This window comes from Carassius auratus, chromosome 25 (genome assembly GCF_003368295.1).
Source record: "Carassius auratus strain Wakin chromosome 25, ASM336829v1, whole genome shotgun sequence".
Lineage (NCBI taxonomy): Eukaryota > Metazoa > Chordata > Actinopteri > Cypriniformes > Cyprinidae > Carassius > Carassius auratus.
Window position 1 is genome coordinate 19307754 of NC_039267.1, and position 144179 is coordinate 19451932.

The window sequence follows — 144179 nt, forward strand, 5'->3', positions numbered from 1 at the left end:
TGTTGCCCCTTTTGTAGGCTACCTATATGTTTTTTATAATAGTGTTGTTATCTGTGCCGTATATATACTGCACACTATTGTTTAAAATGGTATACAGTTTGCAATTATGAACTTTTCAAACAAGCAGAGTAAGACTAGGGAAGATGACCCACTCACATCTATGCTCATGTTTAATTTGGCCATTTCCTCCGAGTATCAACATTTGAGCGATTTTTGTCTTTTGAAACTGAAGGTTGACTGATCTTTGAGCCTTGTGTAGTAAGTGATTACACGTTATCTGGATTATCAGATTCCAGAAATTAAGTACTTTCTTTTCCTGTCAATAAAATCAATAAAAAACACATGGGAAAGTGTAGTTGTTTGATCAGCATTTAATTTTATTTCATGTCATTACTGAGAACAATGTTACATACAACAGGACCTTAAATTCTTCAAAGAGTGAAAATGTGCTTTGGTTTTCATAAACGGGTTGCAAATGCTCAAGCATCATCATTTCGGAACAAACTACTTGACATTTCAAAAGCATTTGAAAACCGCATCAAGACCATACATGTACACACACACAAACCAGTACTGCAAATGCAAAGAGCTGCCTAACCTCCCGAAGGCGCATTGTGTCCATTGTGGAGAACACTGAAACTATCTAAATCGAAAAACAGACATATAGCTGCAAAAACATTGGTTAAATGGCGCTTTATGGTTCAAAAAGTGAACTGGGACGTGTCCCAAAAGTGTTCCCTGAGGTTTGCAGAGGATGCAAATCAAAGTGTTGTCACAGTTTTGAAGTTCAGTTTCAAGTCCCATTATGTATTAAAAAGTTCCTGAATATTCTAGAATCCTATTGATTTACATACAGTGTCAAATAATCATCTTAATATAAAGCAAAAATAGAGAAAAAGCAAGCACAAAACAATCAAATAGTGCCCAAAAAGTCAATTCAGCACATCAAATCTTAGGCTAGTTGATCTTTTAATTAAAGTACCTCTTTTGATATTACTAGATAACAAATGAATACAACCTCGAAATTAGGTATCGTTTAAAAAGCCCTCCGGCATGATGAAAACCCATACAAAAAACCCAACCAGAGGTAGTTTACACCCAACATGGTGTAGAGAAATCAAAACACAATAAGAAAATGATTTAATCTCCGATTAAGTAAAAGTTTCATTGATATATCAACTCATAATAATAACACGTCAAGATACCCAAACATATTTACAGTATAGGTATTGATTTTATGCTTTTGGTCTCGTTTCAACACTTAATGCATGAATGCAATCTGCTAAACCTAACTTTTTTTTTTAATTCATAAGAATAATGCACAAGCCACAAGAAAATATGGACAACATGCTGTATAAATTAAGCCATTGGTTGAAGCATTAAAATAAGAAAAGGCAAGAAAACCCCAAAAGAAAAACCCTTGAAAAAAGAAAAAGAAGAAAGACTTGATATAAACCTGAATTAAATTAGACTTAAATATTTAGCAAGAATATAGATTTGGTTATAGTTTTACAGTATTTCTTAAGCATTTCAACATTCAATATTTCTTTGGAACTGTACATCAAAGCACCCTAATCGCTCAAGCAATACAACTTCACGAGCTCAGATCGCAACCCTACTACGGTGAAGTATTACCTGACCCCCTGAAAAGTGTTTATTAACACAGGCAGTGTGTTTTCCTCGGTTCTGAATCAGATGTCAGTTTAAGCTCATTAATTAAACTAGAAAGAGTGACTGTAATATGGAAGACACTGTGTAGTTTATCTTCTCTAATATGGATTTGTAATCTCATGCAGGCTAATCAGAGGGTTTGGTTTAATCTGAGGTAGCAAGTTTGTGTATTCAAGTAAACAACCCAGATAGCTTTATTACAGCGGTCCGTTTCTGAAGCATAAACTCGATCATGACTCCTAAATTACATTCGCAAGTCACCGCTGTAAAATAACTGGTATCACCAGGAACATTCGGCTGTTTCAGGTCTGAGAGGATTACTCGCTATTTGAGGTAATTTTCATTTGAATCGATTAAACTACAATCGCTAACTGGATAAACTTGATAGTTTTTAGCTACACACTAACAATAACAAACAATTCATGCACAATAATAAGAAGGTATGAAGAAAGAGGTATAACAGCAGGTATTGGCTGACGTTGGCATTTTTATGCTTCTCAGGGAATGGCATTGCCATCCTATTATAAAGATTTATATAATTCTTTATAGCATTCTAGAGGATTTGCTGTGGAAACTGAACTCTAGATTAGCTTAAAAAAGTAAACTTGATAGTTTAATCTAGGGTTCACAAGCGATTCTCTATCTAGAAAGAATGCCACAAATAGAATGCTTTGGATCTTCTCTACAGAAGTCTTTTGAACTAAATGGATTTTGGGAGAATTTGTGAATGAAAAATCAGTACGGAGAAGATCTTGAGAACTGTTTGTAGAATTCTAAATGTGATGCAAACGGAATTCTAGATTAGCTCAAAAGGTTTATCTGTGAATCTCTTTATTATTATAGAGGTACTGTAGCCAAACATCAACCCTACAATAGACTACAGAGCAGACTTTTTTGAGATCATCTAGGATTTCACTTTGGCGAGGATTCTTCGATTAAATTCTAAATGACTCGTGATCCAAACGGAATCCAGTATTAGTTCAAAAGATAAAGTGTCTGAAGAAGATCTAAATGAATCTTTAGAGAATTCTAGAAGATTTGTGGCCACAGTTGATCTCTAGAATAGATTACAAAGATTCCCTCTTTGAGAAAATTTAGGCTTTAGTTCTAATCACAAATCCTCAGAATTATAATTCTTGAATTCGATTCATAGATCAGTTTTCCACAAATTAGGAGTTTAGCACCAACCCTAATCAATGACACCTGAAGAATCAAACCAAGGTATGCAGAGTTACAAGTAGGTAAGTTGTTCAGTGTTTAAGCAAAACCCTGCAGGGCCTCCACGTCTGAATTTGAGTGACCCTACCATCCTCCAACCCTAACCAAACACACCTGAACCAGCTAGTCAAGGTGTTCCAATTGTGTTGACGCAGATTTGGAACTGAAGCCGGCAGGAAAGTAGCCTTAAAGGTGCAAAGCTGACTACCCCTGATCCTCATTTAGACTACCCTTGTCCTACACATGGTGTAGAATGGTGTAGGACAAGGGTAGGCAACGTCGGTCCTGGAGTGGCGCTGTCCTGCAGAGTTTAGCTCTAACCCCAATCAAACACACCTGAATAAGCTAATCAAGGTCTTCAGGATTACTAAGGCTAAAGACAAGGGTTGGAGCTAAACTCTGCAGGACATCAGCAATCCATTGCCCTGGTGTAGGATCCCCAGAAAAAAACTTAGAGAAGAGATCTAGACTGCTATAGATCTTCCGAAGCTTCCGTTTTGGGGTAGAAGAATCTTTGTTAAAATTTTTTTTTAGAGATTTGTGGGTGAAAGTGGACACTGTTTTTGTAAAAAAAAAAAAAAAAAAAAAACGCTGTAGAGAAGATCTAGTGGATTTTTGTAGCATTCTAGGGGATGTGTGGCCTGAACTGAACCCTAAATTAGCTCAATTAGTAAACTCTGTGGAGAAAAGCTAGAGGAATCTTTGTAGGATGTGTTTCCAAAATAGTACCTTAGATCAGGGACGTTAAATTCAGATCCTGAAGGCCAACTGTCCTGCATAATTTACCTCCAATCCAAATTAAACACACCTGAACCAGCCAAACAAGGTCTTTGGGATTACTCGAAACTTCCAGACAGGCGTTTTGAAGCAACACTCTGCAGGACAGTGGCCCTCCAGGACCAGAGTTTGACACGTGTTGTAGATTACACTACAGAGGTTTAATTTTTAACTAAGATGACTCTTTGCAGAATCATAGAAAATTTGTGGGTAAGACTAAACCCTTCATTAGCTCAAAAAGTAAAACCCCTGAAAAGAGGATCTAGAGGAATCTTTGTAGTGTTCTGGAGAACTTGTTGGAAAACTGAACCCTAGTTAAAAAAAAACCCAAACCAAAGCACTATGGAGAACTGTGGGCATCTGTGTTATCCTAGTGTAGGGCTCTTTGATCTGTTCTAAGATACTGAGGTATGCATCCGCATATGACTAATGAGGTTTCTTTGTTGCGTAAATTTCCCACCACAGACCTGGCACTTATACGGTTTCTCCCCTGAATGGACACGCATGTGCTCAGTGAGTCGGTACTGCCTGGTGAAGCGCATGCCACACTCCTCACACGCAAATGGCTTTAGACCGAGGTGGCTGCGCATGTGGCGGGTCATAGTGCCGCGCTGCGTGAACATCTTGCCACAAATGTTGCAAGGGAAGGGACGCACGGTGTCGACATCTTTGAGGGACTTCACCGGACTCTGCTCCAAGCTCTCGGGAGCTTCTGGTGAAACTCTGGTGACTCCAGGCTCTCCGTCACGTTCCTCTTCCTCCTCATCCTCAACCTTCACATCCACATCTTCATCCAAATGGCTTTCCACATGGGATTTAAGACTCTCCGAGGAGGGAAAACCCTTTTCGCATGGGATACAAACATAAGGGTTGTCCCCTTCAGCTTCTTTGAGAAAGGTCTCCTTTTGATAAACAAAATTGGTGCTGCCATTGTTTGGTTTTTGGCCCTCAATTTCATCTGTTTTCCCTCCAATTCCTTTCTCTTTCTTTACAGACAACTGTAAAGTGAAGGTCTGATTCTGGCTTGATTGACTTCCAGACCTGCTAGGAGGAACGTAACCATTGACCTTAGATTTTCTTCGGGATCCCGCCCTTTTTCTTTCCTGAGCTCCGTCCAAAGGAATTATCCACTTCTCTTCCTTTGGAACACACTTCATATTTATTGCCATATTGTTGGAGATGGGTCTAGACTGAAAAACTTTGTCGGTAGCTGTTGTCTCAGAATTAGAATTTTTCTTAGACAAATCCAACAACAACTCCTGCTTTTTCCTTGAAATGCATCTACTTTCGGCGTTATGCCGTTTTTTGGGAGGCGTCATACACGTGTATGTTTCAGTGTCTGATGAGTGGTCTTCGTACAGGTGAATTGAAAACTTGGAGCTTCCACGAGCACCGCTATTGAGGGACCCATTTTGGTTGATCTTACTGGAGCAGAGGTTTGCGAGGTCATTGAGCTGGAGAAAGTTAGCTGTGGTGAGCAGAGAGCTTATATCCACACCATCAAAGGTCTCTTCTTCCAACTTGCCGGTGTAAATGAAATCCAGAATTTGCTGGAAAACCACTGGATCCACCATATCAGGGTCGAGGTGGATTAGGTTATCATGAAGGACAAGGGACTTGAAGTAGTGGCTGGTGGCGGCGAGGACACTTTTGTGGGCCCGGAAGAGCGTGTTTTCAACCATGATGATGACATCGCACAGGAAGCCCTTGGAGCGCTGCTGATTGAGCTGGAGAAGCAGTTGATTGGCGTAGTTTGGGAGCTCCATCGCCTACCCTTGATGTTTTGCATTGGTTTCACTGTAAGAAAAGATGGCTTGATGTTATTTTGATGTGACACAAAACCTCAAGGATAATCGCTTGTATCTGCATTGTTTTAAACAAAAAAACAAACAAACAGGTGATACCAGTAGGGGAAAAAACACAAAAACTTTACTGATAAAGTGCTTTAATTCCTTGTTGTCATCATATTGTCATAATTATAAAGTCACAATAAACTAATAATTGTGTTAATGTTATATCATATAAGTCAATTGAGTTCAAAAGTGATTTCTATTGAGTTCTATAACACATCAGTACTTAAATATTGATTTTAAGCAAAAAAGACAACTTAATTAACATGACTGTGTACTTAGAGTTCAATTGACATTTAGTCACTGATTTTAAACATGAAAGTCGACGGCAAAGTATTTAGCCTATTAATTACAAATTATAGTCTAGATTAGAAACGTAATCCAGGTCACTCATGTTAGGTAATGTATTCTGAAAATTTAAATTCCATTTCTTTCCCAACGTATTTTAAACTTAACATATTGATATATATTTTTTTTTATAAATATAGCTTTTTTGTTTTAACATCAACATAATTAAATACACAAAATACAATCCAAAAAACTATAAACAAAATAAACATTGCATTACAACAGGGTTTCCCAAACTGGGCTTGATGTAAGAACTGCAGTGGAATTGTGAATTGAACAAAGCTAAAAATCAAATAATGAAAATGTAAAAATAAAACTACATTTAAAAACGTGTACTATAAATATATATTTGTTTTCTTGCATGTTAATGTGACCATTAACAGAGATCAGATAACTGTGAACATGCAAATATGTGGTTACATTATTTGAAGTATTAACTTACTCAAAACAACTTAAAATATTTGGGAATCCCTGCATTACGTATAATAATAATAAATAAAAAACATTAATAAACACGAAGACAGTGACATGCCCAAAGTCTTCCATGTCTGAAACATTTTTGTCCTGACTTCTAGAACCAACAGTTAGTGAAGGTCACTGGATATGATGAAGAAAGTGTTTTATAGCTATATATCACCAGTTTTAAGTAACTTGTATCATTATTTGTTTTATACATGGTCTAATAGCTTGCGATGTGCTTTTCCCCCTTCAAATTCACAAGTATCGTTTGCAAATTTATTTAGACAACATTTGTGAATAGTCAAAGCTTAACTGTATGATAAAGTCGAATTTTTAGAAAGTTAAAAAAGAAAGAAGATTAATTAGGAAGCATTAATAATCAATAATGTACTTCCATTGTCTGATTAATATCTAATCCATGAAAAAAGTAACTGTAATCTGGTGCATGTACTTAAGTACTTTTCCGAATCTGATTATGTAATCGGATTAAATGTAGCCTAATCAGTTACTACCCAGCACTTTTTACATATACAATGAGTAGTTTGGCAGTGTATAGTAACCTATGATTGATAAAAACGCTTGTAAACGCTATTGATAATAATAATAACGAATAAAAAACAATAAATATGATTTTTACTTTTGCACTCTACTGTGGTCTTTAAATTCACAAGAAATGATTCGAAGGCATTAAAAGCGTCTCTTACCGAAACAAATAACCACGTTTTGATGCTCACTAAAGTTATTACTACCATAAAACCGCTGTAACTTCATATCAGCCAGTCACCAAAACAACAACAACAACAAACAAAATTAACAATGAAACTAGATGAAATCGATTCCTAGCGCGTGCACTACAGTTTATTATGATTTTACAGTATTAGCAAAAACTGCAGCATTTCGACCAGAGGCTCCGATTCGAGGATATTTTTAAAAGACAGTGGCATAAATCATCATTACAGTAAAATAACAATCATCGCCGGGTTTCAGGTTCTATTTGTGTTTTACGGAGCCTAGAATTACAGTGTAGAAACAAATAATGCCCGAGTTACAGATGAACAGTATAAGATCCTGAAGACCGACTGCGCATGTGCTAATTAATTAGGGCTGGTCTTTGATCAAAATTGCGAAACCACACGCGTTTTAAAAAAATGTGTTTTGGTTTCATTTCATAATGTTATCAAATTATAAAACAGCATCTACTCGTCGAAAACAGCACGTCCGCGAACACCCCCCTCAGGGTTTGAAGTAAATATATAACGTTACACGTATGTCTTTATAAACGCGGACACTGCTCGTTTATAGGCGTGTACAGGCTAAAATTCATACATTTAACCTATAGTTTTATACTCTGTACCATCCCGGATCCGAGGATATCCAATTGATGTCTGCTAAGAGGTAAACGACGAACAATTTAAAGATCGTTTAAAATGAAAACAGGAAATGATACCTTGCCAGCAGATCACGAAACGCATTTAAAGCAGCTGCTGTTGTTGTTACAGCTAATAATCACCACCAGTTCCTCAATTCAGCATCGCGCAGATGTTTCCATCACGTTTATATGCGACAACAAACACATATACGGTGTATTTTCAGATACCTTGTAAACAAGGGCAGGGGTCCTCACTTCTCCCGTCGTCATCAAAACGCCATCTTAGGAGCTTGTGACGTAGGCAGCGTGACCCCTGACCCACTGGAGATCAGTCTCACCCCCTACCTGTCCTGCTGGAGCAGGTATTACCACAGTATTACCTCAGAGGCTTGCTAATACTCTACTGATAGGTGACCAAACATAATAGAGTAGCTAGGCTACAATAGAAAACTTATATATTTTTGAAACAACCTACAGTCAAACAAAAATGTATTCAGAAACCTTTAACATGTCTCACATTATATCACAGTTTAGAAAACTGTAATAAAATATGACGAGAACCGTAAAACTGTGTCAGAACAAATTCATCTCAATATATACTTACACACTATATCAGGTGTCTGAATCATTTTTGGTTTGACTGAACATTCTAAAATGACAATATATTGAAATGAAATTGTATAAAAATACATTTATTAAATGCAACTAACTGGTTACAGTGTATTTGCCGTAAAGCATAAATATAACAGCATAATTAAAGGATGTGTAGTATATAATGATCAGATATGCTATGGAGAACTATTTCATAAGTGAAAACATACATTTCACAACTTCATAATACCAACTGCACACGCAAATGTGGCGTGCCGTAATTTTAATAAATTTTAATGCATGTGTGTGTCTTTTGTGTGACGGTCTGATCTGGAAACATCACAGGTCGAGAGCGAGAGAGGGTTAGAGGACCGTGGCTTCCTGGATCGCTTCAATCCATCTGGGAGGAAGATAGGATTGTGAGATTTAAATGACAAAAATATGAAACACATGGAGTGTTTCAGACGTGTGTCATATTACACTCACCGGTCACAGATCTGGCTGTCACTCGCTCTGAAGATGTAGTACAGAGTGCTTTTGTGATAAAGTTTAAAATGCAGGGAAGATTCGGGTTTCTCTGTTCGGAGAGAAAATCCCAGAAGAGGCTGACTTTCCAAAGCTGCTACGTCCTGCATACAATAAACACAAACAGGGTAAAAAATACGATATATATAATTTATACTAGTGTATAAAATATATTTATCTAATGCATTGAGCTGCCTGGTTACATAGAAATAATACTGGATAAATACTAAAATATGTGGTTATATACCAGAAATACTGCATAATTTGAACTGCAATTAAAAAAAAATACAATGAAAAATTTTTTTAATTCAAATTTACCTTTTGACAAGAACAAAAATAATGCTATAAAAACATCAAAAATACTATCTATTGAAACTAAACTGAAGATCTGCTATCTCATGCGCTGTGTGATGAAAGAAACCCGAACACATTAACACACGATTGCCCTCGTTTACACCTCAATGGCTCTTTCTGTTTAGAAACTAGACCCACCCCGTCACCATCACTGATACTATCACTCCAAAACAGCTGAAACCCCAGCAATAAGAGTAGCCTCGACCTCCTGATCATTTCAAACTGACATCAAAGTCTGCGTAAAACTAAAGATGGACACTATTTACTGAATTTAAACGGCCCCGTCTATATACTCTCACCTCACTGGCAGCGTAAGTGTACAGAACTTTGTTCATGATGACGAACCAGAACCGCTTCCACTGTTTTCGGTTGGCCTTCGCCCTCTCCAGGTAGCCGCTCATCGAGGACCCGTCTGTGTTCGCTGAAACCTAAAATAAATGTACATGTACACAGACCAAATCTAACATTTAAGACTTTCTGAAAAGCATGTTTTGCTCATCAAGGCAGCATTTAACTGAGAAAAAAATCCAGCAGAGGAAGTGATATTGTACATATTGACTGCAACTTTAAATAGCTGAATTATATTTAAAAAAATGTTCAAATGTGATTTATTCCTGTTATTAAAACTGTAATTGCAGAAGCATTACTCCAGTCTTTAGTGTCACATCATGACCTGCTCAAGAACCATTTCTGATTATTACGTCAAAAACTAAATCCTCAATGGCTGGAGCAAGACAAACCTGGGTTTATGATATTAGGCTAGATTCGGTCAGCTTTGACTTGCATATGAAAGACAGTTCTTTGCATCATCACCTCTTTAAGGGCAGCTGGTATTTTCTTCTGCTTTCTGAAGGGAAAGGCCCCTGGCGGCTTGCCAGTAGGTGACAGAGGCGAATTAATGGTTTCTTGTTCACCTATTATTAGTAATGACACACACATAAACACAGACTCTTGTTACAAATCAATATATAGGTAGAGGCTTCGAGCAGACGGTTTCTGTGCGAGTGTGTTTGTGTCATGAACCTGAACTATTCTGCTGCAAAGCGGAGAAGCAGAGATCACAAACTCGTGCGAGGTTATTCTTCAGGTATTTCAGCGGATGTTTGTTAGTTGAACAGGCCTGACACACAACCTACACGCCAAGAGAAGAGAAGGCATGCATAAGCACACGCAAACATCATGCAGTGAACAACTACTAGCTGGCAGACAGACTGAAAGAAATCTGGTGCATGTGGAAATAATAATAATAACAAAAAAATATATAATAAAAAAATTAAAAGTATATATAATATACATTTAAAAATTGTCCAAAAACATATGCCAAGTTCATGTTGGATTTGAAAACTTACACAACTTCTAACAATAGTTTAAACTTCATGATTCTTAAAATGTCAACTTAGAGATTATATCAAGTTAAATAGTATTTATTCCTTATTAATTCCTTAGTATCCTTAAAATGTTTTGTAAGGTAAAAGTATTCTGAAGTAATATCAATATTATAATTATAATTTGAATTTGAATCAATAGTTCACAAATACTGTATATGATTAAGACAGTTATCACATTGACATTTTTACCTTTTACAAGCTTATGGTTTAAATATTTAAAAGATAGATTAGATAGATAGATAGATGCAGATAGATTCAGCATGTTTCAACATATAATTAAAAGGTTAACACAAGCATATTGTAGCTTGTCGCATGTTTCTAGAAGTTGTGACAAGCGTGTATAAGCATGTTTTCAGCAGTTCCTTGTATGTTGCATACATGTTTTAATTTAGCGTGTTTCTAGAACTTAACACGTTTTTGCGTGCATGTATCCGCTTGTTTTTTTTGCTATAGGTGTTAGCATGTTGCTAGCATTATCATACAATGTTTGCCCTCAACAAAAAGGCTATTTGACTTTGAATAACTGCACAAAAAAAGTGACCAGCAAATGTTTATGATTCTTACACGTTTTATTCATATATGATAATCTTCACAAATTAGCACAGCAACTCCGAATATTGTAGCCTAAATACAATTAGCAGAAGGAATAAGCTTAAGTCAGACTACAAACAAACTACACTATAATCGTAAAACGTTACCGTAACTAAGCTTCGGACAACTCTTTCAATCTTTATTTAAAAGAGTTGTCCGAAGCTTAGTTACGGTAACGTTTTACGATTATAGAGTAGTTTGTTTGTAGGCTGACTTAAGCTTATTCCTTCTACAAGGTGGAAAGTTTGAGTTAAAATTTACTTATTGCGTTTATATTCATACAAACTGTAACTGAACTTGCAAGTAGCATAGCCTTTGCTGTCCCATTTATTTTATGTAATGTATTGCAAATGGCTGGGCTTGCTTATTTGTTTTTAATAACAAAAACCCCAAAGGTGATATTTTTGGCAATTGTAAAGGCCCTTTCTTTCACACCAAAAGTGAAATGAAAAGGCCTCAGACTGAAAGAAGCATCTATAAATGGGAACACAAAGTAACTTGATTATTTAATTGAAAAAGTAACTCAAGTATTTCATTGTAAATGTAAAAGTAATGCATTACTCCACTAGTAGCTTGAAAAAGTAATCTGATTACGTACTGTAACTCTAGTTACTTTGTATCCATTACATATAGTAGAATAAAACATTAAAATATCTTGAGGTTTTGTTTACCACTGAACGTATTGCAAGCATTTAACCAAAAACCCTCAAGATCTCATATTGGACATGTTTTACACTGGTTTTCCTCCTTGTGATCGGATGGCCCCTGGTAATTTCAGGTGTGAATGTGGTTTTTGTTAAGGGCAATCATCTCACCTTCCCACAGGCTCTGCAGTGGTGGCGTCTCCAGGTGAGGGTGAACTCACAGGTGCAGATCATGCACATAGTGGTCCTCAGGTCCGGGATCCATATCGGGGCTTTGGATCCCAGCTGGGCCCCGCTGTCAGGAACATCTTGGGTTGCCTGGAAAATATTGATGAGTTGATGATAAAACTGCACACATGAAGCATTATGATGATAAAGTTCATGATTTAAACTCAGTTACAGGTAATTTCAATCAGTTGGTTTACCATCTCAGGGTTTCTGACGGAGGTGAAGGTGGTCTCTTTCTTGGTGTAATCGTCGATTGCGGTGGAAATGGCCTGAAGCCACTCATCTCGACATGCAGCAGAGCTTTGATGATCAAACCACAAGAGTGTAACAGTCAGAAACATACAGTACTCATTCAACTGTATGAATTACAAGTACATGATCTACAAATTGTATGGATTTCATGTGACCGGGCATGAAATAAATGTAAGTGATGAATAATAAGAATCTGGACACTGTACAATATAAACGTTTTTGAAGTTCACCAAAATTATCATTTATTCACCCTGCTTTAATCTGCATAACGTTCTTCGGACGAAGAGAAGATATTTCGATTTTTAAATGTCTGTGGTTTTTTTTTGTCAATTCAATGATATTTTGGATACGACTGACTTTCAAGTTTCACTGTAGGGGCAAATAAATGTTTAAATATTCTTCAAATTATGTTTAATGTTTCACAGAACACAGTCTGTCATGTAGGTTTGGAGCAATATGAGCCTCAGAAAATGATGGGTTTTGGGTGAACTTGGGTGTAAGGATTAATGAATAAATAGGGTCAAATGAGAACCACCACCACAGCCCACACATTTAATATTTAAGCATTTTATGGAAAGATTCTCACCTGGCAGATAAAATAAAAGATCGTTCAACACTCTCAATGTTCAGCTCATTCTGATACCCCTCCTGAGTTGGTGTACTGACCTGAGCGTAATACAGACAATAATAGAAAATAAGACATCCTGAAATCTATGTAAAGATGTAAAAATATACATGTAAAAACATAACAAACAAAATACGTGATAATAAGCAGGACTGCATTTTACTGTGACATTTTCAAAGAAAAAAAATCTCACCTTCATCTCAGCTAATGACAGTATGTTGTTCAGTTTGAAGTTACCCGTTGCTACCGGCGAGGTGTACAGAAGACTATCGTTCAACTGTTCAAGAAGAAATAAGAAATACACGATAAATAACAATATTTCATGTTTTATGTCAGAAAAAGGCCAATATTAGGGAATTATTTTTTTACAAAAACAAAACAAAAGACAACAGAATAAAACAAACAAACAAAATCAAACAAGTCAACACAGAATTAACAAACAAAAATAAAAAAAAACATACATAAAATCAAACAACAAACAAAAAAAAAAAATTAACAAAATCAAACCAGTCAACAAACATCAACGAACAATAAACAAATCAAACAGCAAAATCAATGTAAAATTAACTAACAACAACAAAAACAATCAGTACAATCAAAATTAACAAGTCTCTATATTATGAAATATATAACAAATAAAACTCCCAAAATAAAAAAAATTTTTTAATTACAAATCCAACAAAACCAACAAGTCAACATAAAATCAACAAGCAAAACCAAACAGCCAACAAAATCAAAATCAACAGAAGTCAACATGGAATCAATATAAAACAAAATTAACATGTCAAGATAACCAACAAAAACAAAACAAAAAACTATAAACATAAAAATCAAAACAACAAAACTCAACATAAATCAACTAATAACAACAAAAAAATCTACAATCAAAATTAGCATACAATAAACAAAACAAACAAGCCAACAAAATCAAACAACACTCAACATAAGATCAAAAGAATACAACCAGTGTTGAGAGTAACATGTTACAGAAGTAATGCTTTACTGTAACGGATTACTTTTTTCTGTAACGCAGTAGGGTAAGCCATTACGAATACATTTTCAGTAATATTTTACTCAATACATGTTCAGAAACAACACACTTTTATCCCAAAATGTGATTGTTAGAAGAAAAAATGAAGCAGAAAGACAGCGAGACATTAACGAATCAAAAATGCCGCAAGTAAGTACTACTTCCGGTTCAATAGCTCGGTCAATAGCTGTGTGTGGTGTTATATTATGGTCCAGTTGTGTCTAATATGAACAGACCCAAGCAATTCACAGATATTGCCAGATAATCACTTTACCTCTACCATACTTTTAACAGACTTGGTTCTACATCTGTAGTTATTTTAGTGAAAGTAACTCAAAAGTAATACAGGAGTCATGTAACACATTACAGTTATGTGACGGCATGATTGTAAATTGAAGAATTACTTTTAAATAAAAGTAAAAAGTAATCTATAATTTATTACAGTTTGGAAGTAACTTGCACTACACTGGATGCAACAAACTTTTTTGTGTGTGTGTGTCCTTTTTTTTCATTGTTTTTCAGTTGAAATAACCAAGGTGGAAAAAAATCTATTAATCAACAATAACACCATAACATCCAACTAAATCATAACGGGTAAAATTAAGCCTCGCCCATAGAACAGAGTGAATCAAGCCTCATACCAGAAGCTGCATTGTGAATATTGTTTCATGTCATGTTTAAAGGGGGGGGTGAAATGCTCATTTTCACTCAATATCCTGTTAATCTTGAGTACCTATAGAGTAGTACTGCATCCTTCATAACTCCAAAAAGTCTTTAGTTTTATTATATTCATAAGAAAAAGATAGTCTGTACCGATTTTTCCCGGAAAAACACGAGCGCCTGGAGGCGTGACGTGTGGGCGGAGCTAAAGAATCACAAGCGCCAGTTGCGTTGAGAGCGTTTGGAAGCTGTGACAGCCGTGAAGGCTGAAACTGAACGAGAGCAGCAGCAGCAACGACTCGCTCCGAGCGGGGCTCGAACCCGGGTCTCCGATGGGAGGCGGACGCACTAACAAGGAGGCAGATATTTTAAGCAGTTTTACTCACCGCCTGTGGTTCCAACACACGATCGTGACCCTTTTTCGTTGGGATTGCATCATCCTTAAGAAATAAACGATACGCAAATCCGTCGTCAAACTGGGCTTTGTTTGTAAAACAAGCATTTTCGAAATGCAGGGAACAAACACAAACACTTGCACAACTCCGTTGATGCTCTGTAAAAATAAACTCCATCCACTGGTCCCTTAATGCTGTTTCTCTTTTGGTAATCTGTGCAGGGTTGTCTTGCCCTGGCAACCAAAAACACACTCCTTTTGTGACTTTTCGCGACGCTCTCGCTCTGATCAGTGAAGTCTGTTGTGCTCTCAGTGCTCTGCTATACGGGAGCGCGCGCTCTTCCAGCAGAAGTGCCTTATTGCCTTAGGCGTCACACAGAGCCATACTCGAAAAAAACTTTCCGAAACTTGTGACAAACCGGAAGGAGTATTTTTGGAACAGAAATACTCCTTCAAACGTACAACTTAATTTTTGAAACTTTGTCCATGTTTAGCATGGGAATCCAACTCTTTAACAGTGTAAAAAACTCAGTATGCATGAAATAGCATTTCACCCCCCCCTTTAATAAAACTGAATGATCAGTGTGACGACTGCCACTTACTAAAAAGAACATCCGAGGCTGCATCACTTTCCTGGAGAGCTTCATCAAGATCCCTTCCTTTAACAAAACCTAAAAAACACACATTAATATATTACAAGCATTTACGCTTAAAAACAATTGAACAGGAATTAGCAGTTGTCAATGTACCCTTCCTGGTTGGACGATCACATGATTCCCAGTCAGCCGGCACTGAACCTCATAGAGCTTCTGGCTGTTGTCCTGCATAAAAAACACATTTCACATCCCTCAAAATTTGGCAAAAAGCCTAAGACATTGTATGTATCTTTTAGAAACTAAAAAAAAAAAAAAGATTCTGAATTACCTCCTGTCTTACGATTTCATTCGCATGATTAGCCACCTCCTTTACTATCGTTAGGGCAGCTGTAAACATGTATAAATATAGTGTTTATATATCATATAATAGAAGACTGAGATTTATTGTGTGGCTAATAAGACCATATATTTTCACCTTCTGCGTCTTTGTAGTCTGGCGATTCTTCATCTAGATTGTTCAGATAACCTAAGCAGAAATAACACAGGTGTACAGTATGTTTAAACATTTCTTAAATTTACGCTTATACAAAAGAACACTCTGAATATTAAACAATAAGAAGTTGACATTAAGCCATTTCACTGCTGATTTTTATCACATTTCCACATTTTCTTTCTTTCTCGTCAAAGATAACTATGCGTTGCAGGTGCTGATTGTTTTCCATGATAACGGTGCCTTAAGTTTCAAACTATTTCATCAAGTTGATTAATGTAATTATGAAGAGCTAGACTAATCCTTAGTCTGAACACATTTATGTGATCAATGCATTTGTATTATTACATACATAGTTCACATTTCTTGCAGCATTAAGCCTGAACTGCTTACACAACACAAGCATTAAGGAGCATGTAGCTCAGACTTCTGCTTCCTCTGGAAAGCTGATTAGGTGTCAAACTAATGCATGCAAACTGCATATCACACACACACACACACACACACACACACACACACACATGCTCTTCTGAAAACGTGTCGCTCTTGTGTTCAGATGTGTGGAAGTTCTTTATCTGAGGTGTTTGCTGTCAGGTTTCACTGTTCTCTTGCTCGTAGTAATTTGTATATCGGGGTATCAGTGCAGGTTTCCTGATTCAATCATGATTCATGGAATACATTCTCTCACTGCCCTACCCTAGCAACCCTACTTACCCTAGCAACCAACCACAACACCCCGGCAACTGTAGTGTTTTAAAACACTACTCAGAACATCTTAGCAATTGCAGTGTATTTAAAAACAAAACACTGTCATGAACTCATGAGTGGATCCTCACTGGTCAGGAGCAGCTGATACTGTGGGATCCTCTGGATGGGTTTCAGCATGTAATGTTTCACTGCCAGGTTTGCACAGCATGGGAGGCTCTGCATCAGTGAGACAGAAAGAGAAAGGCAGATGATGGCCAGAGGGACATTTTCAGAGAAGTTTTTAAGAATGTGTAACCCATAGGCCATTCACATTACTCCAAACACCGCCATTCACACAAACTAGAGCATCTGGGTTACTAGTGTCTGAAGTGAACTGAACGAACAGGTCGGAGTGGTTCTGTCACCTCAAACTCTCGGACAGCTTTGGCAAACGCTGGGTTTTTCCGGCAGTGCTCTTCCAGAAGGGCCACATTCTTGTCGAACTCTCGGATATAAGTAGAATACATTTTCAGATACGGGCCTTTCTTCACAAATATGTCTGCTACACAACAGTGCTCATTCCTGTTTAACAAGGAAACATCTATTAATAGTTCAAATAAAAATACTCTCTTTAATCATTTATTTACATTTATTACCAAACCCGCAAGACGTTCTTTCATACGTGGAACACGCACACGTGAAGATATTTAGAAGAATGTGCTGGTTGCTCTTAAAGAAACAGATCAGTTCAATTTGTGAATGAATCATTTAGATTCAGAGTCATTTGATTTAGATTCAAAAGAACACCGCTGATTGTCTAATTTTACATTTCCGGTTGTTTTTCACAGAAGGTTATGACATTGCTTTAGGGACGAGGAAAATAGTGCAAGAATCATTTAGACTATTTCTATGATATTTTGTTGTGCATGTGGTTCCTTCATGAAGCTTTAAAGCTGCAGTCCTTTTCATGGAAACGTCATGAAAAGGAGCAACTAGCACATTCTTTAAAGTTTCTTCTTTTGTGTCAGAAGAAAGTCAAACAAGTTTGGAATGACAAGTGGGAAAAGAATATACATTTTTAAATATTTACATTATTAAATTCTTGAAGTGTTTATTTCAGTGACTAGTCAAACTTTTTGGATAAAATTATGAATTAAACCCTAAGATTAAATGGGTTAATAATATGTTTATATTTTGATCTATTAAACTAATCAATACATACATTGACTGAAAAACGGTTTCAATAAAATAAAGTTTTAATTTTTTTGATTTATTATTAGTTAAGATTGTTAAATGTAATGTACTGTGACTTTAAACAGGATATTTACTGTTGAAATTGATTTTAAATAAATCTATTTTTTTTATTAAGATTTGCACACATTAAAAAATATTTTTTGTTACACCACACCACATTAAATGTAATATTTAAGAAATATTTATTTAATTTTTTACATTTTAAATTTACCTTGAATATGAGCCAACATTAGTACAAAGAGTACATTTCTAAAACTTGACACATTTGTTTTAAACTGGATTTTAAATGTCACACTCATGTGACCCTGAACCACAAAACCAGTCATTAGGGTCAATATTTAGAAATTGAGATTTATATATAATATGAATAAATAAGCTTTCCATTGATGTGCAGTTTGTAAGGATAGGAAAATATTTGGCCGAGATACAACTATTTGAAAATCTGGAACATTAGGGTGATATATTGAGAAAATCACCTTTACAGTTGTCTAAATGAAGTTCTTAGCAATGCATATTACTGACCAAAATATAAATTTGGATATACTTATTGTGTGAAATTTATTAAACAATTTCAACATGATCTTTATTAAATATTCTAATGATTTTGACATAACAGAAAAACAAGCAATTTTGACCCATACAGTATATTGTTGGCTATACAAATATACCGGTGCTGTTTATGACTGGTTTTGTTCTCCAGGGTCACATATGTCATTGACTAATAAAGCTAATATATTTGTCTAGCTTAGCTATTACATAAATATCAAACATATATTTGTCTTAAGCTCTACAGTGACATTTTCCATGAAACGGTGCCCTACAAACGCACTGCAGCTACTGACTTCCCAGCATTTCAATATAAATAAGAAATGGAGTTTCGTCGCTTTCCGGTAGTTTGTTGATGTTTTCATTACCAGTGAGCAACCCGTTCTTCCAGCTCTCTCAGCAGGTCACAGTTGAGCTCGTACAGCTGCGGCAAATAACACAGGATCTGATTCAAGACTCGCTCGTCGATTACGGGTTTCCCCGCCTGACAGGAGGCCTTCAGCACCGCGTCACGAAAATCCTGCAGGGTGAAAGGAAGTGATATTAAATTACAGAAAACCATTATTTTAGATGCTATTCCAAAGACCTTTTACCATCACTAACACCAAAAGCTCTCAAAATGGCCAAAGGCTTTGAAACTTAACACAATAAAAGTATCCTAATAGTTCAAATGAGCACAATTAATTGGAGCATGGCAGACCCAGTTCCCATATTTTTCTTATTATATTACCAGAATATTCATCATGCGAGAAGAAATACACTGAATTCATACTGACATGAGTATGAGAAAATAAGGGTGAACCCTTCCTGGATAAAAACAAATGCTTAAACTGGTTTTATTTACCCAGGATTGATTTATACCTAACAGACGGCAGACAAACCTATTACATTACTGATCCCAAACAGTAAAGTGTGTTCATTTAAATGTATATGACTCTAGTTGTAACATTTCAATTAAACTAATTAGTCTCTACTTTAACAGCTGAATGAAAAAAAGCAGGTTGCTACTTTGATGCTACCAGACGACTATTTTTAGGTTTTAAAAAATAGTGACAATAATACTGAGAAACTAATAGTTTCAGAGCAATAATGCTACTGCAAGTCAGTCTGCTTTCACTAATAATGTACAAGAAGCAGATGACGCATTAAAAAGCAGATTTAGGAAAGAGCCCATGTGACTGATTTACTCACATTTCATCAAACAGGTTCAAAAGCAGGCTTTTACATGGGACATTACGCAATGGCTGCTACTTAACGTGACTGTGCATAAATCAGCTCAAGTCATAGTGAACACTTACTACATGGAGGAGCTTCAGCACTTTCACGAATCTGGAAATAAGTAGATAAAAAGTACAATTAAGAGAATTTAAAGAAAGAATACAAATTTCAAAAGGAAGGATTTATGCAAATAAAACTTAAGTCCTGTCATGACAACTCTCAGAGGGATTGGCATGGTAATGTACATGACAATGTTAATGTATATTTTTTTCTTTTGCGGAACAGATCTGCTACGCTGTTGCTGCGGCAGAGCAGGTACAGAGACTTGCTACTGCCAATACATCCACAACATGTAGCTGTGAGCATGTAAGAAATACTGCTGCTGCAAATATATGAATAACCTCCATTTAGCATACATGAATCACCCCATAGCAGATATATACAGGTGGAGCTGGGGAAGGAGGAGGGTTTCTAAAGTGCGCTGCAAACTGCTACAGCAAAAACAAACAAACAAAGTATTGAATATTGAGCAATAAGATCATTGGCTACTGATACAGGAGAGAACCAATCAGCTGCCATGTGACAATGATGTCACCAGGTCAGATTGTGGTAGACCTATCGGACTGCGCCATCTATAGTTTCATGCCAGAACTCTGTATTTATTGAATTTATGCGAACAAGACTTACACTTTCTCTGAAGATGAGATCTCATTTACAATGTACGCAACCTTGGTTTTCTTCGCTTCAGTCTAGAAAAAAAATAAGAAATTACCATCAAAAATAACCGTTTAGCTCTAATTAAATAAGTAAACAATGTATAGAAATGGTATACCTGTTCTGTTATATTTCTGTAAATAAATAACTTTTTTTTAGGATCAATGAAGTGTTAAAGGGATAGTTCACCCAAAAATGAAAATTCTGTCATCATTTACTTGCCCCTCATGTCGTTCCAAACCTGTATGAGTTGCTTTCTTATGTTGAACATAAAAGAAGATATTTTGAAGCTTGCTGGTAATCAAACAGTTGATGGTTCCCATTGATTTCCATGGGAAAAGAAATACAGTGGAAGTCAATGGGAACCACCAACTGAAAGCAACTCATACAGGTTTAGAAAGACATGAGGGTAAGTAAATTATTAAAATTTTCATTTATGGGTGAACTATCGCTTCAACTTATGAAGTGTTAGAAGAATTTATACCATTTCTTAATAATGTGAATACAGTACCTGTTTTCCTTTATTGACATTGTTATCCTCATCTTCTGAGCTACCTTCATCTTCTGAACGTGTATCATCCAAATCCAGCACTTCTTCCAACATATTTCTGGAAAGAAATCAAAAGAGGAACTGAAGAGCTGTCATGAATGCATCACCAAATTACCATCTTCCCTCCAGAACAGCTACAGCACCAGGGGCCTCATTTATCAACAGTGCGTAGAAAAGGTTCTATATTTTGTCCTTATATTTCAGCACATTCCTACATATAAGTTGGTAGTTCACACACTTTGTGGTGGTTCTCATTATGCACACATTGCAGTGTTGATATATGAGGGCCCAGAAGAGTGGATAGTTATGACTCAGAATCTGTAGTTTGAATTAAATGTAGGTCAAATGTGAAATCATTCAGCAACATCTATTCAGAATGCTTTGGCCATTCTTCAGATTCTATGTGGAATGGGTGCGTCACATAAACCAAACAAAACATGTTTTTAAGTTTGTTTTGACCTTATGTTTTGCTGGTGCTGTCAGACAGCAGCTCTCTGATTATTGCAGTAAAAACAAGAAAGACAGTTCTAAACCAAACTTAACCATCTGCCAAATTATCTAGCCTTAATTAAATTATTTTGTCACTAATATTGTGGAAAATCATTTTAAAATGTAATAAAAAAAATGATTATTTTAAAATAAGGTGATATTAAGAGATTTTTTTATATATGAGTTTATTTTTTTAAATCTATACAAAATAATTGTCTCCTTTTCCATTTATGAGTGTGAATTAAATCTAATTAGATAAAACCCAAAGAAAATTGGAATTGGAGTATGAATGACAGGAATATGAATTTTCTAAATATGTTGCTAAAATATGTATTAAATATGATTATATATGTAAACTAACTACAAATATCCATCCCTAGGTACAGCATGTAAACGTCAATATTTTTAACCTTTTTGAAAAACAAACTTTTACAAACGTGACTTTTCTAAACAGCTTTATGTGCATAGATAAGATCCGTAAACTCGCAAAGATTAAAGTCTCAAACCCAAAGAGATATTCTTTACAAAAGTTAAGAGACTTATCCACGCTCTCCTAAAACAGCTCATTTAAAAACGCCCCCACGTTTACATCATGATGTGCGAATATTTGCATAACACCGCCCAAATGTTCAAGCTAAAAAAGAAGGCATAACTTTTATTCTCGCTGTAGTATTGTTTTCACCACCTCCATCTCGTGTTTCCAAACATGGTAAGGGGTGAAACATTTCCGTCACATGCTTGAGGTATTCAGCCAATCACTTTGCACTGTATAGCTGGCCAATCAGAGCACACCATGCTTTTAAGAATGATGAGCATTGTAAAAAATCGACACGTTTCAGAAAGGCGGGGCATACAGGAGCAACAATTTATATTTTGAACTGTAAACCGCGTAAACATTTCATTACATCAAATTCACAAAATAATGTTATTTTTAGCAACGTCGTATGAACCCTTTAAGTTGAAATTCAGCAATCAAGAAATCATTAATTATTTCATACTGTACATTATAATGTTATGTCTAAATTCAAGTATCACAATAGTAATTTAACATTGACAAAAAAAATTTTTCTAATCTGTGTTTTCACAAAACAATCTACACAAAACTACTAAGTAAAACTACTTACTAACAAGATGCGCATGAAAATCACATTAGATTTTTTGCACAACCCCACAGTGTAGAAGGGGGTGTCATCAGGTCAGGACACCCAACATATTGGACGATTTATAATGATATCCATGCATACTAACCTTTCAAGAAACTGCTGCTCTTTGGCATCTACACAGTGTTCTGGGAACTCATCAGGAACTTCATAAATACCATCGTCCTCATATTTTGAAGACTGGTATTGGCATTTAATGGTATCCTGTGCATTTGCAGGGCTAAAAGGAGGCAGGTTTTCATATTCTGCGATGTCTTCATATGCATGTTCAGATTCACCAGCACTCTCCAGACCTTCATCGACACACTGCTCAACTCCTAATATGTTCCCATTCACTGCTGGACTCAAATCCAGTCCATCTGGGAGTACACTGTGCAGAGGCAGCAGTTCCAGAGAGCAGATTTTGCGCTTGCTTTTCTCTGTATCCACTGGGTGTTCATTCATAACCGGAGCGGGATCGACAGTCTGTTCACTCTTGACGGATAACTTAGGCACCTTTTTGCCAGATTCAAGGTCCATGATCCTAAGAAAGGAGGTCTTCTTGAGGCCATTAGGTTTATGGGTGTCTGCTGACGATAAGGACTTAGATTTCGGCTTGAGAGTCTTCTTGTTTGGCACATGACTTGCTTGCTTCTTCTCAACTGCAAGAGGGAGAGGTCCTTCAATGTGAACATCGTTTCTCAGTGGAGATTGGGATTCTGGTGTCTTTTTAGGAAGCCTATCTACTGAAAGCTCTGTAGCCCCAATGTTGTTGAGCCTGTTTCCATCAGGTCGAAGTTTTTGGGTCTTCTTCATGTCTTTATTGCTTGATACCAAAATGTCAATGACCTCAGTGGTTACATCCAGATTTTTTGCTTTCTTTACAGGCCCCTGTACACCAATATCCTGGGATTTATTTTGTTGCACCCGAGAGATCTTCTGGCGTGGGGCAGGTATTGGAGCGCCCTTCTGGCTAATGCACTGGGTGCTTTTTGCACCTCTTGAGGCCTGAGGATCTTTGTTCTCTCTAGAATGTCTTACAGCATTGATGTTCACCTTTGGACTTTCTTTCCATAATGGATCTGGATTGTTAACATCAACTGGTAAGACAGTGAACTCTTTTTTTGTGATGCCTGTTGCCTCCTGAAGGACAATGCTGGATTGCTTCTTCATAGTTTTGCGCTGCATGGCCACTGGTGCTTTTTTAGGTGGCTTTGTAGTGGATGGACAATATTGCACACTACTTATGGCTTGTTGACATTCTAGAGGTTCTGGATTAGTATCAGCAGATGAATTAACACTAGATACAATGTTGTTTTGGAGCTTCCTGGTCAACTGCATCTCAGAACCACTCTGATGTGCCTTCAGTGGCTCTGTGTTCTGGGATGTTTTCCGATGTTTTTCAGTTGGATAGAAATGATCACTATTGGATGAACTGTGTTCAGAGATGGACTTCGACAAAGAGGGTGTCACTAAATGCTTCTGTTCTTCTGGTATTTTCAAGGAAGGTTTTAATGGGATCTTTCCAGGTCCTTTGTTTTTGCTCGCTTTATACTTATCAGAACTTTGTTGGTGAACATTTTGGTTGTTTTCCTTCGGTGAGCAATTGGCACAGTTTCGGTCATTGCACACACAGATGGGAATGATGTAATCCCACTCCGGCTTGTTGCTATTCTGAGTTTCATTTCTGAAATTTAAAGCACCAACGTTCTTTGTGATGCCAGACGTTTGTTGTGAAACAGCTTGATGACTAACCTTGGATGTTAGGCGTTTCATATTGAAAGCTGGAGGGGGGAGTTTGGAGAGGCATGGTTTTGGTGGCACATCAGGTTTAACTTTGCATTTAACAGCTGGCAAGGAAGGCTGGTAAACACAGAGCTTTGAAGCAGGTGGATGTACTGTTTGCATCGGTGGTGGGAGAACCTTGGGTTTTGGTGCCAAAGGTGGTTTCTGATCACCAGCTGAGAGGAAAAAGAAAAGCACATACAGAAATATGAACAACGAAAATAATTATTTGGCTGAAACACAGTTTAAAACGGGAGATGACATGGTCGGTTCACTTAGTTTCGTTGTGGCCATGATATAATAATTCATAGGAACATGATAATATGTTTTGGCCAGGAGATATTAATTTGTGGGAACGTCATATTAACTTGTGAGAATTTCATATTATGTCGTGGCCAAAAGATCATTTCAACTATATACAAATATTACGGTAACAAGATGATCATTTAATGGACTTACAAAACTGTAGGACAGATAAAAATGTTTTCCTGTAGGCCTATTTTATATTATGCACTTTATGTAACATTAATTCATGATAAACTTCATTTTGAATGCTCACTATTATAGGTAATAAAGTCCGGCAGCCAAGGCATATGGTTAATATAATAATTCAATAATTAAATATTTTCTATAATAAATAATGTTCAAATTTTGCGATTCAAAATAAAATATGAATGAATAAATCTCTGATAATCCCGGGTCGCTATGGTCGGGCAGGTTTGTTTAAACATTAAACTCATGGCCACGAGAAAACCATGTCCTTCCCTCAACATAAGAAGTCGTGGCCTTGAGATGCTATGTTGAGGGAACGGCATCCATTTTTCGTGACCACGACTTCTTATGTTGAGGGAAGGACATGACATAATATGACGTTCCCATGAATTAATATCTTGTGACCATGACAAAACTAAGTGAACGGACCAAGTCATCACTCAGGCACCGTAATATCGAAATATATTCTTTATGTTTTTTACTCATACAATTGGAAGATGACATTAAGTGTTACATTAGCTAAACATTAAATAGTCTTTGAGTCCATCAAAGCCCAAAACAGAAAGTTGTTCTCATAAGCTCCTTATGTTTCTGTCACTTCAGTTTCACTACATTGCAAGAATGTACTGTACATGGAAAGTCCCCAGCTTCAATGAAAGTAATAATTATATTGCATATTCTACTAGTTAACGTTATTAAAATAACACTTAAAAACAAAAATCAGATAAATATGGTAGACTGAAACTAATAGCTGGCAGACATTTTACTCCAGTCAATATTTCGAGTAGACGCTTGAAGGAGTTTAAAAACCAAACCAAACCCCTCCTAGAGAAAACAGGTGTTACAATATTTTGACAACTCTCTTCGTGACAACTTGCCGAATTATTTTCATTTACATTTGACTTTCCTTTTAAAAGGCGAATTTCAAACAAGCATAAAATAAACATGCGGTGAGCTTGTGATAACACAATTTTCACATTTGTCTTTTAAATTACACGTTATTTAAATATCACATCAGCTTATTGTATAACTGAAATGGTTGTAGTTGTGACTTAGTGTGTATTACGTGTAAAAAGAAGAAAAACACACTCACCTGCTCTCTTCATCTTCCAACAACAATATTCACTCAATCATGACATTTTTGTGACCACCAGAAAAAATGCGCCGTGCGTTTGTGTTTCCAGGAGCATGTTTTCAAGTTTAACACACAATCCAAGGCGATGTTTCAGCCCAGTTTAATGAGGAAAGACAGAGCAAATTCTTTCACAGGCTCAGGGAGGGCGGGTTACAACTGTACACACGTGCCTCTGTGTGGAAAGTAATTCAGGTTTTACTAACGCTTCCATTGTGCGCTTGAATGGCTCTGTTGATCTGAGTTGATACTGCCTTAAAGTTAAAAGTCCTATATTGGCGTTCATAAAAAGAGAATTGCACGGAAATAAAACTCCATCTATTTCTGTGCTGAACGTATCCATGTTGGTAAAAGGAAATACATCTGTTACTGACATTTTCAGTACCTTCATAATTTAGCCACTATTTGTGCATATAATATGTTGGCTAAATATGAAAAACATTTAGCGATAAATTGGATTCCAATGAATTCCAAACTGCTTGTTTCCATTTAGCACGGATCTCGCGCATCAGACACCAAACTTCGATTCTGAGAACGAACGAATCGGGTTTTGAATCACCAGCAGCCTGAGAGATTCAGTGAATCAGCAACTCGTGATTCATTGAACTGCCTCGGAAAGTGAAGGCTTGTGATGTGTATGTAGATATACAGTATGGTGTATGGGAAGTTTAGAGCATGTGGATGTCAGGTATTTTTGAGCTGACCACCTGATTATGGAGTGAGTTTTGATTCTTTATTACATGCGAGAAAATAAAAGATCTGAGAGAAAAAAAAAAGTTTGAGAGAAAAAGTTATCACACTGATAGCAAAAAAACATTTCATGAGAGAAAAAAGAATATTTGAGAGAAAAAGTTTTCATGCCAATAGCAAAAAATAATTATATTTGAGACTAAAAAAAGTTTTGAGAGAAAGTATTTTCTCATAGAACATAAAAAAATATACATTTGAAATTTTTTAAATTATTTCTGAGAAAAAAAATCTCTCTCAAAATACTTAAAAAAAAACTCTCAAATATATATTTTTTGCTATCAGTGTGAAAATATTTTCTCTAAAAAAAAAAATGTTTCTCTCGAAACGCTTTTCTTTGCTCTTGATGCAATTTCTTGCTCTCGTGTCAGGATTTTGCTTTCACTGTGAGAATTGTGTCATGGGCGGGGCCACGTTCCTATTGGCCAGTAGGGTGAGCATCGTCTTGTCTTGGGAGTCGAACTGAATCATTACACCATTGTTCGGTTCACCTGCATAGATGCCGGCCGCCTCTGCCTTATGGCTAGTTAAGTTGAGCACGGACACTCCAACGTTTGGGCAAGATGATGACACACGGCTGGCTGAGCAAGTTTAGTATCACTTAAGATTAAACATTAAAAAATAGCACTCATATTCATGAATAAATGTGTATTATATTATTTGCTTGCTAATCGCTAGTAAAGCTAACCAGCCATCATGCTAGGTAAACTTGCAAACTCACCTGGTTTATACTATGTTTAAATCAAATGCCAAATTAATGTTTTGATTTAGATAGTTTCACGCCTTATTTAGTGAGTAGTGAGCAGTGATTGATATACCGTTTGAAAGTGTCCCACCTAGTTTTGTTTAAAATAGTCTTTGTATGGTTGTTGCACATGTTTAGCTACTGCTACACTGCATGTATAGCTCACAAACTCAGCTACACGGGCTTATTCTAAATATTTTTTACCATCTAGCCGAGGTCTAGAGCTGACAAGGTAAATTGCAGGTCTAGGACTAACTCTTACATTAGCAACCAACAAATATGTTTGTGCCTGTACTGTCTTGGTAATAATTTTTTCTTTTAAATCTTTCAAACGGTATATCAATCATTGTCTAACGTTAGCTAGTTGTAGGGTTGCCACCGTCCATGCATACTAACGTTAGTTGAAAGTTGTACGGGAGGTTGTATGAACAAGCAGTTACTCTTCAGGTGCTTTGAGGCTAGCAATTGCAAAGGTAGAAACTAGATCACTACTCACTAAATAAGGCGTGAAACTATCTAAATCAAAACATTAATTTGGCATTTGATTTAAACATAGTATAAACCAGGTGAGTTTGCAAGTTTACCTAGCATGATGGCTGGTTAGCTTTACTAGCGATTAGCAAGCAAATAATATAATACACATTTATTCATGAATATGAGTGCTATTTTTTAATGTTTAATCTTAAGTGATACTAAACTTGCTCAGCCAGCCGTGTGTCATCATCTTGCCCAAACGTTGGAGTGTCCGTGCTCAACTTAACTAGCCATAAGGCAGAGGCGGCATCTATGCAGGTGAACCGAACAATGGTGTAATGATTCAGTTCGACTCCCAAGACAAGACGATGCTCACCCTACTGGCCAATAGGAACGTGGCCCCGCCCATGACACAATTCTCACAGTGAAAGCAAAATCCTGACACGAGAGCAAGAAATTGCATCAAGAGCAAAGAAAAGCGTTTCGAGAGAAACATTTTTTTTTTTAGAGAAAATATTTTCACACTGATAGCAAAAAATATATATTTGAGATTTTTTTTTAAAGTATTTTGAGAGAGATTTTTTTTCTCAGAAATAATTAAAAAAATTTCAAATGTATATTTTTTTTATGTTCTATGAGAAAATACTTTCTCTCAAAACTTTTTTTAGTCTCAAATATAATTATTTTTTGCTATTGGCATGAAAACTGTTTCTCTCAAATATTCTTTTTTCTCTCATGAAATGTTTTTTGCTATCAGTGTGATAACTTTTTCTCTCAAACTTTTTTTTTTCTCTCAGATCTTTTATTTTCTCGCATGTAATAAAGAATCAAAACTCACTCCATACCTGATCGTCTGAAACCACAAATTAAAGGTCAAACCCTGTGGCGTTCAGTGGGACGTGGGACTCTATATTTTAGCAATGGGTTAAAACAGCATAACAACCGCCTGTATCGATTTGAATACATCTACTATAAACGCCATTTTTTGTTCTACTACACAAATGCAGCATCGACCCCCACATAATCTGTTTGGTGAACCGTTTGAAAAAAATTTCGGAGTCACTGAATGAATTTGAATCGTTTGAATCAGACCCTGCGTCCCATGTGTATACAAGTATTGGAAATGACTAATATCACAAAGTATTTAGGATGGATAGTGGGCACACGCAGGCAGCTCTGGAACAAACTGTTTGAATGATCAGATTCGCCAAATGAAACTGACTTCACAGCTCTGTTACAATTTTGCACTCATGTAAAAATAAAAATAAAAATAAAATAAGTCTTCACCCAACTGACTAGGTGACAATAAAATCTTTAATCCTTTTATTATTAGTAGTATTGTTGTTGCTTTTCGTTTGTCTTGAATAGTTTTATTAGATTTTAGATTGCCATTATGCTGTTGTTCAATTTAATAAAACCTCAAAATATAAAATGTGTGTAATACATCTGCGTGCATCAACTGCGTTTCCATTTGTCTGTATTTGTTCAAGATAGACTTGTTGTGTGTTTTACCGGCATTTTTTTTCAGGTTATATTATTATGTCAATATATGGTGACTGATTATGTCTGTAATTAGGTCTGTAATTTCTTACCAGAGGAAAAAAAAAAAAACTTATATAGTGGCGCCCTCTAGTGATTTCGAAATGCAATGTCAATTTCAGCAAGTCTGTCATTTACATTTTATTCTTACTAAGGCCATTTAGTGCAATTTAATACATCCTTGATGAATACACTTTTTTTATTACTGGCCACAAACTTTTAAATGGTAGTGTAAATTTGTTCTTTATTATAATATAGGATATTCCAGATATTCATTTTTTTTCTTTCGCTATTTACCTTTATTACAAATTTTCCATCCTTTTATTTTCCAAAATATTACAACATAATTGTGTGCACAAAAAAAATCTTCATACAAAATTCTGTCTAAAATGGTTAAAGACTGTGAGGCTGCAGAGATTCTGAAGAGATCAATGCTGCGGTGTTTGAATAACAGTCCTGCACCTTCACCTGAGTCTGCAGACACTGAACCTGCTCTCGATCCTCCAGAGACGAGTCTGCGTCAGTGATGATCACATGACATCTGTGCACCAACACCACTGACACGCTCCTGTCAATCAAAGCTGGAGTACTTCAGAAATACAAGCAGAGTCAAGCAGCAGGACTCATGAAGCAGACAGCGCCTCCTAGTGGTTCAGTGTAAGTTACAACTTTAGACTGCTTCTGAAAGTGTGCAGACCTGCAGTGAAGATCTATGATCTAATCTGACCCACAATGCATCACTTCAGGTGGGTGTTTGGGTCTGGGTCTCTGCAGTGCAGCTCGTCTGGGTGTCAAGATTTCATGCTTTACTTCCCAACAGAAACCTATAAATACGTAATGTTATAGGCTACTTAATATTGTAGTTATGGTATAAAAACAATCGCGTGTATGTCAGCTTATTACAGTCAACAGGGCTGCACAATATGGGGACAACATTTAATTTAAATTTTCTTATGAAAATTAAAACTGCTATATAAAAATTAATATTAATATTAACAACAACAATAATTATAATAATTATTTTTAATACATTTAGTATTATAACAATAATTAACTTATTTAATCAATAATCATTTTATATTTTATTCCATGTTTACTGTGTTTGTAGTGCTGCACAATTTGGCCAAAAATTGTATTCCATATCAAAATAATAATAATAATAATGATAATAATAATAAATTAATTATATAATGAATTTCATCAAGACAATAACCATAATTATGTTGCTATTGCTATTTTTAACCATAGTAATATCATTAGTAGTATTATTACTACTGTATATTTATCCTTTTTAATATAATTCGTTTATATTATTATTTATTATATCTGAATAAAACATTAAGCAATTATTATTAAATGTTAAGCAAAATTATTTTATTATTAATTCTAGTCCATATTATTAATATTAATTCATTAAAAATAATGATTAATTGATTTATCAAAAAAGAAATATGAATATTATAATAATTGTTTTATAATTAATAATTCTAATTGTGATTATTATTATTTTTATAAAAAAATTAAAAAAAATACATTTCACTATTGTATTATCTCAGAGTTTTTATTCAAACAAAAAAAGTAACCATTTAACTGTCAAATTATCATAATGTTCATGGCTTTCTTAACTGCTGCATTTGAAGCCACGCTGTGGTTTAGTTATTATTTATGAAGTGCTCGTGGTTCAGGACGGTGATGTTGGAGCTGGAGGACCCTGGTCTGGATCTGTTGCAGGAAAAGAGAGGTCTGGAGAGACTCACAGGGCTGGGAAGGTTACTTTTAAAATGTATTTCACTACAGATTACAAAACACAAGCTTTAAAGGGATAGTTCACACAAATAGCAAAATTATTCTATTATTCAGTCTTTTGTTCGTTATCTGGCTCGGCTCGGTGTTCATCTTCAGTTCTCTATTCACAGCAGTTCAGTCAGTGTACTGTTTGAGTAAATGAATTACTCCGGGATATTGGTTTGTTTGAACTCAGAGGGAGTGTCAGCCACATTAAAAAAGTTAACAGCTTAAGTCATTTGTGGATTAATGCATATTGTAGACGCGAACCGTTTTAAACGATTCAGTTCAATTTGGTGAACTGGTTTAAAAAGATCCGGTTACATCGAATGATTCGTTCGCAAACCGGATATCACAAACTGTTTTGTTTTGAACTCTCTCTCAACAGACACGGAAGAGAAGACAATGCTGAATAAAGTCGTAGTTTTTGCTATTTTTGGACCAAAATGTATTTTCGATGCTTCAAAAAATTCTAACTGACCCTCTGATGTCACATGGACTACTTTGATGATGTTTTTCTTATCTTTCTGGACATGGACAGTAGACCATACACACAGCTTCAATGGAGGGACTGAGAGCTCTCGGACTAAATCTAAAATATCTTAAACTTTTTTACGAAGATAAACGGAGGTCTTACGGGTTTGGAACAACATGAGGTTGAGTTATTAATGACATAATTTTTATTGATGACAAACTTTAATTGATGATAATCCTATCTATGGAGAAGTGATCGGAACAAAAAAATTGCTGAGTCAAGATTGACGGAGCTCGTTTTGCATGGTTGCAAGCAATGTTGTTATAGTTCAATATTTAACAACCACAGTTTGCTAAGGATGCTTTTGGGAAACACACCTTAGATCTATACAGTTTGTGAACCATTGATTTCCACACTGGTTTCGTTAAACAAATAAATGATTATTTTAAAAGATTGACTCAAAAGAATCATCTGTTCACCAATCGGATCATGAACTCGCATTACCGCAACAAAGATGATCTATTATTGAACATTTCGAATTTATAAAGTCTTCAAGTTCATCTCTAAAGTACATAAAGCTACCGTTTGACTTTATAACTTTTATTTAATCTATGATTCAAATTAATCTGTTAATTGTTAATCTGAATTCTAGGAGATTTTTTTATTTTTCATACTTTTCAGATGTAACTGTAATCTAATTACCCCTCATTTAAAATCTAATTATAACGAAATAAAGTTACTCATATTTTGTATTTTGAACCTTGATGGAGTTTCAGACTGAAGGGTTTTGATGTGGTACACTGAAAGTTTAGGGTATTTTCCAGGTGACTATTTGTCCGTTCTGTTTCACTGCTGGAGTCTAAAAAACAGTCACCTGTACTGATGTTACGGAATACCACAGGAGGCTGAGGATAACAGAAAGACAGTTTATTTAGGCACAAGCTTAGGAGCGGGTTGTGGTGGGTAAAGTGATTGTGTTAGAGGCACCCCTGTTCTAGACCATATCCTTCCCAGGCCACTAGGTACTCAAGTTGTCCACCACGCCGCCGGGAGTCCAGGATGTCTCGAACTACATAGGCAGCACCATCTTCAAGGAGGAGTGGGGGAGTGGGGGGAGGGGGGGGGGGATGGGGCGTCAGCTTCGCCAGGTTCTGTGGATGGAGAAACTGAGAGATGGTGAGGCTTAAGGAGGGACACATGGAAAGTGGGGTGAATCCGCTACTCTGGTGGTAGTTGGAGTTTGAAAGTGACCAGATTGATCTGCTCTAGGAGCGGGTGGAATGCTTTCCATACCCGGGAGATGAACTGGTGACCTCTGTCTGAGACAATGTCTTCTGGAATGCCGAAGTACTTGAAGACATGGTTAAACAGTAACTCGTTTCCCGTTTCCATGGCAGTGGGCAGACCTTTCAGAGGGAGAAGATGACATGATTTAGAAAATCTGTCCACAATGACTAGAATGCAGGTATTATTGTCGGAAGGAGGAAGATCAGTGATAAGGGATGGGCAGAGGATGGAGCTTGCCTGATGGTGGATGGCGTGGACTCTTGGAGATGGCGAAGTCTGTACATCCGTTCACGTACCTTCTGATATCAAAAGCCATGTTGGGCCACCAGAAGCATTTCCTTAGCAACGAGAGGGTTTCATTGACCCCTGGGGGACCAGTGCCAAGAGATGTGTGAGCGGAGTGAATGAGTGGAGTGCGCCATGTCCTGGGGATGTATTGGTGTCCCGGTGGGCAACCAGGTGGGGTGTTGATAGCAGGATTGGAGGAAGGAAGGGTTTCTGTAGACCAGGTAATGGGGCTGATAATGACTTTCAGGAAGTATAGTTACAGGCTCTTCTAGGTTCTCTTCGGGGGCATGACATCGGGCCAGGATGTCATCCTTCACGTTCTTGGCCCCTGGGCAATACGAGATGGAAAAGTGGAAGTGGGTGAAGAATAGTGCCCATCCTGCCTGTCTCGGATTACACCTCTTGGCGACCCCCATATATATTTGAGGTTCTTGTGGTCAGTGAGAACTAGAAAAGGGTGTTTGGCTCCCTCCAGCCAATGCCTCCATTCCTCCAGGACCAACTTGATGACCAGCAGCTCACGGTTGCCAATGTCATAGTTTACCTCCACCGCGTTGAGCTTCCGACAGAAGGCGGTGCATGGGTGGAGGGATTCCCTGGGATTCAACTGGGATTCCCCTGCTGCTGTGACAAGACAGTTCCCACTCCGCTGGTAGAGGTATCGACTTCTACAACGAAGGGTCGATTGGGGTCAGGACAGACCAGGAGTGGAGCGCTCGTAAAGGCCCTCTTGAGGGAGTTGAATACTTATGTGGCGGTTGGAGTCCATGATAGGGATTTGGGTTTGTTCCGGAGATGGCTAGTGAGAGGGTTGGTGATGGTACTGTAATTTTGGATGAAACGTCTGTAGAAATTGGCAAAGCCGAGGAATTGTTGGAGTTCTTTGATGGTGGTAGGCATGGGCCAATTTCTTACAGCATTAACCTTCCCCTCGTCCATCCGGTTGCCACTGCTGTTGATGTTGTATCCAAGGAACTGCACTGAGGGCTGGTGGAAGGAGCATTTCTTGGCTTTGAGATAGAGCTGAAAGGCCCTCAGGCATTGCAGGACCTCCGCAACGTGGCGACGATTTTCTGCTAGGCTCCGGGAGTAAATGAGGATATCATCAATATAGACGAGGATGAACTTATGGAGGAACTCCCGGAGCACCTCATGGATAAAGTCCTGGAAGACGGAGGGGGTGATAACAAGTCCATACGACATCACGCAGTACTCATAGTGGCCAGAAGGGGTGATGAAGGCAGTTTTCCACTCGTCCCCCTCATGTACCCGGATGAGGTTATATGCTCTGCGGAGGTCCAACTTGGTGAAAACAGTGGCACCACTGAGATGTTCTAGGGCAGCTGGGATGAGGGGAAATGGATAGCGGAATTTAACTGTTATATTGTTCAGGGCCTGATAATGGATGCAGGGCCGAAAACCTCCATCCTTCTTCTCCACAAAGAAGAAACTGGACGCAGCACGGGAGGTAGATGGACGAATGTAACCCTGAGCCAGCGCCTCCTTGATGTACTCCTCCATGGCCTTCTCCTCCGGGATGAAAAGGGGATATATCCTTCCTTTAGGCTCTGGTTCACCCGGAAGCAGATCGATGGCACAGTCCCACGGCCGGTTTGTAGGCAGCTTGGAGGCCCATTTGGGGCAGAATACTTCACTGAAGGGGCGTAGCACGTCGGGATGGAGATGGATTGATTTTCCACCGGGCTCTCTATGGAGGTGGTACATACTGCAAGAGGTGCCGGGGAAGGAATCGACGAGCATGGGTTTGCTGGCTGGTTCTGGGGAGCTGATGGCCTCAGGTTGGGAGAGTGGCGAGTTGGAGTACGCCTGGCCCTGGTGCTCTTCGAGGCACGACTGCATATGGGTGGCGAAGCGGATGGAGAGTTGAATGAACCATTCAAGCCCAATGGTGTCCTCGTATGCAGCGAGATGAAACCGCACTCAAAGTTCCAATCCCTGACGGTAGGTAGTCAGCAAGGCCTGTTCGTTCCATCCACTGGTGGCCGCTAAAGTCCTGTACTGAAGAGCATATTCATTGACAGACATTTTTCCCTGTTTCAGGTTATAAAGTTTCTCACCAGTAGAAGAGTCCCAAGCTGGTCTGCCAAAAACTTCTTGGAAATGGTAGATGAAGCTAGAATATGACTGGATAACTGGGTTATTCTGTGTCCAAATAGAATTGGCCCACTGAAGTGCTTTACCTTGCAATTGGGATATCAGGAAGGTCACCTTAGATCTTTCAGTAGGGTATAAGTGTGGTTGCATCTCCAGGACCGCGAGCATTGGAGTAGAAATCCGCTGCAATCCTCCGTCGAACCAGAGTAGGGCGCCGGCTTTGCCATGGGACTGGCGTGCATGGCAGGTGAGGAAGTGCTGGAATGTCTGCAGAAGTGCTTGCAGGTGTTGGGGATGCGGGTAGAGTGGTGAGTGTCCGACACAATGCGTCTACCAGGTCTTGGAAAGGGTCTGGAGGCTCATGCTTCTGCGATCAGTGTGGGTCCGGTCTTCTGTTACGGAATACCACAGGAGGCTGAGGATAACAGAAAGACAGTTTATTTAGGCACAAGCAGAGGAGCAGGTTGTGGTGGGTAAAGTGATGGTGTTAGAGGCAGTGAAGAATGGATCCGTCGATGAGGGGTAGAGACGCTGGAGGAGGGTGTACCACACACACACAATGATGACTGGGAGCTTCTGGAGATCGCTGGAGAGAGGGAAGTAGAGATAGAGTTAGGCCTTAGAGTTAGCATATAGGTAAGACCTTGTTGCGAACGAGACCGGACGCTGACTGAGTGAGTGTGTGTGTGGTATTTGAAGTGCAGAGGTGATTGCTGGTGGATGAGGGTCAGGTGGGAGTGATCAGTATTCAGGTGAGGGCGTGCGCTGTGATCTGAAGGAGGTGGAACCTGGCGTGTCTGTAACAACTGAAGAGTCTGAAGAACAATTAAAACACATGAAACTTCTGAACTTAAAAAAGATGCTATAGAAAATTGCCATTAAAATAAGATGCTATTTAAATAAAAGCAATAATTTACCTTGAAAATGCATTCCTAAGATCATTGTAGTTGTTGTGTGTGTTATTATGAGAAAGTATCAGTCAGCGAGTGTTAAACTGACAGCTCTATAAACACTCTCAGAGCACTGAAGCATGTGGTGATGATGCAAAGTGACTTGCGCTATTTAAATAATTGACCTGAAGACTGTAGTTAACTCTCAAAGACTTTTAAAAGACCATTTCTCACGCCACAGTGTTTCATCTTCAGTCCTTACTGAGACACTGCAGATAACTGAATGTGTCTTCATGTTGCAGTCTATAACTAAATTAAACTGACAGATTTATGAGAACAAATTCATCACTAATAGTGACTAAACTTTTCTAATACAATTTTAATTCAAAGTAAAATAAGAGGGAGATGTTTAATATGACAAGTTTAATTATGTCTATAAATCTCCACTGCTGGATAAAACACTTAAAAAATAAATTATCATAAAACAACTAGAATGGACAAAAATTTCTGTATTCTTCAATGAATTTAAGGTCTTCCTGTCACTGTTTGATGTTTAGATACCAATTTAGATTTCACAGTTTTAAACATTCCTGAAACTTCAGCTGTCTTAATATTATGTTTCGCTGTATCTATGAATATGTACTGTACTCCATCCTTTATTTTTGTCTGTATGAATGCAATCTAAAGTGATATGTTGAAGATAACTGATCATCAGTTATTTGTCAAAAGCTCATGTCGGCTGATGATCAATAAGAGTTCATTCACATAGTGATGCCCTCTTCTGTGTGTACAGAGAATAAACCACTCGACATTGCTATAGAAATACTTTATGAATTGAATTGAATGAATTGTTCTTTTATACAACTGGGGATTTTTTATTCATTTTTTTAAAACTATGAATGAGTCGCCATTTGTTTGAGAACCACACATGTATGCCCAAGTTAAATTGAGTAAACTCATCGAAAGCAGTTTGTAAAGATCCTGGTGATTCTTCATGAAAATACTGGGCTGAAACTAGACTTGATATTAAAAATTATTAATACACAATCTTAATGTTTGACAGTTTGCCAGTGCTCTAATGTGATTTTCAGAGTTACATTTACATTGGTGGATTTAGGATCGTTGTCATAAAAATTCATGGAGATCAAGTAGATAAACTAAAATACTATTTATTATTGTTAAAATGTTATTAAGAAATATTCATATTTATAAAAGTAAATGTATAATCTGTTTATAAATGTATACGTTGTTACAATGTTATTTAACTGTATACTTTAAAAACTTGCAATATTTAAAAACTATAATTTGTTTAGAATTTTTTAAATTAAATTAACATTCACTTAAATATTGATTCACATAATAAATGATTGTGTCTGTTTTAATTCATATTTTGTCTTCTTTATTACATTAAGATGGTGAGAGCTCACTCACTTAATCCTGAAAACACCTGCAGATGAAGGAAATTATGAAACTATTCTATGTGTTACGTTCATTGACTTTCTGTTTCCTTATTTGGTCTTTTTCCTTTTCTTGTTTGGTTAGTTGATTATACCCCACCTGTCTCCATTCACCTGATTTCTCTCTCGTGTTTAAATACCCTGTCTTTTGAGTTCCTCCTTGTCTGTGATTGATGTTAGTTGATGTAAGTTAATGTAGTAATGTTGTATGTAGTCTATGTTATCTCTATCGATGTTTACTGAACTCCTCTTGCGATTTATACCCTCCTCGTGCACTTATTCTCTACGCTAGCATAGACACACAAGTGTAACAGAATTAGGACCCAAAACAGTTTTGTTTTTAATAAATTATAATATAAAATTATAGGATTAAAATTAATTGTAGTTGCTCAACCCCACAGGAACAGTTACAAAAAAAAGTCTAAACTCACAACTCCAGAGGTTCACGAGGAGGAAGGATGGTGAACTCACATGTTAGTAAAGGCAGGCGCATAACAAAAAAAAAAGTTTGAAACCGGACACACCTTCTCTTTTTTTAACTGATGATGGCGGTGCCTCAGAGTCTCTTTCTCCATTTTTCGAATTGGAAAGCGTGCATCTAAAAGTTCCTTCCCAGTGTGTCTGGTATGGACGTGCGTGTGCTTTCATGACCACAAAGAAAACGTTGACAACAACCTAGTCAGCAGTTCAACTGAGGGGTGGGTGTGGCAACAGTAGCGTGCTGAACTGTTAAGTAATGTTCGTTTGGCTGCCTGGGGCTCGAGGATATAGTGCGACCAACTTTTTTTGAGCAAGCATTGACTATGCGTGACACAGTCTCAATTTGTGGGATGCATGAATTGGGCTTCAAACGCTGTGCGCGCACGTGCTACGCAGGACGGGTGGTCACCCAACTGTATACCCTCCCAGTCTCCCACTCCCACCTCCTCCAGTCATTTCCTCTGCTCCATTTACGCTGGTTCTGCCCAGCCCTCAATTTTCTGTTCCCTTTCAGTCGGTCACGTTCAACGTTACGAATGGGGGATCTCACCCGAGAGCCCAATCCCCTTCGAGTGGTACAAAACGAGCCAATGGTACACAAAGTACCTTGGTCTGCAGAATTTGCATCGCGAGCTCCGCCCCGCAGAGCGGGTATATAAGGAGCAACTGGTGCAAGAGCTGGTGTTGGTGTGACGGCGCGATTCAGCGGTTCGTCTGGGTTTCCTGCGACAGCTCCCGCGTTCCCCTGAGCGCTTCAACACCTCTAAAAGAGACAAATTTATCTCACAAAAGAGATACGGGCCGATTTGCGTCTTTTTAAAGATGTCATTTCGCCCGTGTGTTTCTGGGTGCGGTCGATATATCGCTCCTCGTGACGGTCACGATCGCTGTGTCACGTGTCTGGGCTTCCAGCATGCTGAGACTGCGTTCGTGGATGGCTCATGTTCTCATTGCGGGGACATGACCATCTCGGCGTTGAGATCGAGACTCGATTACCTTAAAAGGTATAGAGTCCCCTCTGCCACACCCCGTTCTAGCTCTTCTTCTCGTAAGAGAGCTACTTCGGCTGGTGGCCAGGGTGATCTGAGGGTTACCGTGTGGGCTTCCCCAACGAGCGAACCTCCTCGGGCCACACCCCCCTCACATACGCTGCAGCCGGTCGAGTTCCCGGATGAGTTTGCTGGACCCTCTCAGGCTCCTGATATCTCATTCGGGGCTCGCGAAGAGGACCGTATGCCGATCGCCGCATCACAAGGCGGGCTTGAGTCCTCGGGAGATGAGGGTTCGGCTCCGTTGCCTCCCTCGGGAGTGCCAGCGTTGTCCGAGTCTGATCTCGAGCTGACGGCCGTGCTTTCCCGGGCAGCGGAGAGCATCGGGCTTGAGTGGAATCCTCCACCCTGTCCCGAGCGCTCGAGGCTGGATGATTGGTTCCTGGGGGCTGCTCATGCGGATCGCCAGCACCCCCCTCTGGTTCCTTTCTTCCCGGAAGTGCACCAGGAAGTAACTAGTTCATGGAAGGCACCTTTAACTGCCCGAAACCATTCTGGTTCTTCCTCCGCCTTCACTGCCCTCGATGGCGGGGCGGCCAAGGGGTATGCTGGGATTCCCCCGGTGGAGCGTTCTGTTGCGATGCAACTGTGTCCACAGAGCGCCTCCGCTTGGCGTGGTGGTCCCAAGCTGCCCTCCAAGGCCTGTAAGTTCTCATCCACGCTTGTGGCCAAGGCTTACAGAGCTGCGGGCCAGGCCGCTTCATCCCTGCATGCCATGGCCTCACTTCAGGTCTATCAGGCCAAGCTGCTCCAGCAGCTGCACGAGGGCGGTGCTGACCCAGGGGTTTTTCAGGAGGTGCGCACTGCTACCGACCTCACTCTCCGGGCGACGAAGGTCACTGCGAGCTCCTTGGGTCAGGTGATGTCCACTTTGGTGGTCCAGGAGCGCCACCTATGGCTGAACCTGGCAGACATGAGGGAGTCTGATCCAGCAGTTCTCTGCCGCCCAGAAGCAGTCTGAGGCCATCAGACACATCTTGCCCCGGCGGCCCACTGCTGCTTCCACCCCGCTGCCGGCGCAACCTCAGCCTGTTCGTCGCCGAGGGCGCCCCCCTGCGGCCTCCTCCACTCCCGCTCGGCCACAGCAGCAGCCTTCACCCCGTCCGCAGTGAGGAGATGGCCGCAGAAGGGCGGCGCAACCCGTCTCTGCCCCTAAACCTGCCAAACGCCAGGCCAAGCGGCGTTCCTGAGACGGGCGACCCGGAGTTGGAGACGTCAGCTCATCAGGAGATGGTAGCAGGACCACTCCTTCCCCCGGAGGAGGGCCGGGGGAGAATCCTTTGTTCTTGTTTTCATTTTGTTCCGCCACTGGCCCTGCGGCCGGTGGTACCCAAACCTTCACTAAAAGAGCTGTTTCCTCTACCTCCGGGTCCCAAGAGGCCATGAACGACAGCTGGCGACGTGCTTCCTCGCCGCTCTCTTTCTCCTCTCCCCTTGCCAGTTTCCATGCAAAGACGGCTCAAGAACGCTTCGCCTTCTCATGCACTCTTCCTGTGGAGTCACAAGCATCTGAGGTCACTTCGTGCCATTCACATTCCAGGCAGGCTCAATCGTGCAGCCGACGAGCTCTCACAACAGCAGTCTCACCCCGGGGAATGGAGACTCCACCCCCAGTCGGTTCAGCTGATTTGGGAACACTTCGGAGACGCTCAGGTAGACCTGTTTGCCTCTCCAGAAAATTCCCACTGCCAGTTGTTTTACTCCCTGACCGAGGGCACCCTCGGCACGGACGCCCTGGCACACAGTTGGCCGCTGGGCCTGCGCAAGTATGCGTTTCCCCCAGTGAGCCTTCTTGCACAGACGTTGTGCAAGATCAGGGAGGACGAGGAGCAGGTCCTCATGGTTGCGCCTTTTTGGCCCGGCCGGACCTGGTTCCCCGAACTTGTACTCCTCGCGACAGGACTCCCCCCTCCCTGGCCAATTCCTTTGAGGAAGGACCTTCTTTCTCAGAGACGGGGCACCCTCTGGCACCCACGTCCCGATCTGTGGAACCTACATGTGTGGGTTCTGGACGGGTCACGGAAGGTTTAGGTACCTTGCCACCACAGGTGGTAGCTACCATCACTTCAGCTAGAGCCATGTCCACCAGACATGCCTATGCTTTGAAGTGGAACCTCTTCATCACTTGGTGTTCTTCATGGTGTGAGGACCCCTGGAAATGCCCGGTTGGGTCAGTGCTTTCCTTTCTTCAGGAGGGGTTGGAACGAAGGCTGTCTCCTTCCACCCTCAAGGTCTATGTGGCTGCCATTTCGGCTCACCATGACCCCGTTGAAGGTAAGTCTCTTGGAAGGCACGATCTGATCATCAGGTTCCTGAGAGGAGCAAGGAGGCTCAATCCGCCTCGCCCTCAGCAAGTCCCCTCTTGGGACCTCGCAGTGGTTCTATCAGCACTGCAGAGAGCTCCCTTCGAACCCTTGCCCTCAGTAGAGCTAAAGTTTTTATCTTTGAAAACTGCGCTCCCGACGGCTTTGGCTTCAGTGAAGAGAGTCGGGGACCTGCAGGCATTTTCAGTCGACGAAGCGTGCCTGGAATTCGGGCCGGCTAACTCTCATGTTATCTTGAGACCCCGGCCTGGGTACGTGCCCAAAGTTCCCACCACTCCTTTTAGGGATCAGGTGGTGAACTTGCAAGCGCTGCCCCTGGAGGAGGCAGACCCAGCCCTGGCGCTGCTCTGTCCAGTACGTGCGCTCCGCACCTATGTGGACAGAACTCGGTGCCTTAGGACCTCAGACCAGCTCTTTGTCTGTTACGGAGGCCAGCAGAAGGGAAAGGCTGTCTCCAAGCAGAGGTTATCCCACTGGATAGTGGATGCTATTGTCCTGGCTTATCAGGCTCGAGACCTGCCATGCCCCCTAGTGGTGAGAGCTCACTCAACTAGGAGCGTAGCTTCCTCCTGGGCGCTGGCGCATGGCGCCTCGCTAGCAGACATCTGTAGAGCTGCGGGCTGGGCGACACCTAACACATTCGCGAGATTTTATAATCTCCGTGTAGAGCCCGTGTCCTCCCGGGTACTCGCCCCTTCGGGCCAGTAAGGACCTGCTCGGTGTCAATCCGCTTGCTGCGCCATTCCACTCCGCGGACTGGATGCGTGCGCTATTCCCCTCAGGTGAGTTCCTCAGTCAGAAACCTGGGTTCCTCCAGCACTGTTGATGTCCAACACTTGCGTACATGCCCCTTGGTCAGCCATGTGTGGGACTAGGTGCCTCCATGTGTCGTGATTCCCCTTCTGGGTAATCCCACGTGTGTATGTCCACAGTAAGTCTCTCCGCAGCATGTGTCTTTCCCTTGGCAAGCCCCTTGCCAGCTCTGTCGTTGAAACTTCCACCCTGCGGGCTGGGTACCTCAGAGTTCTTACGTATCACCACCTTGGTAGATACCTGCTTTCTGTAAGTCCTCCCACGGGCAGGCAGCCTGCTAGCATATGTCCAGCTGGAATATGCTACCCAGTGTATTCTGTGTGAGCTATAGGCCCTCACTCGTGCTGGCCTCACGACAGGGTGCTATCACTCACACGGGTCGCTGGAAGACAGCCATGTGGCGTTTTGTAAGGGACCCCATTCGTAACGTCGAACGTGACCGACTGAAAGGGAACGTCTTGGTTACGTATGTAACCCTCGTTCCCTGAAGGAGGGAACAGAGACGTTATGTCCCCTTGCCACATCGCTGTTCCGCTGAACGGCTGGGTCACAGGCTCGGCTCCTCAGCGAAGACTTGAATGCGAGTTGCTCGCGTTGCTCCTTATATACCCGCTCTGCGGGGCGGAGCTCGCGATGCAAATTCCGCAGACCAAGGTACTTTGTGTACCATTGGCTCGTTTTGTACCACTCGAAGGTGATTGGGCTCTCGGGCGAGATCCCCCACTCGTAACGTCTCCGTTCCCTCCTTCAGGGAACGAGGGTTACATACGTAACCAAGACGTTTCTCCGCTGGTTCTGCCCAGCCCTGAATTTTCTGTTTCTCCGGTGGTTCCGCCCAGCCCTGAATTTTCTGTTTTTCGGCTGGTTCCGCCCAGCACTGAGTTTTCTGTTTCTCCGCTGGTTCCGCCCAGCCCTGAATTTTCTGTTTCTCCGCTGGTTCTGCCCAGCCCTGAATTTTCTGTTTCTACGCTGGTTCCACCCAGCCCTGAATTTTCAATTTCTCCGCTTGTTCCGCCCAGCCCTGAATTTTCTATTTCTCAGCTGGTTCCGCCCAGCCCTTTTTTTTGTTTCTCTGCTGGTTCCGCCCAGCCCTGAATTTTCTGTTTCTCCGCTGGTTCTGTCCAGCCCTGAATTTTCTGCTCCATTTCCGCTGGTTCTGTCCAGCCCTGAATCTTCTGTTTCTCCGCTGATTCTGTCCAGCCCTGAATCTCTTTTATTCCCTCCCAGCCTCCCTCTCCCGCTTCCTCCTAGACCTGCCAGTTTCTCTGCTCCACTTCCGCTGGTTCAGTCCAGCCCCGTATCTCCTGTTTCTCTGCTGGCTCTGTCCAGCCCTGATCCTCCTGTGTTTCCTCCCATCCACCCTCTCTCATCTCCTCCTAGACCAGCCAGTTCCTCGACCTCATCTCCGCTGGAGCCAGTCACTCCAGCAGCTCACCCTCAGTCCGTGCCATCTGGGCGTAAATGTTCGCTGCAGGACTTCCAGTCTCCAGCTCCACCTTGGCATGTGGATTCCCTGTCTCCACCTCCAGCCTCCGAGGCCTGGACTCCTCCTCTATCCTTCGACCCAGCGGCTCCACCTTGGCTCTTAGCTTCCTTGTCTAAGCCGTGGCCCGGCATCCCACCTTCTCCACTTGCTCCACAGGGCTTCCTCGTCCCTCCGGCTCCAGCTTGGTCAGTCTTCGACCATCCACCGCCTCTGGACTCCATTCCTCTGGCTTTGCCTCATCACTCCATCCCTCCGGCTCTGTCAGGGTCCTCGTTCCCTCTTGTTCCGCCTCCATCCTCAGTCACTCCGGCTCTGCAGTGGTCTTCCAGGTCCCCACCTCCACCTTGGCCCTCCAGATCCTGGCTCTGCGGCTGCTCTGCTCCATCTTGGGCTCCTCACCCACCGGAGCAGTCTCCGTCTGTCGGCCCCCTGGTGTCATCAGCTCCTCCTCCACCATGGCTCCTCCTTCCATCGACTCCACCGTGGATCTCCATCCTGGCTGGTCTCTGGAGCACCATCTGGCTCCTCTAGCTCCGGGCTCCTCCCTGGCTCCTCCCTCCATCCACTCCGCTCTGGTTCCTAGCTCCTTGCTCCCTCTTCGTCTGCCCCTTGCCTGCCCCCCACCCTCCCTCCCTCCACTGGTATTCCTCCCGTTCTGGGAGAGGGCAAACTGTTACATGCATGGACTTTCTGTTTCCTTTTTTGGTCGTTTTGCTTTTTTTGTTTGGTTAAATGAATATTCCCCACCTGTCTCCATTCACCTGATTTTTCCCTTGTGTTTAAATACCCTGTCTTTTTAGTTCCTCCATGTCCGTGTTTGATGTTAGTGGATGTAAGTTAATGTTGTATGTAGTCTATGTTATCTCTATTGTTATCTCTATCGGTGTTCAGTAAACTCCTCTTGTGATTTATTCGTGTACTTATTCTCTACGCTAGCATAGACATACAACTGTAACACTGTGTAGTCAAATTCTGAAGCTCAAACACTGAAACAGATCAATGTTGGTTCTCTCTGTGTTGACTCTGTGTAGTTTTACTGTATCATGAAGCTCCTGTGAGGACGCTGAACATCTGCTGATGGAGATCAGCTGTTTGTTTGTTTTTTTTTTTTTTTTTTTTTTGAAGAGAACTGTCTATTTTTAACGGCCCAGAATAATACTGAATTCAGGAATAGCCTTGTAAGAGGAAAACGTTTAGGGCTGGTACGAGTACCATTTTTTGAGATTCGAAGCTTTGGTAGTAATTAACATATTTTTCTCTCTAATAAAAGCAGGAATCTGTTTCTGTATGTCCGTTTGCATTTTTATTATTTCGAGAACCGTTCATCCAATCGGCTTCACAAGGGAGTGCAGTGTCGCATTTGGTGCAATATAGAGAACTGTCTATTTTTAACGGCCCAGAATAATACTGAATTCAGGAATAGCCTTGTAAGAGGAAAACGTTTAGGGCTGGTACGAGTACCATTTTTTGAGATTCGAAGCTTTGGTAGTAATTAACATATTTTTCTCTCTAATAAAAGCAGGAATCTGTTTCTGTATGTCCGTTTGCATTTTTATTATTTCGAGAACCGTTCATCCAATCGGCTTCACAAGGGAGTGCAGTGTCGCATTTGGTGCAATATAGATGGACACGCAAGACGCGACACATTCAGAATCAATGAACTTTTAGTAAACTACAGTCACTCGGAGCAGCGCGAGCGGGAAGCAGCGCACCTAACGCGGGCAGGGCTTAATGCTCCAAGAGTGATATAAAACGCACACACACAGGTCTATTAAATTAAGCAATACTTTTAAGGTAGTCTTATATTTTTCTGACTAACAAATAGACACAGTAAGGGTAGATTTAAATTAAAATATATATATATATATATATATATATATATATATATATATATATATATATATATATATATATATATATATATAAATAAAGAAAAAACGAAATTTAAATAAACAAAAATGAAATTTAAATAAAGAAAAAACTAAATTTAAATTAAAGAAAAACCGAAATTTAAATAAATAAAAAACAAAATTTAAATAAAGAAAAAAACGAAATTTAAATTAAAGAAAAAACAAGATTTAAATTAAAGAAAAAACTAAATTTAAATTAAATAAAAAAACTACATTTAAATTAGAAAAAAATAAATTTAAATTAAAGAAAAAACTAAATTTAAATAAGAAAAAACTAAATTTAAATAAAGAAAAAACTAAATTTAAATAAAGAAAAAACGAAATTAAGCTATATTAAAAATGAGATTAATTTAGATTAATAATAACAGGTAAAAATGCTAATACATTTAAATCAGGGTATCTTCCGTCAATCAGGGTATCTTCCGTCCATTCCAAATCCGTTTCAAATTAAAAAACAGAAAACGAAAAACTCAAGAGGATTCAAGTGAGAGAACATGAATTAAATAACGAGAAATGGAAAAATGGCTCGTTTATTCGTTATTCCATCTAGGTTTTCAAACGGAAAATGAGTTTTTGACTTGATTTCTCATTTTGTCGTTTTGGGTTTAAAAAACAGCTTATGGCTTCAATATTTCATTCGCACTTGTGGGCGGAACTGAAACGCTCCTTTCATCTGATTGGTCGGATCGCTCCGCCTTCAACTCGATCTTACATTCTTTCAGAATAAGAGTCTTATAAGAGTAGTGTCTGAAACCACCGCTCACTGTTAATTAACATAATATTTGAGTCAGATGTTGCTGCGCACATAATTCGTGCTGCTGTGACTTGCAAGTCAGGCCTTTAAATTATTTCTAGGTTATAGTATTGTATGAATATTGTCCCACTGTAAATACAGTGCAAATAGTTTTGTCTCCTTGGATTGAAGAGGAAATAAAAATCAATAATAGACTGAACAGTTCCATGATAATATGTCTGTAACATTTACCACTCTCATCTTTTAAGTCAAAAGGCACTAGGTAGGTGTGTGTGACATTAATAATTAATTGGGAAAATTACTATAGTTAAATTTATGAAATATATTAGTAATATTCGTTTTATTACATACTAAATTGAATGGTTTTTCTTTTAGTCTTCTTTGTTGGCCTTGAGAAAGCCAACATATATTTGAACATTATTATCATTTATTATGAGAGTAATTGACAACGACTAAAATTTTAATGTTTCACCAAATTTCCTTCTCAAAAAATCCTAGTGACTTTCATTATCTGAGCAATGAAGGTCTTACACTTAATGTCCACTAGAGGGGGAGACAGGATTTCTATTTACGTAAAATGGCAAATAAATACATTAATTTCATGTGTACTACCATGAATATGCCATATCTGTGTACAAGAATAAACTTCACACTTCAAGCTGTACTTTAAAACTTCCCATTCTGGCTTTTTCAACCTACCTCCAAATGTATTTTCATATATTTTTTATTCACACTGGTTTATTCATTTAATGTTTGTCCATCTAGAACTTTTATTTTTCATGAGCTGTACATTTTAAGATGTACTCAGTATTGATAAATCACATGCACTGAATGTAAATGCTAATGTCAGGACTCTCAGTCCTCCTCTTGGATGGCCAGTGTCCTGCAAAGTTTAGCTACCCCAAATAAACACACCTAAGCTAAGCAAGGTCTTCAGGATCAGTAGCAATGTCCAAGCAAGTGTGTTGGAACTGAACTCTGCAGAACATGGTTCTCCCGGTTCAGGACTGGGTTTTAAATCTATAAATGAATTTGTACAGTTGGGTATCTGCATGCAGAGGTGTACTTCAGTAAGTACAATGTAAACTGTAATCTATAAAGACAAATCTTCAGATAAGCATTTAGGCCACTGCCTTGAGGTCTCCATCCATCGGTCAAAACAGACCTCGCACCCCACCAAACTCCTGCTAGCTTTCAACATTAACTGCGGCTGGTGCCAAATAAAAATTATGTATCCCTTGTGCATTGTTCAAATTCACTACCCTTTCGTTATGTTTGGGATGAAAACATCCACTCAATTAAACTGCTATAAAAATGTATCAGATAAAAAAAAAAATCAAATTTTTTTTTTTTGCATAAATCTATTAATCAACCTCAGTCCTGATCCAAACTACCAAATGTTTTTTTTTTTTTTTAAATCCAAGATTTTAACTCTTTAATTGCCAAGTTCATAAATGATGTCACTGATTTGGGGGGAAAAAACTAACAAAATGACTTATTTTCAATATAAAAGTAATTGTGGCTGGATTTTTTTATCACAGTCTTGGGCATGTCAAAGATTAGTAACAAGATTGGCTTTGATGCATTTTTAGTTTTTGTGCAGCATTAGATTTATTAATTCTTTCCCTAATTTATTGTTGGTGGCTGTTTTTTGCCCCATTGACTTCCATTATAATGATACTTTTGATTGCAAAGCCATGACACAAAATCATGCATTCTTGATTGTTTGTGGTTTTCCCTTTTGGGAAGAGGTAAAAATTTTTATTTTTACAGTTGATCACTAGGTGGGACCATCAACCCTTTAGATAGGCCTGTGCAAAAAAAAGCTTAGTTTTTGACTTGTATACGAAGCCTCATCCCGAACATAACAAAATGGTAGTGAATTTGCACACAGTGTACTGTTGATTTTTGAAACTTTTCAAGCATTTTCCCAAAATATATGTCAAAATAAGATTTTTCACCAAAAATCATTCCATTAGCTGAAACACAGAGAAAGTTGTGGCCAAAATAAGGCTCAACTTCTAGTGGACGAAAACGTCCCCAACAACGCATATGGGGTATTATGTAACAGCAAGTCATTTGTGCAAGTACATTTGACTTGCAGTTTTCCAAAACATAATCATTTTTATTTGGCACCAGCTCCAGTAGTTAATGTTGTTTTCTATTATACAGTTATCATTTGGCTAAGGTATACCCCCTCCCACCCCATCTATCATTGAAGAACCTGTGTTACACAGATATGGCATATTCATGGTAATGTTTTTATTTGTCATTTAAACTTACGTAAATAGAATTCCTCTCTCCCCCTCTAGTGGACATTAAGTGTAAGACCTTCATTGCTCAGATAATGAAAGTCACTTGGATTTTTTGAGAAGGAAAAAGTCTGACCAGTTACAGCAACGAGTCAGACGAGTCTGAAGATCTGAGCTGAATTTGGTGAAACATTTTAGTCGTTGTCAATTACTCTCATAATAAATGATAATAATGTTCAAATATATGTCGGCTTTCTCAAGGCCAACAAAGAAGACTAAAAGAGAAACATCATTCTATTTAGAATGTAATAAAACTAATATTACTCATTTATTTCATAAATTTAACTATATTAATTTCCACAATTAATTATTAATGTCTAGTGCCTTTTGACTTAAAAGACGAGAGAGGTAAATGTTACAGACATATTATCATGGAACTGTTCAGTCTATTATTGATTTTTATTTCCACTTCACTTTTATCCAAGGAGACAGAACTATTTGCACTGTATTTATCAGTGGGACAATATTCATACAATACTATAACCTAGAAATAATTTAAAGGGGTGACTTGCAAGCCACCGCAGCACGAATTATGTGCGCAGCAACATCTGACTCAAATATTATGTTAATTAACAGTGAGCGGTGGTTTCAGACACTACTCTTATAAGACTCTTATTCTGAAAGAATGAAAGACCAAGTTGAAGGCGGAACGGTTCGACCAATCAGACGAAACCAGCGTTTCAGCTCCGCCCACAAGTGCGAATAAAATATTGAAGCCATAAACCGTTTTTTAATCCCCAAACGACAAAATGAGAAATCAAGTCAAAAACTCATTTTCCGTTTGTTAACCTAGATGGAATAACGAATAAACGAGCCATTTTTCCATTTCTCGTTATTGAATTCATGTTCTCTCACTTGAATCCTCTGGAGTATTTCGTTTTCTGTTTTTTAATTTAAAACGGATTTGGAATGGACGGAAGATACCCTGATTTCCGTCCATTCCAAATCCGTTTTCAATTAAAAAACAGAAAACGAAAAGACTCAAGATGATTCAAGTGAGAGAACATGAATTCAATAACGAGAAATGGAAAAAAGGGCTCGTTTATTCGCTATTTTTGACTTGATTTCTCATTTTGTGGTTTGGGGTTTAAAAAACGTTTTATGGCTTCAATATTTCATTCGCACTTGTGGGCGGAGCTGAAACGCTCATTCCATCTGATTGGTCCAATCGCTCCGCCTTCAACTCGGTCTTACATTCTTTCAGAATAAGAGTCTTATAAGAGTAGTGTCTGAAACCACCACTCACTGTTAATTAACATAATATTTGAGTTAGATGTTGCTGCGCACATAATTCGTGCCGCTGTGACTTGCAAGTCACCCCTTTAAATTATTTCTAGGTTATAGTATTGTATGAATATTGTCCCACTGTAAATACAGTGCAAATAGTTCTGTCTCCTGGGATAAAAGTGAAGTGGAAATAAAAATCAATAATAGACTGAACATTTCCATGAAAATATGTCTGTAACATTTACCACTCTCATCTTTTAAGTCAAAAGGCACTAGGTAGGTGTGTGTGTGACATTAATAATTAATTGTGAAAATTAATATAGTTAAATTTATTAAATAAATTAGAATTATTAGTTTTATTACATACTAAATTGAATGATGTTTCTCTTTTAGTCTTCTTTGTTGGCCTTGAGAAAGCCAACATATATTTGAACATTATTATCATTTATTATGAGAGTAATTGACAATGACTAAAATTTTAATGTTTCACCAAATTCAACTAAATTCAGCTCAGATCTTCAGACTCGTTTGAATCGTAGCTGTAAATGGTCAGACTTTTTCCTTCTCAAAAAATCCTAGTGACTTTCATTATCTGAGCAATGAAGGTCTTACACTTAATGTCCACCAGAGGGGGAGACAGGATTTATGTTTACATAAGTTTAAATGACAGATAAATACATTAATTTCATGTGTACTACCATGAATATGCCATATCTGACTAACACAGGTTCTTCAATGATAGATGGGGTGGTAGGGGGGTATACCTTAGCTCAATGACAGCTGTATAATATAAAACAACATTAACTACTGCAGCTGGTGCCAAATAAAAATGATTAAGTTTTGGAAAACTGCAAGTCAAATGTACTTGCACAAATGACTTGCTGTCACATAATACCCCCTATGCGTTGTTGGGGACGTTTTCGTCCACTAGGGGGTAAAGTTGAGTCTTATTTTGGCCACAACTTTCTCTGTGTTTCAGCTAATGGAATGATTTTTGGTGACAAATGTTATTTTGACACTTATTTTGGGAAAATGCTTGAAATTTTTCAAAAACTCAACAGTACACTGTGGGTAAATTCACTACCCTTTTGTTATTTTCGGGATGAAAACACCCACTAAATTAAAATGCTGTAAAAATGTCTCAGATAAAGAATTTTTTTTTTTTTTTTTTTTTTTTTGCATTATCTATTAATCACCCTCAGTCCTGATCAAAACTACCAAATGTTTAAAAAAAAATCCAAGATTTTAACTCTTTAATTACCAAGTTCATAAATGATGTCACTGATTTGGGAAGAAAAAACACACACAAAATGACTTATTTTCAATATAAAAAGTAACTGTGGACTGGATATTTTTTTACTTTTTATGACAGTCTTGGGCATGTCCAAGATTAGTAACAAGATTGGCTTTGATGTATTGTTAGTTTTTGTGCAGCATTAGATTTTAATTTGCTCTCCCTCATTTATTGTTGGTGGCTGTTTTTGCCCCATTGACTTCCATTATAACGACATTTTTTGCTTGCAAAGTCATGACACCATAAAATCATGAACTCTTGATTGTTGGTGGTTTTCCCTGTTGGGAAGAGGTAACATTTGTTATTTTTACAGTTGATCACTAGGTGGGACCATTAACCCTTTAGATAGGCCTGTGCAAAAAAAGGCTTAGTTTCTGGGTTATACGGAGTTATATTTTGAGTTATATGGAGTTTAGGGAGGCCGACCAGTTGGAGTGTAAAAGGGAAATGACGTGCTGTACAAAAAGTTGATGCAAATCCAAAAACGTTGTTTTATTGGAAGGTGCAAAAATATTTTCAGTGCAAAAGAGAAAACAAAAATAAACAAAAACTGTACAAAAAGAAAAGAAAACAGCAACAATGTGCTAATTTTGGCTAAACCAAACGACCCAAGTTTGCAACACTGCTCAGCATTAGAGTCCACAATCAGAACTGAACTTCTTTCAGTCATACAGCCTATTTATAGGCTGAAGCCCCGCCTATAGAGCATACCAACTACGTACAAACGTTTTAGTCTTTGAGTGATCAAATTAAATAATATAAACACCCAAAACAACAATCAAACCTTGGAAACAGGTAAAACAACAACCATTAACAGCAGAGCTGAACAACTAATCAAATGGCAAAAGAAGATTTTCCTAAATCCCATCCCCCTCTGACATCACACCAAAATGGTATCTTCCACAGGAAGTGTTGTGGCTATTGCTTTAAAAAGACAGATTTACCTGGATTATGGGTTTGGTCGTACAGAGGGTGAACCTGGAAGTTTAACTGCAAAAAGGTTTATGGAAAATATGTGAAAAATAAAGGTAATTATCCTATGAATTATTAAGTGTCCTGGTATTCTGTTATTTTTAGAAAAATGATAGCAAACTTTAAGGAAAACTATCAAGATTTGAAAACTATGACTAACACAGATGCAACAAACTTTAGATTAAATAAAACAACAACTCCATAAAACTTTCCTGAGGTGTACACAGATGTTAATGATGCCGGCAATGCACAGTTTCAGTGAAATGGGTGTATGTTTTAAAGTCCAAGTTTATATAGTCACCAGGCTAACCTGTGACATTTCCCCCCCCTTCCTCAGACACCTGAGGTGTCCTAGAGAGGTAATCTGCAGCACAATTTTGTGACCCAGCTTTGTACAAAATTTCAAAATCAAATGGTTGGATGGCTAAAAACCATCTGGTGATACGAGCATTTGTGTCTCTCATACGGCCTAACCAGGTCAATGCCCTGTGATCAGTCTCAAGTATGAATTTGCGTCCCAGCAGGTAGTATCTTAAAGCATCCAATGCCCATTTAATTGCCAGACACTCTTTTTCTACTGTAGAATACCTAGATTCACGGGGAAGGAGCTTTCTGCTGATGTAGGCAATTGGTTGGAGCTGCCCTTGACCTTCCTGAAGCAGTACAGCCCCAAGGCCACGCTCAGAGGCGTCCGTCTGTACAGTGAAAGTCTTTTCAAAGTTGGGACTCTGTAAAACAGGCTCTGTGCATAAAGAGCCCTTGAAAGCCCTTTCACTGTCCTGAGTCCAGTTAACTTTACTTGGCTTGTCTTTTTTAGTTAAATCAGTTAGGGTAACGGCTCGTTCAGAGAAGTTGGGGATAAAACGCCTGTACCACCCCACCAGTCCAAGGAAAGAACGGACCTGTTTCTTGGTCACTGGCCGTTCAGCATTCTTGATGGCCTCCACTTTGCCCACCTGGGGACGTATTACTCCATGACCTAGCACATACCCTAAGTATTGTGTTTCAGCCCTGGCTAGGGTGCATTTGTCTGGCCGGATGGTTAAACCAGCATTCTTAATTCTCAGTAGTACGTCCTTCAGATGACACATATGTTCCTGCCAAGTTTGACTATAGATGATTATGTCATCTAAGTATGCAGCAGCAAACTTCTCAGTCCCCCTAAGGATCTGGTCCATCATCCTTTGGAAAGTAGCTGGAGCTCCATGAAGGCCAAAGGCTAGGACACAGAACTGAAAATGTCCAAAGGGTGTTTTAAATGCGGTCACCTCCTTGCTCTGGACTTAGTGGAACCTGCCAATATCCTTTGCATAGGTCGAGTGTGGTGAGATACTTTGCTCTGCCAAGACTCTCTACTACCTCATCCACTCTTGGCATGGGATACGGGTCAAATTTGCTCACACTATTGAGTTTGCGAAAATCCAGACAGAATCTAAGAGTGCCATCCTTCTTGGGCACTAGGACAATGGGATTGCTCCATTCACTGGATGAAGGTTCAATCACACCAAGGCTTTGCATGGTCTCCAACTCCTCCTTCATAACTGGCAGAAGTCTTTCTGGGACCCGATATACTGGCTGACAAATGGGTTTGGGATCCTTGAGAGTTATGTGGTGGTGGATAACACTTGTTCTGCCAGGTGTTTCCATAAAAAGTTGGGCTGGAATACATTGTAGAAGTTCCTGCCTTTTACCATCTTCCAGGTGCTCAAAATTCAGCTGACTGTTCCCCTGACGACCAGGCAGGTATTGTTCCTCGATTTCCTCCTCTCCCTCAATGGATCTCACGAACAAAGCAGTTGCGGTTCCCACTTCTTCCTCAGACATAGGTTCTAATTGTGTTGAACGAGAATACCACTTCTTCAACATGTTAACATGGAAGATTTGCAAGGGCTGGGTCCTGGAGGGGATCTCTATCTCATATGTCACAGGACCCACTTTCCGCTTTATTTGGTAGGGGCCCTGCCACCTAGCCAGCAGTTTATGCTCACTCGTTGGTAACAACAACAATACCTTTTCACCTGGTTCAAATGCACGGGATCTGGCTGATCTGTCGTACCACTCTTTTTGCCGTTGTTGGGACTGCAGGAGATTTTCTCGTGCAAGGGTTGTTGTCTTTTGCAGATGCTCTTTCATCTTTAGCACATAGGAGATAATATTTTTCTTGTCTGGTTTATCATTAGCCTCCCAACTCTCCCTTAGTACATCCAGAGGCCCTCTGACATCGTGAGCATACAACAGTTCAAATGGCGAGAACCCTGTGGAGGCATGAGGCACCTCTCGATATGCAAACAGGAGGAATGGAAGCCACTTGTCCCAGTCCTTGCCCGTGTCAGACACATATTTTCTCAGCATTGTTTTCAAGGTCTGGTTAAAACGTTCAACAAGACCATCAGTCTGTGGATGGTAGGGGGTGGTCCATACTCTTTTTATGCCTAGCAATTGATATACCTTTTGTAGGGTGTGGCTCATGAAGTTTGGGCCCTGATCTGTGAGCACTTCCTGAGGTATGCCTACCTGCGAGAAAAAACGTAGGAGTACAGTGGCTATTTGCTTAGCTGTGACCTCTCTTAGTGGGTATGCCTCAGGGTATCTGGTAGCATAATCGCAAATAACCAAAATAAATCGGTTCCCTCTCTGACTCTTTTCCACAGGCCCAACTATGTCCACCCCTATTCGCTTAAAAGGAGTGTCAACTACAGGAAGTGGTATAAGGGGTGCGTAGGCAGGAGTACGGCCTGTAGTGAGCTGGCATTCTGGACAAGATTTACAGAACTCCTTAACCTCACTGTACATCTTTGGCCAGTAAAATCTTTTTGCAATTCGCATTAATGTCTTCATAAAAGCCAAATGACCTGCCCAGGGAATAGAATGTCCAAGTTCTAATACCTCCTTCCTGTATGCTTTAGGTACTATTAGCTGCAGTCCCTCTTCCTTACTCTGTCGGTACAAAAGACTATTTTGTACAACAAAAGTCTCACCAAGCAAAGACAGAACACCATCATTTTCCTCAGCCTGTTTAAAACATTCAGTCAAGGTTAAGTCCTTACGCTGAAGTTGGGCTAGATTACCAGGGAAAACTAAGTCTGCTTCAGTGAGTTCGGGTTCTTCTACCCCTTCCTCAGCTTGCTCTGAAGTTTCCAACAACCCTTCAACCCATTCCCTGCGTTTCTGTAGCCTTTCCTGCTCTGTAGGCCGTGACTCACCTAAGATAGTCTCAGAGCTGAAGGGCATTTCGTGCAGAATGTCTGGTGTTATTTCTTGGGGCTGTGGAATCTGACTAAGCTGCTTGGCTTGGGCCCTTGTGACAACGCCACACCATACAGTCTCTTGCAGCAATTCAGCTAATACAGGGAAGTCAGTACCTAACAGTACAGGATAGGGCAGCTTGCTTGCAACACCCACATTCATCAGATAGGACTGATTACAGACCTCAATATAAACCTCAGCAGTAGGCAACTCAGTGCTATCCCCATGCACACAGCAAACTGTCACTGCGTCTCCTTCACTCCAGGAATCTCTGGGTATATATTGGGCCTGGACCAGTGTATGAGAACAACCTGTGTCCACCAACGCAGAAAGCGGTTTACCATTTAACAGTACAGTGATGACTGGCTCTCGATCGGGCTGTGTTCTTAACTGTTCTGGCCGGGGCATATAACAAAGACTAGCTGTCTTGGGCTTCTTGAGCGGGCAAAGGGGCCTAGTGTGACCTGGCTCACCACAGTTATAACATATGACAATCTCTCCCTTAACTGTTGTCTGGGGCATTGTGGCCAATGTTGGGGGTTTAAAATGTCTGGGCTTAAATATTTTAGGGCCTCTTTGAGAGTGTGAACCTCCCCCCAACCCATCAGACTTACCCTGCAAAGGGTGCAAGATGCCAGCATATCGAGTAGTTCCAGGTCCCTTCCGGGCAGCAATGTAGGCCTCAACCAATGTTGCAGCCTCTGCAGCGGTGTCGGGATCTCTTTCCTTTACCCAAGTCCTCACCTCAGGGTACAACACTCGCAGGTACTGCTCCAGCACCAGGGACTCCATAATGTCCATCTTATTACTTTGCTCATAGTGTACCCATTTGGAGAACAAGTCCTTGAGTCAGATGTAGAGTTCCGTAGGGGTTTCATCGGCAGGGGTACTAAGGGACCGAAATCTCAACCGGTATGTCTCTGCACCAATTTCATATTTTTTTAGATTTTTAGCACTTCGGGCCTTGCCAGTTAACAAGGGAATAAGACGAACGGCCCAGTCATCCCTTGGCCACTGATACACCTCTGCAAGTCTTTCAAAAGTTGTAAGGTAGTGTTCAATATCATCACTGTCCTCCAGCTTGGCTATTCGAGGTTCATGGTCTATCACCCGATTAGCAGCTCCTGCCGAAGCTCCAGTTCTTGTCCGCTCCATGTCTAGCTGCATTTGGGTGACCTGGTGGCTGAGGACCTTGTAATTTTGTTCACAGCGAGAAGTCTCCCTCTCCTGCCTTTCATCCCGGTCCTTTTGATACTGCATGAATGACTGAAACATTTGTGCCAGCGCTGTGATGGCAGCATCTCCCCCAGTGATTGAGATTTCTGCAGGCAACAATCTCTCCTCATCAACACCTCCAGCAGCAGCTTTATCCATTACTGCATCTGTGCCCTCTACAGGCTGACCCCTCGTTTTAGGTGGCATGTCAGCAGGGCATTACCTTATGTAAGCACGTCACTCACTGGTGGGAGGATCCCACTTCTGACACCATATGTAGGGAGGCCGACCAGTTGGAGTGGAAAAGGGAAATGACGTGCTGTACAAAAAGTTGATGCAAATCCAAAAACGTTGTTTTATTGGAAGGTGCAAAAATATTTTCAGTGCAAAAGAGAAAACAAAAATAAACAAAAACTGTACAAAAAGAAAAGAAAACAGCAACAATGTGCTAATTTTGGCTAAACCAAACGGCCCAAGTTTGCAACACTGCTCAGCATTAGAGTCCACAATCAGAACTGAACTTCTTTCAGTCATACAGCCTATTTATAGGCTGAAGCCCCGCCTATAGAGCATACCAACTACGTACAAATGTTTTAGTCTTTGAGTGATCAAATTAAATAATATAAACACCCAACACAACAATCAAACCTTGCAAACAGGTAAAACAACAACCATTAACAGAGACAGAGCTGAACAACTAATCAAATGGCAAAAGAAGATTTTCCTAAATCCCATCCCCCTCTGACATCACACCAAAATGGTATCTTCCACAGGAAGTGATGTGGCTATTGCTTTAAAAAGACAGATTAACCTGGAAGTTTAACTGCAAAAAGGTTTGTGGAAAATATGTGAAAAATAAAGGTAATTATCCTAAGAAGTATTAAGTGTCCTGGCATTCTGTTATTTTTAGAAAAATGATAGCAAACTTTAAGGAAAACTATCAAGATTTGAAAACTATGACTAACACAGATGCAACAAACTTTAGATTAAATAAAACAACAACTCCATAAAACTTTCCTGAGGTGTACACAGATGTTAATGATGCCGGCAATGCACAGTTTCAGTGAAATGGGTGTATGTTTTAAAGTCCAAGTTTATATAGTCACCAGGCTAACCTGTGACATGGAGTTTAACAGCAAATTATAGTGTGTGTGTGTGTGTGTGTGTGTGTTTGAGAGAGAGAGAGAGAGAGAGAGAGAGAGAGAGAGTGTGTGTGAGAGAGACCTTTGTGCACTTACCTTGATGTATCTGAAAAAATCCAAATATGCACCTCATGCTCTCAGAACTACATGGACTAAACAATAAAAAAAAAGAAGTGTGCTTATGCACCTGCTGTCTTTTGATGGTGAAAAGTACGGATGGCCTATGTGTGAAATGCTTGTCTTTTCTTGATGGTGAAGCCAGTTTAAAACCTTTAAATCTTATAAAAAAAAAAACTACTTTGAACATAATTGATTATGGACCAAAATGCAATACCAACTTCAAATAAGCAGCAACTCGCTGGAGGGGTCAAGCTGCATAATCATTTCTAAAACTTTGGTTCAAGTGAAGCCCTTTCTCGTATTGCTTGCTGCTCTTCTCACCATCAAATGACCAGCAGGATGGCATGCAAGTGTATAAATCCATGTACTTTGTTTTTGTTTAGTCTATACTTATCACCACCATTAAAAGGCAGCAGGTGCATAAATACACTTTTGTTTACTCCATGTAGTTCTGAGAGCTGAGGTGTACATTTAGATTTTCTCAAATACATCAAGGTAAGTGCGCAAAAGTCTCTCTCTCTCTCTCTCTCTCTCTCTCTCTCTCTCTTACACACAATATAATTTGCCGTTATACTCCATATAACTCCATATACAAGTCAGAAACTAAGCTTTTTTTGCACAGGCCTATCTAAAGGGTTGATGGTCCCACCTAGTGATCAACTGTAAAAAATAACAAATTTTACCTCTTCCCAACAGGGAAAACCACAAACAATCAATCATGCATGATTATGTGTCATGGCTTTGCAATCAAAAATGTCATTATAATGGATGTCAATGGGGCAAAAACATGCTTATATCTAATGCTTATAGCAGTTTAATTGAGTGGATGTTTTCATCCCGAACATAATGAAAGGGTAGTGTTTTTGAACAATGCACAAGGGATACATAATAATTTTTATTTGGCACCAGCCGCAGTTTATGTTGACAGCTAGCAGGAGTTTGGTGGGGTGTGAGGTCTGTTTTGACCAATGGATGGAGACCTCAAGGCGGTGGCCTAAATGCTGATCTGAAGATTTTGTCTTTATAGATTACAGTTTACATTGTACTTACTGAAGTACACCTCTGCATGCAGATACCCAACTGTACAAATTCATTTATAGATTTAAAACCCAGTCCTGAACCGGGAGAACCATGTTCTGCAGAGTTCAGTTCCAACAAACTTGCTTGGACATTGCTACTGATCCTGAAGACCTTGCTTAGCTTAGGTGTGTTTATTTGGGGTAGCTAAACTTTGCAGGACACTGGCCATCCAGGAGGAGGACTGAGAGTCCTGACATAAGCACTTTACATTCAGTGCATGTGATTTATCAACACCGAGTACATCTTAAAATGTACAGCTCATGAAAAATAAAAGTTCCAGTTGGACAAACATTAAATGCATAAACCAGTGTGAATAAAAAATAAATCTTACAATAAATTTGGAGGTATGTTGAAAAAGCCAGAATGGGAAGTTTTAAAGTACAGCTTGAAGTGTGAAGTTTATTCTTGTACACAGACATGGCATATTCATGGTAGTACACATGAAATTAATGTATTTATTTGTCATTTAAACTTACGTTAATAGAAATCCTGTCTCCCCCTCTAGTGGACCTTAAGTGTAAGACCTTCTTTGCTCAGATAATGAAAGTCACTACGATTTTTTGAGAAGGAAAAAGTCTGACCAGTTACAGCAACGAGTCTGAAGATCTGAGCTGAATTTGGTGAAACATTAAAATTTTAGTCGTTGTCAATTACTCTTATAATAAATGATAATAATTTTCAAATATATGTTGGCTTTCTCAAGGCCAACAAAGAAGACTTAAAGAAAAAACATCATTCAATTTAGTATGTAATAAAACTAATAATTCTAATTTATTTAATAAATTTAACTATATTAATTTTCACAATTAATTATTAATGTCACACACACACCTACCTAGTGCCTTTTGACTTCAGGAGACAGAACTATTTGCACTGTATTTACAGTGGGACAATATTCATACAATACTATAACCTAGAAATAATTTAAAGGGGTGACTTGCAAGTCACAGCAGCACGAATTATGTGCGCAGCAACATCTGACTCAAATATTATGTTAATTAACAGTGAGCGGTGGTTTCAGACACTACTCTTATAAGACTCTTATTCTGAAAGAATGTAAGACCGAGTTGAAGGCGGAGCGATTGGACCAATCAGATGGAATGAGCGTTTCAGCTCCGCCCACAAGTGCGAATGAAATATTGAAGCCATAAACCGTTTTTTAAACCACAAACGACAAAATGAGAAATCGATCCAAAAACTCGTTTTCCTTTTGTTAACCTAGATGGAATAACGAATAAACGAGCCATTTTCAATTTCTCGTTATTGAATTCATGTTCTCTCACTTGAATCGTCTTGAGTCTTTTCGTTTCCTGTTTTTTTAATTGACAACGGATTTGGAATGGACGGAAGGTCCGTGTACGTTTTGATAGTTTGTTTTCCAATTTGAAATGAAATAAGCAGAAACGAGAAAACGGCCCCTTTATTCGTTTTTCGTTTTTTTTTAAAAAACCGAAAAACGAGATTTCGGCTTGATTTTTCGTTTTTTAGTTCAGAGGCATAAAACGAATAAATGACTTCAAAATCCGTTTTCCACATGTGGGCGGTCCTAAGACGCCCCCTTCCGCCGATTGGTCAAGCAAATCTGAGCATGTGACGTCATCAGTTGTCGCTCAGGTCTGTTCAACAAAATAATAGTCCTCTAACGTTACTATGGCTACCGATTCTTAAACTGTGTAGGGCAGGTCCTGTTGGGCTTTCTTCTGTGCAACTTTACGCGTTTCACAGAAATCTTTACATCAGGAATATTAAATATTAGTCTGCCACCAGCCCGTTTTAATTAGCGGTGCGGAGTTAAATCTGTGTGGTGAAGCTGCGCTAGACAGCGCCGAGCGGGAGAGGATCAATGACCAGTATTCGGTCAGCAGTCAGAACTTGGGTACCGATGATGGGGAAATACATTTTTACTGAAAATGACCACGCGAGTATGATTGACAGGACGATAGCGGAGACAATTAAAAGCGCAATATAACGTCTGTTAACGTTAAAAAATAGTCTGTTAAAATATATATATATATATATATATATATATATATATATATATATATATATAAAATATAATTAATATATTATATAAAATATAAAAAATATATTAATATAATATATTAATATAATAATCTCAATATATTAATATAATTTGTCTTTGTTTTTAATAAAATAATTGTGAACCACAAACCGAGCCTTCGTTTTAAAGGGCGATTTCCAAATATATTTTATTTATTTGTTATAATATGGGTATTTTATGTCACCCGTCTTATTAGTTTGATTATAGTAGGCTATACGCAATTTTTTTTTAAATTATTGTACTATTTTACTGTTGTTGTTTTTTTTATTAACAATATATCATAACAACTTAAAAAGATAAAAATCTACAGAAGAGATTAACAAATAACATTGGTGTTGTCATAAGTTAACTAATCAATGGGAAATTTTCCTCACCGGCACAACCCTATTCTTAATGTTGGCTACATGTTACAGATTTAATGTTGAGCACATAATGTTAAAGGCTTCTTAAATACCATCACATTGAGTTGAAGAGTCAAGAAGGATGTGTTAATTTATTCAATCTTTCATTAGTTGGTGACCCGGTGTGATTATAATAGCATAAATAAAAAAAAACACGTAATAGGCTATGTATGCCAATAGACAAAACACATCTGCTTTATATATATATATATATATAAAACACCAGCAGTTGGTGGCAAGTAACCCTGATAATGTTTAAATACCAATTTACTCATTTAGGCTCACAATAAGCAGATTACATAATTATACCATGAAAAAAAAAATATATATATATGTGTGTGTGTGTGTGTGTGTGTGTGTGTGTAAAAGCAAGAAGTCCAGTCCTGGCTGTATAATCAAACAATAAAACGAGAAACAATGAATGCAATCAAGAACATTTTTTATTCCACAGGAACTTGATCCAGTTCACTTGTTAAAGGATACTCCACTTTAAAATAAATTCTGTCATCATATACTCACTCTCATGTTTTTTTCAATCCTTTATGAATTTCTTTCTTAAGCATGAATTCGAACAAGATCAATTAGTATTTTCAAAGCATTTTGGAACTCTTCTTGTTGGAAATTGACAACACGTTCATTTACATTTACATTTATTCATTTAGCTGACGCTTTTATTCAAAGCGACTTACAATTGCTATATATGTCAGAGGTCGCATGCCTCTGGAGCAACTAGGGGTTAAGTGTCTTGCTCAGGGACACATTGGTGGCTCACAGTGGATTCAAACCCGGGTCTCTCACACCAAAGGCATGTGTCTTATCTACTGCGCCAACACCACCCCCTCATCGTTCAAAAAGAGACGCAATGTCAGGACACTGCAATAGAGAACTGCCTCTCCACAGCAACCTGGTCCTCTGTTGACTGAAATGGATTCTGCCCAAAAGTTGAAACTGGTGTCAATGAAGATCTTGCTTCACGGTCATACCAGTCTGCATCCTCCACTGCATTTGGGAAAAGATCCACAGATACTCTCTTTTGGCATCCTCCATGAGCCAAAACATTAGGAACCCCCTTTTCTAATAATAATAATAATAATTAGACAAAAGAATATGTATCTTATCAACATAATTTCAGTAATTTGATAAGGAAAGGGACTTTTAACAGATGATAGAAGGTAATTTACAAAATCGGAGGCATTCTTGACTCTGACACAGTCACGGCCTGTGGCATTTACATTGGCAGTCGATTGATTCAATTACATATGCCTGTACTCTGTAAGATTTACTGCGATAATTAACAGGGCCTATCATGAAATAATATTTGCCAAAAGTGTTAGATTTTCCTGAATGCGCTGTAGAATAATTTACATCCAAAGATTTTCAACATTACAATTTTTAGAGGAAACGTTCTTGAACTAAAAATAGCAAAAGGGAGACAGACACATTAACTGTCATAAATGGTTAATGAAAAGGGTCAACTCCAGATACTGTACATCTAATTGGGTGTCAACTCTGTCAATTTTTTCTGTCATAAAATTTTGTGGTTACCATTGTGCTGAAGAGTATTGCTGTCAATTGCGATTTTCACTTTGATTGAACTCATGAGCAGGTGCACATGTGTCGAATGTGTCCATCCTGAGCAAGCATTAATGGAAATTGTATGTTAAGTCAATGTAACTCAATTAGGTTATAACGGCTTTCCCGTTTTATGTTTCAACGAACTGATTGAAGTAGGTCACAACGACGACATTAGAATTTCTACGTAGAATCAGGTAGAAATACCTCCTTAAAGCAACCAGATTTAAGATCCACTGCTCTAGAGGTCCAAGATTGTATGTAATAAACTAACTTCCTTAACTGTATGTAGCTGTTGTGCTAGTCTAATTGTTTTCCTTTTTTTCCTTTTAAATAAAAAGAATCACACAATTGAAAGAATATGGCCTGAAGTAAATAACAGAGTGAATTATCCAGTGAAAGGGGCACTGATGCAATTAGTGAACCAGGAGGAACTGGACATGGAAGATGACCCGAAACGTTATTGTGCGTCTGCACTATCTTGTCAGGTTACTACAGTTGGTCTTGACCGTGTGGTGCAGTCCTGGTATGCTCACCGGATTCCAGGTAAAACAAAGTTTAAGTGTGAATTATGTAATAGGCATGTGCAAGTATCAACATTTCATATCACAGTAATTACTTAAGGTTCAAGTTTTTTTATAGTATTGCAATAAAGAACAGGTTTTAAAAAAATTGTCTTTGTTAATGACAAGTTTCAATTTTTGTGATGTATATTAAAATATCATGCAATATGGCAAAAAAGTATAAGTTTCAGATTTAAGAAACAAAATTAACCTAAATAAGCTAAATGCTAATTTAAATAACCATAATGCAAACATTAAATGAAAACAACACTTTGTAAAAAAGATAAAATTGTGGTTGCTTGCCCATTTATGATCAATCAGATCAGCCACAAGCTAATAAATTTCAGCAAAGAATTTATTAACAAAGCAAGGGAATATTCTAAAATGCTTACAGTTTTTTTATTCAACTGCTTACACACAAAATTATTATGTCACACAATTTCTAAAACCAATTTCTAAAGACACTCAGACACCAGAACCACACACTAAATCTGCAAAACCATACACAAATGTTTGGCCTTTTACTCAGTTTTCAATTTCGTTAAACACTTTTTGCAAAACACAACACACAATTTTCTATACAACACACAAAAATCTGACAGGAAGTTTCTTGATTTCCTTTTATAAACACAACCAATCAAAATGCCACACTAATTCATCAGTGCCTCACACTAACTCCTCACATGTGCAGACACTTGTTGCTTTACCTAACAATGCAGACAGAGTACAAGAGGACTAGTTTGACTAATAGGAGTTGGAAGGGGAGCAAGGGAAGGAAGAGGACGAGTCAGAAATGGAGGACAAGGAACAAGAAGAGTGGTCTCGAATGAGATTAGGGCTACAGTAGTCATTCATGTGATAAACCATGGTTTAACAATGAGAGAGGCTGGACTGAGAGTAGAAAGAAATTCATAAAGGATTGAAAAAACATAAGAGCAAGTATATGATGACAGAATTTATTTTAAAGTGGAGTATCCTTTAACAAGTGAACTGGATCAAGTTCCTGTGGAATAAAAAATGTTCTTGATGGCATTCATTGTTTCTCGTTTTATTGTTTGATTATACAGCCAGGACTGGACTTCTTGCTTTTACACACACACACACACACACACACATAAATATTTATTTTAATTTTTTCATGGTATAATTATGTAATCTGCTTATTGTGAGCCTAAATGAGTAAATTGGTATTTAAACATTTTCAGGGTGACTTGCCACCAACTGCTGGTGTTTTTTTTTTATATATATATTAAAAGTAGTGTTTCATGTTGTCACTTCACATTTAATAGCCTCTTAGAATGAAATTGCAATGTAAATTCACAGTGCCTCCTTTGAGCTGCAATAGACAGTGTGTAAAGTACATCTAAAGCCAGGTGCCAATAAAGCTGTGGTGATATACAACACGCTTTAAGAAAAGTTTATTTCCATCACACTGTAAAGTGATCTAGAGGAAAAGCAGATGGGTTTGGCCTATTGGCATACATAGCCTATTACGTGTTTTTTTTATTTATGCTGTTATAATCACATCGGGTCACCAACTAATGAAAGATTGAATAAATTAACACATCCTTCTTGTTTGTTTGTATATATATATATATATATATATTTATTTATTTATTTATTTTTTTGTTAACAGACGTTATATTGCGCTTTTAATTGTCTTCGCTATCGTCCTGTCAATCATACTCGCGGGTAATTTTCAGTAAAAATGTATTTCCCCATCATCGGTACCCAAGTTCTGACTGCTGACCGAACACTGGTCATTGATCCTCTCCCGCTCGGCGCTGTCTAGCGCAGCTTCACCACACAGATTTAACTCCGCACCGCTAATTAAAACGGGCTGGTGGCAGACTAATATTTAATATTTCTGATGTAAAGATTTCTGTGAAACGCGTAAAGTTGCACAGAAGAAAGCCCAACAGGACCTGCCCTGCACAGTTTAAGAATCGGTAGCCATAGTAACGTTAGAGGACTATTATTTTGTTGAACAGACCTGAGCGACAACTGATGACGTCACGTGCCCAGATTTGCTTGACCAATCGGCGGAAGGGGGCGTCTTAGGACCGCCCACATGTGGAAAACGAATTTTGAAGTCATTTATTCGTTTTATGCCTCTGAACTAAAAAACGAAAAATCAAGCCGAAATCTCGTTTTTCGGTTTTTTCAAAAAAACGAAAAACGAATAAAGGGGCCGTTTTCTCGTTTCTGCTTATTTCATTTCAAATTGGAAAACAAACTATCAAAACGTACACGGACCACGGAAGATACCCTGATACCCAAAAAAAAAAAAAAAAAAAATAAGAATAATATTATTTGAATGTCAAATTTTCAAATCGAATACCAACCCACCTAACGAATATTCGGGTCCGTTCCATATTTATTTATTTTTAAATCTATGCACTATGAATACGTACTTATGAGTCCATTCTTCATTAAAACTATGGTTCTCTGAATCAACTTTTCGCTTAAGGCTCTTTGAGAGTGCCATTTTTTCATTTAAATATATTCAGAAGCAAACTACAACCTGCATGTGACAGTGATGGACAGCTTGACAGCCTCACAAATATGAAGCCTAAAATATCGCTATCGCCCCCTGGTGGCTCGCTGCAGTACAGGTAATATGTAAAAAAATAACATAAATTTGGAATTAGAATTAGTATATCAAATAATAACATATTAGAATACAATTCAAATTGTATTTTATATTACGAGTATCTGGCCCTTACAGTGTCTGCAGAGAAAAATTCTGGCCCTTTGACAAATATTGTTGATGACCCCTGCTATACACTGTAAAATCCAACAGCTGTTCTAACAAACTCTCATTAATCTGGTTCATCGACTTCAATTTGTACATCACCAGAGGTCACTAACTCATCACATTGACTTTCTCACAACACAAACTGATGCACATCACATTGGACTACATTTCCTATATACCACTTCACTAATAACAGCACACCTGTGTCCAATTAGACACACTACTTGAGAGGCAGTCAGTACCTGTTGTAGTTGCAGAGTATGCTTTTACTCATTTCCCAAAGTCTCCTTGAATGTTGAACTTTAAATACAACTGAATAATTTGAGAGAGTCACATATGTAAGCTGTTATCATAAATTGATGTTGATTTTCCAATGCATTTTTTTTTGTCTTGTTTCCTGCAAGGGGAGCTGGAGGTGTAAGTCAATGTGCTGAAGCAGGATCTGGAAATTACATCAAACAAATCTCTGAAACTTCTGCTAAAAGCAAACCAGATGAGTCCATGCGTATTTATACAATATTCATATGTTATTATATTATTATATAGTATATAATATTACAGATGGAGGCGTTTGAGACACTTCATCAGTTCCTGAAGGAGGTTGAGGAGCAGAAGAGAGTCAAAATTCATAAGAACACTGTCATTAGTGCTGACAAACAAACAAACAAACATTCCTTATTTGCCCTATTACACAGCATACACATCATGAAAGCTAGTTTAATTTCCATTCATGTTGTCTGTGTTGAGTTACAAACAACACAACAGCTTTGAGACTCACCCGAGATGATGATGATGATGATGATGATGATGATGATGATCTGCACCACTAGAGGGAGAACAAGACGAGAAAGAGACAAGAGTCAACTTTGACCAGGTGACTAAATGAAAGTAAAAGAAAGGATAATACTTTGAGTTTAATTATGTGCCTGGACTTTTAAGTGGCAGCACAGTGCGGTAAGTTCAGAACTTGTTCTTTATGTAACCACATACAATAGATTTTAGATAATTGTGATGGTAAGTTTTTGTGAATTTAAATATTTTTTTGTTTTGCCAGAATTATTGTAAACTTTTAAACTGTACTAATTATACTATTTATCAGACAATATCAATAAACCAATGATTTTTTATTATCTTGCACAAATGACAGAATATGAGATTCTTGTTAAAAGTCATGATGTGTACTTTAAAAAATTCTGTAGTTTTTATATATTTGTTTTAGCGTACAGTACAAACAAAGTACAGCTTAGTTCTGCATTTCTTTTGTATCACAGGTACGACATTATAACTAAACCTATACTGCTTTTCTACTGCAGGTAAATATCCATAATTGTACTGTCACAAACATTAAAAGCTGAATGAACAGTGTGGAATGGAAAAAAAAATTGAGCTAATATTTATAAATTATTACATATTTTCTGTGAATACACACTACAAATGATGTATGACAGTTCCTCACACAAGCTAATCTTGAGTTACCTTTGAGTTTGAGTTGATCAGGAGCTATGTGCTTTCTTTTAGTTAGTTTTATTTCTGCACTCCCAGAATACACTGAACTGAGTTAATCTGAGTAAAAACTCATTGTGCAGAACATTATCATTTGTACTACACAAAACTGCACATTTTGCTTAACAAGTGAGTATCCAAAGATAATGAAAATTTTTAACTTTATCTTTTATAATGAATTTTGAAATCAGTGAGGGATATGTTTATCTCATTTAATCTCGTTACTTTAAAGGAGCAATACAGAAGTGCTTACATGTGTTGTGAGTTTATTTAATTAAAATGTGACATTTTTATACATATACATTTAGAATTTGAGGAAAGTGCTTCCAAAATGAGTTTCCATGAGAAAAGAGAGAATGAAGACACCTCCAGTGACTCCAGGTATGGCATCAGCACTTTTGCATTTTTTTATGAAGGTTATTTATATCTCTGTAACTCAGACAGTAGAGCACAGCTCTCACAATGACAAGATCATGGGTTTGATTTCTGTAGACTTATTCACACTGCACCAACAGATTCTGAACAGCGCTATAAGACAAATTTGTTGGGTTTGTTGGATCAGTGTATTACCCATGTTGGCTTCTGTTGCCATGTTCAATCAGTATTTGATGGGTTGCCAAACTTTAATCTGGTGATTGTTTGCATTGGTTGATGTCTGTCAGTGCTGTGTCCAATAAACTGAATGTATCTTAACTAAATTAATAGCCAATATATTGTTGTTCTTTTATTATTATTATGTAATGTCTGTATATTTTATTTAACAAATTGTCCCCTTGGAATTATAAGGTTCTATCTGACATTTTTGTCCAAATTGAGTTATTCACACATTCTTATTCTGTGACAATTTATTTACATTATGTGATGTTATATTTTAAGTTGTGTACATTTTGGGATTTTTTTTATTGAAAAAACAAAAAGGTTCTATCTACAGAAGTCTATGGAACACAAAAACTTTAAAGCTCAATATCTCAAAACTACTCAGAACGCAGATAGAACCCTATAATTCCAAGGGGACGAAATACAACAATAATAATTAAAATAGCTTTAATAAGTATAACAATACTGAATGGTAAATAAAAGGGGGAAAATCATTAAAGTACAATGTTTATCTCTTTATGAAATAGTGCAAATGTGTATCTTAATATACAATAATACAGTGTGTGTCTGTGTGTGTGTGTGTGTGTGTGTGTGTGTGTGTGTGCTCAAATATACTATGCATACTTGTTTGTCTTTTGTCACTATCAACAGAAATACGAGACTGAGATCAGAATCTGCAGGAACCTGCAGCAGTGTGTCTGTGAAGAGTACACAATCCATGCTTATATACCCTTCATTCAGTGATGGAACAGGAACCTCTGCCCCAGAGTCAGTATATTTAGCTGCTGATTTACTGAAGTTTCATTTAAGAAACCCTAATTAACACTAAATGTTCTCAAAAATATGCAACATATACTATCCACATTGATAGGTTTCTGAAAATCTTCAACAGCCTTTATGATTACCGTATTTGCCATTTTGGCTGTTCTTTCTTTTAATTTCAGCAATGTGGAGAAAAATGATAGATTTGCATCCCACAATCAGACTAACTTCAGACAGGAAAGACCTGAAGCAGTCCTGCAGAGAGTCAAAGAACACAAAACCAGCATGAAGAAGAAATATGAACACTTATTTGAGGGAAACAAACTACAAGGAAATGAAACCCTTTTGAACAGGATCTTCACACAGCTCTACATCATAGAAGGAGAGAGACAAGGAGTGAATGAAGAACATGAGGTTTTACAGATGGAGAAAACACCCAGAACACAACACAATCCAATCAGCTGTAATGACATCTTTAAACCATTACCTGAACCAGGATGTGAAGAGAAAGAGAAAATCAAGACTGTTCTTACTAAAGGCATCGCTGGAATTGGAAAAACTGTCTCTGTGCAGAAGTTCATTCTGGACTGGGCCGAGGGAAAAGACAATCAGGATGTAGATTTCATGTTTGTGTTTTCATTTCGAGAGATGAACTTGATTTTAGATCATCAGTACAGTCTTCACAGACTTCTGCTGGACTTTCATCCTGAGCTTCAAGATCTGGACTCAAAGATTTACGAGGAGTGTAAAGTTGCGTTCATCCTAGATGGTCTGGATGAAAGCAGAAACAAGCTGATGTTTTCAGATGATGAGAAAGTTTGTGATGTGAATGAATCTTCATCAGTGTGTGTGTTGATGTCAAGCCTCATCAGAGGAGATCTGCTTCCCTCTGCTCTCATCTGGATCACCTCCAGACCAGCAGCAGCCAATCAGATCCCCTCCAAATACATTAACCGTGTGACAGAAATTCAGGGATTTAATGACCCTCAAAAAGAGGAATATTTCAGGAAGAGAATCAGTGACCAGGATCAAGCCAGCAGAATAATCTTACACATCAGAAGAGCAAGAAGCCTTCACATCATGTGCCACATCCCCGTCTTCTGCTGGATCTCATTCACTGTGCTTCAAAACCTCTTTAAAGAAGATCTCAGTGCAGAAATCCCTCAAACTCTGACTGAAATGTACATCCACTTTCTGCTGATCCAGATTAAGAGAAAGTCTGACGAAAGAGATCCAGAGAAACTCCTGAAGTCTGACAGAGAAGTGATTGTAAAACTTGCTGAAGTGGCTTTCAATCAGCTGATGAAGGGCAATGTGATGTTCTATGAGGAGGACCTGATTGAAAGTGGCATAGACGTCACTGACGCCTCTGTGTTTTCTGAGATTTGCACTGAGATCTTTAAGAAAGAATCAGTGATTCATCAGAGGAAAGTCTACTGCTTCATTCATCTGAGCGTTCAAGAGTTTTTTGCTGCTATCTATGTGCTTTATCGCTATTTAAGCAGCACAATGAAAGCTCTGAAGGTTTTGGATGTAATGCACAATTTGCATAAAGGTGCAGTAGATAAAGCTTTAGAAAGTAAAAATGGACACCTGGATCTGTTCCTGCGGTTTTTGCTGGGCATCTCACTGGAGTCCAATCAGAGACTCTTAGGGGATCTGCTGACACACACAGAAAACAGCTCAGAGAGCATTGGTAAAACCACACTTTACATTAAAGAGAAGATCAAAGATGGACAAGCAGTCTCCACTGAAAGATCCATCAATCTGTTCCTCTGTCTGCTGGAAGTGAAGGATCAGACTCTGTCCAGAGAGATTCAGGAGTTTGTGAAATCAGAAAAACATTCAGAGAAGAAACTCTCTCCATCTCACTGCTCAGCAATCGCCTACATGCTTCAGATATCAGGGGAGGTGCTGGATGAGCTGGATCTCAAGAAATACAATACATCAGATGAAGGTAGAAGAAGACTGATATCAGCTGTGACCAACTGCAGAAAAGCTCTGTGAGTGTTTAACCTATGTCCTTTCTGATTGGAGTTATACTTTTCTACCCTGTTAAAACAGCAAATGCTGGTTAGGTATGATTTAATGCATGGCTGCTGGTTTGAGCTGGTTTAAGCTGTCCATGTGCTAGTTCTAAACTGATCCTAAGCAACTAGCTCCTGCTCAGTAACAGCTTAGAACCAGCACATGAACACCTAACAACCAGCTTAAACCAACATAACTAACCAGCCTGTACCATTTTTTTTCAACCGGGTTTTGTTTTGCTTATTTTTAGAATATTCCGATCTGTTTAAAAGCAATTAAATAGACATTGCAATGCTAATTGTAGAATTGGTTTAGAATTTGATTATTTTGTGTTCTGTTCTGTTTCAGTTTTACTGGCTGTAATCTCACTGATGAACATTGTAAAATTGTGTCATCCGCTCTACAATCGTCAAACTCTGTCCTTAGAGAGCTGGACTTGAGTAACAATGACTTGCAGGATTCAAGAGTGAAGCTGCTCTCTGATGGGCTGAAGAGCCAAAACTGTAAACTGGAGATACTGAGGTCTTTTACAACATCACTCATTCATAATTTCTCAAGATTTCTAAAAGCAGCAGGTCTTTAAGATCAGTTATCACCAAACACTTTCCCTCTCTCTGCCAATTAAATCTTTAAAATTAAGCTGACAGGGGAGATGGTGTCAGGTTTGGGAAGTTTGCCTAAAGACTTGATGATATCTGATTTAAAAAAAAAAAAAAAATCTTTCTGCAATGTCGATAGATTACGCTAATATAATATGTCTGCAGACTATTTTACTTTTTGTGACCAAAGTTCAGCACAAAGTTCAAAATTGTGTTTTTAATGTGCTGTCAAGTTAAAAATATTTAGATTAAATTTTTCAAGATGTTGTGTTGGATTTTTCTTTTCACTTCAGAGCATTTCTGAATATTGTTTTAGAAGACTAGAAATCCATGAATACTGGTTTAAAACTGAGATCAACAATGATTCCTCATGTATTTGAGAGCTGAGAGCTCCACAGATGATGTAATCTGTTGATGTGTGTTCATAGGTTGTCTGGCTGTATGGTGACAGAGGAAGGCTGTCGTTATCTGTCTTCAGCTCTGAGCTCAAACCCTTCACACCTGAGAGAGCTGGATCTGAGCTACAATCACCCAGGACAATCAGGAGTCCAGCTTCTCTCTGACAAACTGAAGGATCAAAACTGCTCACTAAAGATAATCAAGTATGTGGGGTACAAGTTTAGAAATACTGTCTGCATCAAGAGCCCACTTCACATCTCTGCATGTACTAATTAAATCCCTATCCTCAGATAATTTATCTGTCCTCTTCAGACATTCTGCAGTCTAAAAGTAAAATTGCAAGTTTAAGTCAACTAACAAACATTAGAGTATTAGTAGACCATCTGCTTAATATCTGCTGTTCTCCAACAGACAATACACTGACTAGTTACTTTGCAAGTACACTCACCTAAAGGATTATTAGGAACACCATACTAATACTGTGTTTGACACAGTTTGACACTCTTTCGCCTTCAGAACTGCCTTAATTCTACGTGGCATTGATTCAATAAGGTGCTGAAAACATTCTTTAGAAATGTTGGTCCATATTGATAGGATTGCATCTTGCAGTTGATGGAGATTTGTTGGACGCAAATCCAGGGCACGAAGCTCCCGTTCCACCACGTCCCAAAGATGCTCTATTGGGTTGAGATCTGGTGACTGTTGGGGCCATTTTAGAACAGTGAACTCATTGTCATGTTCAAGAAACCAATTTTGGAGTTCAGGAGATTGTCTTGACCAGGACCACATCCCTAAATGAATCGAAGCAACTGCCATGTGATTGGTTGATTAGATAATTGCATTAATGAGAAATTGAACAGGTGTTCCTAATAATCCTTCAGGTGAGGGTATATGTTAGTTTATTCTATTAAAACCAAGCCTAACCTAGCAGTCTATTAATAGTCTAATCAGAGTTAGTTCACATGAAGTTGAAAGTTGCTTATGTTTAGTACATTGTCTAAAGTTCACTATAATAAAAACAAAACTAAATCTTGTTACTCATATTTCCTGTAAACCTGTTCACTAATGACTGAATATATTCAAACACTTAGACACAGAGCTCTGTAAACTACTTTGTAACAATATTTATTGGGAAAATGATATACAAATTAACTGGAATCATACAATTTAAGGACTGTATGTGAATAACTATTCCAGTTACTTTATGACTGTATGTATTTGTGTAATTTTAGTTTGGACCATGGAGAGCCTTTCAGGATCCAACCAGGACTGCAAAAATGTAGGTTCTTTGTCTAGTGCACTCTGGCATGTTTTATGAAAACAAAGAGAATTATTCAACTGTTTTCATTTAAATCCTTGTATTCAGATTTCTGTAACCTCACACTGGATCCAAACACAGCGAGCACTCAACTCATTCTGTCTGGGAACGGAGAGGTGAAATATGTGGATGAACACCAGCTGTATCCTGATCATCCAGAGAGATTTAAAGATATTCCTCAGGTTCTGTGTCGAGAGAGTCTGACTGAACGTCATTACTGGGAGGTTGAGCGGACCGGCTGGGCTCGTGTAGCAGTGGCCTATAAAACAATCAGCAAAGAAGGGACTGTTGGTAAGTTTGGATACAATGACAAGTCCTGGTGTCTCTTCTGCACTGTTGATGGATTTGTTGTCTGGCACAACAATGAGAGCCACAACATCCCTGCCCCTTCACCCCCCACTAAAAGAGTAGGAGTGTATCTGGACTGGCCGGCCGACACTCTGTCCTTCTACAGCGTCTCTGACACACACACACTCACACACTTACACACATTCAACACCACATTCACTGAACCCCTCTATGCTGGATTTGAGGTTTTTAATTCCTCACTGTCACTGTGTAAGATTACAAAACAGACACCAACTGACTGAGTCATGGTCCTATGTCTGATTATTAGAAGATTTGATTTATGGAGTATATAATGTAAGAATTTAACTACAGAACTAGTACCATATTTTCCGGACTATAAGTCACACTTTTTTTCATAGTTTGGCTGGTCCTGTGACTTATAGTCAGGTGCGACTTATTTATCAAAATTAATTTGACATTAATTTTCTACACTGAAGACACAAAGCGCCCTCTCGCGGCTGTAGACGGTAATGTTTTCTCTTGGTTCTAAATAAATGCGACTTATAGTTCAGTGCGACTTATATATGTTTTTTTCCTCATCATGCCATTTTTTTTGGACTGATGCAACTTATACTCAGGTGCAAATTATTGTCAGAAAAATACGGTAATTGCATGCTGTACATTTAAATGTTGTTAAACATGAATGTGAAAACTACTATGTATACTCAATCTCTCTTTGTATTAGTTGTCTGTAACTATTATATATATTATTGTCTTTATATTAAATTGCAGAATATTGTTACTGCTATTGATGTGGAATGTAATATTTATTTATTTAATATTTATTTAGTATATATAATAGTAATATTCTGTTACTGTTTATTCTAACTGTGTGTTGTGTGCTGCGTTGCCTTCACAAGTAAGTAGATACGTGAAAGAGACAGTCTCTGTTTCAAGGATTTATTATCATGTGATGATATTGTGAAGCATTAATTTTTGTTTTGGTGTAATAACACTTGTTGAAATTGTGTTGCTCAGATGATGTCTAACTGAATGAGGAAGACTATTCAATAAACTCTAATGATTATTATAATCACTTTATCTTCTGCTTTCTGAAATCCACCTTCCTCTGTCTGAGTTTGGACTGACAGAAAAACTGATTTTGAAATGAAGAGTCACTGAGATCCTCTTGTTTTCTCACAACTAAATGTTAGACAAAAGCAAACGAACCAGTTTCTCCGGATGTACTATTCCTGCAGTGTGTTCACTGTAAATCTGCAGTGTTTAATGTAAATCTGTAGAGTATTTACAATAAATTTTATATTGAGCAGCTCAACCCTTTTCTATCCACAGAGTGAAGTCTGACACGACTCAGATCAAGTACTTTCAGTGTGTTCATTAATTAACTGTCTGATTCAGTGCAGTTTGATGAAGACTTTCATAATATATTGCTCCCCTTTACAGAGATCAGATTCTTGTCAGACGCTCCTCTGACAATTGGTGAATTATGACAAAAATGAATTCTTCCCTTAAAACATTATTGAGGACTTCACTCACAGACACCAAACTATTGTCATGTTGTTATTAAACCCGGTTCTAACTAATCTACTAATTTACATGATACTAAACATAGCATAGAAGCTTAATATTATGTGAATAAATATATTGAAGCATTATCAGAGTTGGGATTGGAGCCTGAGACTGAATTGTTTTGAATTGTCTCCATCAAGAGGTGAATGTGCAGCATGACACAGACACTGAATTCAGAAATATGAGATGTGCCCCTGATGTTTAAAAATAAAGTGTGCTTATTATTACTTCCTACACGTATGTAATTTATATGTATTGCAATTATTATGTTGTTATTGTGTTACTGTTTTCTCTAACTGTGTGTTGCGTGCTGTGATGCCTTCACAAGTAAGTAGATACGTCAAAGAGACAGTCTCTGTTTCAAGGATTTATTATCACGTGATGATGTTGTAAAGCAGTAATTTTTGTTTGGTGTAATAACACTTGTTGAAATTGTGTTGCTCAGACGATGTCTAAATGAGCTTGGAAAACTAATAAATAAACTCTACTGATGTGTGGGCTGACAGAAAAACTGATTTTATGTTGACAAATTTAATGTGTGTGGAATTTTGAAATGAAGAGTCACTGAGATCCTCAGAAATTAATGTGAGACAAAAGCAAACGAACCAGTTTCTCCGGATGTACTATTCCTGCAGTGTGTTCAGTGTAAATCTGAAGTGTTTAATGTAAATCTGTAGAGTATTTATATTAAATTTTATAATGATCAGCTCAACACATTTCTATCCACAGAGTGAAGTCTGACATGACTCAGATCAAGTACTTTCAGTGTGTTCATTAATTAATCAACTGTTAGTTGGATTCAGTGCAGTTTGATGAGGACTTTCACAATATATTGCTCCCCTTTACAGAGATCAGATTCTTGTCAGACGCTCCTCTGACATTTGTTGAATCATGACAAAAATTAATTCTTCCCTTAAAGCTTCAATATTTCTATGAGGACAAACTATTTTCATGTTGTTATTAAACCCAGTTCGAACTAATCTACTAATTTACATGATACTAAACATAGCAGAGAAGCTTAATATTATGTAAATAAATACTTTTAATCATTATCATTTGTACACTAGGCAAGGTCATAACATTATTTCAGTGCACAGAAGTTAAATGTCTCTGACAGGAAGTTCATGGTGGGTTAGGATTGGAGCCTGAGATTGAATTGTTTTGAATTGTCTCCATCTAGAGGTGAATGTGCAGCATGACACAGACACACTGCATTGAGAAACATGAGATGTGCCCCTGATGTTTAAAAATAAAGTGTGCTTATTATGGAAATAATACAGCATAGCATACTCTCAAAGATTATACTGTTATAGAATTTTACTTGCATTTAAATTTTATTAATTAGTTTAAATTGAATAATTAAATATTAATCACAATTAGCTGAATTTCAGTGTTTTTGACCAATTGTGTAGGAATATTAGATATATAGAATTTCATAATTACATTGATTCATAATTTTCTGTAAGGTGGAAAAACCATGTAAGGACAAGCATTTATGGTAAACTAGAATAAACTTTGTCTTGTATTTAAAAATAGCTATAGCAAAAAATTAACATTTTAATTTCTATTAACTTCAAGTGTAATTTCATGGTTAAAATTATGATAAATTAATTGATAATTATTAATTTACAATTACAATTATTTTTAATTATTTGAAAATACATACTGTGGTATACATTCATTAAAAAATTGTTACAATTCAATCCAGCCCAGATGGATCAGCACCTAGAGAGGACCTCTACTGCCCTGAAAGACAGCGGAGACCAGGACAACTAGAGCCCAGATACAGATCCCCTGTAAAGACCTTGTCTCAGAGGAGCACCAGGACAAGCGACGAGTTTGAGAATCAGAGGTTTGGAGCCGGACAATTAGATAGATTTTTGTTTTCATGTGGTGCTTTATAATATGCATATATATTTATATATATCTTTGTGTTCAGTATTTGGATCAGTTTGATGAGATTCACCTTTATTTTTGGTCTTCGTGCTCGAGGGGCCTGCAGTTGATCCCCACAGAGAACTCCACCAACACCTGTGCAAACATCTGCAGACAACTATAAATACCTGATATTATACTTAACATTGTAGTTATTGTATAAAAACAATCACGTGTACGGCAGCTTATTAGAGTCAGCAAAGCTGCACAATGTGGAGACAAAATGTAATTTTTCTAATGAAAATTGGAAATAAATTCTAATAAAACTGCTATATAAAAGTAAATACTAATATTAACAACAAGAATTATAATAATTATTAATAATAAATATATGTATTATAACAATAACAGTTATATTAAATATAATAAGTATAATAATTGTAAATAAATAAATCAAAATAAACCAAAAAATAATTTTGTTTTAATTCATTTATTGTATTAATAATCTTAATTTTAATCCATGTTTACTGTGCGTGATGTGCTGCACAATTTGGCCAAAATTTGTATTATATATCTAAACAACAATAATAAAATTACTACTACTACTACTACTACAACAACTAATAATAATAAATTAATTTCATTAATCAAATCAATAACAATAATAACTGTTGCTATTTTTATTACTAATAATATTAATATTAGTACTAGTACTACTGAATATTTGTTATTTTTTTATATAGTTCATTTTTATTATTACTAATTATATTTAAATAAAACATTAAGCAATTATTATTATTCAAATGTTAAACAAAATGAAAAATATGACTATTGTAATATAATTAATTAATGAATAATAATAATAATAATAATAATAATAATAATAATAATAATAATAATAATAATAATAATAATAATAATAATAATAATGATGATGATGATGATAAACTGATTAAACAAAAACAAGAAGTATTGCTATTATAATAATTATATTATAATTAATAATTCCAATTTAAATGTTTAACATATATATTTAAAAAAAAAACATTCAACAAAACAAATTTTACTGCTGTGTTATCTCAGAGTTTTTATTCAAACAAAAATAATCATTTATTTTTACAGTACAACTGTCAAATTGTAATACTAATATTTATGGCTTTATGAACTGCTTCATTTGAAGCCACGCTGTGGTTTAGTTATTATTTCTGTAGTTTCTCTCTAGAATAGCGTGTCATGATCTGTGTGCAGTAGGAGTTGACCGTCGGTCAGATCACTGGGCTCATGGTTCAGGACGGTGATGTTGGAGCCGGAGGACCCTGGTCTGGATCGGCTGCAGGAAGAGAGAGGTCTGGAGAGACTCGCAGGGCTGGGAAGGTTACTTTTAATATGTATTTCACTACAGATTACAAAATACAAGCTTAAAAATGTAATCAGTAATGGATTTTGTTACATTACTCAGGTTTAGTAACTTCATCTAAATACTTTAGAATACTTTGAAATACTCAAAGCGATTTAAATTTTTCTTTTCTCTTTGGAGTGTTACAGACTCTTGGTGCATAAAGAAGATCTGTAAAGTTGCAAAGACTAAAGTCTCAAATCCAAAGAGATATTCTTTATAAAAGTTAAGACTTGTCCACGCTCTGCTAAAACACCTCTTTCTTACACACCCCACATCTCCACGTTACTATGTGGGAAGATCTGCATAACACCGCCAAAATGTTCATACAAATAAAGAAGGTGTACCTTTTATTCTTGTGGTAGCCGCAGGTGCCGTTTAATGGAGAAGCTGTGTGTTTCATTATGAAAGTGAAACTATTTTGTTTGGCCTTCCAAAAGAGCACAATATCTGCTTCATCATGCCTAGAGCTGATCCGTGCTGGTCTCCTTCGTCGAGTCCACCATCTGTTCCTCATTATAACTGCTGGCTGTCACTCACTCAAGAAGTCTGGCGCTTCTGACTCACAGCATGCAAGTAGGTTTTCAAATGTAAAGGATTTGTCACTGATGATTCAAACACGAATTTTGACCACTTGTAGAGTAACACTTGTTGTTTGTCGTTTCTCTGCAGACAAGATTTTATGTTTACGTGGCATGATGTGAAACACAATGCGTAAAAATCATTATAATCAGTAATTATGTCCCCATTAGATACTGTCTCGTTTGTAATGGGTTTTCTTTGTGTCCTAGCATGCTGGTGTTCTGACTGGGACATGCCACAACGGTATATGTTGAGGGACGCACCATTTCCATCAGACGATTGAAACATTTGGCCAATCACACTGCCCTGGACAGATGTCCAATCAGAGCACACCTCGCTTTTCAGACCGATGAGTTTTGTAAAAGTACATGCGTTTCAGAAGGCCGGGACAGAGAGGAGAAACAATAATGTACAGTATGTGGAAAATAATGTGTTTTTTGAACCTTAAACTGCATAAACATATTTCATTACACAAAATACACAAAATAATGTTATTTTTAACAACATCATATGACACCTTTAAGCTATGAAACACACAAAGGAACATATTAACTTGATGTCTTGTTTTTATGCTTTCCAAATCTAAATAAAAATGGCATTTACCAGTCATAAAATTTGTGTTTTCTTTGCACTTAATTTTTAACAACATACATTTTCCAAAGAATTTCTAAGAGCAACAAAATCTTCAAATTAATAAAAAATACATCAGAATGCAATGACTGGGATTCTGTGCTGTTTCATGCTGCATTCCACACTTCAAAACGAATCCAGACGCACCAAACACATAATACAAGTGGACAAAACAACTGCACAGTTGTCCAAGTTATACAATAGATTTGTTTAATGAATGGACCAAACTTTAAGTGATGATAATCCTCTCTATGAGAGTCAAAATTGACAGAGCTTATTTGACACAGTCGCAAGCAATGTCATTATAGTTCAATATTTAACAACCACAGTTCACTAAGGATGCTTTTGTGAAACACACCTCAGATCTTTACAGTTTGTGTTCCACACTGGTTTTGTTAAACAAAATAAATGTGTCACAGTGTCTGGTTTGTGTTCCCTGGGTAACCACTAGATGTCCTCTTTCCCCACGATCTCTGTCATGATCACGATCATGATCATTGCACTCAGCTGTCACTGGTCATTAATCATTACACTTAGCCAATTTCCCATTAGCATTGTCATTTCCCTGTGTATTTATACCCTGTCCGTTTTACAGTTTTTCTCAGTCGCTTTGGTGCATTTTTCAAAACAGAAATGAAATTCTCAAAACTACTTGTACAACCTCCACATCATTTAGTCATTTATACACATCATAAAACCAGTTTCTCATTCTTTTGAACAAGTTGCGATTGCTTTTGTACATTCATGCAATTGATTACGCACATTTATCTGTTGTTTCCTACATTATCAGTTGCTCATGTCATGTTGCTCAAAATGTATTATATAGTTTTCTGTGCATCAGTCTTACCCCTCAAAACATCTAGTCTTTAGTTCATCGTATAAGTCATTAAATGCAAAATGGTTAATCTAGTTGTCAAAAACTGCCAAGCACACTTTTTATTTTTATTTTTACACATTATTATTATACTTTTGTCAATTTGGCATGAATTGTGCAAGTGAATCTTGACTAATGAAGAAAATGTAGATGATAAACCAATGATAAACCATTTCTCTGAAATCTCATGAATCTTCAGTTAGAAAGCTTACTGTAGACAGAGGACAACACAAGAGTTACAAATTCTGACAACTGACTTATTTTCATCTTTGTGTCCACATTTCTTTTTCCTTTTCTATATCACAATGACATTGTAAAGGTTGTTGTTGCTGTTGTTTTTTTTGTTGTTGCTCAGACCACTAGTAAAAGTGTAACTGTGAATTCTATCCAGTCTCTTTCAGTCAATATCCCACATACAGTAATGTGTAAATGTGTACGTTTGAAAGGGATATATGGCATACATAAGCATATGGCATACTGTTCAATACAGAGGTTTACATCAGAACATCCCTCCAGAGTACACTGTTATATTGACAATATGACTAAGCAATTTGACTGTCTTATCCATAAACTATGACACAAGGACTTGTCATTCTGATGGCACTGATATGTTCATTGACACAGATATTTACTTTTGAGAGATGAACTCAGGATTTAGAGCAAGAGACTGGCTTTTGCAGGTAATCCATGGTGTTTTTTCTATTTGTACGAGTTGTTTTGAGAATTGCACTTACTATTTTGCAAATCTCAAGAATGATTAGGAGAATTATACCAAAGCGACTGAGAAAAACTGTAGTATGTGTGACGGAGTCCTTGTAGTTTTTTACGCTACTTCTAGTCCTGTCCTTGCCTGATTGTTTTGTGTTTGTTTATGTTTGGATTGCTACTCTGGTTTTGACCCTTGCCTGGACTGGATAACGATTTGGATAACCCAATTAAAGACATACCTGCACTTGGATCTCTCTCTGTGTTTTCCTGTGTCCCGGTCGTGACAGAAGGACTCTGTCACACAAGAGATCCAGTGGTATGTCTGTTGATGTTTCTTCCCCAGCCACCGAGCAGGAGAGAAGGAGTCAGTTTGAGGGAACCCTTCGCAGGACCAGGGGAGGTCGCCGAGGAGTGAGTGGTCGAGAGGAGGTTCAGCATCGCTCTTCACCATGGCCCCCCTTGGACCCGGGGCTTGTGTGGGACGGATCAGAGCCGCCGTCTCACCATGGCGGATGGAGAAGGGAGAGGAAGCGCACGTCTGCCGAGCCAGCGCCACTGCCCATGATGGCCGCAAGTCCAGCACCACTGCACAAGATGGCCGCCAGCCCAGCGCCACGAGGCAAGATGGACGCCAGCCCAGCGCCACAGCACAAGATGGCCGCCAGCCCAGCACCACTGCCCATGATGGGCGCAGGTCCAGCGACACTGCACAAGATGGCCGCCAGCCCAGTGCCACGAGGCAAGATGGATGCCAGCACAGCGCCACAGCACAAAGTGGTCACCAACCAATGGCCACTGCACAAGGTGGCCACCAGCCCGTAGCCACTGCAGAGGATGGCAGCTACAGTGGGCTTTCTGGAGTCGAGTAAGGTCCCCGTTAACCCTCCAGAGTCAAGCCAGGTGCTCGGGGACCCTCCAGAGTCAGGGCTAGTCACCGTTGACCTTCCAGAGTCAGGTCTAGCCACCATTGACACTCCAGAGTCAAGCCAAGTCACCGGTGAAATTCATGAACAACTGCAAGTCACCAATGATCTTCATGAACAAAGGCAAGTCACCATTGATCTTCATGAACAAATGCAAGTCACCAATGATCTTCATGAACAAATCCAAGTCACCATTGATCTTCATGAACAAATGCAAGTCACCAATGATCTTCATGAACAAATCCAAGTAATCAATGATCTTCATGAGCAGAGTCAAGTCAGCATTGATCTTCTGGAATCCAGTCTAAACACCATGGGATTACCAGAGCCTCCCCACGTCTCTGCTGAACTAACAGAGCCTCTCCACGTCTCTGCTGAACTGCCAGAGTCTCTCCTCACCTCTGCGGAACTTCCAGAGCCTCGTCACGTCTCAGCCGAACTCTCTGAGCGCTCGACCGATCCTGTCATGGCCACGGAGGCTACCCTTAACTTGTTCATGTTCTCTGTTTCAGACTTGCCCAACCAGACTTGCTCTCCTGTCAATTCGATCCCACTGCACAAGGTGGCCGCCAGCCTGTAGCCACTGCATAGGATGGCAGCAACAGTGGGCTTTCTAGAGTCGAGTAAGGTCCCCGTTGACCCTTCAGAGACGAGCCAGGTGCACGGGGACCCTCCAGAGTCAGGGCTAGTCACCGTTGACCTTCCAGAGTCAGGGCTAGTCACCGTTGACCTTCCAGAGTCAGGGATAGTCACCGTTGACCTTCCAGAGTCAGGGCTAGTCACCGTTGACCTTCCAGAGTCAGGGCTAGTCACCGTTGACCTTCCAGAGTCAGGGCTAGTCACCGTTGACCTTCCAGAGTCAGGGCTAGTCACCGATGACCTTCCAGAATCAGAATCAGATAACGATTGGATAACCCAATAAAAGACATACCTGCACTTGGATCTCTCTCTGTGTTTTCCTGTGTCCCGGTCGTGACAAAATGATTATTTTAAAAGATAGACTCAAAAGAATCATCTATTCACCAATCGGATCATGAACTCACATCACCACAACAAAGATGATCTATTCTTGAACATTTCGAATGATTAAAGACTCTAAGTTCATCTGTAAAGCACATAAAGGTATCATTTGACTTTATGAATTTCATACATGATCCAAAAGAATCTGTTGTTAATCTGAATTCTAGGATATTTTTTTTTATTTTTCATACTTTTCAGATGTGACTACAGGTCCTTCTAAAAAAAATAGCATATTGTGATAAAAGTTCATTATTTTCCATAATGTAATGATAAAAAATAAACTTTCATATATTTTAGATTCATTGCACACCAACTGAAATATTTCAGGTCTTTTATTGTTTTAATACTGAGGATTTTGGCATACAGCTCATGAAAACCCAAAATTTCTCAAAAATTAGCATATCATGAAAAGGTTCTCTAAACAAGCTATTAACCTAATCATCTGAATCAACTCTAAACACCTGCAAAAGATTCCTGAGGCTTTTAAAAACTCCCAGCCTGGTTCATTACTCAAAACCGCAATCATGGGTAAGACTGCCGTCCAAAAGGCCATCATTGACACCCTCAAGTGAGAGGGTAAGACACAGAAAGAAATTTCTGAACGAATATGCTGTTCCCAGAGTGCTGTATCAAGGCACCTCAGTGGAAAGTCTGTGGGAAGGAAAAAGTGTGGCAAAAAACGCTGCACAACGAGAAGAGGTGACCGGACCCTGAGGAAGATTGTGGAGAAGGACCAATTCCAGAGCTTGGGGGACCTGTGGAAGCAGTGCACTGAGTCTGGAGTAGAAACATCCAGAGCCACCGTGCACAGGCGTGTGCAGGAAATGGGCTACAGGTGCCGCATTCCCCAGGTCAAGGCACTTTGGGCTACAGAGAAGCAGCACTGGACTGTTGCTCAGTGGTCCGAAGTACTTTTTTCGGATGAAAGCAAATTTTGCATGTCATTCGGAAATCAAGGTGCCAGAGTCTGGAGGAAGACTGGGGAGAAGGAAATGCCAAAATGCCTGAAGTCCAGTGTCAAGTACCCACAGTCAGTGATGGTCTGGGGTGCCATGTCAGCTGCTGGTGTTGGTCCACTGTGTTTTATCAAGGGCAGGGTCAATGCAGCTAGCTATCAGGAGATTTTGGAGCACTTCATGCTTCCATCTGCTGAAAAGCTTTATGGAGATGAAGATTTCATTTTTCAGCACGATCTGGGACCTGCTCACAGTGCCAAAACCACTGGTAAATGGTTTACTGACCATGGTATTACTGTGCTCAATTGGCCTGCCAACTCTCCTGACCTGAACCCCATAGAGAATCTGTGGGATATTGTGAAGAGAAAGTTGAGAGACGCAAGACCCAACACTCTGGATGAGCTTAAGGCCGCTATCGAAGCATCCTGGGCCTCCATAACACCTCAGCAGTGCCACAGGCTGATTGCCTCCATGCCACGCCGCATTGGAGCAGTCATTTCTGCAAAAGGATTCCCGACCAAGTGTTGAGTGCATAACTGAACATAATTATTTGAAGGTTGACTTTTTTTTTTTGTATTAAAACACTTTTCTTTTATTGGTCGGATGAAATATGCTAATTTTGGGTTTTCATGAGCTGTATGCCAAAATCATCAGTATTAAAACAATAAAAGACCTGAAATATTTTAGTTGGTGTGCAATGAATCTAAAATATATGAAAGTTTAATTTTTATCATTACATTATGGAAAATAATGAACTTTTATCACAATATGTTAATTTTTTTAAAAGGACCTGTATATTCTGATTACCCCTCACTTAAAATGTAATTATAATGAAATACAGTTACTCATATTTTGTATCTCGAATCTTGATGGAGTTCCAGACTGAAGGGTTTTGATGTGCTACACTGAAAGTTTAGGGTATTCTCCAAGTGACTGTTTGTCCGTTCTGAACATGTTTCTCTGTTGGAGTCTGAATTACAGTCACCTGTCCTGTACAGTCTGAAGAACAATGAAAACACATAAAACTTCTGAACTGAAAAAAGATGCTATAGAAAATTGCCATTAAAATAAGAAGCTATTTAAATAAAAGCAATAATTAACCTTGAAAATGAATTCCTAAGATCATTGTAGTTGTTGTGCCGGTTATTATGATAAACAGTCTCAGTCATGAAGTGTTAAACTGACACCTCTATAAACACTCTCAGAGCACTGAAGCATGTGCTGACGATGCAAAGTAACTCAGTATTTAAATCATTGACCTGAAGACTGTAGTTCACTCTCAAAGACTTTTAAAAGACCATTTCTCACGCCACAGTGTTTCATCTTCAGTCTTTACTGAGACACTACAGATAACTGAATGTGTTTTCATGTTACAATCTATAACTAAATTAAACTGACAGATTTATGAGAACAAATTCATCACTAATAATGACTAAAATGTTCTAATGACATTTTTAATTAAAAGTAAATTAAGAGCGAGATGTTTAACATGACAAGTTTATTGATGTCAATAAATCTCCACTGCTGGATAAAAGAGTTAAAAATTAATTATCATAAAAACAACTAGAATGGACAAAAATGGCTGTATTCTTCAATACATTTAAGGTCATTCTGTCTCTGTTTGACGTTTAGATACCAATTTAGATTTCACAGTTTTAAACATTCCTGAAAATTCAGCTGTCTTAACATTATGTTTCGCTGCATCTACGAATATGTACTGTACTCCATCCTTTATTTTTGTCTGTATGAACGCAATCTAAAGTGATAAGTTGAAGATAACAGATCATCAGTTTTTACAAAGTGATGCCCTCTTCTGTGTGTACAGAGAATAAACGACTCAACATCCTTATAGAAATACTTTATTAATTTAAAATAGAAATTAATTGTTATTTTGTTCAACTGAGGTTTAATGTTTTTCTTTTCTTTTTTTACTATGAATGAGTCAAATTAATATGTGTTATTTGTTTGAGAACCACATGTATGCCCAACTTATATTTAGTAAACTCATTGAAAGAAGTTTGTAAAGATCCTGGTGATTCTTCAGGAAAATATACTTACTTTACTGGGCTGAAACTAGACTTGATATTAATGATCATCTGCTCACAACATACATTCATACACAATCTTAATGTTTGACTGTTTGGCAGTGCTCTAATGTGATTTTCAGAGTTACATCACTGTTGGTTCTCTGTGTGTTGACTCTGTGTAGTTTTACTGTATCATGAAGCTGCTGTGAGGACAGTGAAAATCTGCTGATGGAGATGAGCTATCAATTTTTTTTTTTTAAGAGAGCTGTCTATTTTTAACAGTTTTTGCAGCTACCGATTTAAATGAGCTTCTGATTAAATGAAGAATTTTGGTCCCACTTTATATTAGGTGGCTTTAAAGGTGCCATCTGTAATGTTTGGCAAAAAAAATCAAGTCATACTCCACATTCCATACCAGATGGGGGCAGTATGCCTCAATAAAGTGAATTGGTCTACTCTAGAGTAACAAACGAGAAACGGCATAGTCTCTATGCTCCGTCCCTACTTTCACAACAACACTACAGCCATAGCCGAAGCCTAACTGTGCGTTCACACCGCCGGTGTCAAGAGCGTCAAAAATCATTCTTGCCGCTCTGCTCACGACGCTGCAGAAAGATTTGTGAGCGCTCAGACGCTTTAACGTAGATCGAATGCTTATTTTGTATTTAAAGCGGCCGCAAAGCAAACAAGCTTGTGGATCTCGTGCAGACTAACCACAAGGAGTTATAACCTTATCAAATATTGTTGTGGACGAAATATTAGGATCCTTTACTTAAAATGAACAATCTCAGACACCTTGGTCCACGTATCACTTTTAATTTATTTTTTGATGTCCCTGTAGGCAAACAGGGACACATCATAGATTAATACAAACGCTAAACAGCAATAATCAACCTGTCCTTTATTCTGCTTGAGAACTAATGTGCCAACTCTCAAGCATTCACTGTGAGACACACGCAATTGACTCTTTTCACACGCTTTCACGCCACACATAAATTTTTTCACGCACAGAAAAACCACGAAGCAAAGAGGACACGGAGACCAACAGACTGGACAGAGCAGGTTAGTTATGATACATAGGGCTGTGCAAAAAATCGAATGCGATTTTCATGCACCTCTCATCTGTAAAGACGCTCCTGTAATTAGAAGTATATCTCCAGCATGTGCATTCAGATCAGGGTTGCCAGGGAGTTGTTTACGGGAGGTTGTTTACGGGAGGTTCCCCGATAAAAATTGCTTCCCGGGGGTTAAAATATAAATTTTTGGGAAGGGTTTCCATGGTAAAATTAGCATTTTAGGGGACAAATATCTTATATTGGTATTGGGATTGCTTCAAACCACGGACATGAAAAACAACCGCATACTTGGCAACACGGGTTCAGGTGGAGCGGCAGTTACTAAACAGAGCCATAGTCTACTGAAAACTAACACAAAATCGCTTTCAAAATCGACAAAGAATCGCCTGCGATTTTAACATCGACGTTGTGTAGATTGTCAGTGAATTACGGCTATGTGTAGTAAATGCCAACCAGTGTTGCCAAGTCTGTGGTGGTTGTTTTTCATGTCCGCTGGTAACAGCGACCCCAATACAAATAACGTGATATTTAGCCCCTAAAATGCGAATTTTACCAAGGCAACCCTGCTAAAAAACCTATATTTTAACCCCGGGAAGCAATGTTTTATCGGGGAACCTTCGCTAACATTAGCACGTTTATCGAACAGCCTTCGATACATTCGATACTTCCCGAAAACAAATACACAAACATATAGAACAAACTTCTAGCGAAATACTAACAGCATCTAACTTGCAAGTTCGGAGTCGAGCCTCATTTCTTTCAGGTCCATCAGTTGTCTCCAGCGATTAAAAGCAGTGCCGATATTTACCCTGGTATTCTTATCGGATTTGATTTGTGATTCCGAGCGCGGTTGTTTCCCTGTAGCGGGTGTTGGTCTCTTGCCAAGGGCTTCAGCTATCCTTCCGCTCTTTTCCCTGAACTGAAAGTAGTGGGCTGTACTTTCCACAAGATTGACATCAGGTTCAAGTACACGCCCACAGTTACTTGAGTTATTCGTGTATTGCAGGTTGGCTTGTGGATATGTTGCCCGCATACTGCCTCCCACGGCCGAAACTGGTATTACAACACCTGTCGGGCCGGGGCTAGTAATGCTAATGTTAAGGTTTAATTAAGGTTGATATCTCTGCAGCACTATAACTTGAGATTTTTTTAATGACATCATCGCCCTTATTTCTTCTCATTCTTTTGATGCGTGTAGGTCATGTTATGGATATTTTTACCTCAATTTCTGCATATGGCACCTTTAACTACTATGTACTCACATAAAAAAGTAAGTACAATGTACTTATTGTGTTCATGTTGTATTGTAAAACACTTTTGCTGCTATTGAGGTGGGATAGGGGTAAGGTTAGGGAGAGGGTTGGGGGTATGGGTAAGTTTAAGGGTGGGGTTAAGGTGTGAAGTATGGGTCAACAGTTTAATTATAAATGTAATTACAGAAATTAAATACAGATGTAATTACATGTCGTTTTTAAAAAAATATAAGTACAATGTAAAAACATTTACGTACACAATAAGTACATTATACTAAATTATTAACTAAAATGTAAGTACATAGTAGTTAAGGCCACTTAATATAAAGTGGGTCCGAATTTTCATCTTTTTTTTTTTTTTTTTTGTGAGAACTATTCCTTTTTAATGTAAACATAAAATAAAGCATGTTTAGGCCTGTGGCTGTAGGCTTACACCTGAACAAAAGTTGATGTAGTAAGCAAGTTGAATTTGTAATTTGTTGTTGTGTTAAGTTTAATTTTCATTCATATTATGTGTGTTCAGTCATTTAAAGAAGCTTTAAAAAACACAACTACTTTCAGACTCATCTTTCAGAACACACGTTATCATTCAGTTGTGAGTAACTATACACTGTCAAATCCAACGGCTCTTCTAACAAACTGAATCCGGTTCATGGACTTCGATTTGTACACCACCAGATGTCACTAACTCATCATGTTTCTCACTACACAAACTGATGCACATCACATTCGACTACATTTCCCATACACCACTTCACTAATCACACACTTGCATCCAATTAGACACACTACTTGAGAGTAGTTGCGGAGTATGCATTTACTCATTTCCCAAAGTCTCCTTGAATGTTGAACTGTCAATACAACAGAATAAATTGAGAGAATCACATATGTAAACTGACATCATAAATAGAAAACTGAAAAATTAATTTTCTTGTTTCCTGCAGGGGGAGCTGGAGGTGTAAGTCAATGTGCTGAAGCAGGATCTGGAAATGACATCAAACTAATCTCTGAAACTGCTGCTAAAAACAAACCAGATGAGTCCATACATATTTATACAATACCCAAATGTTATTATAATATTAAATATTATTACAGATGAAGGCGTTTGAGACACTTCATCAGTTCCTGAAGGAGGATGAGGAGCAGAAGAGTCAACATTCAACACTGTCATTAGTGCTGACAAACAAACAAACAAACAAACAAACATCCCTTATTTGCCATATTACACAGCACACACATCCTGAAAACTAGTTTAATTTCCATTCATATTGTCTGTGTTGAGTTACAAACAACACAACAGCTTTGAGACTCACCTGAGATGATGATGATGATGATGATGATGATGACAATGATGATGATCTGCACCACTAGAGGGAGAACAAGACCAGAAAGAGACAAGAGTCAACTTTGACCACGAGACTAAATGAAAGTAAAAGAAAGGATAATATTTTGAGAGTTTTATTCTATGCCTGGACTTTTAAGTGGCAGCACAGTGCGGTAAGTTCAGAATTTGTTCTTTATGTAACCACATACAGTAGATGTGTAGAAATAAGTTGGTAATGGTAATTGTGATGGTAAGTTATTGGGAATTTAAAGATATTTTGATGCCAGAAAAATTGTAAACTTTTATACTGTACTAACTATACTATTTATCAGACAATATCAATAGACCAATGATTGTTGATTATCTTGCACAAATGAGAGATTATGAGATGCTTGTTAAAAGTCATGATGTGCACTATGGAATATGTATTTTATATATTTGTTTCAGCTTTTGAGTTCTGCATTTCTTTTGTATCACAGGTACGACATTATAAATAAACTTATACTGCTTATACTGCTCATTTAATCTCGTTACTTTAAAGGAGCAATACAGAAGTGCTTACATCTGTTGTGAGATTATTTAATTAAAATGTGACATTTATATATATGAAATTAGAATTGGAGGAAAGTGCTTCCAAAATGAGTTTCCATGAGAAAACAGAGAATGAAGAAACCTCCAGTGACTCCAGGTATACCATCAGCACTTTTGCATCTTTTCATGAATGTGATTTAATTTATATCTCTGTAGCTCAGACAGTAGAGCACAGCTCTCACAATGACAAGATCATAAGTTTAATTTGATTAGGCACTATACATATAAACAGCACTATACAAACTTTAATCTTGGGATTGTTTGCATTGGCTGATGTCTGTCAATGCTGTGTCCAATAAACTGAATGTACTGAATACTGAATGTTAAATAAAAGGGGAAAAATCATTAAAGGACAATGCTTATCTCTTTATGAAATAGTGCAAATTTGTATCTTAAAATACAATAATACATTGTGTGTCTCTCTCTGTGTGTGTGTGTGTGTTTATGTTTATATGTACTATGGATACTTGTTTGTCTTTTGTCACTATCAGCAGAAAGAAGAGACTGAGCTCAGAATCTGCAGGACCCGGCAGCACTGTGTCTGTGAATAGTACACATTCCATGCCTTTACACCCTTCATTCAGTGATGGAAAAGGGACCTCTGCCCCAGAGTCAGTATATTTAGCTGATGATTTACTGCAGTTTCATTTAAGAAACCATAATGGACACTAAATGTTCTACAAAATATTCAACATATACTATCCCCATTGATATGTTTCTGATAATCTTCAACAGCCATCATAATTACTGTAATTTCCATTTTGGCTGTTCTTTCTTTTAATTTCAGCAGTCTGGAGAAGAATGATAGATTTGCATCCCACAATCAGACTAACATCAGACAGGAAAGACCTGAAGCAGTCCTGCAGAGAGTCAAAGAACACAAAACCAGCATGAAGAAGAAATATGAACACTTATTTGAGGGAAACAAACTACAAGAAAATGAAACCCTTTTGAACAGGATCTTCACACAGCTCTACATCATAGAAGGAGAGAGAGAAGGAGTGAATGAAGAACATGAGGTTTTACAGATGGAGAAAACACCCAGAACACAACACAATCCAATCAGCTGTAATGAGATCTTTAAACCATTACTTGAACCAGGATGTGAAGAGAAAGAGAAAATCAAGACTGTTCTTACTAAAGGCATCGCTGGAATTGGAAAAACTGTCTCTGTGCAGAAGTTCATTCTGGACTGGGCTGAGGGAAAAGATAATCAGGATGTAGATTTCATGTTTGTGTTTCCATTTCGAGAACTGAATTTGATTTTAGATCATCAGTACAGTCTTCACAGACTTCTGCTGGACTTTCATCCTGAGCTTCAAGATTTGGACTCAAAGATTTACGAGGAGTGTAAAGTTGTGTTCATCCTAGATGGTCTGGATGAAAGCAGAATCACGCTGATGTTCTCAGATGATGAGAAAGTTTGTGATGTGAATGAATCTTCATCAGTGGGTGTGTTGATGTCAAACCTCATCAGAGGAGATCTGCTTCCCTCTGCTCTCATCTGGATCACCTCCAGACCAGCAGCAGCCGATCAGATCCCCTCCAAATACATTAACCGTGTGACAGAAATTCAGGGATTTAATGACCCTCAAAAAGAGGAATATTTCAGGAAGAGAATCAGTGACCAGGATCAAGCCAGAATAATCATCTTACACATCAGAAGAGCAAGAAGCCTCCACATCATGTGCCACATCCCCGTATTCTGCTGGATCTCATCCACTGTGCTTCAAAACATCCTGAAACAAGATCTCAGTGCAGAAATCCCTCAAACTCTAACTGAAATGTATATCCACTTTCTGCTGATTCAGATCAAGAGAAAGTCTGATGAAAGAGTTCCAGAGAAACTCCTAATGTCTAGCAGAGAAGCGATTGTAAAACTTGCTGAAGTGGCTTTCAATCAGCTGATGAAGGGCAATGTGATGTTCTATGAGGAGGACCTGATTGGAAGCGGCATAGACATCACTGACACATCAGGGTTTTCTGAGATTTGCACTGAGATATTTAAGGAAGAATCAGTGATTCATCAGAGGAAAGTCTACTGCTTCATTCATCTGAGCGTTCAAGAGTTTTTTGCTGCTTTCTATGTGTTTTATTGCTATTTAAGCTGCACAATGAAAGCCCTGAAGGTTTTTGATTTAATGCACAAATTGCATAATGGTGCAGTAGATAAAGCCTTAGAAAGTAAAAATGGACACCTGGACCTGTTCCTGCGGTTCTTGCTGGGCATCTCACTAGAGTCCAATCAGAGACTCTTAGGGGATCTGCTGACACACACAGAAAACAGCTCAGAGAGCATCAGTAAAACCACACTTTACATTAAAAAGAAGATCAAACATGGAAAAGCAGTCTCCACTGAAAGATCCATCAATCTGTTCCTCTGTCTGCTGGAAGTGAAGGATCAGACTCTGTCCAGAGAGATTCAGGAGTTTATGAAATCAGACAAACACTCAGAGAAGAAACTCTCTCCATCTCAGTGCTCAGCAATCGCCTACATGCTTCAGATGTCAGGGGAGGTGCTGGATGAGCTGGATCTCAAGAAATACAATACATCAGATGAAGGTAGAAGAAGACTGATATCAGCTGTGATCAACTGCAGAAAAGCTCTGTGAGTGTTTATCCCATGTCTTACAATTTTTAGAATGTTCTGATCTGTTTAACAGCAATTAAATAAAAAAAGAATGAGGTTAAGAATTTAAATATTTTGTGTTGTGTTTCAGTCTTACTGGCTGTAATCTCACCGATGAACATTGTAAGATTGTGTCATCCGCTCTACAATCGTCAAACTCTGTCCTTAGAGAGCTGGACCTGAATAACAATGACTTGCAAGATTCAGGAGTGAAGCTGCTCTCTGATGGGCTGAAGAGCCAAAACTGTAAACTGGAGATACTGAGGTCTTTAGAACATCACACATCCATAAATTCTCAAGATTTCTCAAGGCAGCAGGTCTTTAACCCTCTTGACGCCATGGTCGAGTTTACTCAACAAGATGCGGCACTGAATAAAATGGCCGATTTTGTCAAATAGGGTGTCAAATTTCATGCAACCTCCCCCGCACCAGATAGAAGACATATAATACTTCATCTCTGACTCAAAAAAATGTCATGTTCCTAAACAATATCTTCGAGCTAGAGCGCATTGAATCAGTGCGAAAAAAAAAACGGAGCTAGTGTGAGAGTGAGCCATTTTATCTGACCAATATTGTCAACGTCAGCGAGTATTGGCATAAGATTATTATTATTAGCATTATTATTATTATTATCTTATGGCATCAATAAAGCTTCAATGAAGCCACAATGAGTTGTTGGGACTTCTATTCGCGCACACTGATTCTGAAGGGGAATATCTGCATTCAGAAGATGACGGTGATACTGAAAGTGAAAGTATAGCCCTACACCAAGCACAAACGGTGAATCCTTTGCCCAATGGTCCTTTGCCAAATGTCAGAGGTGTGAACAATGTTTGCCGGGGTCAGAGTGTTTATTGCGAAATTAGCAGGCGTGTTTATTGTTGCGGGGATGAGGCGGGAGATTTTTACCGCGCTAGACATGTATATTTGTCTTCTGACCGAACCTCTCCGCAATCGCGGCGACAGTATTGTAGTGGAGACTTTGTCTAATGCCACTGGGTATGTTAGACGAGGTCGAAGTATTGATAGGACAGTTAGGATGCAAGGTGGGGAGTCGCAATGACACTGACAGTAGTCCGAGCTGTGCACACTCGAGGCAGATCTGGCCGCGCTGCTCATAGCAGATTATATTCTGATAATCATTTACACACTAACATGATAATCAAACATATGCAAATAAACACTGATTAAACACTCAAATCTGCATCTTTAACATTAACAGCAGCCAAATATATGCAAATAAACATGGCATAGTTGTGCAATGATGCGATATTAATGTAAACACAAGTCTGACGCAGAATAATAATACAGCTGATGCTAATACAGATTAAAAATAAAATCACTACATAAACATTTGGTCATCCTTAATATTTTTATAATTGACAGAAAGTCTCTATCTTTTATAAATTTTAAGATATAGCCTTTTAAAATTAAGATGTCAAAATCGAACGTTTTAGGAAAAAACCTCTGGTGCCTAAAGGGTTAAGATCAATTGTCACCCAACACTTTCCCTCTTTCTGCCCAGTTAATTCTTTAAAATTAAGCTGACGAGGGAGATGGTGTCAGGTTTGGGAGGTTTGCCTAAAGACTTGATGTCCGATTAAAAAAATAAAAATAATCTTTCTGCAATGTCTATAGATTCAACTAATATAATATGTCCTCAAACTATATTACTTTTTGTGACCAAAGATATTTGATTGATTGTTACATGATCTTTCTTGTCACTTCAGAGTATTTCTCCATATTGTTTTATAAGACGAGAAATCCAGTAAAGACATGCATACTGGTTTAAAAACTGAGATCAACAAAGATTCCTCAGGTATTTGAGAGTAGAGGGCTTCACAGATGATGTAATCTGTTGATGTGTGTTCGTAGGTTGTCTGGCTGTATGGTGACAGAGGAAGGCTGTCGTTATCTGTCTTCAGCTCTGAGCTCAAACCCTTCACACCTGAGAGAGCTGGATCTGAGCTACAATCACCCAGGACAATCAGGAGTCCAGCTTCTCTCTCAAATAAAGACACTCAAGTATGTGGGGTTCAAGTTTAGAAATACTGTGTGCAGCAAGAGCCCACACTTCACATTTCTGCATGTACTAATTAAATCCATATCCTCAAATAATTTATCTATCCACTTCAGACATTCTGTAGACTAAGAGTAAAATTGCAAGTTTGTCAGCTAACAATCATTAGAGTATTAGTAGACCGTCTGCTTAATATCTGCTGTTCCCCAACAGACAATCCACTGACTCTAAGTAACTTTGAAGTACATGTCAGTTTATTCTGTTAACACCAGCCCTAACCTAACAGTCTACTAATACTCTAATCAGAGTTAGTTCACATGAAGTTGAAAAGTTATATTTAGTTCAATGTCTAAAGTACACTATCGGAAAAAAGTTGTAACTCATATTTCCTGTAAACCTGTTCACTATGGACTGAATATATTAAAACACTGAGACATACAGCTCTGTAAACTGCCTTGTAACAATATTTATTGAAAAAAAAAATGATATACAAATTAACTGGGATCATTACATTTAAGGACTGTATGTGAATAACTATTCCAGTTACTTTATGCTGTATGTTTGTGTGTCATTTTAGTTTTGAACATGGGGAGCCTTTCAGGATCCAACCAGGACTGCAAAAATGTAGGTTTCTGTCCGGCACACTCTTGCACATTTTATGAACACAAACAAAATTATACAGCTGTTTATGTCTCTCTGGGTTTAGATTTCTGTGATCTCACACTGGATCCAAACACAGCAAGCACTCAACTCATCCTGTCTGTGAATAGAGAGGTGAAATATGTGGATGAACACCAGCCATATCCTGATCATCCAGACAGATTTAAATATATTCCCCAGGTTCTGTGTCGAGAGAGTCTGACTGAACGTCATTACTGGGAGGTTGAGCGGACTGGCTGGGCTCGTGTAGCAGTGGCCTATAAAACAATTGACAGGAAGGAAGTGACTGTTGGAAAGTTTGGATACAATGACAAGTCCTGGTGTCTCTTCTGCACTATTGATGGATTTGTTTTCTGGCACAACAATAAGAGCCACAACATCCCTGCCCCTTCACCCTCTAAAAGAGTAGGAGTGTATCTGGACTGGCCGGCTGGCACTCTGTCCTTCTACAGCGTCTCTGACACACACACACTCACACACTTACACACATTCAACACCACATTCACTGAACCCCTCTATGCTGGATTTAAGGTTTTTAATTCCTCTCTGTCACTGTGTAAGATTACAAAACAGACAAACAACTGACTGAGTCATGGTCCTATGTCTGATTATTAGAAGATTTGATTTATGGAGTATATAATGTAAGAATTTAACTACAGAACTAGTAATTGCATGTTGTACATTTAAATGTTGTTAAACATGAATGTGAAAACTACTATGTATACTCAATCTCTCTTTGTATTAGATGTCAGTAACTATTATATATCAAAAAAATTACTGTCTTTATATTATATTGCAGAATATTGTTACTGCTATTGATGTGGAATATGATTAAGGTTAAGGACAGGTTAAGGGATAGTGATAGGGTCAACAGTCTGATTATAGATTTAACTACAGAAATTAATAACATATGTGATTTTTATGGTCTATAATAGAGCATATTTAAGAGAGCAAACACACATTTGTATTGTACGTCATTCATGCTGTTTCTTTATCTCTACAATATTACTTCCTACACATATATAATATATATGTACAGCAATCGTAATGTTGTTTTTCTGTAACTGTTTATTCTAAATGTGTGCTGTGTGCTGCGTTGTCTTCACAAGTAAGTTTATACATGAAAGGATTTCAAGGATTTCAAGGATTTATTATCGCATGATGATATTGTGAAGCAGTAATTTTTGGTTTGGTGTACTAACACTTGTTGAAATTGTGTTGCTCAGACGATGTCTAACTGAGCTTGGAAAACTAATCAATAAACTATAATGATTATTATAATCACTTTATCTTATGCTTTCTGAAATTTGGACTCACAGAAAAACTTATTTTATGTTGACAAATTTAATGTGTGTGGAATTTTGAAATGAAGAGTCACTGAGATCCTCTTGTTTTCTCACAACTTAATGTGAGACAAAAGCAAACGAACCAGTTTCTCCAGATGTACTATTCCTGGAGTGTGTTCACTGTAAATCTGCAGTGTTTAATGTAAATGTGCAGAGTATTTACAGTAAATTTTATAATGATCAGCTCAACCCTTTTCTACCCAGAGTGCAGACTGACACGACTCAGATCAAGTACTTTCAGTGTGTTCATTAATTAATCAACTGTCTTTTGGATTCAGTGCAGTTTGAGGAGGACTTTTGCTCCCCTTTACAAAGATCAGATCCTTGTCAGACGCTACTCTGACAATTGTTTAATTATGACAAAAATGAATTCTTCCCTTAAAGCTTCACTCACAGACACCAAACTATTTTCATGTTGTTATTAATCCCAGTTCTATCTAATCTACTAATTTACATGATACTAAACAAAGCAGAGAAGCTTAATATTATGTAAATAAATACTTTTAATCATTATCATTTGTACACTAAGCTAGGTCATAACATTATTTCAGTGCACAGAGGTTAACTGTCTCTGACAGGAAGTTCATGGTGGGTTAGGATTGGAGCCTGAGATTGAATTGTTTTGAATTGTCTCCATCTAGAGGTGAATGTGCAGCATGACACAGACACACTGCATTGAGAAACATGAGATGTGCCCGATGTTTAAAAATAAAGTGTGCTCATTATGGAAATAATATAGCCTAGCATACTTTAAAAGATTATCCTGTTATATGATTTTACGTACTATAAAATTAAAGTGAATTAATTAAATTAGTTTAAAATCGATATTAAACACAATTAGCTGAATTTCTGTGTTTTTGACCAATTGTGTAGGAATATTAGATATATAGATTTTCATAATTACTTTAATTCATATTTTTCTGTAAGATGGAAAAACCATGTAATGACAATCATTTATGATAAACTATATACTTTAACGGTATTTTTATTCAAATTATTTGTCTTGTATTTAAAAATAGCTATTTGTAAGCAAAGATAATATTTTTATTTCTATTACCTTCAAGTGTAATGTCACAGTTAAAATTATGATAAATACATTTATTAATTTACAATTACAATAATTTTTTTATTATTTGACAAAACTTTTACATACTCTGGTATTCATTCATTAAAAAATTGTTACAATTCAATCCAGCCCAGATACAGATCCCCTGTAAAGACCTTGTCTCAGATGATCCCCGGGACAAGCGACGAGTTTGAGAACCAGAGGTCTGGAACCGGACAATTAGATAGATTTTTGTTTTCATGGGGTGCTTTATAATATGCATATACATTTATATATATCTTTGTGTTCAGTATTTGGATCAGTTTGATGAGATTCACCTTTATTTTCGGTCTTCGTGCTCGAGCGGCCTGCAGTGGATCCCCACAGAGAACTCCACCAACACCTGTGCAAACATCTGCAGAAACCTATAAATACCTGATATTATACTTAATATTGTAGTTATTGTATAAAAACAATCACGTGTATGGCAGCTTATTAGAGTCAACAAGCCTGCACAATATGGGGACACAATTTAGTTTTTCTGATGAAAATTAAAACTGCTATATAAAAATGAATACTAATATTAACAACAACAAGAATTATAATAATTATTAGTAATACATTTATGCATTATAACAATAACAGTTATATAAAATATAATAATTATAATAATTGTAAAGAAATAAATAAATAAAAATAAACCAAATGACATATTTTTTTAATTCATTTATTTTATTCATAATCTTAATTTTATTCCATGTTTACTGTGTTTGTAGTGCTGCGTAGTGCTCTATATCAAAATAATAATAATAATAATAGTAATACATTAATTTAATTAATCAAGACAATATCAATAATAACTTGTTTATTCGTAGTAATATTATTATTAGTTTTATTACTACTGAATATTTGTTATTTTTAATATAATGGTTTTTATTATTATTTATTATATTTGAATACAACATTAAGCAATTATTATTAAAATGTTAAACAGGATGAAAACTACGACTATTGTAATATAATGAATTCATTAATAATAATGATTAACTGAAAAAACAAGAAATATTACTATTATAATAATTGTATTATAATGAATCATTCTAATTTTAATGATTATTATTTTTATTAAAACATTAAACAAAACAAATTTTACTACTGTATTATCTCAGAGTTTTTATTCAAACAAAAATAATCATTTATTTTTGAGATCTATGATTTATGAGATCAAACTGTTGTTCATTTTCAGTTGTGTAAGTTTGGGCAAGTAGATTCCTGAAACAAGATGACAAAAAACACAAATATTCATCAGATTTCACAGCTTGTGAAGTATTTATTCTTATCCTCTCAGTCATAATCCAAACCAAACAGTCACTTCAAATCACATTTGGAGCATTATTGTTTCTCATTTGATGTCAAACTGTTTATAACAACTGAATATTTGGCTCCCGCAAATTCTTATTACCAAAAAAATAAACTAAGAAATATAATAAGAAATGTAAGAAATCTAACTGAAGTTGTTCAGAGTGTACTGTCACGTATCAACACCTCTCCAGTGACCTCACTTCCTGTAAATTATTTTTTGATTAGAAATATGCTTTGCTAAAAGCTTAATTTGGACAACTTTAATGGCAATTAAATTTTTTTATTTTATTTTTTGCACCCTCAGATAGTAGATTTTCAAATAGTAGTATCTCGTCCAACTATTTTCCCATCCTAACAAAGCATACATCAATGGAAAGCTTATTTTTTCCTAAGATGTATAAATCTCAACTGTTGTCCTCTATTAATTCTGAATGGAATCACAGTAAAAGCAATGAATCTACTTTAATGCAATATAGGTTTATGCAAAGTTTTATTTGTCTGTACAAACATCATTAATGAGCAATTCATATTTTTTCCCCCCAACCAGATTTTTTTTTTTAAAGTTTTGTCTTTTGACTATATGTAAATAAATGTATTAATATATCTATTTATATGAAATAATAAAGTAATAACATATATAACCATTTATCTAATAATAATAATAATAAAAATCATAATTTACAACATCTTTCCAACAAAGCTAATCACTTTCACATCTTTTCACACTTTTACACTTTTACCACTTAACTGGAATTTGTCACATCACGTAGATTTATCTTTACTCCCTTTTCTGTAATTTTTAACTGTCAGTAACTTTATTCATAAAGTTGCATAACAACAAAAACAGTTACAATATGTCTAGAGACAATATATAAAGACAATTTTGCTATGCAGCTGTGAGATTAAAATTTTGTAATGGCATAGATTACGCCAATAATGTATTATAAAGCATTATAACAAATCGATGTATTATTTACCCTTACAAATATTAAAAGCAACATTTTCTAATCTGTAATCAGAATGTCTTGTTTGCTATATATATATATATATATATATATATATATATATATTTATATATATATATATATATATATATATATATATATATATATATATATATATATATACATACATACATACACACACACACACACGCACACACAATGCAAAAAATAAAAATACGCAAGGATGAGTCATTCACATTTAGATTAATAATGTATGCACTATGTAAATGCACCATTTACTGCATGTACTGCAAGTAAGGAAGGTTTGGGTTAACCAACTAAGAGTTCAAGGTTTATGTGACACTAAGTTTATCCTGTTTTCTCGAATATTCCCCAGGTAGATGGTAACAGATGGCATCATCAGAATCTGATTTGCCAGAAGCCTTGGTTAGAAATGCAGAGGTGCTCCATCAATCCTCTTCCACCATTTTAAGGAGCATGTCGACCAACACTAAAAAAGAAAAATATAAATAAAGAAAAAACAATCACTAAAAATTAGACGATAAATAAAAATGTTATTATTTATTTATTTATGTATTTATTTATTTTTATAGGTTTTCTATTGCTATCATCAAAAATGACAATTCAATGACAATTTGTGTGTTTTGGTCACCTATTCACATAATCTATTTGTGAAATATTGTTTATAATGATGTCATATTTGTGTTTTGTCAGTAAGAAATTAACTGTAAGATTGTGTCTTCACTGGGTTGATTACAGCCTGCTTATCCTTTCTTGAATTATCCCACCAAAAGTTTGTGTAGGTGCAAGAGATTTGTTGAACAAATTTTTTTTGGGTCAGGGTTGATCATGTATCTTAATTTGGAATGACACTTATCACCATTTCCCCTTCCTGTTTTGTTTTCATCATCATTATTCTTATTTTTCCAGTTATATATAGGGTTGGGAACCGGTTCTGTTTTTGAAAAGTTTTGGTTCCGAAAATGGTTCTGGTGCGACACGTGACCAAGCAGCCTTGCGCCGCTGTTCTAATGATTCTGCGTTTTCAAGTAACAGAAACGCCGCCCTGCCTCTTTAATTACTGAACACATTGATTCCAATGATGTGCAAACCCCAGACACGCCGCAAAGTGTCTTTAACTGCCAAACACGCTTCCCACGAAACACGCGCACACGCGCTTTTGATGACTGCACATAATTTTGTCCGACTGTACATATAATGGCAGCGCGCAGCAACTTCTGCCACTAAATTACATTATATTTGTCCCATATTGTAATTAATATACATATGACTTAAACTTGGACCACTAAATAAATAGACTGCTATTATGTTATGTAAGTATGAGGGTTAGATTATTTAGATTACAGGTCATTTCAAGAGTGGTAAACAAAGTGATAGACAATATTAATTTTCATGTACTTTAAATGTTTAAAAATGTGGAAACCACTCATTGCATCACACCATACCCTGTCTGCATTATTATTTGAAAAATAGGGCCTTTATGGAAAGTGTCTATACATGGTTATAAGTTTAAATAAAGTAAAATAAAGGTAATAAAACTAATAAAAATCTGAATTATACCCAATAATTGTAATATTATTTTCATAATATTATTTTATTTTTCTCAGAAAAAAAATTAAATAAACAGTTTATAGTTAATTAATTTGGGGAAATTAACAAGTGTCTCAGCCCTCAAGGCTTATTCCTGTTTAAAAAGCTAAATGTTATCGATAGTGTAACAAATCATCACATGCTGATTGATGGACTAGCATTACTCAACATTTCTTACTACCTTCCAGCAATACTGGAATAGTCATAATTTCATTAAATGAAAGTAAAATAGTAAAAAAACATAATAATAGTTCCTTTAAATGGGACTGGAATTGGAACTTGAACATTTCTCTACTGTAAACCGTGTTGAATTTTGACATTGCCAAACTTTAAATTAAGTTGACAGTAAGTAATAGTAATTGAGTATTGTGCATTTTATACTTACCGCAATTTTTTTTTAAATAGTTGTTTAATGATTTTAATGGAACCAGAATTGGAACCGTCAGGTGGAACCGGGACATTTCTAACGATTCCCAACCCTAACTATTTATCAGTGAGCCATTATTTATAGCCATTATGTTTGCCCCATATTTGGTTAAGCATCTGATGTTTTGTTAAAAGTTTGTTAATCTAATACAATTTTTTTATAAAATAATATATAAAAAAGAAAAGGCGGTAAGGGTGATACTACTGGTGTTCAACACGGCTCTGTATTTGGCCCACTTTTATATTCCATTTGCAGCGAACACTATAATCTCACCCAGATATAAGGTAGTATTACTATCTTCTGTTGATTCAAAAATTGCCATGGCCCCAACATAACACAGAGAAAAGTATGTAACAATAGATTCTTTGTGATGCTGCACATAGAATGAAGACCACGAAATAATTGCATATTGAATCTAAAGTATCAATATGCCACATTAATCTGTTTGCAAAATGATGACGATGTTTATTTCGCAAAAAAGTTACATGTTTATCTTTTATGTTATGCAATGGTTAAATCTGTGTTACTTTTGTGCACACTGTCAGCTATGCTTGCGTTGGAGTAGACCATTTTTTCCAAAAAGTTCAAAAACGTAATCTATTTGTGTAATGTAATTTGTAATGCATTACTAATCTCAGAATAATATGTGAGACCCCATTGCATAATTTAACTTCACCTGTGTGTCAGGGTCTTACCTCCTGCTGTTGGTCGAAGGAAGGGCTCAAATGATCGACAGGCGTTGATGAGCTCTTCTAGCTTTTTAGGACAGTCTGTCGGAAGTGGCTCCATGACCTTCTCTACATACACTTTCTGGTAGATCTGACTGGGGGTTGTACAGTCTAACACAGGCACAGAAAGAGTGTGTCATGCATTTAGTTAACATTTAAGTAATATTCAAATGCAATAGTGATTGTTTTGGAGATACACACCTTTGAAAGGAACATCTCGTGTTGCAATTTCCCACAAGACAATGCCAAAACTAAAAAGAGCATGTGCAGTCATTAACCATCCTTTATCATCCTTGAATAAGATATGTGTATATGAAACAGTATATGAGTTGCACTGCCATACCTGTAGATCTCACATGCCTTGTCGTAAGGATGGTTGATATTCTGAAGCTGCTGTGGAGAGTTGTAATGGAAAGCACTGCTCCTCTTGGATTTAGTCTTCTTAAGAGAAGTTTCTGTTTTTGCCAACTCAAAGCCTCCCAACTTGTGAAACATACAAATGAACATTAAGATTAAACCCCAACAAAAACATTCCCTGGGTTTTAGTAAGGGTCAAACCATTTTTTTTATTATTATCTGTTAGATAAAATTGTTTTAGTAACATAAATATGTACTTAAAAAAAATATAAAGAAAGCAATATTTTCTATTATAATATATATTCAAAACTGTCTATAGAAAGCAACTGTAAGAATAATATTGCTTTAAATGCCCTTAAAATGTACATACAGCAGGGTCAGAGATTAACTTTTCCATTAGGAGGCAATATTTGCCCCCTTGAATTGATTTCCAGGGGACATTTTATTATTAATTGATTTCCAGGGGAAATTGTATTATTAAACGCAATGGCGATTTTTTATATTCACCTTATTATTATAATCACCACACTATGTTGTCTTTAAAGTCAAATAATAAAATTTACCCAATTACTTTAATTCATATTTTAAACTGTTGTCAATTACAATAGACAGTAACTCTTTATTTTAAGGTGTCCTTGTCACACGCTACATGTACTTACTATTATAATTACAATAAATTATGAGCAAATATTTGGCCATGTCAGATTCTGGCTTTACAGACAAACATGTCGGTTCATGACCAAAATCTATATATTATTATTATTATTATTATTATTTTTTTTTTTACAATATAATAACTTATGAAATTAATGTTTTATTTACATTGTGTCAGACTGTGTTGTTTATGAGGAGGGAATTCAGGTGTTTGCAGCGCTGACTAATCTAAGCTCCTCTGATTGGCCAATGCATTCCTAAATTCAACATTTATGCATTTGATAGGTTTTAAGTCTCAATGCTGCACAAAAAACTGCATAAAAGCAATCTGATGCAGTGTGAGCAAATTTAAATGTAATTCTGCTAATTGGGACTTTTCATTCATTTTCATGTTTCTTTTTAGTAATGACAGCTGTAATGTACTGTTTAAATTTGCAGGGGCATTTTTTGCCCCTTTGTCTTGAATTTATGGGACATTTTTGGTCTTTTTGGTGGCATTTTGGCTACAAAAACATGTTGTGGTTGTTTTGGTGGTTAAATGACGCTGATATTGTGAAAGTGAATATCCATTACCTTCACTCTATAGCCAGCGGCCACTAGAAAACTACAGCTTCTGATGGAGCCATGCACTTTAAACTTCTCCTCTGACTGATGCAGCCTGTACTGTGCAAAAATAGAAAAAAGAAAGAAAGAGACTGAGATGACAAATATACCTTTATGCAAATATATGAGAATAAATAAACTAGATAAAAAAAGACATGCTTTATGTATGCTTAAAGCTCTAAGAGGAGTTAGAGTCAGACTATTGTCACAGAGGATGAAGAATAAGTCATTAATAAATCGAATAACTGTATGTTGAATTTTTTATGCCAGTTTAGCTAGATTTGGACCTGTAGAGTCCCTGTGCTGCATCCAGACACATCTGCGTCTTTCTCTCCCAGGGCAGATTGCATTTACTGTCCAGGACTTGTCGAAGACTTCCCTTTTCACAGTATTCCATGACTATCAGGAAACTTGGATTTGGTCCTGTATGAGAAGGATGCAATGGCAAGTAGATGCATGTTTAACTCAAGTAAAGTAAAAACTTGCCGATCTTCTCAAACTGAGATTATTTTTTGATTAGTGATTTGTGATTGGCACACCGTTCTCATCCTCGACACAGATCCCAAACATTCTTAAGACATTTGGTGACTCAAATCGCTTCATGGTCTCCACCTCCTTGTTAAAAACACTCCTCAGCTCACTGGAGAGAATGAATATATGCAACAAAGATACTTTAGTTTTTAAGTCAAGAAAATGACTGCTATGGTATAGACTGATTTAAATATTTGAGTTCAGTTCATTTTAGCATCTACCTGGGGTTGGTGCACAGCGGACATGTGTATCTCTTGATAGCCACGGTGAATTTGTTGTACATCCCTTTGTAAAGGTCTGAATGGCTGCACTTCATAAGGGGTTTAATAGGAAGACTGTAGGTCAGTTCTTCTGGTTTAATCTCTCTAATGTCTTGCAGATAAAGGCGGGGTTTTTTCACTATCAACCAAAGACAAATAAAACGGTTCAGTGAAGACACCATTCAAAACATCACTTCAACAATGCTAAACTAAAAATGACTTTACAGTTCACGAAAGCCTTGTTATAATCAGACAATTCTTGAAAAACAGTGATCCTTCTATTAAAATGTCTTTAATATACACTTATTTACTATATAAAATCTTTGACTTCCAAATAATAGTGATGTGGTGCAACCAAAATATGCAGAAAAATAACAAAATAGGTAAATATATATATATTTACACCACCCTCCATCATATTTATTAGGCAATTTTGTAAATCAGCAAATTAGTTAAGTTAATTGTTTTTTCCAAGGTGCAGGGCTATAATTGAGATATGTGCACTCACATATTTTCAAGAATTAAGAAAATATTTTAATACTTTTTACTTGGTTTGTTTACACCATATAAAACCAACAAGAATACAAACTGTTTTTGTAATAACTTTGTAAGTGTTGTAGTGTTTTTAAAGCATTTTTAATATTTTGTCTTTTTCGTGGACACTCTTTTATGTCGTTGACCCACATATCTGTACTTACATGATTCCATGATTTCTTTAATGTCCTGCACATCTTTTTGAGTTTGGTCAACTGTCTTATGTACGGCGTCAACCACCGCGTACGTTTCTTTGCTCTCCTGATCTAAAGAACGGAGCACTATAGGAGACAAATTTATACTCATTAAGTACACAGATTAAAGTAGAGCTGTCCAATCCTGCTCCTGGAGGGCCAACATCATGCAGGGTTTAGCTCCAGTTCTCAGTTTCAAGTGGGTCTGAAGACTTTGTTTATCTGAGTCAGGTATGTTTAAGTAGGGATGGAGCTTAACTGGACAGTGGCCCTCCAGGAACAGTTTTGGACAGGCCTAGCCTAAAGGTTCCAGTTGTATTCCGATTCAAATCCATACAACTTACATTCCAGAGAGTCACTCTGCCTGTCTTCTTCATCTTCCCGCCACCTTGTTGCTTCCTGAAACACTTTCTCTATACTTGCTCTGTGCTCTACCTGAAGCGCTAGAGAAAGCACCTGTGCTGCATCATTCAGCCTCTCATTCAGGAAGCTGAACTCCTCTCCGAGGTCAAGTGCTTTGGCGATGCGTTTCAAATAGCTGAAGGAAGTGTATTTCTTCACTACCTTCTCGGCTGACTCCAGAGTGAGTTTAAGATTTTCAAGCCCCTTTCTAACCTGTTTGGGTTCAGTCCCAAAGCCATGAATCTTCACGGCCCTGACCAGCTCAGCCAGAGTGGACACGCGGTGAGCCAGACGCCTGCAGCGCTTCTTGTTGGCCTTCACCTCCTCACACAGACTGTACAGCTTTTCTGCGAGGGATAGGATGGGATCTATGATGTCCATTGCAGCTGGAAATAAAAACAAACAAAATTCTCAGATGAAGTATCTTAAATGACAGAAGCTTCATGTTCTCCTGATGCGGTTCAAAAAATATCAATAAACAATAAAATACACTCTTTAGCAAAAGTTTAACCATTAAAAAAAAAAAAAAAAACGATTAATGTAAAAGTATTTCTGAAACAAATGGAGAATGTGACATACAAAAATATCAACATCAGTCATGTAAACTAAAAGTAATTAATTCAAATTAAAAATAACATGGCAACTTACATTAAAGAAAAATGCTCTTTTTAATTTAGCACATTTTAATTAAATAATTCTGCTTTAAAGAAGTAAGCATTATGAAAGCACAATAAAATGAAAACTGAAAACCAGGACCCATGATTAAATATTAGCTTTCTTTTTCAAATGCAGTATATAATAGGCTACAAGGAGAAGTGAAAGTTGTGCAATCAAATCTAAGCACAATTTCCTCATTCCGGATAAAACCAGTGTTCTAGTTAGAACATGATTTGAAATAGCCTTAGGTTTCTAAAGAAAGGGTTACCGACTCTACACAGCTTTCTATTTTCTTATCTCTCGGGAATAAGAGCATTTAGTTTATTCAACCAAAGTTTCTTTTACAATCAGGTGAAGTGGAAACCATAAACGGGAAACACATTATCATCTTAAAAAACGTGTCGACCTTTCAACCTGAACATTTCATATGAAGTAATCGTCTTTGTGTGACTTTGGCATTCAATCCTTTACATTTTAATTCTGTGATAGCTGTTTATATAAGCTCACAGAAATGCTATGTTAGCTAACTACTACAAACACTGCAAAATATGTAATCTTAAAACTTATAGTCAACACATACATCACGGATATTTTACAATTATTGCACTAATACTTACAGCTAATATAGCCTTATTATTATAACAGAAGTAGCCTAATGGAATTATGGTTATTGTAGGCTAATATGCACGTGAATGTAAAACATACACACACACACACACACACACACACACACACACACATATATATATATAGAAGGCTTACAGCTTACAGCTTACAGTAAGCTACTTACTTTATAAGTTGCTGTTTCCTTTTGATCCGGCGAGAGTCTGACAGACAAAGGATTGTGAGAACAGCTGATTTGAGTGACTGAATGGTGGCTCCTCCTCTACTAGTTCACTAGCTTTAAGTGCAGCTTCCTCATCGAAACTAAATCTGGTTCACTTTTTATTGTATTCTACCTCAGTGGTTACACACAGAGTATTCACACACAGTGGAAGCTTACTAGAGAAGTGTGAAGTGGGACATAGCCTAATACACCTCTGTAAATAAATACATTTGATTTAAATTCACATCTCGCACACTTTAATGCCCTTTGGATGTAACATATGGCCCCTACTCCCTTTGAACTGGAATCATGGAGGAATATCCCGTGATGTCTACTTAGGGCACTTACGGTCGAATAGAACAAACGTCCTACATAATAAGAGATACTATGACCAGAAATCCTTGAATTGAGAACCAGTGTAAAACATAAATGAGAATAGTTCATGTGAACATGGGCGGCGCTAGGGAGGGGCTAGCAGGTGCTACAGCACTCCCAAGAAAAATAAAAGCACTCCCATAGCACCCTACACCGTTTTTTTCTTCTTCCTGAAACCAATTATATATATATATATATATATATGCTGTAGCCTAATAATTTGTATTTAATAATTAAGGTGATGATAATAATAATAATAAAAAAACAAAAACATTTGACTCTGCATGCATAACTCGTGCTATGCAAAAACGACATGATTTGCAGCTGTCGTATTTTCGTAATATCAGTAGGCTACAGCATTTTATAAAAAATAGAGCGAAAAATAAGAAGGCTTGCCCCCGAATAAAGATTTCTATATTCAACTAGTCACTCATTATATTAAATGTATTAATATAATAATAGCTAAATTACCATCCTTTAGGCAGGCGTATATATATATATATATATATATATATATATATATATATATATATATATATATATATATAAGGCGCAAAGCAATCAAAGCATCGTAAAGTGATTACTAATGTGTCGGGAGAAAAGAAGACATTTTAAATATTTATTAATAAACAAGTGCTTTCTGTGTCAGTTTTGGGTGCAAATATGACGTTGCTGAATGCTGACGCTGACTCGCCATCTCCACATAGAAATAAACACCTTTTCATACTGACTAAAAAATTAAAAAATATTACAAAACCGAGTGGCTGAGTTTTATTCATATTTATTTTATTATTGATATAAAAATAATAATAACCTGTTTTGGTTATACTTAATTGCAGGACTCTGTATCTGTGACTAAATGTTGTGAGCAGTCGCACTGTTGTACAATAATTTGTATGAAAGTAGGTGTTCAACTCATAAGTGCTTCCATGCTTATGATGCCTCGTTTGTTTTAAAAAGTGAAAGGTTCAGTCATGCCCAAAAATATTAATGCCCGATGAGGTTAGAGAACACCTCACAAGATACCAGAGACCATTACTTCATCCAAAATCACTACAGACCCTTTAGATTCCCAGCTCCATGTTGGTGCTTCTTCTTTTCAGTTCACTCCTCTCATTTTCTGTAGGGTTCAGGTCAGAGGACTGGAATGGTTATAGCAGAAGCTTGGTTTTGAGCTCAGTGACCCATTTCTGTGTTGTTTTTGAGGTTTGTGTATGGATTATTGTACAGTTGGAAGATCCGAACATGGCATATTGTAAAAAGTTTAACTATTATTTACTCAATTTTTTTGGTGAAACATTTTACACTCAAAAATAATTTAGTAAATTTTAAAGCTGTGAAATCAGTGAAATATAATGTTTAAATTGAGTAATTGTAAGTAAAAAAATTAAGTAAATCTGAATAACTGAATAACTTTATATGAGAAATAAAATTAATTAGATATAATCAAAATTATAAAACACCACAACTGAAATTATATGTAAAATAAACAAATATTGAGTAGATATAATTGAAATATTGGATGAAATTTAACCAAACAAATGTGCTATGTTTACTACATGTAAAAGTGAATTTATCTTAATATTGGACTATAAATTATAAAATTGTTGCATTCTTTTTTTTTTTTTTTACAGTATTTATCGTTTACAATTAATATAATAAAACCAAATTAAGAAAGAAACACATTTTTATTCAACATTTATTTGTCAATTAAACACTAGACAAAGTCTAAAATCAACCTTTGAAACATTTTATCCATTTTAATATTCCAGTAGATTGCAAAAATTAAAAACTGTAAGTACTGTAAGTAGCCATAAGGGAAATGATTAAACCTTATGAAACATTTCATCCATCTTAGTATTTAAGTAGATTACATGTAAAATACGATAGCCGTAAGAGAGATGACATCTTACTTTGTTCCTGGTGCATACCAGCCATTTGCAGTAACACTCATTACCACTCATTAAACCATAAAAAAAGCAACACTTACATCAATATTAAAGGGATAGTTCACCCAAAAAGATCATGTTGTCATAATTTACTCGCCCTCAAGTTGTCCCAAACCTGTACGAGTTTCTTTCTTCTGTTGAACACAAAAGATATTTTAATGAATGTTGGTTAAAAGACAGTTGAAAGTTGCCATTGACTTCCATGGTAGGAAAAAAAAGTTTACTATGCAAAGTCAATGGCAACCTTTAAATGCGTTAACCAACACTCTTTAATACTTGGCTGAATGTCACGTCACTTCACTTAAAATATCTTTTGTGTTCAACAGAAGAAAGAAACTCGTACAGGTTTGGGACAAATTGAGGGAGAGTAAATTATGACAACATCATCTTTTTGTTTAAACTATCCCTTCAACAGAATTAATCCGATAACAGAAACACTTCCATCAGGAATACCCATTCAGTGGGATGATCATGAACCACTACTATGCAAGAAAATAAATTTTTAACCTCTGAACATTAACAGAGAGTTTTGGAGGATCCAGCTCAAGAAACAGTTTTTGGAACAACTCAAGTGAGTACAAGTCTTTCTCAAAATATTTGCATTTTGTGATAAAAGTTCATTATTTTCCATAATGTACTGATAAAAATTAAACTTTCATATATTTTTGATTTATTGCACACCAACTGAACTATTTCAGGTCTTTTATTGTTTTAATAGTGATGATTTTGGCATATAGCTCACGAAAACCCAAAATTCCTATCTCAAAAAATGAGTATATTTTACCTATTTTAACGAATAGGCTGTTCCCAGAATGCTGTATCAAGGCACCTCAGTGGGAAGTCTGTGTGAAGGAAAAAGTGTGGCAAAAAACGCTGCACAACGAGAAGAGGTGACCGGACCCTGAGGAAGATTGTGGAGAAGGACCGATTCCAGACCTTGGGGGACCTGCGGAAACAGTTGACTGAGTCTGGAGTAGAAACATCCAGAGCCACCGTGCACAGGCGTGTGCAGGAAATGGGCTACAGGTGCCGCATTCCCCAGGTCAAGGCACTTTGGGCTACAGAGAAGCAGCACTGGACTGTTGCTCAGTGGTCCAAAGTACTTTTTTCAGATGAAAGCAACTTTTGCATGTCATTCGGAAATCAAGGTGCCAGAGTCTGGAGGAAGACTGGGGAGAAGGAAATGCCAAAATGCCTGAAGTCCAGTGTCAAGTACCCACAGTCAGTGATGGTCTGGGGTGCCATGTCAGCTGCTGGTGTTGGTCCACTGTGTTTTAACAAGGGAAGGGTCAATGCAGCTAGTTATCAGGAGATTTTGGAGCACTTCATGCTTCCATCTGCTGAAAAGCTTTATGGAGATGAAGATTTCATTTTCAGCACGACCTGGCATCTGCTCACAGTGCCAAAACCACTGGTAAATGGTTTACTGACCATGGTATTACTGTGCTCAATTGGCCTGCCAACTCTTCTGACCTGAACTCCATAGAGAATCTGTGGGATATTGTGAAGAGAAAGTTGAGAGATGCAAGACCCAACACTCTGGATGAGCTTAAGGCCGCTATCGAAGCATCCTGGGCCTCCATAACACCTCAGCAGTGCCACAGGCTGATTGCCTCCATGCCACGCCGCATTGGAGCAGTCATTTCTGCAAAAGGATTCCCGAAGTATTGAGTGCATAACTGAACATAATTATTTAAAGGTTGACTTTTTTTTGTATTAAAACCCTTTTCTTTTATTGGTTGGATGAAATATGCTATTTTTTTGAGATAGGAATTTGGGGTTTTCATGAGCTGTATGCCAAAATCATCAGTATTAAAACAATAAAAGACCTGAAATATTTCAGTTGGTGTGCAATGAATCTAAAATATATGATATTATGGAAAATAATGAACTTTATCACAATATGCTAATTTTTTCAGAAGGACGTGTATTTGTGGGTCTTGGGATATCTCAAATCCAATGCATACGTGACTCCCAAAAGATAGCAGCAGGCTCTGCTGAGATTCCCAAGATTGCGGAGGACAGTGATGCCCTCAATCACAACTCCTACATCGCTGACTACCCCATCATTGTCCCGAAGGATGTAGATTTTTATGACCTAATCTGCCAACTCTGCTTGTACGAAGACCGGTAGATCAGCTGAACCCTACAGGCAAATTTTAAAGATAACTGGTTAGAGCTTACATTCAAACCTGAATGTTACAAGAAAGCAACAAATACACAAAACAAATAGCACCTTAAGAAGCAAACATTCTGTTGGACCATATGATAGGTAAAATCTCAAACAAAGTTTACTAGGGGGAGGAGTTGCAAAAATGAACAGCATTCTTCTTAACAAGAGGACAGGTTAATTTTCAACATAGGGACATTTATTTTTAACAATAAACCTAAAAGAAAAATGAAAAGAGACCAACTGCGAGCTTCTATGCTGTAAATCAATGCTATAGGCTTTTATTGAGGTCCGCATTATTTCAACCAATTTCTTTATAAACATGTTTAATATTTAAGTAAAATGACTAATGGTTTTGAAACAAAAAAGCTTGTTTAATTGCACTACTTGAAATCAAACTATTTAAGGATGCAAAATTAAACTGATCTGTTTCAGGCAACAAAAATATTACTTTAATTAAAATTAAAACAATGTACCCCTCCCCCAGCCTCCGCTGTCCTTGGATTTGTTGTGAAACAGCTGCGGTGACTGGAGTAATGGAATGAAAATTCGGCTTTAATGTATATATATATATATATATATATATATATATATATATATATATATATATATATATATAAAATTACTAGCCAAATGGCGATAGAGGGTGGGGGGGATAGACGGTTGTCTTTTCTGCATTTTTTTTTTTATAAATGCAAGCTTAATGAGCTTAAGAAACTTATTTTAGAAACATTAAAAAGCTTACTGTTTTCAAACTTTTGACCGATATTGTATGTGATCTAGGTTTCAGTGCACTAGAATGATTTTACAACGGAGCAGGCCTTAAACTGGCTGACTCCCTATAGTGGGAGCTGATTAAAACGCACCAGTCTATGTTATGTCCACGCCATTTTAAATACTTTTGCATGGCGTATTTGTAGTGGTGATTTAAGAGCTCATACTTGAGTTCATATAGTAATTATGATGTTTTACAAAAACGTGACAGCTTTTTACAAGACAGAATGTTGTCATTTGAAAGTTCATAAATGATGTGTTCCCTTTTGACAAGCCACTGACCCCAAAGGGGAACCTGTACAAAATCGTTTTCCATTGGGCATGTATAGTTATAGTTGCTTGACCACAGTACACTTATTGTTAGACTTTCAAATGGCGGTTGAAATAAACGTGATCCAAATAGTACGAACGTTAACCCACTCCAAAAAAAAAAAAAAAAACCCTAACATACATATCGCTGCCCCACTAACTAACTTAGAAAACTACACTGTTATGTACACGTACACACGGTCAATGTTTAATCAACTTTTGAATAAAGTATTGCAAATATACATCGTTATAAAATGATTACTTACAGGAAATTCGAGTAATGCTGTTCACGTCGTTGCTGAGAAAAGCAGTCCTTCAGTGACAGGTGCCTCTTGCTTGAGCCGTTAAACTTGTTAAACTTCTTAAGATGAGGCAAAATACAAACACAATTGTTGGGAAATCCTTAATAATTAACTTCTGAATTAAACATCACAAACATATTTAGTTTTAGCTGGCTAAATTACATAACGTCCCACGATATGAGAGGAGTGCGGGCCTTGCCGTTGCTGAGGAAAACCGTCCTTCAGGTGACTTCGATTAAGCTACGAAACTTGTTGAAGATGACGTAAAATACAAAGACAATTGTTAGGAAATGCTTAATTATTATTAACTTTATAATAAAGTGTTACAAACGTAAGTAGGATTAGCTGACTAACGTTACTTACCAGGAGTTGTGAGGAGTATGGCCAGTCGACGTCTCCCCTGAGGAAAGCAGATTTTTTTTTTGATCACTTTAGCCGCGAAACTTACTCAATTTATTTAAACCGTCATTTATTAAGCTGGAACTTTATTTAGTAAAATTGGTAGGAAATACTTAATAATTTTAGTTTCTAAAACAGATCAGTACAAGTAAATAATTATCAAATATTTCTATTAGAATTCACCAGAAATATTGAGGGTATATTAAAAATCTAATTAGTTAGTTAAATACTTATTTATTTTCATTACATAAAATTAAATAACATATGTAAATTTTAGAGAAATTATTTGTTGGATTTTTAATTATTATTTTTAACCTGACCCATTCAAAATATCACTTAAATGATATCAAAAAATTTCATTAAGTAAATATAGCTCTTTATTTTTGTGAAATTTACTAAGCCACTGAATTATTTTTTACAGTGTGATTTCTCCAAGTACAACATGTTCCTGGATCAACATTCTTATTGATTCTGGAACAACATTCCAATCAACCAATCAGAATTGAGATATAACTTTTCAGAAAATATCTGTTTTAGTCTTACAATCAGAGTCAGGTGCTTCTGCACCCTTCTTAATCAGCTATTATTTCCCACTGATTTTAGGAATAAATTATGGGTACAGTAAGGTTTAGGGGTAGGGATTGGGTTAACTCTATATTTTTGGACAATAATGTTGATCCAGGAACATGTCTTACTTGGCAAAATCACGGGGCGACCCCATTATTATATTTCTGAGTCAGTTACTTACTGATTTTTTATCTGTTGGTATTTGATAGAATCCATGATGCCATGTGTCTAAACAAGATGTCTAGGACCTCCAGCAGAAATATAGCCCCACAACATCACAAATAAAGATGCATGTTTCATTGTACACATGGGGTACTTTTTTTTCTCTGTGTTCACCAAACCCATCTTGAGTGTTTGCTGCTAAAAAAGCTCATTTCTTTTTGTTTCATCTGACCATAGAAGCTAGTCCCATTTGAAGTTCCAGGCTGATAACTGAATATGCTGGAGTTTGTTACTGATGAGCTAGGATAATTTTTTTAAAACCCTCCCAAACAACATGTGGTGATGTAGGTGCGGTTTGACATTAAAAAAAAAAAAGTTTTCTGACCCTGAGACTCAACTATGTTCCGCAATTCCCCAGCTGTGATCCTTGGAGAGTCTTTAGCCACTCAAACTGACCTCCTCCTAATGAATTAGGACGATATAGAAACACGTCCTCTTCCAGGGAGTTTCATAACATTTATCTTTTGCTACACATCAGAAATATATTCTTTGTTTGTTCTCATTGTGATGGTTGATTAAGGCAATTTGGGCTTTGTTTTACCTCCTCTTTATATTTCTGTGAAACAGGGAACAATGGCTGGATAATTTAATATTCATAATCACCCTGGAGTGCTCAAAATTGTGAATATGAGTGGGCATATACTTCAGAGTTATTTTACTCAAGAATTTCTGGGAGTGTCCTTAATTGTGGCCAATGTGTATTAGAGAAAAACATTTATTTCAGAATGATATTGCCCCCCCATTTTAAATTCTTATTATCCAATGAAAGGTTAGATTTTTGTGAATTTGTTAAATAAAATATCAAAAGGATTAACAACACAGATTAATTTTCACAGCCTTCTTTGATCATATTTACCAAGGGTGTCCATATTTTTGGCCATGACTGTATATAGATGTAAGCAAAACATACACACATCTTTTATTGTAAAATGTGACAAGATCGCAAAATCGAAAGTGAAAGCAACAGAGGAGACAGCAGTCAGGTCGGCAGTCTTACCCATGATTGCGGTTTTGAGTAATGGACCAGGCTGGGAGTTTTTAAAAGCCTCAGGAATCTTTTGCAGGGATTTAGAGTTAATTAGTTGATTCAGATGATTAGGTTAATAGCTTGTTTAGAGAACCTTTTCATGATATGCTAATATTTTGTGATAGGAAATTTGGGTTTTCATGACCATCAGTATTAAAACAATAAAAGACCTGAAATATTTCAGTTGGTGTGCAATGAATCTAAAATATATGAAAGTTTAATTTTTATCATTACATTATGGAAAATAATGAACTTTATCACAATATGCAAATCTTTCAGAAGGACCTGTAGGACCATGACTCAGTCAGTTGGTGTCTGTTTTGTAATTTTACACAGTGACAGTGAAGAATTAAAAACCTTAAATCCAGCATAGAGGGGTTTAGTGAATGTGGTGTTGAATGTGTGTAAGTGTGTGAGTGTGTGTGTGTCAGAGACGCTGTAGAAGGACAGAGTGCCGGCCGGCCAGTCCAGATATACTCCTACTCTTTTAGGGGAGGGTGAAGGGGCAGGGATGTTGTGGCTCAGATCGTTGTGCCAGAAAACAAATTCATCAACAGTATAGAAGAGACACCAGGACTTGTCATTGTATCCAAACTTACTAATAGTCACTTCCTTCCTGTCAATTGTTTTGAAGACCACTGCTACACGAGCCCAGCCAGTCCGCTCAACCTCCCAGTAATGAGGTCCAGTCAGACGGCTGCTTTGCATTTTCTGTGTCTTACAAACCAGAATCGTGCCTGACGAAACGATTGTAATTCAAACACAGCCCCTGTCTGCATTTAAACAGACATTCTCCTTAATTCCATTCGGTCCAATAAAATAACTAAATCTGAGCAGGTCTAAAAACTGAAACTGTTAATGCTGCAACTTTACACTTTGGAAAAGTTATAAACATATATATTTAAATATGAGCAGGCCTACAAGCTGGGATTGGTAATGCTGCACCGTAATCATAGTTATTTATATCTTTCATTATATTTTATTATATGATATTGGTTGGAGACTGAGAGTAGTGAAGAATTTTGCAGCAGTATTGTATTTCTTATTATTGTAAAGCCTATCAATGTCAAGCAATAAATTTATCCAATCAAGTCATTCAAGTAACCAATATTTATTAACTCGTCAAAAGTTCTAAAACACAAATAGGCTTAGCTAGTAGCAAGTTAATACCATCAGGGTTCAACAACCCCCAATATAGCATGTGCAAATGTGCAATACTTTACACCAGACAAAAACAGTCATTCAAAACAGTGACACAGGCCAGCTCCTAAACAAGAGCCAGAAAGACACCCTCCTTATTGTGCTAAAACATTTCAAAATCATTTTTAAAAACAACATACATCAAATAACATGAATAAACATTCCACTACAGCACAATATAAAACAAATAACATGAATACACATTCCAATTTAACACAATATAAAACACACTTCAACCATATACAATCACATACCTAGTACCAGCTAGACAAGTTTTCCAACTCTGGCACAAACCATCATTGTCATCTGCACAAAACATTTAAATGCCAATGATTATACACAATATCACGCGGTTAAAAAGTATTACATCCAACATTGTCACATACCTAGCAACAGCTACGACAACTGTTTTCCAAAGCTGGCACAAACCATCATTGCAGTCTCCAAGAAAGAAACCACCACCACCTATCTGGCAATCAGCATGCACCTGCCATTACTCAAAGGCTAATGCCAGCCCATTCATAAAGGACACGTAGGCTAGAGACTACCATACTCACCCTACCAAACAGGACTACCGTAAATACTATAGTGTTTATAGCCATTACATTCACCGCCCCCACCACTGATCATCGTCCCGATGATCTTATAATTTCATCTATTAACCACCTACTTAAACTACAATCCCCACACTTTTCCATATGATGTCAAAAGCCTAGTGTCCTTTATAAGCAATGGTCTACTCTAAAACCCCCCTATCTTCTCCATTAGAAACAACAGATTTGGGTAGATTAAATGGGTTAGAATGCCTCCCTGCTGTTGATCTACTAGAACGCCGCAATTGACCTGGAGGTACTTGAGTGACTTCGGACATTTGAGATTCTTCTGAATCAATTTGCTCCACTGAATCAACATCTGATTCAATACATACCTCTGGTTCTGACTGATTTCCCATCCTCAGCAAGGATTCAGTTGAGGCCTCTTCCCTAACAACCCATGCTTCATCCAGTTCACTATCAGAGACTACCTCACTATAACTCTGGACATCCTGGTGAACCGCCCCTACTACCCCTGGACCGCACGGCCTCAATTCTGTTCTATGAACATTCTTTGGTGGGCAAGACTCATCCACAGGAGCAACTGTATACACCACTTTAGTGTCATCTGGCTGAGCTATCACTTTGTAGGGCGTAGGCATCCACAAATCCTGAATTTTATGCCTTCCTAAAAAATTGTGGTTCCTACGATAAACCAATTGACCCACCTGCAAAGAACTCTGTAGTGAAGGAGGACCAATAGATCTCTTCCTAACTTCAGCAGCATGTTCCATCTGCCCCCATGCTTTTTGATAAGCCTCTTTAAATCTCTCCTGATGCCCCACCACCCATTCATCAACCGTCTCTATAAAATCTGACTGGCTTACCCCAAACAAAATGTCAACTGGTAACTTTGGCAACTGTCCAAAAACCAAAAAATATGGGCTATAACCAGTACTTGCATGCTCGGTTGTATTATAAGCAAAAACTACCTCTGGTAAATATTCAACCCATCTTCTTTTCTTCAATGGTGAGAGAGTTCTTAACAAATTATGCAGGGTTCGATTGAACCTCTCGCATTGACCATTGCCCTGCGGATGATAAGGGGTAGTTCGACTCTGCTTAATCCCATACATTTTACACAAGTTTCGGACAACCTCTGCCTCAAAACATCTCCCCTGATCCGAATGAATTCGTTGGGGGACCCCATACTTGTGAATCCACTCCCTAACAAGGGATTTTGTCACAGTCACTGCCTTTTGGTCCCGGGTAGGTACCGCAACCACAAATTTTGAAAACACATCAGTGAAAATCAAGACATTCTCCTTACCATCACTAGAAGGTTCTAGAACAGTGAAATCCATAGCTACCACTTCAAAGGGTCTTCTAGCTAACAAACTACCGGTTTCAGTCACTAACTTTGGCACTGGGGCTTTTGCCACAATACATCGTTCACATTGCTTACAATAAGTTTCAATATCTTGAAACATTCCTGGCCAATAACATCTGGCTCTGACCAGCTTAAAAGTGCGTTCTACACCCTGATGCCCATGTTCATCATGTAACCCACGAAGGACTTCCTCCTTCAGACTCTGAGGTAGGAGCACCTGTTTAATCTGGCCTTGTTTAGTATCCACAAATTGGCGGTACAAGACTCCTTCCTCCTCTACCAACTTCTCCCATTGTCGTAGAAGTTCCAAGACCTTACCATCCTCTTTAGCCCTCACTAGTCTACCAGGTTTTACTTACTGACTCCAATACACATGAAACCTTGCAATAATGGGGTCGGCCTGCTGTTGAGCGGCCCAAACTGCCTGAGAAAACACAGGGAAGCTGCATGTGGTTGTCTGCTCATTAATCATCATTGTATGACCCTTCTCTGGAGTTTGATTAAAAATACTCCCCCCAAATGCAGGTTTAGCCATTGACTGGGTTTGTCGTGACAATGCATCCGCCCCCCCATTTTGACGCCCTGGCCTATAACGAATTTCAAAATCAAATCTAGCCAGGTCTGAAACCCATCTCTGCTCAATGGCACCAAACTTGGCAGTCTGCAGATGACTCAGCGGATTATTATCCGTAAACACTATAAATTTGTGGCCTAACAAATAGTCACGAAACTCATCTGTGACTGCCCATTTCAATGCCAACAGCTCTAGCTTCATGGCACTATAATTCTCCATGTTCCGCTCGGATGGCCTTAACCCACGACTTGCATATGCAATCGGTCTTCTTCCATCTTTCCCTTCTTGGGACAATATTGCTCCCAACCCATGATGGCTGGCATCAACTTCCAAATAGAAGGGCTTTGTAAAATCTGCATAGCCAAGTACCGGGGCTGTAACTAGCTTCTCTTTTAATACCTGTAAAGCTGATTCACACTCAGAACCCCACAGTTCACCAAGTGGCACTCTAGTGGTCTTAGATTTACCTGCCTTTGGTGTGGCCAATGCTGCAAGAGCATGCAGGGGTGCTGCCAACTGAGAAACATTTTTCACAAATCACCTGTAATATCCGGCAAAACCCAAAACAGATCTAAGTTCTGTTACTGTACCTGGTCGTGGCCATTGGGCTACTACCCGGGTTTTCTCAGGATCTGTTGCAACCCCCTCAGCAGATATCACATGTCCTAAATAGGATACTTGGCGTTGAAAAAGCGAACATTTACTCCATTTCACTTTTAGGCCACACTCCCTAAAACGTGAAAGAACTAACCTGAGACGACTAAGATGTTGTTCAAAAGATGACGAGAACACAACCACATCATCTAAATAGAGAAGCAAAGACTGAAAATGCTGATCACCTAAAATTCTCTCCATAAGTCGCTGAAATGTTCCGGGTGCGTTGCAAAGCCCAAAAGCCATACGATTAAACTGATATAGACCAAATGGTGTACAAAAAGCAGTCTTTTGTCTGTCCTTCTCAGCAACCTCCACTTGATTATAACCACTAGCGAGGTTCAAGGTTGAAAACCACTGGGCCCCGTTAAGTGCATCAAGTGACTCCTCTATCCTAGGGAGTGGATATGCATCTTTTCTTGTCTTTAAGTTTAACTGGCGGTAGTCAACACAGATCCGCGTATTGCTATTTTTTTTCTTAATAATAACCAAAGGTGATGAATACGGACTACAGCTCTCACTAATAATACCTTGCTCCAAAAGCTGTCTAATATGATCCTTCACCTCTTTATATTGGCTTGGTGGAAGACGGCGATAACGCTGACGAACTGGAACATCATCAGTGACTGGTATCTCATGCTGTATAATTGAGGTGCGCCCAAAATCATTATCACAATAGGAACAGCTAACTGGCCACCCTGCACCTTCACCAAACCTGGAGATACCATTAAGGAGCCAGGTAAAATCCCTTCATCTACCTCCAACCCCTCCACCAAAACGATATAATCTGAACCATGAGTATTCTGGAAACCTGTAGCGGGAACCAAACACATAGAACCTGCAGGTACCAGTACAGGTGAAGGGGCCATCACTTTTGCAAAACCCTGATACACTTGAGCACATGGTCCAGGTGACTTTACATTAAAAGAATCAGACAGAATTTCACGGCAATCTTTTATTATGTTCATGCCCACCAACCCTGGAACAGATTTTCTCTTCAATTTTGTAATAGGATCCGTTGGGTCTCTCACCACCAAAACGCCACGCTGTGGCAAGACCTTAAAGAAAACCACCCACATTCTTTTAGAACATCCTCCCCTTTACATTCAAAATGTTCCTTAAAAAAAACTCTCGGTTATGATGGTGACCATAGAGCCTGTATCTATCATAGATGGAACACATACTCCCCCCCATATACACATCCATAACTGGAGTAGGTCCTGTAAGTGCATGGAATACTTTTTCCCATGAATGGGTGAAATCACCTGAGCCCAACTGCTCCCTTCCTATAGTCTGGCTCTTAACTACAGAGGGAATTCGTTTCCCTGTTGCATAGTAGTTTGGACAACTGCCCCCCTAGCAACCTCAGATGGGGTTACTTGGCGACCAGCGTCACCAACAGTATTGACATTTGAGCAAAAACGTGCAATATGTCCTACTCCCTGACATCTAAAACAAATAGGTCTTCCTGCTGAATCATACCTGGGTTCCTGTCTTGGCCTACGCCCCCGCCTCCCTTCAGAAACTTGAAGCCGTGCTACCTGCTGTGCAAGCCCCTCTAATTTCTCCTCCTGTTTCCTCATTGCATCTCTAAGTTCCAGAAGAAAGGAATCAGGGTTAACGGACTTATTTGTTGTAATACCAGAGCATTCAACTGCTGCATCTTCTGGTGCCAAATTATAGAAAGCTCTATCAGGCACATTATCTTCTTCCCAAAACAGCATAGATTCTCTCCGCAACGCTGAGAATTCTGTATTTGGGTCTTGTCTAATTAATCGTTTTAGTTCTCGAAGTGAGGGGTCTCTAACGTTCTCTGCGAACTGATTTCTTATCGTCTGCTCCCCACACAACTCCACTCCTCCATTACAACGATTTATATCCCCTGCCAAAGACAATAGTGAATGAGAAAATTCCCGCAACCCCTCACCTGCCTTCTGTTTTCTGTCAAAAAAACGCTTTTGAGAAGCAGTCAGAGAATATGGATGGCCATATGCCTCCTTTAAAACCTCTAGAATCAATGTAGGACTCCTGTGTACCTCAGTTGTGCTATATCTTATCTCCTGTTTAGCTCCCCCCTCCAGATGATCATACAAAAATGCTGCCTGTTCTCTTTCTCTATATTGTCGAGAATTCATAGAGTTCTGCACTTCATCAGTCCAATCATGATAGGAGATAGTACCTGGTTCACCGGAAAACATTAACATCTTTTTGTCTTTAGGCATATAAATCACTTCAACAGATGTCGTAACTTTACTTGTGGAGGTTGGTGAGGCTGCTGAATAAGCCTGGCCTACATCTGAAGGAGAATGTGAAGTTTCCATAGGATCGGTTGTTGTTACTTGTTGTAACTGGGCAGTCAATGCTTCATTCTGTTGTTTAAGTTCATCCATCGCTGCTTTTTCCCTATCCAGTCTTTCCTGCAATGCAGCAAGCTCTTGCTCCATCGTTTGGAAGTCAGTCGTACAACAACAGTCTTTATATCCAATGCAGTTTTCACTGAAGTCTCTTGTTCCCACACTCGTCAACTCTTCAGCCTATGTCACTGTTTTGAAAACTTACCTTACTCTACATCAACTTGCTACCAGTTTTTTAAATATTCTGTTCGTGACGCCAAACTGTAAAGCCTATCAATGTCAAGCAATAAATTTATCCAATCAAGTCATTCAAGTAACCAATATTTATTAACTCGTCAAAAGTTCTAAAACACAAATAGGCTTAGCTGGTAGCAAGTTAATACCATCAGGGTTCAACAACCCCCAATATAGCATGTGCAAATGTGCAATACTTTACACCAGACAAAAACAGTCATTCAAAACAGTGACACAGGCCAGCTCCTAAACAAGAGCCAGAAAGACACCCTCCTTATTGTGCTAAAACATTTCAAAATCATTTTTAAAAACAACATACATCAAATAACATGAATAAACATTCCACTACAGCACAATATAAAACAAATAACATGAATACACATTCCAATTTAACACAATATAAAACACACTTCAACCATATACAATCACATACCTAGTACCAGCTAGACAAGTTTTCCAACTCTGGCACAAACCATCATTGTCATCTGCACAAAACATTTAAATGCCAATGATTATACACAATATCACGCGGTTAAAAAGTATTACATCCAACATTGTCACATACCTAACAACAGCTACGACAACTGTTTTCCAAAGCTGGCACAAACCATCATTGCAGTCTCCAAGAAAGAAACCACCACCACCTATCTGGCAATCAGCATGCACCTGCCATTACTCAAAGGCTAATGCCAGCCCATTCATAAAGGACACGTAGGCTAGAGACTACCATACTCACCCTACCAAACAGGACTACCGTAAATACTATAGTGTTTATAGCCATTACATTATTTTTTAATTTTATATATATTTTATTAAAAAGTATTTTTTTTAAAAGTGTAAACAAACTGTTTCTTTCCCTTACTGTACCGAAAATGAACCGAACCGTGACTTTAAAAACGAGCAGTGTTTGGAACGTTACTTTAAAAAAGTAATTAGTTATAGTTACTCACTACTTGTTCCAAAAAGTTAGTAACTGTTATTAGAAAAGAGTTAGTAACTGAATTAATCTATAATAAAAGTAACTCGTTACCAGGGAAAGAAACTATTTGCGTTACTGTAAAAAAAAAAAAAAAAAACTTCAAGTCAGTTGAATTTAGTAGAACAGACAGGTACATAACTTTCAATATTTATTGCACGTCAACAGACAGCAAGAGTTTTATCCTGCACTTCAAGCATTATGCTTGTAAGAAAAGTGTTTTTGGCCACTAGCTTTGTAGCGCGTGTGTCACACATTACATGCACGTTCTTGCCTTTGACCACAATGAATTTGAAGTAGTGCTTATATCTTCACTTTGAAAATGCCAACTTTTCATCGGATTGTTCCTGACTCGCCATCTCTGCTGCGAATCTCTGTGTAGCTGTTGCGTGTTTGTGTGTGTGTGTGTTTGGCGCCGCTGGCGCAGCCGCGTGTGCCGGCATGTGTGTAAAAACACTGGCTCTGATTGGCTACCATGAAAAACATGACTCTGCCTTAGCCAATCACAACCGCTTATCTCGTCATTAACCCACCTGCTCACTCGCTGTGTGAGCCAGGGGTCCGTTCGGAGTTTATTAAATCAATGCATAGTAACGCACCGCATTTAACGTTCAGTAACGTTAACGGCGTTGTAATGACGGGAAAAGTAATTAGTTAGATTACCGCGTTACTGAAAAAAAAACGTCGTTACCTAACGTCGTTCTTTTAAATGCCGTTATTCCAAACACTGAAAACGAGGTACGCACCGAACCGTGATTTTTGCGTACCGTTACACCCCTAGTTTACAGGAAATATGATTTACAAGTTTTTTTTGATAGTGTAACTTTAGACATTGTACTAAATATAAGTAACTTTCAACTTTATGTGAACTAACTCTGATTATACTATTAGTAGACTGTCAGGTTAGGGCTGGTGTTAATAGAATAAACTGTTGTTATAATAAGTTATTTATAGTCAGTGGATTGTCTGTGAAAATGGCTGAAAATATGGGGCCTACATGGGTTTGTCCATGGGTTCCATGTGGGCCCTATCTGAATTAACCCATATGAATCCCATATGGGGCCTGACTGGGGCTGATGTGGGGCCCAAATGGGCAACGCGTATAAGACCCATATTGGTCCCACTTATGACCCATCCAACAAAATAAACGTGGGGCCTGACTGGGGCTAATGTGGGGCCCAACTGGGCAACAAATATAAGACCAATATTTTCCCATATATGACTGGATTGCCAACACAACAACTGTGGGGCCAATGTGAGCCCCATATGACTTTAAACATGAGGCTTATATGGGTTTGTCCATGGGTTTCATGTGGGCCCTGTATGATTTAGCCCATATAAATGTCATATAGAACCTAAGTGGGGCCCAATCTGTTTGACTATTCCACTGGTCATTCATCTACAAAAAATAAAAATAAAAAAGTATATGAAAGGTGCAATTTAAAAGTTCAGTACATCAAGTACTTTATTATAATTCATACATTTTCAATAAAAGTTTTTGTAAAGTGTTAAACACCAACATTAGCTGTTTATTTTAAAACAGGGTGATACTATCCCAACAACTGGTTTTACATAACCAAACTTATGTAACATTTAAAAATATATAAAAAACAAACAAACAAACAAATAGTCAAGAGTGGGGGCAAAACAGTGGGGGCAAAAACCTTGGAATTTTCTGTCTGTTTACCCAAACTTCTGATGCTTCCAAACAGTAATAAGATTAAAAAAAGAGATAGCTTTTTCTGAAAATTCATGAATAGTTTTTATATGGAAAGACAGAAATATCTTAATTTCATTAATAACATTAATAACACTTGTGATTCAGAGATTAATGAAAGTCTTACTGGGTTTAAAGCAGCGGTGTCAAACCCCGTAGAGGGCCACAGCCCTGTGTATTTTAGTTCCAACCCTATTCCAACACAGATTACATCTAGATTTCAAATAATCCTGAAGGGTTTGTTTAGCTGGATCAGGTACTTTTAATTAGGGTTGGAACCAAGTTCTGCCCTCCAGAATCAGAGTTTGACACCACTAGTTTAAAATCAATATAAGAGAGAGAAAAGATTTATATATTTTAGGTGAACAATCCATTTTCAACACTTAAAAACTTCAACGACAACATAAAACACAAAAACCGTTCAACTTACAATACAGAATTAAAATACTTGGTCTTAACAATTTGTATGGATGGACACACAAAACTGATCACAGTCCTGAAGACTGCTGTGACCTGATTGGTCTCTTTCCGCCCCTGTCTCTAGCCCCCGTGAACCATTTTGAGAGTGCCTTTTCTATGTATTTCTGGTTCACAGTCTTGGTCTTTGCGTTCTTCTTCAGTCCACCTATAAAAACAAAAGTTTACACAATTAATCATATGAAATGTCCAGCTTTATACTTGGTATACATTTTATTTTATAGTGTCCTTGTCGAAGTGTAGGTGTACATATAAATACTTAGTAATGTTAATTAACAACATTTTACTTACTACAGGATTAAAATGTAAGTTATCCCCAAAATGAAAATTGTAATTAACTCACTCTCATGTTGTCCCAAACCTATAAAACTTGTTTGTCTTCTAAACACAATTGATTTGTCTTCTGTCCCTCCACTGAAATTAATTTTTTGTAGGTTTTTACTGACAGGAGGCTAAGTATATGATGAATTAACTAAATTAATGTGCAGTTTATTTCAACAATATGTAAAATGTTACAAACACTGTAAAATAATGTTACCCATATTTGTGATATTTGTGATTCTTTTTTTCTATTATTATTATTTGTACAGTACAGCAATACAACCTTTCTTAGACGTGTTTAAATGAAATAAAAGAAACACATTATTCAATGCATTTACTTCTATATTGATATATTAAAGGGTTAGTTCACCCAAAAATGAAAATTACATCATTAATATCTCACCCTCATGTTGTTTCAAACCCTTAGGTCTGCGATTGTTTTTCATGTCCGCGGTTTGAAGCAACCCCAATACCAATAATGTGATATTTAGCCCCTAAAATGTGAATTCTACCAGGGCAACCCTTCCAAAAAATGTATATTTCAACCCCGGGAAGCAATTTTTATCGGGGAACCTCCTGAAAACGCGATTGGGCTAGTTTTGGACTAGTTTTAAGAAGCAACTGGGCAGGATTTGATCTGGCTTTGATCTGGCAACCCTGATCTGAATGCACGTGCATGTATACTTCTAATTACAGGAGCATCTTTACTGATGAGATGCGCATGAAAATCGCATTCGATTTTTTGCACAGCCCTAGTTGCAACCGTGTGCACCGTGAACTCTTTAATCCATTAATGCATCGCATACGCACTGCAAACTGAGTATTTTCCGCACTATAAGGCGCACCTTCAATGATTGGCCTATTTTAGAACTGTTTTCATATATAGGGCCCACCTGATTATAAAGCGCATAGAATAGAAGATACTGCAGTCAAACGTTTGACTGGGTTTGTGTTATGCATCCACTAGATGGAGCTGTGCTAAAGGGAACGTCAACATTTTGACAGAGCACCTTGAGCGCCTTATAGTATGGAAAATACGGTAATGTAAACCTGGCATTATGATTGTTATTGATACATGGATGTTTTACCGAATGGTCCAATATTATATTGATAATTGTAGTATCTGTAAGTTTGTATTGTGAAAGTGCTTTAAACATAATTCTGCATGAGTAGTTAAACATTAAAACACATTTACCACATATGACGTCAAAGAGGCACAGATCTCGAAATCTTTTCTTCAATTCTAGAGATTCGTTTGAAATCAGGAATCTCATCATCCTCCTTGTAGCATGATCCAGTGAAGAACCACCAATATCTGCTACCTTTGCAGTCTAAGTACAAACACAAACAGAATCATTTGTAGATGACATGCATAAATCAGTTCATCTGCAGAGTGATCTGAGAACATGAAGTTCATTTTAGATTTACTCTTTTTTATAGTGTTGGCAATAGTACCAACTTCGGTACTGATATTCTTTTATATAATAGGAATAATTTTAATAATAATTATTATTTTTAATATATAGCACATTTCCAATACCCAAAATGTGATGATACCAGCATTTCCAACACTTGAGTTCATGCATTTAACAGATATGTTTGATTAACTACAATCATCGCTTCACCCTCCTCACTGAGCACTTACACAGATATAAACAGGAGAATTTCAGCATCTCAGAGGATTTGTCTACGATCAGATATATGAGGGATCCACTGACAGATGGTGGCTTTCATATGCTCCCGTGTGTCTGTGTAAGTGCTCAGTGAATAGCATGAATCAGTGATCATTGTACCCAATCACAGAGATATCTGTTGAGCACATGAAAACAATGGCCAATCATAAATTAGGGCTGCACGATGTGTCGTTTAAGCATCGATATCGCGGTGTACGGATCCACGATAGTCACGTCACAGGATGTGCGATGTAGGCTGTCGTAGTCGATCAGTAATTCATTAACTGTACGGGCCAGCTGCTCCCCGGCCCTTGCATGTGATTCGCAGATTAATTGCACAGCTTAACCATCATAGAGTGAAAGTTTTGACAGGGCAGAGAGAGAGAGAGCGCGCATGTGTGAGAGCGAGAGAGACAGCACGAGTGAGAGAGAGAGCGCGTGAGAGAGAGAGAGCGAGAGAGAGAGAGGGGGCCCAGCCGCAAGCTCACCGTCTTCATACAACACGAGCGGGGTCTTCCTCTCTCTCCCTCGCACATATTAAGCATTTGACACGATGGTGTCGATGTTTAAATCATTTAAAATGAGAATGTAAGTGTGCTCACCCTGTTTGTAAGAATTTTTTTTTATAAAATTTCATATTGCAATATATATCGCAGAAAAATGAAATATCACAGTCATTTTTTTTCCCAATATCATGCAGCCCTATCATACATGCTTTAATCTGCTCAAAAGTGCACAATATGTTTGCAGGATATTGCTGGTATAGTAATATTTTTAAAATTTCAATAACAACTGATACTGAAGTCTGTCCCTTTGACAGCAATACTCTCTTATGTTGTTTGATTAACATTAATGGCACTAACAGTAGCAGGTTTATTTAGGCTCCTGGCTCTTTAAGAACTCACACATGGATATGATACACTGACACTCTTAGATATGTAGGTAGATGCCACATTTGACTGCTCAAGACACGTCAACGCATCTGCCATCTTCAAATAATCAATGTGTGGTTTTGTCAATAAATGAGATGCCACAAAAAACATTTTAATTACCAAACAAAATTGTTTACTGTAACTCAAGATTACAGCTTTTTAAACTATAGTAACTTTTTAATGTTTTTTGATTAAAGGATTCATTATCTTGTATTGTGATAGGTTAGCAAAATCTATGGTTGCATCTCTCAAGTGTTCACAGACTTGCTCTTATCATTCTAATCTGGCAAACGGCTTGCATATTCTGTGTATCAGAAAACTTACTTGCGATGAGCCACTAAAAGTAACTAATTTTAATAGACACACACTGTCTGAATGGCAGCTTTGTGCATGCATGCTTTGAAATGAAATTATGTCTTGAGCACACAAGCACAATACCCAAGGACTGGATGACCACACAAAAATAAGATCAGCAAGCAATGTGAACTTACAACAATGGACATTAATCTTGGGTCATGCAACTTTTCATTCATTGCTTCCAAGTCTTCAGTTGTTGTTATAGGGAAAACAATTCATTCAGGAACCTCTGGCAAAGACTCATCATGATGCTTGAGCAAAGCATTTAACATATTGCTATGCACCCTCTGGGTCTCCTTCACTTCTTCTAATAGTGTTAAGAGTTTGATGAACATAGCAGAATCAGAAGTAGCAAATCTCTGAATCGTTGGTCCTGTAGTGGCGACTCTCTGAGTGGAAGGTCCAGTTTCAGTCTGGCCATCCATTGTCTTGGTGGTGACCTTTTGGGTTGTAATTTTTAGTTGATGGGGAGGTGTGTGTGGTAGTTCATCCTCAGTGCTGTCTGACTCTTCGCTTGTGAAAGGAAAACATTTTATATTTGGCCTAAAAAGATATTTGAAAAAGAAAAATCAGTTAAAGCCTTATCAATAAATGTCCTTAAAGGAATGCCACTATTTTGAAAATAGGCTAATTTTATAACTCCCCTAGAGTTAAACAGTTGAGTCGAGTTGTTCTGATTCCGATACTAGTATCGGAAATATCACCGATACCGCAACAAATTCTGGCATCTGCTAGTACATGAACCCATATACCGATCCGATACCATTTTCTTAAACAAGATCTAGTTATGACCGCTAGTTTTGCCTTACCGCTGCACAGTTCTTCTTCGCTGCTCAGAATGCATTGCAAACACATGAAGTTGTGCTGTGTTGCCTCAAGCAACCCCTGTTTCACGAGTTCACATCTACGTATATTAATACCGTAAGTTTATGCGTATTTGGCGTGCTGTCCGGGTGGAGGGCTCCGAGCTCGGGATGTGGCCCGAACCCAGAGTACTCCCCCCGGTTGTGGTAAGAGTAGATGGATCTATAAGTGAGGAGAAATGGGGTGGAGGAGGGATGCTGAAACTGTCAATGAACAGAGATAGGTTCTGCTGTTATTTATACCTTGTCATGAGTTGATTACTGATTGATCTCCACTTGTGTTAATCAGGTTAATGAACTGCGACTGTTCCTCCCGAACTTTGTTATAAAACAGCATTTCACGAGTTCACATCTACGTATATTAATACCGTAAGTTTATGCGTATTTGGCGTGCTGTCCGGGTGGAGGGCTCCGAGCTCGGGATGTGGCCCGAACCCAGAGTACTCCCCCCAAAAACAAGAGAGCAAAAGGACAGCCGCCAGACTACGAACCCCCCAAAACGCAGAGATTTGGCGGGCTGACGTTTTTAGAAGTATGGTCGTTTGACCAGGAGATCTTGCATTGCCTCTGGCAGAAGTAGAGGAGCAGGCAGGTCCTGTTGGTTAATAGTTGAGGAAGAAGCGGTTACGATGTCGGGAAGACAGGCTCCACCGTCTGCCTGCGAGGTGTAATGATATATTGACTAGATGCGTAATGTATCCGCTGGAAGACTGGCTCGCTGGATGAAGAACAGAAAGAGATGGATGCATACTGCGTCCACTGGGAGACTGAGGCTCGCTGGACGGGTAGAGGAATGAATAGGTATTTACCGCGTCCGCTGGGACACTAGTGCTCGTTGGACAGACAGAGGAAACCAATAGATATTACTGCATCCGCTGGGAGACTGAGGCTCGCTGGACACATATGGGAGACGAATTATGTCCCTGCGTCCGCTGGAAGACTGGGCTTGCTGGACGAAGAACAGGAAGAGATGGATGCATACTGCATCCGCTGAGAGACTAGCGCTCGCTGGACGGACAGGGAAATCAATGGATATTTCTGCATCCACTGCGAGACTAGTGCTCGCTGGACAAACAGTGGAAAAATAGATGTTATTGAGTCCGCTGTGAGACTAGTGCTCGCGGACTGATAGAGAAGACAAATAGGTATTTTCTGTGTCCGCTGGGAGGCTGAGGCTCGCTGGACAGACAGAGGAAAGAAAAATAATAGTGAAAAATAGATATTTACTGGGTCCGCTGGGAGACTGAGGCTCGCTGGACGGACAGTGGAATGAATAAATATTTACTGCGTCCGCTGAGAGACTGGTGCTCGCTGGACGGACAGTGGAAACAAATAAATATTTACTGCGTCCGCTGAGAGACTCATGCTCGCTGGACGGGCAGTGGAAACGAATAAATATTTACTGCGTCCGCTGGGAGACTGAGGCTCGCTGGACGGACAGTGGAATGAATAAATATTTACTGCGTCCGCTGAGAGACTCATGCTCGCTGGACGGACAGTGGAAACAAATAAATATTTACTGCGTCCGCTGAGAGACTAGTGCTCGCTGGACGGACAGTGGAAACGGATAAATATACTAGTGCTCGCTGGACGGACAGTGGAACGGATAAATATTTACTGCGTCCGCTGAGAGACTAGTGCTCGCTGGACGGACAGTGGAAACGAATAAATATTTACTGCGTCCGCTGAGAGACTCATGCTCGCTGGACGGACAGTGGAAACAAATAAATATTTACTGCGTCCGCTGAGAGACTCATGCTCGCTGGACGGGCAGTGGAAACGAATAAATATTTACTGCGTCCGCTGAGAGACTCATGCTCGCTGGACGGGCAGTGGAAACGAATAAATATTTACTGCGTCCGCTGAGAGACTGGTGCTCGCTGGACGGACAGTGGAAACGAATAAATATTTACTGCGTCCGCTGAGAGACTCATGCTCGCTGGACGGACAGTGGAAACAAATAAATATTTACTGCGTCCGCTGAGAGACTAGTGCTCGCTGGACGGACAGTGGAACGGATAAATATTTACTGCGTCCGCTGAGAGACTAGTGCTCGCTGGATGGACTTACTGCGTCCGCTGAGAGACTGGTGCTCGCTGGACGGGCAGTGGAAACGGATAAATATTTACTGCGTCCGCTGAGAGACTGGTGCTCGCTGGACGGACAGTGGAAACAAATTATATTTACTGCGTCCATTGAGAGACTCGTGCTCGCTGGACGGACGGTGGAAACGGATAAATATTTACTGCGTCCGCTGAGAGACTCGTGCTCGCTGGACGGGCAGTGGAAACGAATAAATATTTACTGCGTCCGCTGAGAGACTCGTGCTCGCTGGACGGGCAGTGGAAACGAATAAATATTTACTGCGTCCGCTGAGAGACTGGTGCTCGCTGGACGGACAGTGGAAACGAATAAATATTTACTGCGTCCGCTGAGAGACTCGTGCTCGCTGGACGGGCAGTGGAAACGAATAAATATTTACTGCGTCCGCTGAGAGACTGGTGCTCGCTGGACGGACAGTGGAAACGAATAAATATTTACTGCGTCCGCTGAGAGACTGGTGCTCGCTGGACGGGCAGTGGAAACAAATAAATATTTACTGCGTCCGCTGAGAGACTGGTGCTCGCTGGACGGGCAGTGGAAACAAATAAATATTTACTGCGTCCGCTGAGAGACTCATGCTCGCTGGACGGGCAGTGGAAACAAATAAATATTTACTGCGTCCGCTGAGAGACTGGTGCTCGCTGGACGGGCAGTGGAAACAAATAAATATTTACTGCGTCCGCTGAGAGACTGGTGCTCGCTGGACGGACAGTGGAAACAAATTATATTTACTGCGTCCGCTGAGAGACTGGTGCTCGCTGGACGGACAGTGGAAACAAATTATATTTACTGCGTCCGCTGAGAGACTGGTGCTCGCTGGACGGACAGTGGAAACGGATAAATATTTACTGCGTCTGCTGAGAGACTTTTAAACTAAATTTTTTTTTTTTTTTTTTTTTTTTTTTTTTGTGTATCTGGGGGAGGTACAGAAAAGGCTCCTGCGGGAGCAGACACTGCTGCGGCAGTGAGGAGATACAAAAGGGGCTCCTGCGGGAGCAGACACTGCTGCGGCAGTGAGGAGATACGAAAGGGGCTCCTGCGGGAGCAGACACTGCTGCGGCAGTGAGGAGATACGAAAGGGGCTTCTGCGGGAGCAGACACTGCTGCGGCAGTGAGGAGATACGGAAAAGGCTCCTGCGGGAGCAGGCACTGCTGCGGCAATGGGGAGATATGGAAAAGGCTCCTGTGGAAGCAGCTCTGCATTTAACCCATCCAAGTGCACACACGGCAGTGAACGCGCACACACCGTGAACGCACACCCGGAGCAGTGGGCAACCATTTATGCTGCGGTGCCCAGGGTGCAGCTGGGGGTTCGGTGCCCTGCTCAAGGATACCTCAGTCATGGCATGGCCGGGCCGTGACTCGAACCCACAACCCTAGGGTTAGGAGTCCACTCTCTAACCACTGGGCCCTGAGTTCCCCCTCCTTGGCTGTGGGAAGAGTAGGCAGGTTAGTAACATTTTCAACCTTTGTTCATTTTCAACCAATGTGGAGGATTTTTTTTTTTTTTTTTTTTTTTTTTTTTTTTTTTTTTTTTTTTTTTTTTACAGTATAAAATAAGAGGCAAAAAATTATTTTACTATTGTAAATGAGTTTATGACAGCATTTATAATTAAACCACGGTAGCCATAAATTTACCGTTGTCTGAGACGTCTTGAAATGTTCTTTAGCATCTTGACCATAGAATGTAGTTATGGTTCTGCAAGGTTTAGCATGGTTTCCAGAGATCTGGAGCTGATTCTGGGTAGCTCGGTGGTTTGTGACTGTTGTCTCGTGGCGCGCTGTCTTTTAAGGGGCCGTTCGCCCATCACGTCCTTTTTTTTTTTTTTTTTTTTTTTTTTTTTTTTTTTTCCTTTCTCTCTTCCTTCTCAGGCGCGTCCGCTCCGCATAGAGTTGAAAACATCTCAACTTTTCAGAATGCCGCAGCGCAAGAATATCAGACCTGAACCAGGAAGTTGGTCACCAGATCACGGGGTAACCAGTTAAATTGCATGGAGACACCCGAGAGCGCTCGCTCATCGCAGTTGTGCTGCCGTGGTACACCATATCGGTTTTGCAAAGGGAACAAAGAGACGTTTTATTTGTCCTCTGTTTAAAGTATTCTCATACTTTTAATAACAGTGGTCTCGGTTTGTGATAGAATGCAACTTCTTCATTCACTGTATGCCATTATGCGAGATGTAAACAGTGTGACGCGTCCACGCATTGCACGCGCGTCGACGTATTTTTTTTTTTTTTTTTTTTTTTTTTTTTTTTTTTTTTTTTTTTTTTTTTCTCTCGACGTAAGCGATGATGTCGACGCGTCGTTGCAGCACTAATTAGTGGTGGAAATTATGATTCTTTCTAGAGATTCGTTCATTTTTGGTTCATTCAACAAAATGATTAGTTCGGAGATAATTTCTTCGTTTTACACAGAATATGCCAGCAGGTGGAAAAAGAATGTATTATGTGTTATGTCTTACGTCAACGAACGCATTCACTTGTTACAAAAACTGATCTGGCTTTATTAAAATGTGTGTATAATCGCGTTCAATATATGAAGTCTAATTGAGTTGTTCAGATGAACAAAGCACAGGGTTTCTTGCCTATTTAGCATTTTAATTGTTTGGTCAGACAGTTTGTATATTATATACTCACATCCATAAATCGGGGATTAACCTTTCTTTTACGGTCTATGGATTAAACGTGGAGTTGCTAAATATCAAAACGAGCGTATGTGCACAGTACTGTACCTATAACTGCGCTTTGCATTTTCGAGATTGACATGTTAAAATAGCAGATTAACCCAGTTTACTCTAATTCATTTTGTTCGCGAACAAGATAAGCTATGTGCCAGTTCATTTAATTCACAAACGACATGTATCCGTTCATTCAGTTCGTTCACGAATGACAAGTGTGCCAGTTCAGTCATTTCACTCACGAACGATAAGATCTCTAGATCTAGTTCAGACTCATATGAAACTCGTTCATTGAAGGGCGTATTCGTTACTACATTCAACAAATCACATACTCTGTCACATCTCATACTCGAAGGCTATCGGCTCGATGTTGAGTAATTCTTTGACAGGATGAAACGGTTGTTACCCGGTTCACTGAGCTGCGCATGCGCTGCTTAAAGCGCCGCGCTGCTATGAAGGGAGGAACTTTACTGAACGAGAAATATGAGTCCGTGGATAACATGAACGATTTGTTCGCCTAAAAGATTCGTTCACCTAGAAGATTCGTTCAAAAAGAACGATTCGTTTACGAACGACACATCACTAGCACTAATGGATACATCTGGAACACTGGTTTCACGTTGTAGTATAGACTGTGGAAACAGAGGCTTCTGAAAACTATGGGAATCATTATGCAATGAAAATCATTATGTCTGTAAAACATACCATAGACATGATTATGGCAATAACGTTAATTGCAGTTATGTGCTATTCACTTACAAGCAGTTCTAACGATATTTACTTGCATGCTTTCATATTACGGTCCTAGAAAAACTCAGAATTTACTCACACTGCTGTCCTGCGGCAAAACGAGGGTATAATGATCACGCCAGTAGATGGTGAAATATGTCCCCAAGAAAATTGGTCCTGCCAGAATAATTGCATGAAACTTGTCTGTAAAACCTCAGTGAGGTTTAAACATGCACGGTAAGGCAGATGATATCTTTGGACATTTCAGTGTGGATGATGACTACATCATGGCCTGATTTAACAAACTTTAAGCCTCCTTTCCACAGCACGCGACATTTGTACACGATTGTCGCATTATCACGTAAATAATGGTTTAATAATTATTTCTGCCATAATTATTATGAACCACCATTTTACATAAATGATGTTGAAGAATAATGTCAAGGTTAACAAAATATAGGTAATTCTGACCTCGCACCGAAAGATCACATCCGGTCGGGCGTTTGCACACGGCCTGGTCCAGAAGTTTAAATATTTGAACGCATCCGAGGCTCAATTTGGATCTGAATTTCCACATACATATGTGATCGGAACTCCACGCGGCTCTCGCACTACTTCTGGCCGCAAACCTGTATTTACCGTCTTCATCTGAAAATGTATTGATTTATGACGCAGGAGGCGGCCTCAAACTTCGCCTCGGCCGGAAAAAGCCGCGGTGAAAGGCTGAGCCGCTGCGGGAAGTGAAAGAGGCTTGCTGCGGTAAGAACTGAGGAGCGGGCTGGTTGAATGCCTGCTGGTGCTGCGATTCCAGCGCTCAAAGAGAGCCCGGTTTTGATCGGATCAATTGTGGTGTCAAGCGAAGCAAGCTTGAACTTTGCACGGTCTTTTGGCCACGACGTGTGGCTTGGCACGAAGAGCAGCTGTCGCGATGACGTTTGATGGTGCTCAACGGCCGTGTTTAATGATCATGGTCAGCAAAGTAGCATATCTGAAAAATCACCGGTATGGATCTCCTTGTTGGAAGGAAGATTTCGTCTGTGATAAGATGACAGACAGCGCGAACCGGGATGCTGAAACTGTCAATGAACAGAGATAGGTTCTGCTGTTATTTATACCTTGTCATGAGTTGATTACTGATTGATCTCCACTTGTGTTAATCAGGTTAATGAACTGCGACTGTTCCTCCCGAACTTTGTTATAAAACAGCATTTAGAGCAGTGAAGAAATGAAAACGCGGTAGCAGCACTGATCTATATATGACTGGATCGCTCCTCGCGTTCTAAACTGCCAACAGACAGCGAAGCCGCTTCTATATTATAGATCAGTGGTTATCAGTATGTCCGCTGTTTAGAAGTATTTCAGACTGGACCAACCAGACAGTAAAACGGCGACTAGGGATGCCACAAGTACTGCCACTTCACTACCACTACCAAGAGGATGAATAAAAGTCGCACATCACAGATCAGGTTTTATTTATCACATGAAGAGAGTGAGTCGAGCTGACTCACAAGAGTGAGGTGAAAAAGACAAGATGATTGCAGAAGAGTTTTTAAACTAAATGTAAATGTGCCAGTTTAAAAAATATTTTGGATTTTGAAAAGCCTGTTGTCTTCTGCAATTAAAATCACAAATGACATGGAAGGCTGTAGCTATCGAATATTTTAGTAATCGAGTATTCTACCAAAAATTCCATCGATTAATCTGATAAAATTTGTTTTTGCTTAAAGTGCAATATTAATTATGCAAGAGAAAATAAGGGCCTCTTAAAACGAACAACTAAGTTTTCCTTTTTAGAAAACATTTTTATTTTTTAAATGCATAGAATGCAATGCATACATCAAAAATAAACATTTAATTAGTACCCATTGTTTCTCTGTCTGTACTTGTACTGTGAACAATGACAATAAAGTTGACAAATGAATTAAGTGCATTTAAGTGCCATTGAGTTGGGTTTTTAAATAACGCATTTTCTGAGATACACATTAAACATTAAACACAAAACATTTAATTTATCCTTTAACTATTGAAAATTAAGCAAACTTAACTTTTTGGTAAACAAAGGGGATTTACTATTAAAAATAAAACATGGAAGAACTGTTGTGTGATTAAACCTTTAAAAAGATAATGTTTGATTTTTTTTAATTTTTTTATAGCAGGCTATGTTCATTCTGCTGAACAATAGTAATACATTTCTGGCAAATACTTGACTTTAAACTGAACTGGACTTTTATTTTGATGGGTTAATGTACCTTTACAGTTCTGTGTATATGATGTGACGCTAGTTTTACTCAAATCAAACGGTCAAATGCTCATGAAGTGACTGTCAGAGCAGTTATTTCAGAGATATTGTTCATGTGTTCACATCCTTATTTAGTGAGACAGCAGACGCTGAAATCACCGGAGCGTCACGCACTTCAGTGTGTGTGATAAAGGAAGACACACTTCTGCTCCATTCATTAACACAGACACGCAGAACGTGCACGATTTATATTTACTGTGTTTTTCAGACTATAAATTGCACCTAAGTATTATTCGCATCAGTCCAAAAATACGTCATGACGAGGAAAAAACATATATAAGTCGCACTGGCCTATAAGTCAAATTTATTTTTAACTATGAAAAAAAGTGTGACTTATAGTCCGGAAAATATGGTAAATAGACTGTTCCGGCTTAATATTTACAGATATTAGTTCAAATCATGATTTGATGGAAGTGCAATTACCTATTTTTGATTAATTCATTCAAAATTTGGAAAATTCCGTGCCATTCCACTTTAAACTGTAAATTCCGTTTTTATGACTGGATTCCGCGATTCCCTCCGCGTTTTCTGCATCACGGAAATCATAGGGTCCTAGTTGTGGTATGCCAGCTCTATCTTGCAATGGACACATGCCACGACATTCTCTTTACGTTTGCCGGCACCCTCAAATCAAAACACTGCTGACTCCTGGTGTCTCCTTTCGCTTTGAGGGTGACGTAAATACGTTGTGTCACATTAAAAAATCATTGCGAAAGAACCTGACGTGAGATTTACAATAAATTAAGAGAGGCTTCGAGGCAGAGGAATTTGCTTCGTTCATTTTTTGTAATTGAGTTACTCGAGGAATCATTTCAGCCCTTTTTCATATTTATTTGTTCCTCATTCTTTGTTGATTTTTTATTTTGTATAGGCCAACCTATTTAAACTTTGTGTAAGTTATTTGTTATTTTATATTAGGCTAATACTATAGGGCCGTCAAATGCTTGAATCTGCAATATTCCTTATCAATTCAATTTTTATGAATGGATTCTGCAATTCTGTCTACGTTTCCCACATATCTTAAATCATAGGACCCTATTTAAGCAAAATAATGTGTTTTGGTATAGCTCCTAACTCCAACTAGCATTATGGAGAAAATGAGTTTTAACTTACAATCTTTTGCGCTTCATTGGCACTTCAATGTCAGTTTGTAAATCTGAGGTCTCCTCGGCCCTACTAAGTTTAGCTCAAATTATTAAAAAAAATAAAAATTATTAGTCAAATAAAAAAAGTATTATTTGAAAAATGTAAAACCAGACGGTTTAAGTTACCTGCATTTTCTAAGACACGTGTGCTGTACTTTTCCCAGTCTGCTCCAGGAGTTAACCGTTTTTTAACAGCCTTGCTGATGTCCACAGTCCTACCAGTTGGCCAAAAGCATTCTTCTCTTTCTGGACCAGTAATCCAGCTTGTAGGGATGACATCAATGACAGTCCTTCCATTGTCTGTGTACTCATCAATGAACTCCACTACACTATAAAGGGACATCCTGAACCATTAAAGTACAGAGTCAGTAATCATGCAGCTGAGGCAAAGCCACATACACATCAGTCATAGGGAGAAGAACAAGTTTTTTTGAAAGTTGTGCCACTGGAACAACAAAAAGCTGACCAGTGAGTGCTGAGACGACAGTAATCCCCAAACTTGAAGAAGTGACAGGGTAGTCAAAAAAACATGCTCCTGTATTAAAAAACTCATATACTGCAAAAATGTCTGCCATGGGAGAAACCAGAAGATTTCTAATAAGGGCAACTCTGCTATTAATTTCAAAGCAGTTGTTTCCCGGAGAGCAGGAGATGGTCATTCCTTTGTATTGGCATTGCTTAAACTGTTTGTATGTGGAAAATCCTAGTGGAGTAGGTCCAGAGAAATGTGGCTGTTTAAGATTTTCTTCCATTGTTGAACATCCTTTTGAGTCCCTCTTAAAAGCTTGTTTCTCATCCACACGTCTCACAATTTGTTCAACAGGATTTTGATGGTCTCCTAACCATCCTTTTCAATTGTCCTAAATAGTTTTCATATGGAAAGCATGATACAGAGTCAAGAGCACCATACTTGCGAGCATCTTGTGCCAAATGTGTAAGGCTGTGAGTGTTATATACAAGAAACTCAGATCCATAGATTTTGCCAAAATTTGTGACAAAAAACTTCAGTAACTTTTCAGCATAATCACAATAGACACTGCACAAATCTGGACACAAAATAATTCTTATGGCAACTGATAAGACTAAAAAGTTCTTATATACACGTTTAGGAAATGCATTGAACAACACAACAGGGCCAGTATATAACAAAAACTGCCTAAACTCTGTGGCTTTCCATTGACTATATTCATAAAGGGACCGTGGTTTTCTTGAGAAATTCCTAGGCAAATTTTGCCTAAGTCGTTTCAAGTTCTCAGATACAACAGAAAGAACACTTGATGCAATCCTACATGTCAAGGGTCCCTTAACCCACAGTGAAACAAGCTTACGGACAATTCCTAAGCACACTAAATGCATGTAATCAAGGACAAAAGATGTCCCTAAACCTACTCCCAACTCCCGAAGAGGTGACATATCACGATGGTGTTCCTCATCTAACATTTCATCAAACTGGGCATCTGTTCTCAAGGCTGCTTCCATGTCTGGGTACACTATTTTTCCATTTAAATGAACACCAGGATGCACACAACGCTCACAAGAGCTCTAACCCGAGTGACCTTTTATACATTTGAGAAAAGCTCGCGCAGGAGCATCACATATAAATGCATCAGGCAAGGGAACACTGTAATGTTTCTCATTGAAGTACAAGCCTTCCTTTGTTAGTCTTTTAAATTCCTCAACAACATCTTTCATGTACTCATGAACTGATGGTGGTTTAGATGGGCCAGCATACAGACTTATCATAAACACTTTCGAGCTAGGTAGCTCCTCAATTTTACCAAGGATGGGCCATAACTGTGCATTAGAACTATGGAAAAGCGGTATTCCATCAACATTTAGTCTTAGAGTTAATGTGTCTGTGAGTTCAACTTGTGCACTTTTAAGCTCTGCACATATTGCATTACAAATGCCAAAATTATAGTAACTTCCACTCCCCATTTTTTTTACTTCACAGTCTTTTAAAGTGGACATAAGTGTTCTTGGATCTTTAGGCAAGTTAAGACCTTCATTTATAAGTATGTGCAATAATTCTGACAAAGCAGACTGAGAGATATTCCGACTAGCTGCCCATTCAGCCAATTTTGTCTTCATGTAAGGCTGAGGCTCCATTTCCTCTTCATCAGAATCTTGAAATGATTCATTTGTTTCATCACTATCCAATGTGAAATTCAGTTGATCTGATATGTCAGTTTCAAAAAACTGCTCATCATTCACACTTTGCTCAACAGTTTCTTCAAGAACTTCTAGAGCATCCACAGCAAAGCTCATTAAATGTTCTTGCACTTTTGTTTTGATTCGTCGCCTTGTAGTACGTGAGCTTGCACCGTAGTACTCCATTATCTAAAAACAAAATTAGGAATAATTTCAATAGTGTATATGATATAAACAACAATCTACATATAGTACTTGTTATATATACTGTACATTTTATATAGACAGCAATCAATGTATAAAATCATGTATAAATGTGGCTGACATCAATGTACAAATTAATTTACTATTATATATAAATTGCTTGGAACACTATCAAACTTCTAATTGCAGTGATGACGTCTCGACGCCCAATCCCTACACCTGAACACTAAGGCTGCGCCAGCGCGCTTTCTCACAACGCTCTCAAGAGTTGATCGTTCCTCCAGCGTTTAACAGAGATAATTCTCATGCCATTCTTGGAAACTAAACTTAATTATACGTGTCATGCAGACATTCATATGAGGAGTTCGACAGCAAAGCTGTCATTCAGAGGACAAATTGTGTTTGTGAACATGAAAAAATGAATGGAGGTACTTTAACGTTACTGAACTGATGACCTAGGTCTGGCTACGGCCTGCATGCACAGCAAAGCCTAAAGAATGGTGGTCTCAAAACTGTCTGAAATCCAGCCCACCTGCCGTTTTTAGGAGCAAGTTACTTCAAATGTATTAAAAACTAAGTATTTTGCCATTCAAACGCGGTTAATACTATAAATTGTGTGGAAATTCAATTTCCACTCAGGTGGAGAAAATGGCGGCAAGACGGCCACAAAATGCCCAAGTGAAGCATAAATGAAGTAGACAAGACAAGAGAAAAACAAGCGAAGCAAGGAAAGTTAGGGAGGAGAGGAAATAAATGCGACCGCCTCCGTTGAGAGCAAAAGAGAGATGTTGCATATTTTGGAGAACATTTAGTGTTCATTAGGGTTTCTTAAATGAAACTGCAGTGAATCTAAATATAAATATGTAAATATAAACAGCTAAATATGTATACTAACTGTGGGGCAGAGGCCTCTGTTCCATCACTGAATATAGGGTGTAAAGGCATGGATTGTGAACTATTCATAGACACACTGCTGCAGGTTCCTGCAGATTCTGATCCCAGTCTCTTCTTTCTGCTGATAGTGACAAAAGACAAACAAGTATGCATAGTGTGTGTGTGTGTGTATAGCTGAGTAGATTACTTATCAATTGTAATCAGATACTGATAACAGATCACATGACAAAATTTGTAGTCAGTAGTATAATCTCTTATATTACACATTCTTTGTAATCTGATTACTTTTGGATTCATTTACATTTGTGCTATACCTTATTTGATATCACATATATTGAATTAGCCTAATCTTGTACTATTTTGACAGATATAAGAACAAATATATTCAATATAAGAACAAATATATTCAAATAATATATTTGCATATTTGAACCATTTCAAGCAGTGACTTTATGATTTTGAGATACATCTTATCACACCGCGGGAAAAACACCCTGGAATGGCGAATCATCCTTGGAAGGCCTGTTACTGGTTACTGTTGGTAGTGAACCACTCTCTGATTTGGTTTGTTTTGTGGAAGCGTACATTGTCCCAAATGATGACATAAATGTGATGTGCAGGCCCAGGATGGTGTTGTTTTTGGTCCAGGAGGATGTCTTTTAGCTCCTCTAGGAAGGTGAGGAGACATTGGGTGCTGTAAGACCCAAGGACAGCATGCTGGTGGACAAGACCCTCCAAACCCATGGCCGCACAAATATTACCCCACCGTTTGCCAGGAACCTCAGTGATCTCTCTTTGGCTGATGATGTTACAGCCTCTTGGCCTTCGTTTCTGCAGGTTGAAGCCATC

At 38.1% G+C, this 144179-nt stretch overlaps 5 protein-coding genes across 12 annotated transcripts; 2 read left to right on the top strand and 3 right to left on the bottom strand.

Moving 5' to 3' along the window:
• Nucleotides 1-356: 356 nt before the first annotated feature.
• LOC113043611 (hypermethylated in cancer 2 protein-like) lies at nucleotides 357-8068 on the bottom strand. 3 transcript variants are annotated; one of them, XM_026203106.1, is made up of 2 exons: nucleotides 7921-8068; nucleotides 357-5463 (listed from the first exon to the last, which is right to left on the bottom strand). In XM_026203106.1, the coding sequence occupies exon 2, from the start codon at nucleotides 5430-5432 to the stop codon at nucleotides 4062-4064; it is 1371 nt and encodes a 456-aa protein (XP_026058891.1). In that variant the 5' UTR covers nucleotides 5433-5463; nucleotides 7921-8068; the 3' UTR covers nucleotides 357-4061. The 3 variants fall into 3 exon arrangements, with proteins under 3 accessions (XP_026058891.1, XP_026058893.1, XP_026058892.1); XM_026203108.1 differs by lacking the exon at nucleotides 7921-8068 and adding an exon at nucleotides 7776-7911; XM_026203107.1 differs by lacking the exon at nucleotides 7921-8068 and adding an exon at nucleotides 7771-7911.
• Nucleotides 8069-8368: 300 nt separating this feature from the next.
• LOC113043610 (FYVE, RhoGEF and PH domain-containing protein 6-like) lies at nucleotides 8369-26408 on the bottom strand. Its single transcript, XM_026203105.1, has 21 exons — nucleotides 26028-26408; nucleotides 22767-24618; nucleotides 20991-21087; nucleotides 20453-20514; nucleotides 19846-19876; nucleotides 18916-19067; nucleotides 17173-17329; nucleotides 16897-16984; nucleotides 16046-16096; nucleotides 15899-15957; nucleotides 15724-15795; nucleotides 15577-15645; nucleotides 13084-13167; nucleotides 12852-12931; nucleotides 12211-12313; nucleotides 11957-12103; nucleotides 10186-10294; nucleotides 9976-10076; nucleotides 9462-9590; nucleotides 8770-8912; nucleotides 8369-8683 (listed from the first exon to the last, which is right to left on the bottom strand). Exons 1-21 carry the CDS (start codon nucleotides 26038-26040, stop codon nucleotides 8647-8649), a joined length of 3636 nt encoding a protein of 1211 aa, XP_026058890.1. The 5' UTR covers nucleotides 26041-26408; the 3' UTR covers nucleotides 8369-8646.
• Nucleotides 26409-67555: 41147 nt separating this feature from the next.
• Nucleotides 67556-74591, top strand: LOC113043612 (NLR family CARD domain-containing protein 3-like). The gene is made up of 9 exons (XM_026203110.1): nucleotides 67556-67602; nucleotides 67920-67961; nucleotides 68460-68532; nucleotides 69400-69516; nucleotides 69693-71513; nucleotides 71887-72060; nucleotides 72566-72739; nucleotides 73769-73815; nucleotides 73903-74591. Exons 3-9 carry the CDS (start codon nucleotides 68483-68485, stop codon nucleotides 74442-74444), a joined length of 2925 nt encoding a protein of 974 aa, XP_026058895.1. The 5' UTR covers nucleotides 67556-67602; nucleotides 67920-67961; nucleotides 68460-68482; the 3' UTR covers nucleotides 74445-74591.
• Nucleotides 74592-90515: 15924 nt separating this feature from the next.
• On the top strand, nucleotides 90516-97532 carry LOC113043613 (NLR family CARD domain-containing protein 3-like). Of its 5 annotated transcripts, none has more exons than XM_026203111.1 (9): nucleotides 90523-90549; nucleotides 90824-90855; nucleotides 90992-91064; nucleotides 91459-91578; nucleotides 91755-93575; nucleotides 93688-93861; nucleotides 95472-95621; nucleotides 96194-96240; nucleotides 96323-97532. In XM_026203111.1, exons 3-9 carry the CDS (start codon nucleotides 91015-91017, stop codon nucleotides 96859-96861), a joined length of 2901 nt encoding a protein of 966 aa, XP_026058896.1. In that variant the 5' UTR covers nucleotides 90523-90549; nucleotides 90824-90855; nucleotides 90992-91014; the 3' UTR covers nucleotides 96862-97532. The 5 variants fall into 5 exon arrangements, with proteins under 5 accessions (XP_026058897.1, XP_026058896.1, XP_026058898.1 ...); XM_026203113.1 differs by having other exon boundaries at nucleotides 91758-93575; XM_026203114.1 differs by having other exon boundaries at nucleotides 91462-91578.
• A 3640-nt stretch (nucleotides 97533-101172) lies between these two features.
• Nucleotides 101173-108916, bottom strand: LOC113043614 (mixed lineage kinase domain-like protein). Of its 2 annotated transcripts, none has more exons than XM_026203117.1 (11): nucleotides 108743-108916; nucleotides 107238-107678; nucleotides 106864-106980; nucleotides 106127-106304; nucleotides 105914-106014; nucleotides 105662-105797; nucleotides 105345-105429; nucleotides 104104-104243; nucleotides 103962-104011; nucleotides 103728-103871; nucleotides 101173-101484 (listed from the first exon to the last, which is right to left on the bottom strand). In XM_026203117.1, exons 2-11 carry the CDS (start codon nucleotides 107674-107676, stop codon nucleotides 101444-101446), a joined length of 1431 nt encoding a protein of 476 aa, XP_026058902.1. In that variant the 5' UTR covers nucleotides 107677-107678; nucleotides 108743-108916; the 3' UTR covers nucleotides 101173-101443. The 2 variants fall into 2 exon arrangements, with proteins under 2 accessions (XP_026058902.1, XP_026058901.1); XM_026203116.1 differs by having other exon boundaries at nucleotides 107238-107681; nucleotides 108743-108913.
• Nucleotides 108917-144179: the final 35263 nt, after the last annotated feature.

Coding starts and splice junctions, on each gene's coding strand:
- LOC113043610 (XM_026203105.1), bottom strand. Junction 15,958..16,045: donor AGACTACAAAGACGCAGAAG/GTGAAAATATAT, acceptor ACATGTTTACAG/CTGCCCTAACGATAGTAAAG. Junction 12,932..13,083: donor TGTCATTAGCTGAGATGAAG/GTGAGATTTTTT, acceptor TATTACGCTCAG/GTCAGTACACCAACTCAGGA.
- LOC113043614 (XM_026203117.1), bottom strand. CDS start 107,676: ATGGACATCATAGATCCCATCCTATCCCTCGCAGAAAAGCTGTACAGT. Junction 105,798..105,913: donor CTGTGTCGAGGATGAGAACG/GTGTGCCAATCA, acceptor CTTCTCATACAG/GACCAAATCCAAGTTTCCTG. Junction 104,244..105,344: donor CCGCTGGCTATAGAGTGAAG/GTAATGGATATT, acceptor ATGTTTCACAAG/TTGGGAGGCTTTGAGTTGGC.
- LOC113043611 (XM_026203106.1), bottom strand. CDS start 5,432: ATGGAGCTCCCAAACTACGCCAATCAACTGCTTCTCCAGCTCAATCAG.
- LOC113043612 (XM_026203110.1), top strand. CDS start 68,483: ATGAGTTTCCATGAGAAAAGAGAGAATGAAGACACCTCCAGTGACTCC. Junction 69,517..69,692: donor ACAGGAACCTCTGCCCCAGA/GTCAGTATATTT, acceptor TTTTAATTTCAG/CAATGTGGAGAAAAATGATA. Junction 72,740..73,768: donor TGCTCACTAAAGATAATCAA/GTATGTGGGGTA, acceptor GTGTAATTTTAG/TTTGGACCATGGAGAGCCTT.
- LOC113043613 (XM_026203112.1), top strand. CDS start 91,015: ATGAGTTTCCATGAGAAAACAGAGAATGAAGAAACCTCCAGTGACTCC. Junction 93,862..95,471: donor TGTAAACTGGAGATACTGAG/GTCTTTAGAACA, acceptor GTGTGTTCGTAG/GTTGTCTGGCTGTATGGTGA. Junction 95,622..96,193: donor TCTCAAATAAAGACACTCAA/GTATGTGGGGTT, acceptor GTGTCATTTTAG/TTTTGAACATGGGGAGCCTT.